Source organism: Staurois parvus, unplaced genomic scaffold, assembly GCF_062004578.1.
Source record: "Staurois parvus isolate SC_StPar_1 unplaced genomic scaffold, SC_StPar_1.0 ptg000029l, whole genome shotgun sequence".
NCBI classification, from domain to species: Eukaryota; Metazoa; Chordata; class Amphibia; order Anura; family Ranidae; genus Staurois; species Staurois parvus.
Window position 1 is genome coordinate 746950 of NW_028317825.1, and position 116255 is coordinate 863204.

Here is a 116255-nt window from a genome sequence, read left to right on the forward strand (position 1 = left end):
AAAAGGAACTGCTCATGATCCTAAGCATACCACCTCATGAGTGAAGCATGGTGGTGGTAGTGTCATGGCGTGGGCATGTATGGCTGCCAATGGAACTGGTTCTCTTGTATTTATTGATGATGTGACTGCTGACAAAAGCAGCAGGATGAATTCTGAAGTGTTTCGGGGAATATTATCTGCTCATATTCAGCCAAATGCTTCAGAACTCATTGGACGCCGCTTCACAGTGCAGATGGACAATGACCCACAGCATACTGCAAAAGCAACCAAAGAGTTTTTTAAGGGAAAGAAGTGGAATTTTATGCAATGGCCAAGTCAATCACCTGACCTGAATCCGATTGAGCATGCATTTCACTTGCTGAAGACAAAACTGAAGGGAAAATGCCCCAAGAACAAGCAGGAACTGAAGACAGTTGCAGTAGAGGCCTGGCAGAGCATCACCAGGGATGAAACCCAGCGTCTGGTGATGTCTATGCGTTCCAGACTTCAGGCTGTAATTGACTGCAAAGGATTTGCAACCAAGTATTAAAAAATGAAAGTTTGATTTATGATTATTATTCTGTCCCATTACTTTTGGTCCCTTAAGAAGTGGGAGGCACATATGCAAACTGTTGTAATTCCTACACCGTTCACCTGATTTGGATGTAAATACCCTCAAATTAAAGCTGACAGTCTGCAGTTAAAGCACATCTTGTTTGTTTCATTTCAAATCCATTGTGGTGGTGTATAGAGCCAAAAATGTTAGAATTGTGTCAAAGTCCCAATATTTATGGACCTGACTGTATACTTTTACTCTGCACCCCTAGACTAAATGAGCATTTAACCCTTGCAGTGTGTATTTGGGGGGGGGGGGGGCACTGCAAGGGTTCATTATATCTAATCCCAGAGTTCGGCTTTAAATCTGGAGTGGTTTTGGAAGAAGTTAGTTTATGGAGTGAAGTTCCACTTTCTGTACGATGCATTAAAGCAGCCCATTGAAATCAATCGATTGAGGCTTCTGATGCACCAAAATGTCACAAAGAAATTGAACATGCAACAAATGTTTTGCTGCAGCACACTATGCAATTAAAAATGAATGGCGCTGCCATGCATCAACGCATGTAATGCATATAACGCATGTGTCCCATTCCCACAATGCATAGATGTGAATCATCCTTCAAACCTCTTTCATAATGACCATACACACTTCAATGTTCTTGTCTGATCAATGCAAGACTTGAGTAAAATGATTAAATGGAAATATTTGAAAAGGCGATATCTTTCTTCCTATAAATTTAGACTCAATTAAAGGCTGGTTCACAACACAATTTCTTCCAGATGTGTTTGTGCATGCGCGTTGTTAATGCATTCTCTGCGTTTTGGTGCGTTTTTTTCTGCTCTTTTTTTTCATCTCAATTGAGGACACTGTGCGTTCCGGTGTGTTTTGCCACTTTCCATACAGAAATAAGCCAACATGTTCTTGCCTGCACTAGAACGCAGTACAATGGTGTGAACTAGGGTCATTGGAATCCATGGTAAACACTGTCCATGCATTTTTGATGCAGAATAAAAGTGCACTGGACTGCATGTGTTGTGAATCAGCCCTTAGAGCAGATTCAATCAATCTGAATTGAACATCCAGTGAAGAAAATTATCCATTTTGTTGCATCGATCAGTAGCACTGAGATGCTTTGCTCATGAATTTGATTGTATTTCGATTATCAGATTCTGAGGCTGCATGGCAAAAAAGAATGATTTGACCGTTAACTTAGGCTACTTTCACACTGATCCATAGCAAAAACGCATACATTTTTTTACACACATTTTTGCTGCGTTTGCGGTGCATTTTTTTTACAGGACATGTGACTCAAAAACCGCACCAAAAACACGGGTGCGTTTTTTATTTGTTTTTGCTGCGTTTTCCATTGATTTCAATAGGGAGGTGTGTTTTTTGTGCAGCAAGCAGGATTTTAAAAAATGCACCCGACCCGCAACGGATCAGTGTGAAGGGTTCCATAGGAATACACGGTCGCGCGTTTTTCTTCCGTTTATGACGCGGAAACAAGGGTCAGCGTTAAGGGTTCCATAGGCGGAAACAAGGGTCAGCGTTAAGGGTTCCATAGGAATACACGGTCGCGCGTTTTTCTTCCGTTTATGACGCGGAAACAAGGGTCAGCGTGAAGGGTTCCATAGCAATACACGGTCACGTGTTTTTCTTCCGTTTACGACGCGAAAACAAGGGTCAGTGCTAAGGGTTCCATAGGAATACACGGTCACGCGTTTTTCTTCCGTTTACGACGTGGAAACAAGGATCAGCGCGAAGGGTTCCATAGGAATACACGGTCACGCGTTTTTCTTCCGTTTACGACGCTGAAACAAGGATCAGCGCGAAGGGTTCCATAGGAATAAACGGTCACGCGTTTTTCTTCCGTTTACGACGCGGAAACAAGGATCAGCGCGAAGGGTTCCATAGGCATACACAGTCACGCATTTTTTTTCCGTTTACGACGCTGAAACAAGGATCAGCGAGAAAGCAGCCTTATGATTGTATTTTTCAATTATCACTCGCAAGGCACTTCCCATGGTGTGTCATGTTAAACGTGTTGTCAACTACATATTATTTCTATCGTCGGAGATCGATTGGAAGATAAATTGATCATTGGACATGTGTATGACCACTACCAGGCATCATTCTAGACAAGGCCAGGTCTGACCACCTCCCTCCCCATGGAAGGGCTCATTAATGGGCAGTCATGTAATGTGAGCTGACCGCGGAAGGGATCAGTGCTCTTTCCAGCCATCAGCAGCTCATTCCAGCCGAGCTCTTCCATCTAATATAAACTTAGCGCTAGACTCCGTACTGCGCATGTGCTCAGCAGCTCTTTGTTATACGAGTCGGTGAAGGCGGAAGCACGCACGCGCAGTGCTCAGGCAGTGACAAGTGTAGATAGACCGGCTAGTAGAGGAAGCTGGTGCAGTGCAGCCAGCCTGCTGGGCAGTGCAGAGACTCCCGATTCTTCCGTCTGCCTTCACAGCACCAGATCCAGGAGGATTCCCAAGGACATGCCGCTTCCCTCCTAGAATCCCACACTGACATCAGGGCTCCTCCATGCAAGGTGCCCCTTGTCCTGGATGACAGCTCGGTGCCCTGGTCCGAACCTGTGCTCTCTGAATTGCTTCCAGCTGGGTACACGATCTATGAACAGCCAGCAGGCACCTGGCATCACCTGTACACCCTGAAATCGAGGAGATCTTCCATCACCAACAAGATCTACTATGGGATCCCAGTGATCAGGCAGCACCCACTGTTGGGTCCCCAGTCACCCTCCCACAGGGCATCCTCCCAGCACTCAGCACACACTTCTTCCATCCATCAGCTCCCCTGAGCAGCAGGTGCACCATGTCAGCCGCCTTCTACCTACTGACCACCCTGGGTGGCTATCTGATCACCTCTGCCCTGCTCCTGAAATTTCCCAATCTGCTGCACAAGAGGAAACAGCAGAAGTTCCGATGTAAGCACATCTCCCACCGAGGAGGTAAGATTGCGCCTGGCATCGTACCCACCACATCAGACAGTGGCAGGCATTACATGCATTGGTAATATGAAAGGGCATTGCTCATGACCTTCTTAAAAATGCTACCTGGCTGGCTGTCATGCTGATCCTGTGGCTTCCATTCAGCAAGTCGTTCGATCAGATGTTTTGACTATACCTGCGGCTTGGCAGAGGCGGCCAGGTAACTCGCATTTTCAGGAAAACGGCAATGACAAACTACGTATTTTCGAAGTAACGGTTTCAGTTAAGCATACTTTTTGTAACTGGAATTGTATGTTTGCTTCACTAAGCTGTTGACTTATTTTTTATTTTGTCACTCTGATAAGTCATAACTTTATTAGTTGTAAATACCTGCAAACCAGAGGGAGAAATTTCAGATTAAAAAAATGTAGGCTATGCTTTTTACATTTTTTTTCATTATATCACATACGTAAGTTTTTTTTTTTTTTTTTTCATTTATCCATTTTTAGTAGTAGTAGTCGACAGAGCAGAAAAAAGTCCAATGGAGTATTTTATTTTGGGGATAAGGGGGTGGACGTTGGGTCTTTATTTTAGGGAGAAGAGGGTTCAAGTTGCGTCTTTACTTTGGGGGGACGGGTGGACAATAGGCCTTTATTTTGGGGAGAAGGGGTGGATGTTGGGTCTTTATTATGGGGAGAAGGGGTGGAGATTAGGTCTTTACTTTGGGGGTGGGTGGGAGTGGATATTAGGTCTTTATTTTCGGGATACAAGGGTGTATGCTGGGTTTTTATTTTGGGGGGAAAGGAGTGGACATTGGGTCTTTATTTTGGGCAGAATGGGATGGACATGGGGGGGAAGGTGGATATAAAATCTTTACTTTGGGGACAAGGGGTGGTTATTGGGTCTTTATTCTGTGGGGAAGGGGTGGACATTGGGTCTTTATTTTGGTGTGAAGGGTTTTTCATTGGGTTTTTATTTTGAGGAGAAGGGGTTGAGGATTGGGTCTTAATTTTACGGGAATGGGGGTGAACATTGGGTCTTTATTTTGGGTTGAAGGAGGTGGACATTGGGTCTCTATCTTGGGGAGATGGTAGTGGACAGTGGATCCTTCTTTTTTTGAGGGGGAAGGAGGTGGACATTGGGTCTTTATTGGGGGGGGGGTGGACATTGGATCCTTAATTTAGGGGAAGGGGTAGATGTTGGGTCTTTATTCTATGGAGAAGGGGTGAACGTTGCATCTTTTTTGGTGGGGAAGGGGGTGGCCATTGGGTTTTTATTTTGTAGGTAAGGAAGCGATCATTAGTTTTTTATTTTGGGGAGAAGGGGGTCCTTATTTTGAGTGAAGGGTGTTACTGCTGTTATAGGAGGGTAATAATTCACCAATTATCTGTGCTCCAGCCATATTCCAGGCTCTTTGCTGAGTGGGTGATTTGTTTTCATCTGTGACTTTATTACAGCACTTTCAGCTTTACCATAATTAACGTATTTACATAAACACATAGAATCTATAGGGAATTGACTCAGGTATTAATGGTAAACTATCAGGAGTACGTAGAGCATTTACAGACAGAAATTCATCTAATTCTCATAACATTAACATTGTGTCACCTTAGCAAAGTCACCAAAAGCCTGCAGTGGAAAAACTGAAGATTTAAAGGTCCCTAGAGACTCGTTCTGCAGTATTAGCAAGAGCTTCAACCAAAGTGCTGCGTTATCACTTTAAGAATATGAATCTCCCTGCCCATACCACATATGACCTGACTGTATAAACATCTGGATAAATGATATTAGTAATTCCTATTATTCCTGGTATTGTCAAACGTGCTCATTCATAATACTGTCTCGTGTATGTGACACATTAGATTGTGGAGTACAGTTTGCCAATGTAGTCTGTCTTGCCTAGTATGACATTGGATTGTGTGTACCATCAGATGTGAACACCTGCTCTTTCTGCATCAACCAGAAGACAAGGCGTCAGTTTATCTGTGCAAACACTTGATTTCCCATGTACAATTAGACCAGCTGCAGTGCCATTCAGTTAGATGTAATGTGATAGAGGGCCCAGATGTAGTGCACAGTGCACCAGATATGTCAAACTCAACTTCACCCAGGTGGACAGCCACGTCACATCTATATATGAAAGAAAAAGGTTTGTGTTACCAGCTATTATTGCAGACCTTTTTTTTATATAGCGCACAACAGTCCTTGCCCTCAAAAAGCTAACTGTGTAAGGTCCTTATTCACATCAGTCCCTGCCCCCAAGGAGCTTAATATCTAAGGTTCCTATCTCACATGCATGCACACACATACTAGGGTCAATTTAGACAGGAGACAATCAACCAGTATATCTTTGGATGGAAACCCATGAAAGCACAGGGAGAACATGCATACTCCATGCAGATAGTGTCCTGGCTGGGATTTGAACTGAGGAATTCAAGAAGTCCCATACCAGATTATCTTGTTATTTTTCTAATACAATATATAATTACCTGCTGGTAATGGACAACGCAACTAATTGGTATTTTTCATTCATGAGGCTAAATATGGCGGCACTTTCTTTCCTTTACCAGTCATCTCAAAGCCCATTGAACCCTTGTGATTATTACAGTAATTCCGGCTGCATATACAGTAAGAAATCTGATGTTACTTTACTTTGTGTTGCACCCAGGGTTAACATATTATTTGCTGGTAGCACATAGGAGAGTCTGACCACTGCTTTCACACACGCAGCAGCAGCCAGGCTCTCCAGTGGCCTGACACTTCCCCCAAACACTGCTGCAGTCAGCAATAGTCCCTCCGTGAGCAGTGCTATTGTTTGGAGCAGTGTTCAGATGTCAAGCCAATGTAGAGCTTTGTGTGAGAGCAGCTGTCTGACTGTGCTGTGTGTTGCCACCATAGGGTTTACAGTAATAAATCATGATGGTTTAATTGGGTTTTTACATAGGATTGGTATTAATATTTATAGATTAAGGCCTCATGCACACAGGACGTCAAAAAAAAAAAAAAAAAAAAAAAAAAAAAACTGTCCTAGAAGCCACCCCCCTGGCAGCAGCGTTTTTGCAGAAAAATGCCTGACGCTTTTACAAGCGTTTAGATGCGTTTACAAGCGTCAAGCACTTGGTCACTGATTCATTTCATTGTCCAAAATGATCATTTATTCTATAATTTATTTATTTAAACATTTTTGGTACGTGAGGCCACCAATCAGATGGAAATGCAAACCGTGAAACTTGCATGTAAAATCAGCAATAGGCAGGGCTTTTTTTTTCTAGGTGCAGGAACTCCCCCCTTCTGAATCACTTCTCGTGTCCTTCCCTCTACCCGCCTCCAACCACAGTCCCTTGGTTCCACCCCTACCCACCTCCTAGTACTGCTCCTTACAGAAAATACACAGCCAAGTATAATTTGGTGGTACTAAATAATTTGTATGGAATTTGTTAATAACAAAAAGCAGTAAAATAAACCCCCGGTAATAGACTCCCCCAAGTAACAGAATAGCACCAACAGACCCCCAACAGCAACAACAGATCTCCTATTGGCCAGCATCAATACACTTTCCAGCAGCCAGCAACAATGGACCCTTCCTCAACAGTAGATCCCTTCCAGCAGCAATAGATCCCCCACTAACTGCAATAGACCTCCTCAGCAACAATAGACCATCATTATTATTATACAGGATTTATATAGCGCCAACAGTTTGCTCAGCACTTTACAATATAACGGGAGACAATACAGCAACAATACAGTTCAGTATAGGAGGGCCATGCTCCTTGGAGTTTACAATCTAGGAGGGAGGGGCATGAAAAAATAGATCCCCTCCAGTGACAGTAGATCCCCCCCCAGCAGCCAGCATCAATAAACTTTCCACCACACCTCAACACCCCTTGCCATTACATACATTCAGTGCTGGAGGTGCCGGAACTGCTTTCCCCTGTGTTCCTGCTGAACAAAAATTCCTGTCAATAGGTATCTTTGGACTTTATTGTTTTCATTGCAACTTTCATTGTAGTAGTTTTAATTGTAACTCTTACAGCATTTTTGTAAGAAATGTGTGAAATGTCCAGGTTTCTCATAGCTTTACTTTCTTTGGTTCCACTTGTTTATTTCCCTTTCTATGTCCTATGCTCTCATGGAATGTTTTTGTTTTGCCACCTTCATATATAGCTGGTGTACAGGTAGAACTCCATCCTACCAAAACTAAAGATTCTGAGTTCAAATCATTTGTGTTATGTTTAGTCCCTGCTAGATAGTTGTTGAGTTTCCCCTTAACGAGACAGCCACAATATAACACACAAAAATTGGACACAAGATATTTTATATATATATATATATATATATATATATATATAGAAAAACTTAAATGGAGGCGACTTTGCATTGAAGTCAATGGAACGCAGGTTTTCATTGAAGTCAGTTATTATCTGCACTTTTTTTTTTTTTTAATCTATCGGCAAAACGCCAATAACCTTATTTTCGTCTGAAAATTTTCGGTGAATGAGATATCGGTGCATCACTACTTGGTATCAAAACATAATCTAGAGGGGATAGGTTCCATAACCTTTTAGCCACTGTCAAGAGCAGTGGTGGTCAAATTACATGATATAGGAGCTTTATGTTTGACCCCCTGAACTACAGAGACTGCAGACACGCAACAGGTGATGATTAAAGACTATGAATATGCTACAGGAGATGGTCATATACTGCAAACATACTATAGGAGTGGGACAGAGATTGCAGACGTGCTGCGGGAGATGGGCGGAGGCTGCAGACGTGCTGCGGGAGATGGTCGGAGGCTTTTTTTTTCTAATCCAATCATCCCTGTCAGACTGCATAGCCAGTTCCCGACCTCACATTTCACTACTGAAGTTAAAGGATAAGTTCACCTTTTGGACAAAAATAATACATTTTTTAAGGATGTCTGTGAATGAATGACATGGCAGTGTGTGCAGAGCCCCGCACAGCCACGCTGTTTTAAAATTTTACAGATAGTATGGGCAGAATTCTCCCAGTAGTATCTGTCAGAGGGTGGGGGCTGCTGCAGCTATGGGAAAATGTTACATATTCCGCCCTAAAAACGGGTGCAACGTGTAATATGTTCCCAAACGTGAACTTATCCTTTAAATTAAAAGGACCACCCCAACTGGCTAATGAAAGGCCAGCAAAACACTGATCTGGTCAGCCCTGGGTTTTTAATTTTAAAAAGCCCACTCCCTGTAAGAACGTTAACAAATATATCCAAGGTCAATGTAGTACTTTGATCCTGGGGAATGAATCTGATTGTCCTTGGGAGACTAGAAGGAATTTTTTTCATACTGTACAATGTGCCAAACTGGCAACCGTTACACCTGTTTTTGTTTTTCCTCTAGACCACTGCTTTCCAAACTGAAGCCCAGGGGCTGGATGTGGCCTATGGGGCGTAATTTCTTCCACTGACACCAACAAATGGGCACAATTTCTCTCTGTGACACCAAAGATGGGTCATTGTTACTCCCACTGATGCTGGGACATTTTCTACCTCCAATGGCCATAGTTTGGCCCCCCTTTCTAAACAAAGGCCTTTTGTTTAGAAAGTCTGGAGACCTTGATCAAAGTTTGGGTATTACTTTGATGCTGAGTTTTCCAACTGTCCTATGTAACTATGTAGGTAACTATGACACACAGTATGCCAAAAAATACATTCTAACAGCTGCACCAAGATGTCTGAGTCAGATACAACTGATCCACCACAGTAGTAACACAGCAAGACCTCATGCAGCCCTTGACTGCCAGCTGGGAATGTTATGCCTTTTTGGCTTTGCTACTCTTTGGAGAATACAAAGAAACAAATCATACAGACCTCTTGAAGAACTGTACATGTGCACTACAGCTGTGTTTTAACTTTTAACTGGGAACTTCCAATTTACGTTAACACAGCTAATCGTGTTAGTATGATGTAGCAGAAATAGCAGAGATATGTGTGCCTGGCATAAGCATAGACTGATCAGCTAAAGTAACCTTTCTCAACCTTTCTACCCCAGAGGAACCCTTGAAATAATTTTCAGGTCTTGGGGAACCCCAGCTAAAAATACTCATTGGGAGTCATTGGGAAGAATGCTCCTCTTACAGACAGCTAAACAAATCTGCCAAGTGGCATTGAACCTGGAACTATGCCGGCACCATCAGGCCAATTGGGCATAGCTCAAGGAACCCCTAACAACCTTCAGGGGACCACTGGAGTTCCAATGGACCTTGGTGGAGAATGGTTGAGCTTAAGTGTGTACAGTGAAGTGGATTTTCAGGTTTGTGTCTAAGGCTACTTTCTCAGAGGTGAGTAGCACTGGTTTAAATGATAGTGTTTCAACCACCTGTAAGTGGCTAGCTGCGGCTGCTGAGCCCTCTGCACTTTAATGAGAGGTCGGCCATGGCTGCAGCTATCTGTGAATGTCCACCAAGCCAACATTTACCTGCAATGATCGCTGCTGGAAGTACACAAAGTGCAGCCATAGATAGCTTCTGCCACCGCCGACCTGTCATTGAAGTGTACAGATAGCCACTTACAGGTGGCTGAAAGATCTGTAGTAATCAGCAGATTCCTGCCGCTGTCATTCACTCTGGCATTTTTCACCTGTGCAGATGTAACCTAAAGGCAAGCATGTTGTTACAGCTTAGGGCAAAAAAAAAGCTGCATTAACCCTTTCACTGCTAGAGCCGATTTTGGATATTATTTTATTTTTTTGCATACCTGTTTAAAAAAAACATTTTATGCCTGAAGATTACACAAAACCCCCCAAAACATATATTTTCTGAAAGCAGACATCCTAGAGACTCACATAGTAGTTGTTCCAATTTTTTATGTCATGCAATATTACCCCAAAGATCTAGGAAACACAAAATTTCAGTAAAAAAACACACTAAAGTGAATTTTAGGGCAAATGCAATAAATTACCCAAATTTTTATGTGTGCCTATGAAATGGCGTCAAACGTCAGTACCCTATATTTTCTATAGGTGACACTTCAAAAGCCCCTATAGGTCATCAGTTAACATTATGCTAGAATTGTTGCTCTCACTTTCGTCCACTCTCCTCTCTCCCCTCCATTTACCGGCATCCGCCATGGTGCTCCCCAGGCCTGCAGATGGGCAAACAGGACCCGGATACATGGTGGGAGCGCATGTTGGGGGGGGGGGGGCATCGGAGGGTTGAGGAATCGATTAGGTGATAGTGCAGCTGCCTAACTGCTTCCACCTGGCAGACAGGAGTCTGCCTGTCAGTTTTGTATGCAATTTGGTGGCTGCAGCCACCTGATTGTGTATAGAACCCCCGCTTTCAGGTCTGTATGGTGTATGGACCTGGCAAGATAAGGGTTAAAGTGGACCTGAATTCACAAAAAGGGACGATCTGCTATGTGATTTGCTATGATTAGCATCTAGAAATGCTAACTGTGTCTAGGCAATACCCTGAAAAATGTACTTTTTGTCTCAAATTCCACATGAAAAAAAGCAGTGCGTTTCCTGGTATACGAAAGTGCCTAGACACTCCCGTGTCTGTAGATAACTTGATATCTGTAGTGGGAGATCATCGAAGGCACTGCTACCTGTGACTGCTAGTCACACCAGATTTTGGGGAGCTTGAAGATGTATTTTATTATACTGCTTGCTGGAGTGGAATCTGCACCCTGCATGCATCTCCCTGCTTCTGCTACATTCATTCTGTGAATGTGGGCTTTGTCAACCTCTCTTGCTGCTTATGGAATATTCTACACCAGTCATCAGATCACCCTTCATCAGGGAATATTTATCTTTACAAGAAAAGAAATCCATGATCCCTTGCCAAGATGGTTGCCCTCACCCAGAGACACAGTGTAGAACTAGGCATGGTAGGCCACTATGGGGGAAAGATCAGCTGCAGAGAGCCTACAGGCAATACTGGTGACTAGTCCTTTTGTACTTTTTTGCTTACTTTTTCTGGGCAGAGCTTCTAGAGTTAAGGTCCTCAGAGAAATTTGTCAGTGGGTATTTTATTTATTTCATTAGGACTTTTTCAAGGTTATATCAAGTCTAAAGATTTTCTATATACAGTATAGTTTGTTCTTATGTTTCCTTTTTTTTTTTTTTTTTCCTTTTATGTACTTGGATGTAGGCTACATATGCCTATTGTATTCACAAGCTCTGTTTCCTGCTTTGCAATACTACACAGTGGTTGAGTTTACGTCTCCCTCTAACATTTCTCTGAGTCAGCACATTTTTTAAAAACAATGCACTTCTCCTGGGGCTATCTTATTTTAACAGCTGTTCAGCATGGAGGTGTATAGTATAGCAGGCCATATACTACTAGAATTTTATTCCAATTTTTTTTTTTTCACTTTTTACGAGTGTTTGGTGTTCTAATCATTAGTGGGGGTCAAATGGACCATCCTTTGTCACGGTAAAGACGAGGAAATTTGAAGGAGCAGGATGGAAATTTGTTTTTCAAATTAATTTCTAGCAGCGTTTACGGTTTTTATTTAGATAAGTCCATTGATTCCAAAATCAAATGTCACAAGGAAATGAAGCTCTGAAGTACTTTTAAACAACAAACAGTACATCAAGTCATTGAATGTACTGAGAATTTTCATACGAATGTTCGTATGAACATCTACTAGTGTGTGGCCAGTTTGTTTCACTGTGGTGAAATACAAATACCCTTCTAGGAGGCTCAGAAGGTGTAAGGGGGCAAAGCTGAGTTTGCATATGGCTTAAGCTGATTATTTCTGGATCTTCTAATCTTTTGATATCTGTCACTGAAGGTAACCTTCATTTTTTAATCTTACGTTTCGTCTGAATCTTCTAGGTTTGTTGGAGGTTTATGTAAAGGTGCTATTTCACTAAAAATGTTCATTAGCAGAAATAAAGCTGCAAGACTGTGAGAGTGATGGGTGGACCTTTTGGAATAATAAATCTTTACATTACTGTATGTCGAGCCCAAACTTACTTATGCAGGCCATACAGGGGTCAAATTCCGAACTAATTTTCTTTAGAAAATCAGAAATTTTGTACATTTTGTTTTTTTTTTATTCCGATGGTGCCACCATTGTTTTCGAAATTCAACCAACTAAGCCTTCAATTTCTCCTTATGTTGCTACAGAAAAGAATTTTTGTGGCCCAAGAATTTTCTTTTCTTCCCAGGTCACAGCTTTATATTTCTTGCATGATTCTCCCATCATTGATTCGAAATTCGTCTGTTTTTAAAAAAAATTTCCAACATGCCCGATCACTCAAATTCGATGGTCACACGAAAATCGGCTGTTTCTGTGACCCACTAATGGTGCAAAATGTGAACGAAAATTCTTAGAGATTTTCGAAAGAAAATTCTTTCGTAATTCGACCAGTGTATGGCCGGATTTAGACTCTGTTCACACCTATGCGGTTTGCTTTTTGTCGATTTTTGCAGTGCTTTTTGCAATTCGTTTGGCTTTTTTTTTTTTTCTACACGCGTTTTTGATGCGTTTTGATTTGTGTTCAGCTCTTCTTTCTTTTTTTTTTTTTTTTTAAAGTGGGATTTTTTTTTTTTTTGCTGGGCAGAATAAAAATGCAAAAACGCACTACCTTGCATTTCAGCAGATTCTCCATTGAACTCTATTGTAGCAAAAACACTGCTTTTTGCTTTTAAAAAAGTCCCTGACCCTTTCCAAAAATGCAGCAGCTCAAAAAAAGCATAGATGTAAACATGTTCCGTAGGAAACCATGTTAAATGGATTATAGTACGTTTCTGCAGAAAGCACTAAAAAACGCATTGGTTTGAGCGGAGCCTTAGAGTAAATAAGTACATATTTTTTTTAGGGCAAGCCAGGCTTTCTTTTGGTGATTTTTATATTGCAAAATATATTTTTTGATCTAAAAAAATATATATATTACCGGTATATGAATATATTTTTAAGCAAACCATTCACAAAACATCTTACAAACCTAAAAAACACTTTTCTACTTTGATTAGTGTTAGTTTAAAAGAAAATCATGTTACTATGGATAAAGTGTATATTTTATTTAAAACATTTCCCACTTAAAAATAACACACAAATTATGATTCTGGTACAAAGCATTGCAAAGTTGTTAATAAAGGCTTTTTTGTTTTCAATTTTTGCCCTGTTTTTATGTGACAAATGAACAGACGACATTAATAAAAACGAAAAAGTGTAAGTATTATTGGTTAAAAAAATACCAAAAAAAGCAGGAAAATGATTTAGGGGAGATGGGGAACTAGTTAATTAGTCTTCATGCACACTTGATGTTTTTACAGCTGCTGTTGAAATCCTGCAGTGCCCACAAGTTCCCTCTGCTCAAGAAAGCACATGTTCAGGCCCATCTAAAGTTTGCCACTGAACATCTGAATGATGCAGAGGAGGACTAGTTGAAAATGTTGTGGTGAGACTAAAATCGAGCTCTTTGGGAATAACTCAACTCGATGTGTTTGGAGGAGGAGGAATGCTGCCTATGACCCCAAGAACACCATCCCAACTGTCAAACATGGTGGTGGAAACATTCTGCTTTGGGGGCGTTTTTCTGCTAAGGAGACAAGACAAATGCACCGCACCGTCAAAGGGACAATAGATGGAGCAATGTATCGTCAAATATTGGGGGAGAACCTTTCTTCCCTTAACCAGGGCATTGAAAATGGGTCGTGGATGGGTGTTCCAGCATGACAATGACCCAAAACACACGGCCAAGGCAACTAAGGAGTGGCTCAAGAAGAAGCACATTAAGGTCCTGGAGTGGCCTAGCCAGTCTCCAGACCTTAATCCGATTGAAAATCTGTGGAGGGAGCTGAAAGTTCGAGTTGCCAAATGCCAGCCAGCTGAACCTTAATGACTTGGAGAGGATCTGCCAAGTGGAGTGGGCCAAAATCCCTCCTGAGATGTGTGCAAACCTGGTGGCCAATTACAGGAAACATCTGACCTCTGTGATTGCCAACAAGGGATTTGCCACCAACTACTAAGTCATGTTTTGTGAAGGGGATCAAATACTTATTTCCCTCATGAACATGCAAATCAGTCCATAATTTGTTAGCCATGTACTTCTTTTGAATTTTTGTTGCTATTCTGTCTCTCAGTGATACAATACACCTACCATTCGATTTTTAGACTGATCATTTCTTTGTGAGTGGGCAAACATTCAAAATCAGCAGGGGATCAAATACTTATTTCCTTCACTGTACATACTACTATGCCTGTTTAGGGAGACTTACAGTACAATAGTGGTAGTGTGATAAAGGGGACTATTATTTTGTTTGCAGTATGGTTCATTGACCTCCAATGCAAAATACTAGGTGTCGCAGAAGAAAGCTTGCTAAACTGGGAGACTCCATCAAAATGTCACTCTGGGGTCCTCATCTTTGTATTTCTCCACCGTACATTGTAGTACTCTTTTGAACTTTGATACTGTTGGGAAAACAAAAAGACATAATATGAAATGCCTCTTTAATTCTCATGAAGTTATGAAGGTAGACATAACCTTGAATAAACACAATGTATGCGTCACAGTATGTTATCCAGCTGTAGAATGTGTCCACAGACAAAAGTGGTTTACATTTAGAGCAGCAAATGTTACATTTAATTTATAAGATGTAGTACACACAAATGAGTAGAATGTGTGAGCACAAATTTAGTATCAAGGTCAGAGCCTATAGGGACTGAATGTTTAAGGCAGGCAAGGTTTTACCCTTCAGATTAAAAGCAATAATAATTTCAATAACTATAAGGACAGTGTATATATATAATATATATATACATACAGTTGTGTTCAAAATAATAGCAGTCAGACATCACTAACCTGATCAATCACTGTTTTTGGTAGAAATGATATTTCTACATGGCTAATAATTTACTAGCAGGTGTAGTAGAGTAATAGAAATCCAACAGACCCAACAGTCACGGCATGCATGCTGCTGATTCTGTGTAATTGAATCACTAATTGAAAGGGGCATGTTCAAAATAATAGCAGTGTGGAGTTCTATTAGTGAGGTCATTCATTCTTTGAAAAACAGGTGGCAATTATTGCCCTTATTTAGGGAAGGAAGGCAGTAAATGTTGTACATGCTGGTTACAGTGGATTTCTCTCTGAAATTGTGAGGAAAATGGGTCGTTCCAGACATTGTTCAGAAGAACAGCGTACCTTGATTAAAAAGTTGACTGGAGAGGGGGAAACCTATAAGGAAGTGCAGAAAATGATAGGCTGCTCAGCTAAAATGATCGCAAATGCTTTAAAATGGCAACCAAAACCTGGAAGACGTGGAAGAAAGCGAAAAACTACCATTCGAATGGATAGAAGAATAGCCAAAATGGCAACTACTCAGCCAACAATCAGCTCCACGAAGATCAAGGAAGGTCAAAAGTTAACTGTGAGTACTGTTACAATTAGAAGACGCCTATGTGAAGCCAAGCTATCTGCAAGCAGCCCCCGCAAAGTCCCACTGTTGAAAAAAAGACATGTGCTGAAGAGGTTACAATTTGCCAAAGAGCACATTGACTGGCCTAAAGAGAAATGGCGCAACATTTTGTGGACTGATGAAAGTAAGATTGTTCTTTCTGGGTCTAGTGGGCGGAGACAGTTTGTCAGACGACCCCCAAACACTGAATTCAAGCCACAGTACACTGTGAAGACAGTGAAGCATGGTTGCGCAAGCATCATGATATGGGGATGTTTCTCATACTGCGGTGTTGGGCCTATTTATCGCATACCAGGGATCATGGATCAGTTTGAATACATCAGAATGCTTGAAAAGGTCATGCTGCCTTATGCTGAAGAGGAAATGCCCTTGAAATGGGTGTTCCAACAAGACAACGACCCCAAACACACCAGTAAATGTGCAACATCTTGGTTCCAGACCAACAAGATTGACGTTATGGAGTGGCCAGCCCAATCCCCGGATCTTAATCCAATAGAAAACTTGTGGGGTGACATAAAAAATGCAGTTTCTGAGGCAAAACCAAGAAATAGAGAAGAACTGTGGAACGTAGTCCAATCATCCTGGGCTGGAATACCTGTTCACAGGTGCCAGAAGTTGGTTGACTCCATGCAACACAGATGTACAGCAGTTCTCAGAAACAGTGCTTATACAACTAAATATTAAGTGATTCAAAGGAAAGCAAAATCTTCAAACATTTTTCAGTTTATATAGTGAAAGTTTGAGTTTGTAAAGACTGCTATTTTTTTGAACAGTCTAATATTCACTTTTCTTCAATTTGTTTAGAGGAACAGCACAAATTTGATCTATTTTTCTTCATGTTTTGATTTGGAATAGAATGTGTAGTGTTCCCAATGCATTAGTGTGTATGAAAATAAAAGCTATTAGAAGGATTTTGAGCTTTATTCACTTTTTTCAACACACTATTATTTTGAACACAACTTTATATATAATGTGTTTATATACACGTGTGTGTGTGTGTATATACAGTCAGGTCCATAAATATTGGAACATCGACACAATTCTAACATTTTTGGCTCTATAAACCACCACAATGGATTTGAAATGAAACAAACAAGATGTGCTTTAACTGCAGACTGTCAGCTTTAATCTGAGGGTATTTACATCCAAATCAGGTGAACGGTGTAGGAATTACAACAGTTTGCATATGTGCCTCCCACTTGTTAAGGGACCAAAAGTAATGGGACAATTGGCTTCTCAGCTGTTCCATGGCCAGGTGTGTGTTATTCCCTCATTATCCCAATTACATTGAGCAGATAAAAGGTCCAGAGTTCATTTCAAGTGTGCTATTTGCATTTGGAATCTGTTGCTGTCAACTCTCAAGATGAGATCCAAAGAGCTGTCACTATCAGTGAAGCAAGCCATCATTAGGCTGAAAAAACAAAACAAACCCATCAGAGAGATAGCAAAAACATTAGGCGTGGCAAAAACAACTGTTTGGAATATTCTTAAAAAGAAGGAACGCACCGGTGAGCTCAGCAACACCAAAAGACCCGGAAGACCACGGAAAACAACTGTGGTGGATGACCGAAGAATTCTTTCCCTGGTGAAGAAAACACCCTTCACAACAGTTGGCCAGATCAAGAACACTCTCCAGGAGGTAGGTGTATGTGTGTCAAAGTCAACAATAAAGAGAAGACTTCACCAGAGTGAATACAGAGGGTTCACCACAAGATGTAAACCTTTGATGAGCCTCAAAAACAGGAAGGCCAGATTAGAGTTTGCCAAACGACATCTAAAAAAGCCTTCACAGTTCTGGAACAACATCCTATGGACAGATGAGACCAAGATCAACTTGTACCAGAGTGATGGGAAGAGAAGAGTATGGAGAAGGAAAGGAACTGCTCATGATCCTAAGCATACCACCTCATCAGTGAAGCATGGTGGTGGTATTGTCATGGCGTGGGCATGTATGGCTGCCAATGGAACTGCTTCTCTTGTATTTATTGATGATGTGACTGCTGACAAAAGCAGCAGGATGAATTCTGAAGTGTTTCGGGGAATATTATCTGCTCCTATTCAGCCAAATGCTTCAGAACTCATTGGACGCCGCTTCACAGTGCAGATGGACAATGACCCAAAGCATACTGCAAAAGAAACCAAAGAGTTTTTTAAGGGAAAGAAGTGGAATGTTATGCAATGGCCAAGTCAATCACCTGACCTGAATCCAATTGAGCATGCATTTCACTTGCTGAAGACAAAACTGAAGGGAAAATGCCCCAGGAACAAGAAGGAACTGAAGACAGTTGCAGTAGAGGGCTGGCAGAGCATCACCAGGGATGAAACCCAACGTCTGGTGATGTCTATACGTTCCAGACTTCAGGCTGTAATTGACTGCAAAGGATTTGCAACCAAGTATTAAAAAGTGAAAGTTTGATTTATGATTATTATTCTGTCCCATTTACTTTTGGTCCCTTAACAAGTGGGAGGCACATATGCAAACTGTTGTAATTCCTACACCGTTCACCTGATTTGGATGTAAATACCCTCAAATTAAAGCTGACAGTCTGCAGTTAAAGCACATCTTGTTCGTTTCATTTCAAATCTATTGTGGTGGTGTATAGAGCCACAAATTTTAGAATTGTTTTGATGTCCCAATATTTGTGGACCTGACTGTATGTATGTATGTGTGTGTGTGTGTGTGTGTGTGTGTGTGTGTGTGTGTGTGTGTGTGTGTGTGTATTACAAACTGCTCCAAAAAATTAAAGGTACACTTTTTAATCAGAGTATAGCATCAAGTCAGTTAAACTCCTGGAATATTGATCTGGTCAGTTAAGTAGCAGAGGGGGTTGTTAGTCAGTTTCAGCTGCTTCGGTGTTAATGAATTTACCAACAGGTGCACTAGATGGGCAACAATGAGATGACCTCCATACAGGAATGTTTTTACAGGTGGAGGCCACTGCCATTTTTTTTCCCTACTCGTCTTCTGACTGTTTCACTTGTTTTTGTATTTGGCTAGGGTCAGTGTCACTATTAGTAGCATGAGGCCATACCTGGACCCTACAGAGGTTGCACAGGTAGTTCAACTCCTCCAGGATTGCACATCAATACATGCCATTGCCAGAAGGTTTGCTGTGTCTCCCAGCACAGTCTTCAGAACATGAAGGAGATTCCAGGAGACAGGCAGTTACTCTAGGAGAGCTGGACAGGGCCGTAGAAGGTCCTTAACCCATCAGCAGGACTGGTATCTGCTCCTTTGTGAAAGGAGGAACAGGATGAGCACTGCCATGGCCCTACAAAATGACCTCCAGCAGGCCTCTGGTGTGAATGTCTCAGACCAAACAATCAGAAACAGACTACATGAGGGTGGCCTGAGGGCCCAACGTCCTCTAGGGGGCCCTGTGCTCACTGCCCAGCACTACAAGCTCAATTTGGCGTTTGCCATTGAACACCAGAATTTGCAGGTCTACTACTGGCGCCCTGTGCTTTTCACAGATGAGAGCAGGTTCACTCTGAGCACATGTGACAGAGGTGAAAGGGTCTGGAGAAGCCGCGGAGAACGTTCTGCTGCCTTTAACATCGTTCAGCATGATTGTTTTTGTGGTGGGTCAGCGATGGCATGGGGAGGCATATCCATGGAGGGACGCAAAGACCTCTACAGGCTAGACAATGGAATATTTCAACAATTCTGTTTTCACTTTTGTCATTATGGGTTACTGAGTGTACATTAAGGAGAAAAAGAAAATGATAGTGGCTGTAGTATTGGGCTGCAACATAATGAAAAAAGTGAAGGGATTCTGAATACTTTCTGATTGTATTGTGTGTGTGTGTGTGTGTGTGTGTGTGTGTGTGTGTGTGTTTGCATATACATACAGTCTCCAGTTTTTAAAAAATGAGATAAACACTGATGGAGTCTAAAGAAATACGTTGTGTTGTCTGTATGGTTTTGTGTAATGACTTTTTGTAATGGCAGACATTACATCTGGTGAGTAGCGTCTTGTGTATAGCTTTCCTTGACCTCAGTTGCAAATTTTTCTCTCAACATTGAGCAGATATGTTTGGGAAAGAAGAAAGCTAGTGTCAGAAACGTAACAACCAAAATAAACCGCAAAATGCATTGAATGAAAATTGATTTTTTGCAGACAGTTGTATCAATAGCCTCCCTTTTTTTTTTTTTTTTTTTTTTAGAACTTGGTGTAGCTCTGCAAGCTGTAAGCTTTGTTTATAATAAACTTGACAGCTTGCATGTGAGCAGATCACTATGTCATAGTGATCACATGATCAGGAACTACACTGATTGTTTAATGATCATTCGTAAATAATGGAGCTGTCAGAGCCAATGTGGTCTGCTAGGTAGCAGCAGGCTCCTGTACACACTGCTAGCTTTCAAAACGGGTGACATAATTGAACTTTTCCCTTGGGGTTGTGTAGAGACGTGTAGTTGGCAAGGGGTTACAGCATAAAAAGTGCAGTTTCCTAGAAAAATCAGAATGGCATGTTATGCTGTTCCACAATGATTTCTTGTAACAGATCAGAAGCTGCAGGAAGGATTTAGCACCTGTATGAGTTTAGCTAAGCTCCCTAATCTACCCTGTTAAGCCGGCCATAGACCGATCAAAATTCGGCCTGTTCAGCAGAAACCGTTGATTGCCTTTACTGCAACCAGCCTGATGGGTTTTTTTTTTTTTTCATGCGATCACTGCTGGTAGCTATAACCGCAGCAGTGATCATTGTAGTCTGCTGGTGGGGAAAGCTCCCTGCGTTCCCCACCAGCAGAACACAATAGCGCTGCTGGAGGGCTTCCCCCATCAATACTGACTGTGTTGATGGGGGAATTGAGCAATGTTCTTTTCTTCAACCCGTGGTCAAAGGAAAGAAAATTGCATAATGTATGGCCTGCCTTAGATATGATCCCAGCTAGACAATTATGGAAAGCTAATTTACTAGATATCTAACACCTTCCTAGTTGTATTCCATGATATTTACTTACTGCACACATGATCTCTCCTCCAGTTATATCAGCAACTTTATGTGAGATAATGAAAAAGTGAAACATTTGGTCATGTCAGATGACCGATCTGCCAATATATGTCATATTTACCGTGTGCTGGCTAAACAGTACTGAGAAACATCTGATCATGTCAGATGACACATCTACAAATATATGTCAGATTAGATCTCACCTTTCTTAATCCTCTTTTGAGGCTCCATGCACACTTGCAGGTGTTTTTATATAAACTCAAAAAATGCTAGAATAAAATGATCAATGAAAACACTGATAATAGAATTTTTGTGCCGGCTTGTAGTAGCATTTCAGTAGCATTTAGAACCGTTATCGTTTTTACAGTACATGAAGTACAAAAAAACACACTTGGAAAAAAAAGCTGTTAAGAACGTTTAGGAGTATTTGTTTTTTTTTTGTTTGTTTTTTTTTTCTGCTGGAAAAATGCTCAAGCTTGAAAAATGCTTCTAGCATAAAATGGTGTGCATGGACACTTAGGGGGTTATTTACTATAACTGGAGAGTGCAAAATCCTTAGCAGCTCTGCATAGAAATCAATCACCTTCCAGGTTTTTATGCCAAAGCTTAATTGAACAAGCTGAAGTTAGTCACAAACAGAACTTTCTTTTGGTGATATTTAATCGCCACTGGATGTTTTATTTTTTGCACTATAAACAAAAAAAGAGCAACAAAAATTAAAGGTTTTTCTTTCTTTTATAAACATTTTCGCCGTCACTGATGTGCGTTGATGAGACTACACTGATAGGCAGCACTGATGGGCACTGATGGGTTCAATTGCTGGCCAGCACTGATGGGTGGCACTGATGGGCACTGGTGGGTGGCACTGCTGGGCACTGATTATCAGGGTACTGATGATCAGTGCAGATGTCCTCTGTGACATTTGCTGGTTATCATCAGCTGTGACATCGTGAGGAAAGTGCTGCTGATAACCGGCAACTGTATTAACTCAGTGATCTGCTGTGTCATTGGACACAGCTGATCACGTGGTAAAAGGCTGCTGTGATTGGCCTTTTACCTCATCGTGTGATTAGCTGTGTGCATAGGACACAGCGATCATGGACAGCGCCAGGTGCACGCCGCTGGGGGTGCGCGGGAGGGCGCGTTCTGGGAGGTCGTTATATGACGCTCTCCCAGAATTGGACAACCGCACTGTAGCTGTCATTTGGCTATAGCGTGGTTGTGAAATGGTTTAAGAAGTCTATCCTGTTTCTAACTAGTAAACTGCTTTTTACTTCCTCCATCAGCTCATCCCCCCCCACAGCTATTACCTTTTGTATCGCTCAACCCTTCCTCCTTTGTAATTGTAAGCTCTAACGAGCAGGGCCCTCTGTTTCCTCTTGTACCCAATTGTATTGTAACTGTAATGTCACCTTCATTTTGTAAAGCGCTGCACAAGCTCTTGGCGCTATAGAAATCCTGTATTATAATAATAATATTCTTATACTGCTGGTCATTGGGAAGAATGCTCCTTACATTGGTGGTCAATGGGAAGAATTCCCCCTTAAGGATGGTTAAAATAGATCATTGGTGTCAAAGGTTACTGATTTTAGTGGCAGCTCACACCAGCACGCTCACGTTCCTATGCAGTGTGATTTTTGACAGCCTGTTCATTGTAATGGCACCCCAAACACATTTTCAGGGACCAAGTCGCATGGCGTCTGCGAATGAGCCGCATTTGTGATTTGCATTTGGTGTGTTTTTAACAATACATTGCCACCCGTATGCAGATTGCAAGGGCAGTGAGTTCACCTGTTGTGTAGGAAACACATATGGAACACGTTTTGGTGTGAACTGGCCCTTACACCCCGGTCACACCAATCCCGAGTTTGAAATTGTGTGACTATTTCAAAGTTGGATGACATGCTGATTTGAGGCGCGATTTGCAAGACATCTGACACAGATTTCTATGCAAATTGCACCAAAAGGTTCTTTAGAAATCGGTGCAGCTCTGACCAAATCGGAACCGCACCGATATGACCTCTGTATTTATGGACAATACGGTGCGACTTGCCATGCGATTTTTTTTTTTCAAGCCTTATGGCATGCAAATTGCATGCCAATTCACATCTGGTGTGACTGGGGAATAGTAGAAGAAATTGCTCATTTCTCAAGGAACCTCTAGAAACTTCTGGAAGCACCCTAGTTGAGTATAGCATGGTTTTTTACATAATATTCAAATATGGAATTCTATTTCAGGAGCCAGGATGACATAGAACAGTGTAGTGCAGGAGGGCTATGCTGCAATGATGTAATGGTAATACTAGGCAGAAATGTCCCCTACAGAACAAACTGTGGCGAGGGTCATTTAAAGGTTGTCTTTGTGTTTTCTGAGCACTGTGTTTGACAGGTACAAGGCATCATACTGCTCTTTTCTTTTGGCTGTCTGTGGTATGCTGTATAATCAAGCCGCAGTCTAATCAGGATAATGTGCTTGTGTAGCTCTCGCTGATATTTCCTCAGACGCTTATAAAAAAAGCATCTGAAAGGACAATGCATGTGCTCCCTGTAGTCACCGGATTTCTTCTTCTTTCTGATGTGCTCTTAAAAAAAATAACTGCTGAAGGCTTTCATACCTAACTCACATACAGTATTTTTAATGTAAATAACAGGATTTTTTTTTTTTTTTATATATATATATAGTTTTGTGATCTGAAATTAATTAGATTTTTTTTTTTTTTATCATGGATCTATCCTTTGTACTTTAGGCAGTGTATTTATAAAAAAATATTCACATAGCTGGTCATCCATGTAAACTACATGTAAATTAATTCTGTGTGAATAGGGCAAAATCAATCGTTCTCAGGCTATATTCTGTGCAGATTGAATGTTATTCATTGAAAAAAAAAAGTAGTGTAAGTACCCCATTATGGTCACTAGATAGAGCTGAGGAGAATACATATTTTAAAGCACGGGTGTCAAACTGGTGGCCCTCCAGCTGTTGGCAAACTACATGTCCAGGAGGCATTGTAAGATTGACAGTTACAAGCATGAGTCCCAAAGGCAAAGGCATGATGGGACTTGTAGTTTCGCAACAGCTGGAGGGCCGCCAGTTTGATACTCCTGTTTTAAATTGTTACTAAACCCAGGCCCCTGCATTCACTATATCTGGTCTCCCACAGTACACCGAACATGGAAGTGCAATTATTTTCGTAAATATAAACTGCTAAATACCTTTTCTCATCAGCAGTTAGAGCAGTCTTGTGGCTTCTATCAATGTCCAGCAGAGCACATGTTAAAGCTTTGTAGGAGGAGTTTTTTCTTTCTGCTTTAGGAGGATACAAATCCCCTGACCTCTGTCTGGACAGTGCTGATTGGCCCTGTGCTGATCACATGCACTCTCCCAAGAGAAAAAAAAAACCTCTCTAGCAATACACACCAAACTGATCATGTGCATGCCTACGGTTCAGTTTGAGATAAGTGGTGGGCACTTGAAAATGGGGAGGAACAGAGAAGAAAGGATCAAGCTGCCTTTTTACACAATGCAGAGGATTAACCCCTTAGGTTCCACAGTGAGTATAACAAGCATTCTTTACTGCATATACAGACTGATTTTACTGTTGTGGGTTTAGTGACACTATCTAGTGGCCACGATGCAGTATTTTCTTTACTCAGTTATGAGGCCTCATGCACACTGGTTTATTGTAAACACTGTTTCTCCTGACAGTAGAAAATCTGCATTTAAAAACGCTTCTAAGCTGCATTTTTTTCAAACGCGTTTCTGGCCATTGAAGTGAATAAGGCTCCATTCACACTTGTGCGACTTGTGGACACAGCAGCCCATGTATTTTAATGGAAGCCGTTCAAATCGATGTGACTTCAAGTCGCAACCACTTTTTAAAAAGGTTCCTGCACTACTTTGATGTGACTTTCATGCGACGTGAGTGCCATAGACTGCAGTGTAAACCACGTGAAAGTCACATTCTAATGTTATCAATATGACAACTTTGCAACCGTCAAAGCCAAAGTCGCATCAAGGTGAATCAAAGTCACAGTTGAAATCACACGACTTTGGAGTCACACAAGTGTGAATGGAGCCTAATTGCACCTAGCACTTAGGCATGTTTAGCCATGTTTGGCTTTTTTATGCCTAAAAGCTCCTCTCCTGAACAATTCTAATGCGTTCAGCAGAGGAGCTTTGACTGCCTCCAAACTCTGCTCCTCCTAAACTCCTCTAAAAGCCTATGTGTGTATGGACACACAGGGTTTGATTTACTAAAACTGGAGAGTGCAAACTCTGGTACAGCTGTGCATGGTAGCCAATCAGCTTCTAACTTCAGCTTGTTCAATTAAGCTTTGACAATAAAACCTGGAAGCTGATTGGTTTCTGTGCAGAGCTGCACCAGAGTTTGCACTCTCCGGTTTTAGTAATAGTAAATCAATAGGAAAAAACTGGCAAAAGCCCCAAAAACATAAGATGAGCAGTGTGCATGAACCCTGCTGAGATATCAGCTGTGTTTTTATTGGCTGATTTGTAATAAGTGGAGGAATGGAAGATGCTGAGCGTACAAACAAACTTGTTTTATGCTTTTTTACTACAATTCTGTCCTAAAAAAGTGTGCTGAATATATGGGCGACTATAAATCCTATATACATCCCCTGGATTTGGTAAGTCATTCCCAGTGGTACAAAATGTTAAACTCATGTTCTGAACAAAACATGGCTTTTTGTCCCATGATGTGCCCTGGTCTTGGTTGCTTTGACAGTGCGACTACAAACTGCAATGTAGGCAATTATGATAATTATCAGAAAATTGTAGATTAATACTTGTAATCAGATTCAAAATCATGGAAATGTTGAAATTGGCAGCTAGATAGGAAGTGATCCATGCTATTGAGGCCTGTCCAGAACAACTACGTTAGAAGAAAGATGAAAATATTTTGTATAAAAATACATTCAATGTTATGTTTCCAATCTTTGTATGTAAAGTTGAAGGCAAGGCAAAGCCTAGCTATTCTTTAAATCTACGCCTACTCCCATTCTAAGCCTAAATTGTTAGCACTTTGCCTGGAAGCACCCTATAGGGTCATTGGTTCAAATCCCAGCCATGGCATTAACTGCCTGGAGTTTGCATGTTCCTCACACACTCCAAAGACATGCTGGTAGATGAATTGGCCCTAAAATGTGTATGTATGAATGTGAGTTAGGGACCTTAGATTGTTAGATCCTTGAGAGCAGGGACTGATGTAAATGTGCAAAATATACACTCACTGGCCACTTTGTTAGGTACACCTTGCTAGTGCCGGGTTGGACCCCCTTTTGCCTTCAGAACTACCTTACTTCTTCGTGGCATAGGTTCAACAAGGTGTTGGAAAAATTCCTCAGAGACTTTGGTCCACGTTCACATGAGTTACTGTTGCCTTTCTATCATCTTGAAACAGTCTGCCCGTTCTCCTCTGACATCAACAAGGCATTTTCATCCACACAACTGCCGCTCACTGGATATTTGCTCTTTTTTGGACCATTCTCTATAAACCCTAGAGATGGTTGTATGTGAAAATCCCAATATATCAGCAGTTTTTGAAATACTCAGACCAGCCTGTCTGGCACCAACAACCATGCCTCGTTCAAAGTTACTTAAATCCCCTTTCTTCCCCATTTTGATGCTTGGTTTATTATTATTATTATTCAGGATTTATATATCCGTTTGCTCAGTGTTTTAAAATATAAATCTCATAGATTGTAAGCTCCAAGGAGCAGGGCCCTCTAATACTTCTTGTATTGAACTGTATTGTTACTGTACTGTCTCCCTCCATAATGTAAAGCGCTGAGCAAACTGTCGGTGCTATATAAGTCCTGTATAATAATAATAATAATGGGAGACAATACAGCAATGATAAGAGGGCCCTGCTCCTTGGAGCTTACAATCTAAGAGGGAGGGGCTGGTGGTACAAAAGATAACTGTCGGGGATGAACTGGTAGGAGGAATAGAAGATTCCGTTATTAGCTGAAGGCAGGATAGGCTTCCCTGAAGGGATATGTTTTCAGAGATCGTCTAAAAGTGGGTATAATAGGCGATTAGTCTGATAGATTGGGGTAGAGAGTTCCAGAGGATGGGGGAAGCTCTGGAGATGAGCATGGGAGAAGGCGTCAAGGGAGTTAGAGAGCAGGAGGTCGTGGGAGGAATGGAGAGGACGGTTTTGGTGATATTTAGAGACAAGATCGGTGGAGTGTAATTTGGGGCAGAGTTATAAATGGCTTTATATGTTATTAATAATGTTTTGAATTTTATTAGTTGGGTAATGGGAAGCCAGTGGAGGGATTGGCAGAGAGGGGTGGCAGATTCAGAACAGTTAGTAAGGTGTATGAGTCTGGCAGCAGCATTCATGATAGACTGAAGAGGGGATAGCCTGCGATGAGGTAGGCCAATGAGGAGGGAGTTACAAGGTGAGCGATAACAAGGGAGTGAATAAGTTGCTTAGTAGTTTCAGAGGTTAGGAACGGGCGTATCTTGGAGATGTTGCGGAGGTGAAGTCTACAAGCTTTGGAAAGTGATTGGATTTTGGGCAGAAAAGACAGATCGGAGTCCAGGGTTACACCTAGTACCCTGGCATGAGGGGAGGGACTCATGGTTGTATTATTGATCTTGATGGAGAAGTCAGGGGAGGGGCACGGGCTGGAGGGAATACTAAGAGCTCAGTTTTAAAAAGATTGAGTTTGAGGAAGTGGAGTGACATCCATGCTGATATGTCGCTTAGTAGGTTAGTAATGCGAGAGGAGACTGAAGGGGTGAGGTGAGGAGTAGAAAGATAGATTTGTGTGTCATCAGCATAGAGATGGTAATTGAAGCCGTGGGAGTTTATCAATTGGCCAAGGGAGAAGGTGTAGATGGAGAAGAGAAGGGGTCCAAGGACAGAACCTTGAGGGACCCCCTACAGAAAGAGGAAGTGGAGAGGAGGAGACAGAGTTATAGGTAACGCTGAAGGAGCGCTGCGATAGGAGGAGAACCAGGAGAGAGCAGAGTCTCAGAGGCCAAGAGAGTGGAGTTTTTTGAGGAGGAGGGGATGGTCAACAGTATCAAAAGCCGAAGAGAGGTCAAGTAGTAAGAGTATGGAGTAGTGGCCCTTGGTTTTAGCAGTTAGTAAATCATTAGTGAGTCAGCAAGCAAGTCGTCTTCACCATGTCTACATGCCTAAATGCACTGAGTTGTTGCCATGTGATTGGCTGATTAGCAATTTGTGTTACCAAGCAATTGAACAGGTGTACCTAATAAAGTGTCTGGTGAGTGTATGTAAATTCACAGCGCTATATAAGTACCTGTAATTTAAAAAAAAAGTCTATCTACCTTGTAAAAGGAAAGATTTTTATACTATACTAGCCTATTCTGAATTGCTCTAGTTCAGTTACATGATCTCTCAGCTTCAGTGAAGAGCAGGGATCGCTGACGACAGCTGCAGAGTCTGGGTGGTGAAGTCCCCTTTAGACCTTCTATGGGGCATCCTTTCTCTGTTATCCCTCCTTTACACTGAAGTGGGTGCTGGGAGCTGATCATGTGACTAGACCAGAGCGACATCAGACTAGGTACAGGGGTTGAACAAAAATATGGAAACACTAAATGATTTGCAAGTCGACCTTACAGTGTTGGAACAAACCATGTTACATCAACAGGGTGCTTACAAGCATGGGATGATGCCACTCCAGTATATGTGCAGGAGTGAAGTTTTCTCAGCACACAGGCAGTGTGGCGGAATATAAACTGAGCTGTGCATATGCAGCTCAGTACATTCTACAGAGGAATGTGAACAAGCAGGTAGGTGTATTTTATTGCAGAAGACATTGCATTTCTCTTCAGCAAGAGAGAGTCTGCCTGCTTGCATTTATTTGGGGTTTTTTGTTCACGGTAGTTCCACGGTAACTGACACGGCTTTATCATGTTATGGCTAGTGGAAAATTAGCAAATCTACTGGCAGGGTCAACAAGTAAAACAAGGGGGGGGGGGAATCAGAAAAACAAAACTGCTATAGCACCTCACTATAACTGCCAAGTTTTGAAAGTAAGGGTTCTCATCCGTCTATGTGGAATCTGTTACAAATGCCATTCCTGTCTTCATCTTTTCTATAAAAACACTGGAAAATCTAGCACCTATGTTATATAATGTAGGCATGCTAAAACTTAAGAATAAGTTGGCTGGGAACAAGTACCAGCCATGAACCAGATTTTCAAGTCTCTGTTTAAAAATCAATATATTTATAAGCAACTAAAAATCATCACGTCCGGTTTAGTGGGTAGCCTTTCCTGCAGCAACATGCCACGTGTCTCTCTTGTATTTTGAGACACGTTTTTATAGCTGAAGTTCTTCATTGATTTGCATGTGACCTATATGTATTAAATCATTACTGCGAGGAATGGGTGAAGAATAGACATTTTGTTGGTGCCCACCATTACTCATAAGGCCCCTTTTACATCAGGGGTCTGATCAGGACCATCTGTCAGTTTTCAGGTGGACCTAATCGGACCCTCTATTTATCTCTATGGACCGACTCCTACCTCCAATCCAAAAAGAAAAAAAACGAAGGGGCTTTTAATCTTTCCATACTCTGTCTACAGTAAAAGAAAAGTTTTGGCTTCACATACACTTTTTTTTTTTCTCAATTTATTTGTTTTTCTTCCCTAAATTTTAAAGGCAGCTGAACCCAAAACTGATATTTCAGCATTTTTTGTTGGCCATTAAAGTCATACTGTATATTGACTTCTTTTATGTTTTTGGAGATTTTCCCTCCCAGAGTTGCCAGTTCTGCCCAACCACAGTGGTTGTTGCAAAGCCACATGTATGCATTGCAGACCCATAATGGATGCTCAACGCTTTGGAATAAATTAATAATTAAGTGGATAGCATATCTGCAAAAGGGTGACACCTTTGTTTTAGGCTTTAGGCTGGGGTGGAGAAATAAACTACAATGGAGAAATCCCAGCCTAGGAAATGTAAAGATCTAAAGAGATTAAAAAGGTGATCGCTGATTCAAACCCAAACTACTGATGCCTTGCTTGAATCGACATTCCAGTTGTGGGTGGAGCTTTTAATAATATATCTCACAATTTTCTGATTTATCTTGAGACATGTTGTGACACTTGGGTCTCATTTCTCTTGTAGAGACCAAGGCTTTTAGATGTTCAGATCAGAGCCATGGTAAGAACATCAGAAATACTCATATGGTGAGAGTGTCTGATTTCCTGAAAGCCTTTGCTTTAAGAAGCTATACTCATAAGTGAAACGCGTTGACCGTCAAAACTCAACAGGAGCATCTTGATGATATGAACATTGTCTATACTATTCTCTCTTTTTTTATTATATTTTTATTATTGCTTCTTACAAAACCAACATAACATTTAATACATACTTATCAATCATTTATTACAATTTTCCAAAAAGAACCCCCCTCCCTCCCCAATGTCTTCTCAGATTTCTTTGACTAGTAGTTTTCCCTCTCTCCTATTATCCGATATATACCCCATTGAGTGTTCTGCTCTTTATTGCAACATATCTCTTCTGCATCTCATCCCTCCGTATTCTTCGACACCATTAATTCTGCAAATCTCTGGGTAGTTTTAAACTCACACCATCTTTCCCATATTTTTGTAAATTTACCCATTTTATCTTCTCCGCTCTTGGACCTTCCAAAATTTAGGCATCAATCCTTTTGCTGCATTAATTAAGTGAGGTATCATTGTACTCTTATATTGTTTCACTGTTAAATCAGTATTATGGAATAAGCACACCCATGGATCTTTTAATATTCTCTCTCTCGTGATCTCAACTATCTGTTGTATTACCTCCTGCCAAAATTCCTGTATTTTGGGACAATCCCACCATACGTGTACTATTGTACTCTCCAACCCACAACCCCGCCAACAATACAAGGAATTCTCCAGGTGTTGCTTATGAGCTCTACTGGGGGTAATCTGCCATTTGCTAAAAATGTATAATTCATCTCCATTGTATTCATATCAATTGCCCCTGTGCAATTCTAAATATTTTCATTTTCTGTTGTTCACTTAACTGCATTCTCAACTCTTTTTCCCATTCACTAATATATGCTGGAAGTACCGGTTCATACAGTTGTGTTCAAAATAATAGCAGTCAGACATCGCTAACTGGATCAATCACTGTTTTTGGTAGAATTATATTTCTACATGGCAAATAATTTACTAGCAGGTGTAGTAGAGTAATAGAAATCCAACAGACCCAACAGTCATGACATGCATGCTGCTGATTCTGTGTAATTGAATTACTAATTGAAAGGGGCATGTTCAAAATAATAGCAGTGTGGAGTTCTATTAGTGAGGTCATTCATTCTTTGAAAAACGGGTGGCAATTATTGCCCTTATTTAAGGAAGGAAGGCAGCAAATGTTGTACATGCTGGTTACAGTGCATTTCTCTCTGAAATTCTGAGGAAAATGGGTCATTCCAGACATTGTTCAGAAGAACAGCATACCTTGATTAAAAAGTTGATTGGAGAGGGGAAAACCTATAAAGAAGTGCAGAAAATAATAGGCTGCTCAGCTAAAATGATCGCAAATGCTTTAAAATGGCAACCAAAACCTGAAAGACTTGGAAGAAAGCTAAAAACTACCATTCGAATGGATAGAAGAATAGCCAAAACAGCAAGGACTCAGCCAACAATCAGCTCCAGGAAGATCAAAGAAGGTCTAAAGTTACCTATGAGTACTGTTACAATTAGAAGACGCCTATGTGAAGCCAAGCTATCTGCAATAAGCCCCCGCAAAGTCCCACTGTTGAATAAAAGATGTGCTGAAGAGGTTACAATTTGCCAAGGAGCACATTCAGTGGCCTAAAGAGAAATGGCGTAACATTTTGTGGACTGATGAAAGTAAGATTGTTATTTTTGGGTCTAGTGGCCGGAGACAGTTTGTCAGACGACCCCCAAACACTGAATTCAAGCCACAGTACACTGTGAAGACAGTGAAGCATGGTTGCGCAAGCATCATGATATGGGGATGTTTCTCATACTACGGTGTTGGGCCTATTTATCGCATACCAGGGATCATGGATCAGTTTGAATACATCAGAATACTTGAAGAGGTCATGCTGCCTTATGCTGAAGAGGAAATGCCCTTGAAATGGGTGTTCCAACAAGACAACGACCCCAAACACACCAGTAAACATGCAACATCTTGGTTCCAGACCAACAAGATTGACGTTATGGAGTGGCCAGCCCAATCCCCGGATCTTAATCCAATAGAAAACTTGTGGGGTGACATCAAAAATGCAGTTTCTGAGGCAAAACCAAGAAATAGAGAAGAACTGTAGAATGTAGTCCAATCATCCTGGGCTGGAATACCTATTCACAGGTTCCAGAAGTTGGTTGACTCCATGCAACACAGATGTACAGCAGTTCTCAGAAACAGTGCTTATACAACTAAATATTCATTAAGTGATTCAAAGGAAAGCAAAATCTTCAAACATTTTTCAGTTTATATAGTGAATGTTTGAGTTTGTAAAGAAGAATACAAACACTGCTATTATTCTAATAGTCTAATATTCTAATTATAAATAGTCTAATATTCACTTCTCTTCAATTTTTTTAGAGGAACAACACAAATTTGATATATTTTTCTTCATGTTTTGATTTGGAATAGATTGTGTAGTGTTCCCAATGCATTTGTGTGTATGGAAATAAAAGCTATTAGATGGATTTTGAGCTATATTCACTTTTTTTAACACACTGCTATTATTTTGAACACAATTGTATATCATTATACTATTCTCTTAAGTGGTGATCTATATTCCATATTGTTACAGGGTAACACTAGGGAAGACCCCCCCCCCCTCCCCCATTTCTTTTGGGGGAGTACCCTTGGTTGTGTTAACTAATTTTTTAACAAATTTATGTTTTTATAAATTTGTATAATAAAGTGCAATTTTTTTTAATTTATTTATATACAAGCTGTTTGGTCTCATGCTATGCCTTTTTAAAATCCACCATCTACCATACAAATATATTTGTCGGTATATCTCTTAGTGGAGAATCCGTTACATTTTCGATAGAGAAAAAGAAACAGACATTTCACCATACCTACAAGTCGGAATGCCACTTGAGTCCAGAGGAAGATCACAGCAGGTCCCAGTGGTCTGGCAATATGAACACGGATAGGCAGGTCTGTTATTGCCTGTTGTTCATGGTGACAGGTCAGTCTATTTTTAGATCCACATATAGCAAGACATGTAGAATTGCCTGTAGCCAGCTGTATCTTTTTTTTTTTTTTTTAACTTTTACTACATGTATTTCTTTAGTGCTGACAATTTAGAGTGCTTTATATATTGTCCATTCACATCAATTCCTTCTCTCAAGAACCTAAAATATAAGAGCCCTAATCTGATATGCATGCATACACATACTAGGGCTGGCTGAGCTTTGCTTACTGGATGGCATTGCTGGCCATCGGCTTGATCGACTTTTACTGATGGAGTCTAGTGCAGCTCCTGTTTGGGAGTTTTTACAGCCAGCCTTGTCACAGTGGAAGGTTCGTTCATTCATGCTGCATAGCGGCATTGGAGAAATCATTCAGCCCACACGCTACATGAAAAAAACTGTATGGCCAGTCCAGCCAAAACGTTTTATAGATTTTTTTTTTTTTTTGTTAGGAGTGAATCCCAGTCGGTTTTACGGTCATCCCAAACTTCCCTAAAGTGGCTGAAAACCTCAATATAAGCAAAACTTTTCGCTCTATAGTGTGTATTTGTCTCAGTCAAGAGCACTAAGTGTCTTTTCTGTCTGCTGCCTTGTTCCTCTAATATCCGCATTAGTCACTTCTGACAAGTTTTTCCTGACACCAAGAAGTTAAAAAGCGATAGAGGAAGAAGTTTTCAGCACACAGCCTGTGACCGAAAGCCTCAGCTCGCTTCCTGTGTGATGGGGTGGGGGGGTGTCCTATCCCTCCAATCAGCTCTCACCTTTCCTCATTGATGGTAATTTCAGCTCCCCGCCCCCTAGCTTTCTGAAAGCTCAGACAGGCTGTATAAATTCAGGAGTTTGAATGGGATGTAGAGAAGAGAGGGGTGCAGATAAATAGGTACAACTTAGGTAGGAGGATTTGTTTTAATCTCTGTGTATCACCTGAGGGAAGTCACCTCACTGGATATATGTAAGGGTTCGCGTTCTGCTGATAACTGTTTTATCAGACAGGAAGTGAAGGAAAATCTCCAGTGGGGCACCAACAGTAGTAAAATCCTGATGGGGATTTTAGCTTTCCCTTCTTCTACTAAAAAAAGAATTTTTCTGTTTGTGTTGCCGTGGGAGATTTCCCTTCACTTCCTGTCTGGTGAAAATTTTTCAGCAGATAAGGAAGTCATGGGAAATTAAATGGAGCTCTGGAAAGCAGTAAAATACCACAGAGATTTTTTTTTTTTGAAGGTAAAGGCTTATTAAGTCAGTAGAAAAAGATCAGCAGCATACAAATCGTAGCATCAACCATGTCTGTCTCACATAGTAAGAATATCATTTCATAGGTACATATTAAGAAGAATAGAAGGCTTTCACAATGCGGAAGAACAATTAGAAGCTCACAGCAAAACTAATGCTAAAGTCATCATATACATAATTTTAAGAGGAGACCACATAGGTTTAAATCCTTATTACTCTATCCAGTACTCAGTAAAAAGGATTTGGCTGTACATACAGTCAAGTCCATAAATATTGGGACATCGCCACAATTCTAACATTTTTGGCTCTATACACCACCACAATGGATTTGAAATGAAACTAACAAGATGTGCTCTAACTGCAGACTGTCAGCTTTAATTTGAGGGTATTTACATGCAAATCAGGTGAACGGTGTAGGAATTACAACAGTTTCCATATGTGCCTCCCACTTGTTAAGGGACCAAAAGTAATGGGACAGAATAATAATCATAAATCAAACTTTCACTTTTTAATACTTGGTTGCAAAGCCTGAAGTCTGGAACGCATAGACATCACCAGACGCTGGGTTTCATCCCTGGTGATGCTCTGCCAGGCCTCTACTGCAACTGTCTTCAGTTCCTGCTTGTTCTTGGGGCATTTTCCCTTCAGTTTTGTCTTCAGCAAGTGAAATGCATGCTCAATCGGATTCAGGTCAGGTGATTGACTTGGCCATTGCATAACATTCCACTTCTTTCAGTTAAAAAACTTTGGTTGCTTTTGCAGTATGCTTTGGGTCATTGTCCATCTGCACTGTGAAGCGGTGTCCAATGAGTTCTGAAGCATTTGGCTGAATATGAGCAGATAATATTGTCCGAAACACTTCAGAATTCATCCTGCTGCTTTTGTCAGCAGTCACATCATCAATAAATACAAGAGAACCAGTTTCATTGGCAGCCATACATGCCCACGCCATGACACTACCACCACCATGCTTCACTCATGAGGTGGTATGCTTAGGATCATGAGCATTTCCTTTCCTTCTCCATACTCTTCTCTTCCCATCACTCTGGTACAAGTTGATCTTGGTCTCATCTGTCCATAGGATGTTCCAGAACTGCGAAGGCTTTTTTAGATGTCGTTTGGCAACCTCTAATCTGGCCTTCCTGTTTTTGAGGCTCACCAATGGTTTACATCTTGTGGTGAACCCTCTGTATTCACTCTGGTGAAGTCTTCTCTTGATTGTTGACTTTGACACACATACACCTACCTCCTGGAGAGTGTTCTTGATCTGGCCAACTGTTGTGAAGGGTGTTTTCTTCACCAGGGAAAGAATTCTTCGGTCATCCACCACAGTTGTTTTCTGTGGTCTTCCGGGTCTTTTGGTGTTGCTGAGCTCACTGGTGCGTTCCTTCTATTTAAGAATGTTCCAAACAGTTGTTTTGGCCACGCCTAATGTTTTTGCTATCTCTCTGATGGGTTTGTTTTGTTTTTTCAGCCTAATGATGGCTTGCTTCACTGATAGTGAAAGCTCTTTGGATCTCAACTTGAGAGTTGACCGCAACAGATTCCACATGCAAATAGCACACTTGAAATGAACTCTGGACCTTTTATCTGCTCATTGTAATTGGGATAATGAGGGAATAACACACACCTGGCCATGGAACAGCTGAGAAGCCAATTGTCCCATTACTTTTGGTCCCTTAACAAGTGTGAGACACATATGCAAACTGTTGTAATTCCTACACCGTTCACCTGATTTAGATGTAAATACCCTCAAATTAAAGCTGACAGTCTGCAGTTAAAGCACATCTTGTTTGTTTCAAATCCATTGTGGTGGTTTATAGAGCCAAAAATGTTAGAATTGTGTCGATGTCCCAATATTTATGGACCAGACTGTACACCCAGGTTTAGTTTTTTTTTTTTTTTTTTTGGGGGGGGGGGGGAATACAGCACCAAACACATTAGTTATTTGTGATCGTGTGCCTCCTATTACTTGCAGATCTTCTGGTAAAAATCATCCATGCAGTGCTTCCTTTATAGCCACCGAGTACTGCCCTGAGCAGCTGTCTACTGCTGCTACTGAGAAAAGTTGCACTGCTTGCCTTCTCTCTTCTGCCTTCTCCACATTCAATTTGATCATTCTAATATACTTCTACAATACATCATGTTCTGTGTATGGAGGGGGGAGCTGAGGAATCAACGGAATACACCGCCCATTCACAGAATGCAGTGCAATGTGCTAGAATAGTAATATGAACAGTATGAATGACATAGGGGATAGGCGAGTAGTGCAACTTTTCTCAGTAGCAGAAGCTTCTGTTACCCTTTACAATACCAGAAGACAGCTACTCATGGCAGTATCCAGCGGCTTTGAAGGAGACACAGCATGGATAATTTTCACCAGAAGCAGCCTCCTGCAGGTAGTGGCATACACACCATTACATATAACTGATGTGTTTGGTGATACATCCCAAAAAATAAAAATGTATACTCAACTTTAATATTCCTATTCTTGATAAGGGCTTTAAAGGAGTAATGAAAGGCCTGTGCGTGGACCAACAACAAATCACATTTGGCTTAGAGGCTCAGACAAATGAACAAAAATCATTGTATATACTGTAGGTTGTGAGAACTGTAATATATACTTAGAATAGTATCTCCAACACATAGAGAAGGATGCATATATTATTACAAGAAGCCTGTGCTTTTGACCATGCTCTGAGCCCCTGGAAATTAAGAAATACTCGGTACTTCTGGGTATAGAGGAGCATACAGTTGTGTCCAAAATTATTCAACCCCCAATGCTGTAAAGGGGTTTAGGGACTATAGTGTACATTTGGAATTGTATTCAGAATCAAATCCTACAAGGACGTTGTAACTACCCAAATGCAACTAAAATGACATCAATTGTTTATGTAATACAGTAGTAAATGGTTCTTATGTGGTTTCTTCATTGCCACAATTATTCAACCCCTTAAAGACTACCACTCTGAAGAACAGAGGTTCATACAGGTGCTTTCCATCAGGTATTGAAAACACCTGTGGATGTCACCGAGCAGCAATCAAGCATAATAAGCACCAATTAGGCAGCTTTAAAATGACTGTGATACTCAGCTCCTTCTAGACATTTACTGGTGTGGTTACAAACATGGTGAAGGCAAGAGAATGGTCCAGGAAGACAAGAGAAGAGGTGATTTCTCTTCACAGGAAGGGCAATGGCTATAAGAAGATTGCAAAGATGTTAAACATACCAAGAGACACCTTAGGAAGCATCATTCGCAAATTCAAGGCAAAGGGCACTGTTGAAACGCTACCTGGTCGTGGCAGAAAGAAGATGCTGACTTCGACTGCTGTGCGCTACCTGAAGCGTAGAGTGGAGAGAAGTCCCCGTGTGACTGCTGAGGAACTGAGAAAAGATTTGTCAGATGTGGGTACAGAAGTTTCAGCCCAGACAATAAGACGCACACTGCGTAATGAAGGCCTCCGTGCCAGAACTCCCAGGCGTACCCCCTTGCTGTCTCCAAAGAATAAGAAGAGTCGACTGCAGTATGCCAAAAGCCATGTGGACAAACCACAAAAGTTGTGGGATAGTGTTCTGTGGACTGATGAAACAAAATTAGAACTGTTTGGGCCCATGGATCAACGCTATGTTTGGAGGAGGAAGAACAAGGCCTATGATGAAAAGAACACCTTGCCTACTGTGAAGCATGGTGGAGGGTCAATCATGCTTTGGGGCTGTTTTGCTTCTGCAGGTACAGGGAAGCTTCAGCGTGTGCAAGGTACCATGAATTCTCTTCAGTACCAGGAGATATTGGATGGAAACGTGATGCAGTCCGTCACACACCTGAGGCTTGGGAGACGTTGGACCTTTCAACAGGACAATGATCCCAAGCATACCTCCAAGTCCACTAGAGCATGGTTGCAGAGGAAAGGCTGGAACATTTTGGAGTGGCCATCGCAGTCACCAGACTTAAATCCGATTGAGAACCTCTGGTGGGACTTAAAGAAAGCAGTTGCAGTGCGCAAGCCTAAGAATGTGACTGAACTGGAGGCCTTTGCCCATGAAGAATGGGCGAAGATACCCGTAGATCGCTGCAAGACACTTGTGTCAAGCTATGCTTCACGTTTAAAAGCTGTTATAACTGTAAAAGGATGCTGTACTAAGTACTAAGATTGAATGTCACTTGGGGGTTGAATAAAACTGATAATGCTGTGAGCACAGAAAAGACATTTGTGGTTATTTCATTATAACTGTTATGTTATATTTGTCTGACCTACAAGTGCCTCTTTAATGTAAATGTAAGCAAGATGACTGAATGATCAAAAGCAATGTCAAACTGGCCAAAACACTCAATTTCAGTGGGGGTTGAATAATTTTGGACACAACTGTATAACTTGCTTCCTGCGACGATACTGGTGCTAGGCCCAGCTAATTGACCCAGTGTTGTCACATGGGTCAGTCCTGTGTAAGCTTCAAATGGATATTTGACTTGATCCTAAACGTGACTGTTTTTCCTTACTTTCCCAGACTAAATGAAGTAGCAGGGAAGCCAAAAAAGAGGTAAGTATAACTGTTTAGTAAGAGCGGGGCTTTAAACTGAACACATTTCTTTGGCTTTCTTGGCCAACACACAAGTTCCTTTTAAAGTACTTAATATGTGTACATTTTTGGCATGGTATGAAAGTTTCTGATATAATACTTTTGATGATGAATGCAAGCTTTTAAGTCAATGCGTGAACCTCGTTACCATAGCGTTTTCTTCTGTGGTTATGTAAGCTGGAATTTCTATATGCTGCATTGTGGTTTATGGCTTGACATAAATTGATCCAAAGGTAAAAGTTTATTGTATGTCCACCTCCCACCCATGCTGCTCTCGAACTAGAAAAATAAATAAGAGCCTTGAAAAACCTACCCTGTAGTTCAGGATTTCTCAGTTGGCGCTCTTTGTGAGGTTGCTAGGGGCTTCATGAGCAATGACAGATTGATCTCCCATCTACAATGACTACTCCCACTCACAGTGACTACAAATATAAGGTGACAGTTCCCACTAACATTCAGAGTATTGCATTTCTACACCAGTCACCAGTGCAAGAAGCCATTTCTCCATTGACCACCAAGGGGGCATTTTTCCATGGGCCAATAATTCAAGAGGGCATTTTTCCTCAGACAGTGCGAAGGGGTTGTTTCTCCCCTGACTCCAATGTGAAGGAAGCATTTCTTCACTGACCACCAGAGTAATGGGAACCTTCTCCACTGACCACCAATGTAAATGGGCATTTATACACTGACTACCAATATGAAGTCAGCATTTCTTCATTGACTACCAGTGTGAAGGAGGCATTTCTTCACTGACCATCAGTGTAATGAGAACTACCTCCACTGACCACCAAGTTAAGAGGGCAGTTCTCCACTGACCACCAACATAAGGGGACACTTTTTCACTGATAGCTAGAGACACTACACATTTCACAGTCTGTGTTTCTTTCTGGAAATTATTATAAATGTATTTTCACGATTATTATTGACCTATAGAACAGGTGTGTACTTCAAGACCAAGCCTATTCTGACACTTTGTTTTACATGTACAAAATCAGCATTTTCTTGCTATAAAGTTACTTAGAACCCCTAAACATTATATATTTTTTAAGCAGAGGCCCTAGAGAATAAAATTAGAGGTTTTATAATTTATGTCACCCTGTATTTGCGTGTGTTTTTCACATGCAATTTTTTTTGTTTTAATATACTTTAATGAATTTTAATGCACAACAATACAATAAAATACCCAACTTTTATTATAAAATATAAAAGTTGATGTTACGTCGAGTATATAGATACCTAACATGCTTTAAAATTGCAAACTCTTGTGGAATGGTGCCAAATTCCAATACTTAAAACTCTCCATAGGCAACAATTAAAACCCATTACAGGTTACAAGTTTAGAGATATACAGGAGGTCTGGTGCTAAAATTATTGCTCTGACGTTCACGGCGATACCTCACATATGTGGTGTGATCGCTTTTTATGTCTGCATGCAGGACCGACGAATGTGTTTGCCTTTGCATGCGAGCATGGGGGTGCTTTTAAAAAAAATATATATCACATTTTTTTATCACATTTATTGCTATCATAAGGAATGCAGACCCCCAGATCTCTCCTCTGCCCTTAAAAGCATCTGATCACACCAAAATTGGTGTGATTTAGATTCTTTTTACAAGTCAAAAATGACTTGTTTACATGCTGGGCAAACCAGAAGTGACACAATATTTGTTGCTTCTGGTTTCTATTACCATAGAGGTGATCAGGGAAGATCTGGCCGCTGCTCACTCCTATGGTAAGCCTCAGTCCCGGGCTACCCAATAGGAAGGGTGAGCATGGAGAGACATCGGAAGGTGGCGGGAGCAGGGGACCCACTTCCACCACCTTTAAAAGCAATCCAGCAGCTATTTAGCCACTAGGATGGCTTTTACTTGAAAGAGCATTGTTGGCTCTAAAAAAAGATACTGAGATGATGCATGTAGCTGCAGGCATTATCCTGGTATAACCACTTAAACCGCATGACGTTCATGTACATGTACGTACATGTTCATGTATGTACATGTCTTAAAGTGGTTAAATATTTATCTCTGGGTGTCAAATATTCTAGGTATGCCATATTTTGTATTCTTTTATTCAAAATGTTTAACTATTCATGCTGTTTTACTGTGAAATGTTAATATAATAATATTTAGCAGGGGTTTCCTGACACCTCAACAGTATCAGAAGGTTGAGAAAGTCTGCTCTAGCTTGCTCTTTTTGCCTTAGTAGAAAGGAAGTGCCTCTTCCTCACATACAAACCTCCCCTCGTCGTGGTCAGACCAAGAAATAGTGGCAGATCTGTGCCAGTCAAACCAAAAATTATTTCAGGCAACAACTAAACAAGTACATTTAGTGAACTGCTCATGTTTCCAGTAAACAACCTAACTATTTTAAGTCATAAAGTCTTTTCAGAATACCCAACACCATGTGGCTGCTTGGATCAAATCTAATATATCATGGCAATCAAAGGGTTTTAACCATAAGCTATTATATCCTATTAGCTGGCCTTGGAGAAACCAGCTTCTATACAACTCAGAATGCCCTGTTTAACAATTCTGTGATTCACTCTTCTACAAGCTCAAGCAACATGCCAGCCGATGTCAGGTGGCAACTGGAGGGAGATTGGTAAACCTCAGTTCAACAATTTCTTCAGCAATAAAAACCCAGAAGTCCTCAACCCTGAGCACATCCAGGTTCAGAGCTTCAGAGTTCCTGGAACCCAGGTGATCTACAGATGAGGGATTCTCTAAATGTGCTCAATACCGATGTATCCAAAAAGTTCACCTGTGATATTAGCCTTCTTGTAACAGAAACACTTGAAAAATTGTCAAATGTGTAAAAAAAAAAAAAAAAAAAAAAAAGCAAAACTGAAAACTTCATTAACACATGGTATGCACCCACAGAAATGGGCAGAAGAGGTGCCTGCACTATTTTTGTGTTATATTATTATCTCATCTAACTTACAAAGTGTGCCTTAAATAATAAGTAAGGGCGGCTTCACACTTCCCTGCTGCTCTTTTGCTAAAATGTAGCTAACCCACACTTTTTTATGTATGGATCTCGTAGTGATGGTCGCATGGAACTATCATTATTCCATTCCATGTGGCTGCAGTGGGGCTTGTGCGTGAGATGGGGAGGGCCTAGTGGGACCATGGAGCAGGGCTGTCTCAATGTAAAATGCATAGGTTTGTTGACACCTGGGTGCCGGTCTGTGGGGTTGATTTACTAATGGCAAATGGGTTGTTCACTTTGTCATCCTTACCTACTGTGTCCAGCGGTTTTTCATAGAGCAACCCCGGTCCTCCACTACTTGGGTCCCCCAACAGCGTTCTGGCCCTCCCACTTGCCTAGGGACTCCAGAGAAAGCAGTCCATTCACACACTCAGTCGCAGCTTGGCCCCACCCCATCCAGCCTCATTGGCTCACTGGCTGTGATTGACAGCAGCGGGAACCAATGGCTGCATTGTGATGGGGCTTAGGTAAGTATTAGGGGGCTGCTGCTGCCCACAGAAGGTTGGATCCTTTACAGCCACTTTAAGCACAGCACTTTCCTGTGAGATTCCCAGTGGTCACTGGCCATAGGGAGTGTGTTCCCATAGTAAAGGGTTTACCTAGGGATGCATATATGTGGCCGTTTGGCGGTAAAGCTCACCTGCCAGCATATGGCCAGTGGGACATTGTTAAGAATACATACTTGAAGAGAATTTTTGATTTTTAAACCAGAATTCAGTGTCACTTCAGCAACTGGGTGCAAAAGTGACAGCTGAGCCCTGCAGATTGTAAAAAAAATAACATAACAGAAGCTTGATCCAGATAGTAACCCAATTTGACTTTAGGGATTTCAGCCCTGATTTCAAAGTGGTACGATTGGTCCCATTTGAAGGGCGACTTCAAAGTAGTGCTGATATAGACACAGGTGCGATTTTCAGTGACATCTACCTTATAGTCTATGGGTGAAAAAGTAACGCAGGAATGATTTTTCAAATCGCGCTACTTGAAATCACATCTATTAAGGCAGTGCCATAGAAATACATTAGATGCGACTTCAGGTGCGACTTGTAAAGGAACAAATTGGACTACATTTTTAGTTTTATTTTTTGCCTTTCTCTAGATTACCTGCAGGTATAGGATTTTCTGATGTTTGTCATACGAGTGTTGTTGTTTTTTGTTTTTTTCAAACAATTAACTATGTAACTATGTAATGTTGAAAATTTAGAAGGTGGGGTACAGTTTTTCATTTTAAAATAGTTATCATTGCCTATAAAATACTGTAGAAGTTTTTAATGTGTTTTATGTGCTGACATTTGAGCTGGTCAGTGTGCTGTTTTTTTTACGCTGAGCTCATGTTCCTCATTTGACTCCCTTCTGTTTTTATATTTTGTAAATTGCAGAGTCTATAAGAAAATGACTGCATTGCAGTCTGCAGGGCTGGCTTCATGAGCTTTTGCTTAGCAGATCTGCAGTCTTGTGTAAATAAATATACTGTAACAAAAAAGTAGAACCTGTAATTCTGCCTGTGCCAGGAAGCTGGGGCCAAGCACTGATGTTCGGTGGGATAATACTAAACTCTTTGTACTTGTAGGAGACGCTTTCATTGGGTATCTGCCAGTGCCCAAAAAACCAGTTTGACTGCTTTCATAATTAATGAGGGCTAGGAGTTAGGAGTATTTGCAATTTAGAATTTGGAATATTGTTCAGGTAAAGCCAGAGATAATATAATTAGTTTGTAGCAAAATTATTGAGAAGTTTTACTTTTAAACATTCAGAGATGTTGACCATTTTCTGACCATCAGAGAGACCAGAGTGAAAAACAAAGGAATAATTTGTCCATTTTTAAAAAAAATTTGGTTAGATTGAAGAAGCATTGGAACCTCGGTTTGATTTTCAGAGGGACATAATATGACGGGAAATCTCAGCAACAAAAACCCATATTGCATCTTGCCCACTCCCTCTCCCTCTCTAATGGTCTAATGTTTGTTTAGTCTGGAGGAGTGGGAGATTGTAAAGCAGAGGAATACTTACCTTCCTCCTTGCTCCTACAGGCTACTCCCTTCAACTGGATCTGCTCCCTTGCTCATGTCATAATGTGCTATACAGGGCCGGCACATTGCATGGGCCAAAAGTTATAGTTCAAGACGGACTGTCACACACACTGCATCACTTCCGAAAACTACGTAGCTAGTTGGCAAAGGACATGCCCAGAATCTGAAAGGAACAGAATAGCAAGAGTGGAAAAAGGTCACGTGACAGGCAGGCTTTTCAACAAAAATGGTACAAAGATGCAAATTTTGAACTTTTTGCTAATGTGGATATTATAAAATAGTGGATTGAGGTTGATTGGTGCTTTATGATGGTAATGCCTTTCCTTCCATTTTAAAGTACACTATATTGCCCAAAGTATTGGGACACCCCTCAAAATCATTTGGATTCAGGGGCTCCAATCACCTCCATGGCCACAGGTGTATAAAATCAAACACCTAGACATGCAGACTGCTTCTACAAACATTTGTGAAAGAATGGGTCGCTCTCAGGAGCTCAGTGAATTCAAGCGTGGTACTTTGATAGGTTGCTACCTGCGCAATAGGTCCATCCATGAAATTTTCTTGCTGCTAAATATTCAACGGTGAACTTGTAGTGGTATTATAACAAAGTGGAAGGACCTGGGAACAACAGCAACTCAGCCACCAAGTGGTAGGCCACGTAAAATGACAGAGCGGAGTCAGCGCATGCCAACGCCAACTGTCTGAAGAGTCAATAGCTAAAGACCTCCAAACTTTGTGTGGTCTTCAGATTAGCACAACAACAGTGCATAGAGCGCTTCATGGAATAGGTTTACATGGCCAAGCAGCTGCATCCAAGCCTTACATCACTAAGTGCAATGAAAAGTTTCGGATTCAGTGGTGTAAAGAATGCCGCCACTGAACTCTAGAGCTGTAGAGACGTGTTCTCTGGAGTAACAAATCATGCTTCTCTGTCTGACGTGTCTGGGTTTGGCAGTTGCCAGGAGAACGGTACTTACCTGACTGCACTGTGTCAAGTGTAAAGTTTTTGGTGGAGAGTGGATTATGGTGTGGGGTTGTTTTTCAGAGGTTGGGCTTTGCCCATTAGTTCCAGTGAAGGGATCTCTTAAGGCGTCGGCATACCAAGACATTTTGGACAAATTCATGATCCCAGCTTTATTGGAACAGTTTGGGGATTGCCCCTTCCTGTTCCAACATGACTGCGCACCAGTGCAGAAAGCAAGGTACATAAAGACATGGATGAGCAAGTTTGGGGTGGAGGAACTTGACTGGCCTGCATAGAGTCCTGACCTCAACCTGATAGAACACCTTTGGGATTAATTAGAGCGGAGACTTTGAGCCAGGCCTTCTTGTCTGACCAGTGCCTGACCTCACAAATGCACCTCTGGGAGAATAATCAAACCTTCCCATAGACACACTCTTAAACCTTGTGGACAGCCTTCCCAGAGGAGTTGAAACTGTTATAGCTGCAAAGGGTGGGCCAACTCAATATTGAACCCTACGGACTAAGACCTGGATGCCCTTAAACTTCATGTGCGTGTAAAGGCCGGCGTCCCAATTGTTTTGGCAATATAGTGTGTGTGTGTGATATGTATGTATGTATGTATGTATATATATATATATATATATGTGTGTGTGTATATGTTTGTGCTCCAAAAGTTTACATTGATCTTGAAACTGTGACTGATCATGCCAAAAAACTGTCTTTTTTTTATTTAATTGTTTGGCTCCCTCTTTTTAACAGAAATCCCTCAAATGGACCTGTTCAAAAGTTTACTTACCCTGGAATGTTTGGCCTTCATACAGGCACACAAGTTAAAATGGCAATGAAAGGTTAATTTAATACATCTGGGACTTTTAAAATTGCAATTAGTGTCTGTGTATAAATAGTGAGTTTGTTAGCTCTCACGTGGATGCACTGAGCAGGCTAGATACTCAGCTCACCCCTTAAGTCTTGAAATGCATCACAAATTTACTAACTAACATATCAGTATGGATGTCACACTACTTACTAAAACTCAATCTTTCCAAAACAGAGCACATGATATTTCCTCCCCCAATGCCCTCTCCCTGGCTTTTTAACAGATCAATAAAACAGCTATCAATTTCATTCCTCATGCCAGGGTGCTGGGTATAATCCTGGACTCTGATCTCTCATTTCAGCCCTAACTCCAATCACTATCCAGATCTTTCCACCTTCACCTTAATGTTTCCAAAATACTTCCCTTTCTTAACAAGCAACACCATCAAGCTGCTAATTTACTGTTTTGTTATGTCTTGCATGGACTATTGTACCTCCCTTCTTGTTGGCTTTTCTCTCCATAGCATAGGCTATCCCCCTTCAGTCTATGATGAATGCTGCTGTCAGACCCATCCACCTTACCAGCTGCTCAGTGTCCATCACCCCTCTCTGGCAAACCCTCTACTGGCTTCTACTCAGCTAACAAAATTCAAAATACTGACAACAAAGCCATCTGCAGCTCTGCCATAAGCTATATTACCAAACTTATCTTTATTTATCACTAATAAAACTTATGTTACCAACTTATTGTGTCCATAAATTCCAAAAGAGAGGTGCTTTGATATTCCATTGTTTGTAGTAATAAGGATCACAGAAAAACCCCAAACATTCCACTTTTCTTGGTGACCATCTGTAAGCAAAGACACCCACCAACCAGTGCCTTACTGTGTATTACAAAGTGGTCATAGGAGTCTGGTGAGGCCGGCCATTGACGGTTCTAATTTTGGCCAGTTCAGCAGGAACCAGTTGAGATTCGAACCATGTATCTGCAGGCTAAATGTAGCAAGTTGATCGATTGATCAACTTGGGTGCAACAAGCCTGCCGGATCTTACATGCAATTATCGCTACAGGCTGGAATAGCTGCTAGCAATAATCATTGTCTTCTCCTAGCCCGGAAGGCTTCCCTCGCCTGCCTGCCGGGAGAATTCAATGACTCAGCAGGAGAGATTCCCCCGTCAACACTGTCTGTTGCTGTGATTGCAGCAAAGAAATTTGCGCCGTGTATGGCCGGCTTAAGAGTCTCTTGTACCTCTGGGTGTCTTTCCTTACATATTGTCACCACAAGAATTGAATTGTTTAGTGTTTTTCTGTGATTCATATTACTACAAAGAGTGGAATGTGACAGCGCATTTCTTTTGGAATAATTAATGGACACATTGGGGTTGATTTACTAGAAATGGGGAGTGCAAAATCTGGTGCAGCTGTGCATGAAAACCAATTAGATTCCATTTTTTTTTGTCAAAGCTTAAAGTGGAAGTAAAGGCAAAACCTAACTAACTCTAAACCTACTCTGACCCCTGGTTCACCTATTCGCATTCCTGCAGGCCGTGTTTTGCGCGGACATGAGAGCCCATTCATTTGAATGGACTCATGTGCCCCGTGACACGCAGTGAAGAAGTCCCTGCACTTCTTCTGAAAATGCAGCCCGCATGGGAACCTCGGTTCCCAGTGCGGTTGTGATTTCCAGTGCAGGCGGCGTCCATTGGAATTAATGGCATCCGCCCGCGGCTCCGCATTCTTCTGTACGGATTTTTGTGTGGATCTGCAGCGGCACAACCCGTACATATTGGAACCTAGCCTGAGGCTATTCTGAGGCTACTCTATCTAGCCCTGTAAAGAAAAAATTCGCTATACTTACCTGTTCTGCAGTTGCTCCGGTCCGGTCTCCAGTAGCACCCTTTGTGTACAGGAGAAACCTGACAACGGCTGGGAAATGCCTGGGAAGTGACATCACCCATAGAGTTACTTTGGGGCTTTTGTTGTCAGATGCCTCTCCTACACATTCCTACACTGGAGCCACTGCTGACAGCTGATCCTGGGTCCAGACCGGAGTGGCTGCAGAACAGGTAAGTAGCGATTTCTTTTCTTTACAGGCCTTGATAGATTAGGTGTAAAATGTGGCTGAAAGTAGGTTTAGAGTTAGTTACGTTGAAATTAGAAACTGATTGGCTACCATGCACAGCTGCTCCATATTTTTCACACTCCAATAATGCACCCCGATAAGTTGGTGATATGCAGTATGTTCAGTACAGTACATTCACGTTTTGATGCATTAATGAACCTATATGATAATATAAATGTAAAGTGTTAAACTTAGGAGTATATATTTACAAGTTGGATTTGATATATTTTATTTAATATTTTAGCACTGCACTTAATGGTTCAATCTGGTATGACAAATTTTAGTGTCCAGTGCAGGGATTCTCACTTTACTCCGATATATTAAAGGATAAGTTCACCTTTCTACAAAAAAATAATAAATGCACGTTTTTTGCAGGTATACAAATGTGCATTTATAATTTTTATTAGTTGGAGCCTGGAAAGTATTGCAGATTGCTGGTGTCATGCAGGTCCCCTTCAGACTGTCAGTATATTTGCTTGCTCGTACATCCCATATGGGCAAGCCGATACTTCTGACAGGAAGAGTAAGTGAACTACCACAGTGCTCACAGTGCCGTGGTAGTTAATTGAGAGCCGACAGCTGCTAAGGCTGTTGGGGCTTGTAGTCCATTCATTCACAGAACACTGAATGAATGACGCAGCCATGTGGGTGAAGCCCCGCGTGACCACTCTATTTTTAACCAATTGGTAACTGCGCTATAGCCTAATGTCGGCTACAGCGCAGTTGTCCAGTGGCGCGCACCCAGTGATCTCCATGATCACTGTGTCCTACAGACATAGCTGATCACGTGATGATGTAAAGGCCAATCACAGCAGCCTTTTACAAAGATGTCCAATGACACAGCAGATCACCAAGTAAATACAGTTGCCGGCTTTCGGCAGCACTTTCCTCACGCTGATCACCAGTGCCGCCCAGCAGTGCCCATCAGTGGTGCACTTCAGTGACCATCATTCCTGCATATCAGTGTCGCCTCATCGGTACCGCCTTTCAGTGCCTATTAGTACATGCCACCTCATCAGTGCCCATCAGTGCTGCCTGTCAGTGCCCATCAGTGCTGCCTCATCAACGCACATCAGTGAAGGAGAAAAATTACCTATTTGCAACATTTTTCAAATTTTTTGCTCTTTTTTTTGTTTATAGTGCAAAAAATAAAACACCCAGCGGCGAATATATACCACCAAGAGCAAGCTCTATTTCTGTGAAAAAATTACCGTGCAATGTTCATTCAAAGTGCAACAGCGCTGAAAGTTGAAAATTGGCCTGGGCACGAAAGGGGTAAAAGGGCCCGGTAGGCAAGTGGTTAAAAAGTGACAGCTAGTACAGGGAACATTTCCCTGTATTTCTGTCACGGGGGGGGGGGGGGGGGTCGGGCAGGGGCTGCAGGATTGGGAACATGTTACAACGGGTGGAATGTGTAATATGTTCCCAGAGGTGGACTTATCCTTTTAAAGAACCAATGTTTTAAGCATACGGCTATCCTGCATACCCTCCAGACCTAAAATGATGTCACCATTTTACAATCAGCATATTCTAGAAAACTGGCAAGTGAGTGGATTCTGTTTTCTGGCGCTTCATTTTGAAATGGCATTGCAGAAAAGACGCACTGGAGGTCAGTGCACCCTTTGAGTGCCCGTGATCGCATTTTTATTAGAAAGCACAAATAACAGGCAAAATGCCAGAGCCAATCAGAGTGGCTCTGTGCCTTCTGATCACCGAACTAAAAATGTAACCAATCCTTCCACCTCTACCACTAATTGTTGATCCTGTAACATTGCTTCCATTGACCACTAACGAAAGGGGGGGGGGGCACACTGGGGCATATCAACCATAATGAGGGCACAGTGACCACCAATGACCCCAACTGAGCAGCAAGCGGGTACACAGGGGGCATAATGACCATAAAGGAGGCACACTGTCTATCAACCTTGTTGGCAAGAAACATCACTGGCCATCAACAATTATGTTCAAAACTAAACAATTTTGGGGGTGTTTTTACTGTCGTATTTTAGGGCATTAAAAAGAGCAATAGGCAGTCATAACAGTTGTTTTTTTCAAGATTTTTGTTTTTCTTTTATATAGTAAAAAAAAAAACAGTGTTAAGTACAATAAAATGCTTTATCTATTTTTTTAAAATATCAAATCAATTTCAACACTGTTGCATAATTTGATTAAAAGCTACCCTAATAGTTTGCTCCCTTAAGGTTCCTCAGTGAACTGTAGAGCACTGAGTAAGTTAATAGAATATTTTCATATACTGTATTTGGGCTGTTATTTTTTTTATGAATGATTCAACTTTTTAAAAATATTTATTTGGTCAGCACATAAACCATTGTCATATGAGTACTCTAGGAGACGGCAACAGCAGTGTATTACAGAACACTTGTTACATTGTGTTTTGCAACTCTGAGGTCACTTCCCATTGTGTCTGCATAAAGTTTGGATTTTTTTTTTAATCCTGTGTTGCGTGACGTTTTTATATTATGCTGTTTCCCTCACATAATTCAGAAACGTACTGGCAAGATAATTGCCCTCGCCCTTGAATTAGTCATAATATGTACATCTTTATGCCAGTGGTTAGGCCATTAGATCATATGGTCTTATGAACTCTATAAATTGCTGCAGATGCACAGTACAGTGTTGGCAAGGCAGTTTTCAAATCTAGAAGCAGTTTGGAATTACCCCAAAAAATTAAGTGCTCAGTTATTTCACATATAAATATAAAAGAGCATCGCTGAGTGTCTCGGTCATCTTTCTGAAGAATACATTTGTCTATTTTTATATGTATTTTTTTTTATAGTGCTATCATTCACATCAGGCCATGTGTTCCAAAGGATTCTATAATTTAATGTCTCTACCATAAGCACAATAGGAGCAATTTGGGAGGAAGCAAATTAACCTATTATTCTGCTTTTAAGACTAGAAGGAAACCCAAACACTCTCATAAAACCTTAATGTAGGCGGGCAACAGGCTGTATAGGAACCCAGGTCTGTGAGTCCAGAGAGCAAACTACATATGTACCATGTGTACAGGCATTTCTGTTTGTTTGTAAAATAAAATACAATTATCCAAAGGGTAGGAGTATCTAGTTTGAGAAGACAGTGGTATTCTTTTTTCTCTTTAAGATTTCACAGGATTTACAACAAACAAGACATAGAAGTTGGATACAACCACAGGCTACATTTATGGCAGACAATGTCGTAAAATGTTGAGGGCAAAGGCCAGGGCCATGACTCCACATGTAAAGTCAATTATAAAGGCTGTAAGCCCTCCGGCAGTTGTCAGTAGACAGCCTGAAAGGACCTGCAATAGGTCCAACTGCAACCATCAAAAGCAGGCAAAATAAGAACAGTAGATAAAGAAAAGGAGAGGACCTAGGGGGAAGAGGGAGTATTGAAAAGAAAAAGTGGGGGGGGACAAGGAGCAAAACCCAGAGCTACCAGGTCAAGATCACGGTTAGATTGGGCTAAAAAAAAAAAAAAAGAAGGTCATCAAACATCTTCTGCCAGTAAGAAATCATAAGAAACCAGGTATTTTGAAATTTCTCCTCATTTTCCTTAAGCACCTCCATGGGGCTTGCCATATGGTGAATTTTGGAAACCTCGGAGAGGACAGTGGCATCTTTATTGGTAGCAATTTTACTAATTTGCTTTGTAAATTTTTTTCTCTTCCCACTAAGTCAAATGTATGCATAATTGAATGACTTTTCCCATACAGCAACTCAACAGGTAGTTCTGTGCATTAACAATACAACTGGTGTGAATATCTGACTTATTTTGTAGATGTTGGAACATCTACCAACATCTAAAAAATCCATGGACTTCTTGGGGTTGATTTACTAGTAAAGCGCTGAGCAAACTGTTGGCGCTATATAAATCCTGTATAATAATAATAAAGGAGAACAGGCTGTTTGCTTTACAAGGGAGGTTAATGAATGAGGTGAGGTTTCTATTTGCTCCCGGTCACGTGAAAAGAAAATAAAGGACAATGCATTTTTGCCTGCACGTAGTTGGATGATGGAATTCAGCAGAGCTTCACCTCAGTCACTAAGCTCTGGAGAAAATTGCCTTGCACAGTGAACAGACTATTTGCCTTTAGTAAAACAATGCCCTTGTATCCTGAGAACTCCATAGATCTCACCTGTTAAGGACTCACTTTTACTTCAGCTAAAAAATTATTTCAGCTTCAGTCTCCACAATGTAATAATAAATGAATAATCCAACAATGAGAGGTGGAGTGGACATGACCTGGGAAATTAGGTGCAGAGAATCGTGCCACAAAGACCTCAAAGAAATAAAATGTCCAAGGGTTATTTTAAATGCTCCAGATCTGCAAAGATTGGGTGAAATTTATTTTTTAATCAAGTTATAATCAATTTTTTTTATTTTTAAAGCAGTCACAGATATTAATGAAGAGTTATCATTGACCTGATGCAGTTCTCTTGTATTTGTTCTCTTATTTAGATATGCTGATGAATTATTTGCAGCTCCTTAGTTTGTCAAGGATAGCAATCTGGTCCCTAGTGTAAGGAGACACATTAACCATGGCATTTGATGCTCAGTGTCCGGATAGCTGCAAGGTTCATGTTGCAGTCTCAGTGTTCCCTTTACATTCAAATTATTGATGATGTCACTAAACCCCCTCATAGTGGTGTAGGTTGATGAATAATTGAGAGCTTGGTTTCCAAAGTTAATATAAGGTTCCGTTATGTAAACACTAGGTTATTTTACATGGTTACTCTTCTGTATTTGTGTGGTAAATACAAATTATAAGTCCTGGTGTGATTTTTATTTCTGCAGTTCTTTTATTACCAATCCAGAAAAAAATACATTTTCTTCTTAATTTACGAAAGTTATAATATGCTCATCTGCCTAAACTGAAAAACACAGCATAGTGCACAATATTAAAGTTTATCTCTAGCCAGAATGTTTCTTTTTAGTTATGGATAGAAGCCTTGAAAGATTTTTTATTGATGTCTGTATCCTTGCTGGTGCAGTTCACAATTTTTAGAGACCATCTCTGGAGTACAACCCTTACAGTGGTGATCAACCCCCATTACAAGGGTTAAATGCTTGCTTATGCTTAGGGAAACAGGGGCACTTTGTTTTACCCCATCCCTGACTCCAGCCTGTGAGCAGTCCCTCAGCATGCTTGCATACAATGCAGGGCTATTGGCTCTGCATTTGTCACGTACCTGATGGGAGACTGAAAAGACGAGGTTGGCCTCACTTGTGTCACTAGCCCTGACCCCCACTGGAGTTGGAACAGAAGGAGTCTAGGACCCAGGGGAACAAGAGCACCAGTAGTTGTTGTTTGCAGCTCTTGCAGATGATGACCTTGGAAGACCGATTATCTTCTGATCCAGGCACAGTAGTAAGAAGCAGAGCAGGTCTTGTAGATTGCCAGGCATGCACCAGAGCAAGGCAGGTAGTGAGGGTAAGAGACAGGAGCAGTGTCCTAGGAATAGCCAGGGTCATCAACAGTCGGGCAGCACGGTACAGAATCAGAAGGAAAGCCAAGGTCAGGAGCAGAGCCAAAGTCAGGAACCAGTATCAATCAAGAGAGCATTCAGAGTCAGGTGAGGAACAAGCCGGGTCAGCAGCAAAGGAATCACACAGGAACAAGCAGGACACGGGGGAGCTGAAGACCAGTCAGCACTCAGCATGTGCAGAGGCACTTCTTAAATAGTCTGTCTGGCGCCAATCTTCACAGTGCATGTGTACGTGTGTGATTGTGCATTTCTGTGCACATGCGCACGTCTATTCACCAGCCGTCTCACGGGAATTCCCTTACAGCATTGAACTTGATGATGTTACAGTGCTTTCACCTACAGTGAAGGAAGTAAGTATTTGATCCCCTGCTGATTTTGAATGTTTGGCCACTCACAAAGAAATGATCAGTCAAAAAATCGAATGGTAAGTGTATTGTAACACTGAGAGACAGAATAGCAACAACAAATTCAAAAGAAATGCGTGTCTAACAAAGTATTCACTGATTTGCATGTTCATGAGGGAAATAAGTATTTGATCCCCTATAATTCAGCATGATTTCTGGCTACCAGGTGTCTTTCATACAGTAACAAGCTGAGGTTAGAAGCGATCTCTTAAAGGGAGTGCTGCTAATCTCATTTTGTTACCTGTATAAAAGTCACCTGTCCATATGAGCAATCAAACAATCAGATTCCAAACTCTCCACCATGGCAAAGACTTGTCCAAGGATGTCAAGAACAAGATTGTAGACCTACACAAGGTTGGACTGGGCTACCAAACTATTGCCAAGCAGCTTGGTGAGAAGGTGACAACAGTTGGTGCAATCTTTCACAAATGGAAGAAACACAAAACAACTGTCAGTCTTCCTATGTCTGGTGCACCATACAAGATCTCACTTGACTTGGAGAGGATCTGCCAAGAGGAGTGGGCCAAAATCCCTCCTGAGATGTGTGCAAACCTGGTGGCTAACTACAGGAAACATCTGACCTCTGTGATTGCCAACAAGGGATTTGCCACCAAGTACTAAATCATGTTTTGTGAAGGAGATAAAATACTTATTTCCCTCATGAACATGCAAATCCGTGCATAATTTGTTAGACATGCATTTCTTTTGAATTTTTTTGTTACTATTATGTCTCTCAGTGTTACAATACACCGACCATTTGATTTTTAGACTGATCAATTCTTTGTGAGTGGGCAAACATTCAAAATCAGCAGGGGATCAAGTACCTATTTCCTTCACTGTAGCTGCGCATGACGGAGAAGAGGCTGTGAGGACCAATCTTGTAGTTTGGAGGCAGCCTATGGGAGTGGGAGATCAGGTAAGTGTTGATTCTTTTGTGGTTACCTTAAATGAGCATTTGCCATTGTGGTGTGTAGGGAGCCCCACTACAAGTGAAGTTTTTTGTTTTACCTGGAGTTCAAGATATCACTGCATCACTAGATGAGGGAGAACTATAAAATGGAGACAATCCCGTACTTGGGAAGGGGTTCTATATATAAAGTTGGAGAAACTTTTTTACTGTTTGTGTATCTGGAAAAAGATGGGAAATCTCACCAATGGGATACAGACAGAGTGGCAGTTATAATCTTTACATACACTATCCAAAATTTTACAAAGGTTTTGACTATGGATGCTATTTAAGTATGTAACATTTTGCCTCCACTCTAGTCCTAGAGGTTCACTAACCAATGTACCAATGCCCCCAATTTAAGCTTGTTATTGGTTTTAAAAAGTCATTAAGCCGAGCTATACTGGTAAAGGAACACTGTATATACTTACCCATTCTTGCTACCAAGGCACTTCAATGAGAAGTCTTCTGCTGAAGTCCATTGGGAAACACTAGATCTCCTGGGTCCCCTGTGGCTCTTACTGGTTCTTCCTGTTGACCTCCAGGTCACTGCTGAGTCCTATGTATGGAAGTCAGCAGAAGGAACCTGTGGGAGTTAAGGGGAAGACCAAGGAGGGAAACACTCCTTGAAGGGTTGTTTTTCCCTACTGACTTCAGCAGAAGACTTATGACTGGACCAGTATTCAGCAGTACAGGCAACAGAAAAGCTAATTGCGGTCTTCATTTATAGACAGGGTTTAACTTAGTAACTTTTGTATAGCAATGGGGCCAGCTGGTGAATTAAGCCTACAATTAGCAAACCTCCAATGATGTAATCCTAGGTACCAGAAATAAGCAGTGTTTTTACCTCTTTTCAAGTGAAAATGAAAGTAGAACTATGGATGTCCTTCCATTAAAAAAATATGTTCATCACTTAATTGTAAGCGCCTGTGCATTTAACGTTTTGTCTTAGTCTCACTGCAAAGCCCCATAAAAACTTGTTGATCCTGCCAGTATAGTACCCCTAATGCAGCTTTGTGTGGTGGAGTGACAACGATGCTACTCTGTTCCTGAAGTCAGTGTTGAGTTGCCAATCTTTGTAGAAACTCAGTAGCTGGAAGGGGCTCTACATTTGCTAGTTGAATGACGGGGGCAGGGCTTCGAGCCAGGAGGAGTGGGGCTTACTCTCAATTAAAGAAAAGTTGAGGACCCTTATACAGCAGACAAAGCTTTCGACTAAATCAGATTTAAAGACATGCACAGCACCTTTTGGTGAGCACAACAGGTTCACTTTAAGCATCTGAGAATTCTGCAGTACACATAATAGGAGGTCCAAAGGGAAAACCGCCTTATATGCATAACTTTAGCCAATTTGCAACTCTCATATTGCATTTGCAGTCCGTTTGCTTTCTATCCATAAATTAAAACGTAGATGTTCCAAAGAACAATCAATATGCTTTCTGCTGATATTTTTTCTAATTGAGGAGTATATAAATGAAGCACTACCCTCAATAGTAATTATACCAGTTAAGCACTGTCAGTGTTCTCTCAGACAAGGGATGCCAAAAGTATGTGAATGCCAATATTTCTAAATAAATTTGCTAAGTGCTGCACACACTTAAATAATTAGGAAGGAAGTGCCTGATTGGTCAGCAAACTGTCAGCTGTCAATGAGTATAGGTGCCTATTGTTCTGCCTCAAGTTGTCCTGCCTGCAATATCAAATATGGTCACTAGGTGGAGCCAGTAATTTACTGTTTTACAAGAACTTTAGATTGTTTAGATAAATATAATAAAAATTATCATAATTCTGAGAGAGAGGAAAGAAGTGCATCTTGGGAGCCCACACTCCATATTAGAAACTGGGAGAGAACTAAAACTTGCATCCCCTAAAGGCAGCATCACTGGTGAGAATCACTTATCGCCATTCTATAGTCTAATTTTTCATTGTGTCTTCTGTATGTTCTTACATTGTATGTATTTCTCACCTGTGTTTCTTAATAATTTCACCCACCCTGTTTTGTTAATAAAGATTACATTCAGTCTGGTTTATTGCAGAATAGGAGGGTTTAGCTGCATGTTGAGTTACACACAGGGAAATGTGTAGCGAGGACAGAACACCTATGCTTATTATAAAGAGCAGGTGCCTCTGTAACATACTTCCGTATGGCGAAGTCGGAGGGTTTGAGTCAGTAGTCCAGAATAAATGATCTATTTTTCCACAAAGCTTGAATTTTCTGTATTTCTAAACTGCTGTGATTTGCAATATCATAATTCTAAAACATATTTCTGTTAGGCCTCTTTTAATTTTGCTTAATGACATGACCTTGATCTTTGCAAGCTAGACATATTTGTCTGCATTCTTCTACCATTTTCTAGAGGCTTACATACTTTAAACAAAGGCATTCATTGTATATTCTCTAATAATTATTGCTGAGGCATAGTAAGGCACTTTGGGATAATATATTTGAGGCTAATGAGCTTATGTTAAATGTTCGAACAGCCATTGAAAGGTTGCTAGACATAGCGGTCCTTTTTTTTTTTTTTTTTTTTTACAAAACCGTATTCTGCTTTGAGCTGTCGCTCCTTCTTTTTTAAAGCTAATGAAGAATATTGTATCTCTGCTTACAAGGCAGTTTCTGCTTTATTGTCCCTACCAGCAGCACTTGTTTGTCACATTTAACACATCAATATGACTCAGTGAATCCTTGGATGACTCATATTTGCTCACTTGTTTCACTGTGTGACCCTGTCTTGTGACTTAGGTAAACCTCCAAAAAATCAAAAAGCTGAAAGGCAGAAAAACTGTTTGTCAATGACTCAACACTTTGTAGTATATAAAGACCGCTAGATATACCTTATAAAGTAAAGATGTCAACTTGTTCAATTGCTAGAGGTGCCTGCACACCATTACCATTATTTTGGATTGTCCCCATGCCACACTGTTGGTCAGTAATCATTCTTCATGGTTATGGAGTAACAGGGAGGCCTGGGAGAGGATAGAGCCAAGCTTGACTTGGCTTCTAATGTCGTTATTCAAATAATATAGCGACCCTTAAAATTCTGGAGTACTCCAGCAGAAATGTAGAGGTGTGTACAGGCACCTGTGGGCAGGCCCGGACATTTTTAGACTGAGCCCAAGGGCTCTTTCCTTGGAGCCTGATGGTGGAATACCAAAGCCTGGTCACAAGTGCAACCTTTGCAAACCTGGTAGTTCCGCCACTGTAGTGTCAGTAGTTTTTTATTTTTGTTTTATATTTTAAATAATTTATCGCCATGTTATTTATTTTTTTTTTTACAATTTTATTTTTTGTTATTTTTTACAATTATTTTAGGAGCCCTGTTGGGGGATTTGGTGAGATATCAGGAGTCTAAAATGCACCATGCGATTTTCTGCACTCAAACGAGCTTCATTTTCAGATGCATGAGGGTGCTATTAAGAGTGATTGGCACCCTGTGTGTCTGCTAAAAAGCAGCATGTATTGCCTGTGAGTGCGGGAATGCATGCGATTTTACATGCATTCTCACATCTGCATATTAGAGAATCTAGCCGTAGTCAGGTTTGTAGTTTAGCAACTTTTATGTTACAAAAGGTTGGGTGTTTTTTAAAAGGGTTAGTTCACGTTTTCATAAAAATTTAAAAGGTGAACTAACACAGTGCACCCTCCCAACCCCCCCGGTCCCTGCTGTACTTACCTACATGGGTGATGAGCTGTGAATGCCCATGCAGCCGGTGCAGCAGTCTGGGGATTTGAAAATTTGAAGCCCCTCAGCTTCTTCCTCCTCTTTGTGCAGCACTTCTTCAACAGATCAGAGCGATTCTCTGTGTCAGTGCTGACCAATCACAAGCAATCTGATCAGTCCTAGAAGTGTAGCAGAAAGAATGGGGAGAAGAGTGGTGGAGACTGGAGGGTCGGGAGGGTGTACAGTGTTCACCTTTTCATTTTTTCTGAAATGGTGAACTTCAGATTAAGGTAATATATTTACAACTGTATGTCTATTGTAAACTGTTAAAATAATTGCCAGTATTGTGAAAAAAAAGAACACTTTTGATTTCAACATTCATATTACCGGTAGTTCTGCTTTTCCTTTTCTCCAACAACCACTGTCCATTTACGTTTATCAGAGCAATAGAAACACACCCATAATAAACTGATGCAACTCCTTTACCAGCTGTGGTTTGACGCAGTGCTGATCCAGAAGATAATTTCCTCTTCAGTGTTTGACATATCATATGTATCTGTTATGTGTGCTATTGATATGGTATACTGTATTTATTCCTATATTGTAATATATTTGCAGGTTAAACATTCTTATATATATATTTTTTTTTTTAAGGTGCTGGAGAAAATCTAGAAAATACCATGACTGCTTTCAAACAGTGAGTATATTGCTAATTTTAAATACTGGATTTATTCTAGAATACAAAATGCTTATACCTTTAGTTTTCATACTTCTACTTAAAGGCCAAATGAGTCTTCAGCTTAAATCTGCTAAAACATTCCAAGGGAATCAAAACAAAAGGTGCTTGATGTTTTAAGCAGGCCATAGATGGATCGAAATTTGGCTAGTTCAACAGGGAAGGGCCAACGTTCGATCTGTGTGTCCTGTTCAATAGAAGTCTATCTTTATATTGACTTCTGCCAAATGGAAAAGCTTGTTGATAGTCAGAGGGGAGAGTCCTCCATCCTTTTTGCTTGTGAGGCCGTAGGAATCTGTTCCGCTGGCTGAACAACAAAAAAATAATTACAAACCATCTGTGGCCAGCTTTACAGTTCTCTTCTCTCTTCTCTCTTCTCCTTTTTTCTCTCTCCTCTCTCCTCCTCTCTCCTCCTCTCTTCTCCTCTCTTTTCTCTTCCCGTAAGCAGTGGTCTCTTTGCAGAGGTCTGACATGTCCTCCCAAGTGTGCTCCAATCAGCAGGGGGTAAGAGCATTGCTGATTGCAGAGGTATAGCTCTGACTCTTCAAGGGTATTGTCTCTCCTCTCTCCTCCTCTCTCCTCTCTCCTCTCTTCTCCTCTCTCTTCTCCTCTCTCTTCTCCTCTCTCTTCTCCTCTCTCTTCTCCTCTCTCTTCTCCTCTCTTCTCCTCTCTTCTCCTCTCTTCTCCTCTCTTCTCCTCTCTTCTCCTCCTCTCTCCTCCTCTCTCCTCCTCCTCCTCTCCTCTCTCCTCCTCTCTTTTCTCTTCCCGTAAGCAGTGGTCTCTTTGCAGAGGTCTGACATGTCCTCCCAAGTGTGCTCCAATCAGCAGGGGGTAAGAGCATTGCTGATTGCAGAGGTATAGCTCTGACTCTTCAAGGGTATTGTCTGATCTTGCAGACATGCCACTGCTAAAATATTAAAGCATTCTACAATACATAAAATATCGATAAAATATTTAGATGTTACATTTGCACATGGTGTGCTGGCCTATTCTGGTAACGGATACTTGTTATTTTATTCGAAAGACCTTGTTAACCAGGAAGTTAATAGAGAAGAACATCTAGTAGTATATGTCTGTCATTTGGATTGTTTCATTTTAATTTATTCTGGTGGCATACAGAGCCAAAAGCATGAAAATTGTGCCTGTGTCCAAATATATATGGACCTAACGGTATGTACAGAAGCAAAGAGGGCGGGCTTTAGTGCCTATATGCCGTACATATGATTCCATGGGCAGCAGAGCTTTCTGTACTGTGCTCACTGCGCACACCTAGAATAGGGACCAAGCTGTCAAAGACAGCTCTTGGTCTGCACTGATGAGTCGGCAGAATTGGCTTCTAATCATGTGAACACTGTGACAGCTAACTATAGTGGTCATGTGATCAACCAATCCTTCCCACCCCCGGGAGTACAGGCCTTAATAAAATTATGCTGGGGCTGGATGGAAAGGGGTTAAGAATAGGTTGCTGGTGATGTTCAGGCATATAAACTCTTCTACTTTTTTCTTTCTTTTTTTTGTGTTGTGAATAATCTGTGCCATCCCTGCCTTCCATGATTTGGTACTACTCTACAATCTTTTCTCTGCGGTTTAGTGTACTTTTCTATTCTATTTCAAGTGCATACAAATACAGGAATATGGACAGAGTGGTAACTCCTAGCAACCAATCATATTGCAATTTAGTAGAGTCAGCTGACATGATTTTTGGTTGCTTTTGATTATGTCACTTTTCACATCATCAAATCGCTGCACTGCCTTATTGCTTCTTCTGAAATTGGAATTCCAGGATGAGTTAAATTACTATACACCATTAAATCACTATACACCATTAAATCATTATACAAAAAGATATTGATAGAACGAATCCAGAGATAGGTAACATAAATGGTGAATGGTCTGGGGATAAAACGTATCAAGAGCGACTTCAGGAACTTTACATGTGCAGTCTGGAGGAAAGAAGTGAAAGGGGAGACATGATTGAAACCTTTAAATACATCAAGGGGGTGAATAAGGTTCGGGGGGGAGAATTTTCAACTCAAAATCAAGAACAAGGGGACATGACCTTAAACTAACTGGAGGAAAGTTCAAAACTAATCTCAGAAAGTACAATTTTACTGAAAGAGTAGTTGATGCTTGGAATAAATTTCCAGCAGAGGTAGTGAGTCAGTCAACAGTAAATAGTTTCAAACATGCTTGGGATAAGCATAGATCTATACTCGGACAAAAAAGTTAACAGAAAAAAACAACTCCCCCCAAAAAAAAAACCCCAAAAAAGGAAGAAAACACAGAAAACACACACATACAAAAAGAAAACAGGTAGACTCGATGGACCACTCTGTCTTTTTTTTGCCGTCACTTTTCTATGTTTCTGTGTTTCCTCTGTTGAAGGAATGCACTCATATTTCTCTCAGTACAGGTTTCCTGTATATTTAAAACATATAACAATAGGCTGCCATTCTTGGAATTGATTTTCTTTTAATTTTAGTAATAATAGATATAATAATTAGTTTTTTGTCTATCGTCTTCTTCTTAACAGTCTTGCTGTCGTCTTGCTGATCAGAGTTGGAAGTGGGAGCCTAATGTTATCCTAAAGCAGCCGACGATTCAGCAGCTGGAGTTCTGTGAATTGCTAGGGGGCTTTCTTATTCCCCGCTGCACTATCTTCATTCCTCTTTATTTGCCAACATCATGTTAATAAAATAGTAGAGGAAGCCTTAGGACAGATAAAATTACAGATATTTTGAAAGGAAAATAGTCCCTGTGTGCATACTTACATACCGTTACTTCCTAAATAGATATACATAGGGGTTTAATAGAAAATCTCCTGTGTAACTGCCTACAAATGACATTGGGCAATGATACATTATGGGGGCACGTAGGTTAGGAGAACATCTGCCACAAATTATCATAGAAAATATTGCCTGGTCCATACAAATTGTGCATATCCTTTTACCTGAATATATTTCTGTCTTTCTCTTGTATGTTTCTGTAGTACATTTAGCACTGTTGTATATTCTTGGTCTGTTCACCCTGACGCTGCTCTGTGTGGTACACGGGAGCCTGAAAGAACTTAATAAAGCCGGTCTTTTAGCCAGACCACCAAGGGCTAGTTTACAAAGGCTGCAAATCCTAAAGTGATACTAAACACACACTGTTTAATTTACATTGTCTCTTCTATTTCTGTATGTGCGTGATAGCACTGTAATCATTTTAATAAAAAAAAACGATCAGTACCAGTTTCCTAATCAATATACAGCTGTCACATGACCCAGCTCTATCCCAGCCTGTCTGCAGGGAAACATAAGCAGGAGGAGCGTCTAGTCCTCTACTCCTGCTGCTGATCACATGTTCAAATTAAAAAAAAAAACACAGCCTTTTGGATACAGAGTAAAAATAAATAATTATCAGTAAACTGTTTTAAGATGTCATATAAATATATATTTGAAATTAAAACTTTTGTTTTATTTTAATAACATGGTGTGTGCAGATTTTTGCCAGACAGTCTTTCTCACACTTCTCCAGCCTGTGCCTTAGAATAGCGAGGAGGTGAGGCCTCCATCAATCAACATGTAATGTCCCTCCCCTATTGTCTTTAGCTGCTTAGTGGCCGTGGAGGAGGAGGGAGGGAGAGGGCTGTCATTTACCACTGTGTGTATGTCCACATGTGTGAATCTATAGCAGGGTTGTCAAACTCCATTTTATCGTGGACCGTATCAGCTTTAGGGTTGCTCTCAACGGGCCGGTTGTATCTGTATAACTAGATGTCTAGAGCACCCCACCCCCCATTACATCAGATGTCAAAAATCCTACCACCTCCCTAACATCACCGTGCACCCCCTTTGGGGGCAGAGCTGGAAAGCAGAAAGTGCAGAGTCTGGAGGAGGACCAGAGAGGAGTGGAGTCGGTTACCATAGTCTGCTGAATGCTGAGACCAGGGGAGGCAGAGATGAGGGGGTGCTGCAACTGCACTGAGAGGTGCAGGATTTGGCAGAGGAGTTCTATTCTCCTCTCTGCTGCCGGCTGCTAAAACAAGGTGGGGGTGGATACAAGGGGGTACTTGCAGGAGAGGTGCAAGGGCCATTTGAAATGGCCTGGAGGGCTGGATTCGGCCCACGGGCCTTGTGTTTGACACCTGTGATCTATAGTCACATCGGCTGTTCTGATGTGATAGAGAGGAAATGCTCAGCATAGAAACTCACTGAAAACTGAGCATGTACAGAAGCTACCAACACTGCTTTACAAAATCCCCAACTGCATTGGGGACATGAAACAGGAGGGGGAGATAAAGAACAGCGTGGTCAACCAGGTTTTTTGCAGAATATAGAAAACAAATCTCATAGTGACTGAGTGAGTATGAACAGCATGTAATTTTTTTTAAGTCCGCAAACATACGAAAAACCCGTAAGTGTACAAAAAAATGTGCAAGTGCAAAAAACACAAAAAAGTTCACTTAGGGGTGTGCTTTGTCCATCCCCCGAAGGGGTTGGATCTCTACCCTGATTCCCCGGGGCACGAAGCTCCTGACAGGGATAAGGTTCCCATGTGGTCCGCCTAGCCAAAAGGCCTGGCGGACCCCGTTCCTTGTGGCCAGCCGAAGCCAGCCACCAAGTACTAGGTAAGGGGGCTCTCCCAAAGAGAAAAACCCCCTAGGGACAGGGGAGGAAGGAACCAAAAGGCCACACATCCTCCCCCTAGACTTCAGGGTAGGCCCGATTACCCACACCCTACCATCCTGTGAGAAAGAAAACACACACAAAAGTGAAAAGTGACAAACGTGAGGAGAAAATAAATTAAATAAGTAAGTGGCCGTGCAATTGTACACTGGCCAGGCCCTGAGGCCCGTAGCAAAAATTGCCCAGGACTTAGCCAAAAGGCCTAGCCCTAAAGGCGCAGTGCAGGAAAAGTGTTTGAATCAGTGACCATGGACCGTTTCACACATTGGGGTCCCACACCCAAGTGTTACTAAGAGCACCCCTGAGGCGACCACTCTCAGGGGGCACTGGGTCGTGGACTTTCTGCCTCCCCGGCCCTTGGCCAGACAAGGTAGATCCATTCAAACCAGGAGGAACTGGGCCCCTCCAGTTTTCCAGGGGGAATTACTCCTGGACCCCAGCAGCCTGTGGGCGCCTCGGTTTCTGTTCCAGCCTGTACTAACCATCAGGACCCCCATCCTACCAGCAGGGGTACTATACAACCAATCATCCCCGCAAACAGGAATGATGGTGGAGCACCCCCACTGGACACTGATAAGAACAAATACTACACTTGATCATAGCCAAAAGGCCGAGAAGCGATGTAATTTTTTTTTTTTTTTTTTTAAGTCCGCAAACGCGCAACTATAACGAAAAAACCCGTAAGTGTTCACAAAAAAGTGCAAGTGCGAAACACCACACAAAAAGTGCACTTAGGGGTGTGCTTTGTCCTACCCCCGAAGGGGTTGGACCACTACCCTGATCCCCCGGGGCACGAAGCTCCTGACAGGGACAAGGTTCCCATTTGGTCCTCCTGGCAAAAAGGCCTGGTGGACCACCGTTCCTTATGCCCAGCCGAAGCCGGACATCCAGTACTAGGCCAGGGGGTTCTCCCGAAGAGAAAACCCCCTAGGGACAGGGGAGGAAGGAACCGTAGGGCCACACATCCTCCCCCTAGACTTCAGGGCAGGCCCAAGGACCCACACCCTCCATCCTGTGAAAAAACACACACATAAGTAAAAAGTGACAAACGTGGGGTGAGGAAAAATAAATAAATAAATAATTAAATAAATCTATAAAAATAATAAAAAAGTGTCGAGAAGCGATGTAATTTTTTTTTTTTTTTAAGTCCGCAAACGTGCAACTATAACGAAAAAACCCGTAAGTGTTCACAAAAAAGTGCAAGTGCAAAACACCACACAAAAAGTGCACTTAAGGGTGTGCTTTGTCCTACCCCCGAAGGGGTTGGACCGCTACCCTGATCCCCCGGGGCACGAAGCTCCTGACAGGGACAAGGTTCCCATTTGGTCCTCCTGGCCAAAAGGCCTGGTGGACCACCGTTCCTTATGTCCAGCCGAAGCTGGACATCCAGTACTAGGCCAGGGGGTTCTCCCGAAGAGAAAACCCCCTAGGGACAGGGGAGGAAGGAACCGTATGGCCACACATCCTCCCCCTAGACTTCAGGGCAGGCCCGAGGACCCACACCCTCCATCCTGTGAAAAAACACACACAAAAGTAAAAAGTGACAAACGTGGGGTGAAGAAAAAATAAATAATTAAATAAATCTATAAAAATAATAAAAAGTGTCGTGCCCAAATTGTGCACTGACCAGACCCTGAGGCCTGTAGCAAAAAAATTGCCCAGAACTTGACCAAAAGGCCCGGTCCTAGAGGCGCAGTGCAAAAAGTATTTAAACTCGGTGACCATGTGCTCATTCACAACGTGGGGTCCCACACCCAAGTGCTACTCAGAGCACCCCTGAGGCGACTACTCAGGGGGCACCTAGTTTGCGGACTCTCTGCCTTCCCAGCCCCTGGCCAGACCAAGGTAGATCCGTCCAAATCAGGAGGTACTGGGTCTTTCCAGTCTTCCTAGAGGAATTACTCCCAAGGCCCCAGAACGAATCACGGCGCTCCCTGGTTTCTGTCCCTCCGGTACTAGCCTTCCGGACCCCCATCATACCAGTGAGGGTACTATACAACAACCATCCCCGCAAAGCTAGAATGGTTGGGAGCACCCCCACTGGACACTGATAAGAACAGATACTACACTTGATCTTAGCCAAAAGGCCGAGAAGCGATGTAATTTTTTTTTTTTTTAAGTCCGCAAACGTGCAACTATACGAAAAAACCCGTAAGTGTTTCACAAAAAAGTGCAAGTGCAAAAACACCACACAAAAAGTGCACTTAGGGGTGTGCTTTGTCCTACCCCTAAAGGGGCTTGGACCGCTTACCCTGATCCCCCGGGGCACGAAGCTCCTGACGGGGACAAGGTTCCCACTTGGTCCTCCTGGCCAAAAGGCCTGGTGGACCACCGTTCCCTATGCCCAGCCAAAGCCGGACATTCAGTACTAGGCAAGGGGACTCTCCCGAAGAAGAGTCCTCTAGGGATCAGGGGAGGAAGGAACCGTATGGCCACACATCCTCCCCCTAGACTTCAGGGTAGGCCCGAGGACCCACACCCTCCATCCGTGAAATACACACACATAAGGCAAAGAAAAAAGTGACAAACGTGGGAGTGCATAATAAATAAATAAATAAAGTAAAGTAAATAAAATAAAAAAATGGTACCGTGCCGAAATGTGCACAGACCAGGCCCTGAGGCCCGTAGCAAAAATTGCCCTGGACTTAGCCAAAAGACCTGGTCCTTAGGGCGCTGTGCAAAAAGAGGTGAAAAACAGTGACCATGTGTCATCTTCACACCGTGGGGTCCCACACCCAAGTGTTACTAGTGACACCCCTGAGGCGACTACTCAGGGGGCACTGAGTTTGCAGACTTTTTGCGTCCCCAGCCCCAGGCCAGACCAAGGTAGATCCGTCCAAATCAGGAGGTACTGGGTCTTTCCAGTCTTCTCGGAGGAATTACTCCCGGGGCCCCAGCTTAACTCGTGGCGCTCCCCGGTTTCTCTCCCTCCGGTACTAGCCTTCCGGACCCCCATCATACCAGTGAGGGTACTATACAACAACCATCCCCGCAAAGCTAGAATGGTCGGGAGCACCCCCACTGGACACTGATAAGAACAGATACTACACTTGATCTTAGCCAAAAGGCCGAGAAGCGATGTAATTTTTTTTTTAAGTCCGCAAACGTGCAGCTATAACGAAAAAACCCGTAAGTGTTCACAAAAAAGTGCAAGTGCAAAACACCACACAAAAAGTGCACTTAAGGGTGTGCTTTTGTCCTACCCCCGAGGGGGTTGAACCGTTACCCTGATCCCCCGGGGCACGAAGCTCCTGACAGGGACAAGGTTCCCATTTGGTCCTCCTGGCCAAAAGGCCTGGTGGACCACCGTTCCTTATGTCCAGCCGAAGCCGGACATCCAGTACTAGGTCAGGGGGTTCTCCCGAAGAGAAAACCCCCTAGGGACAGGGGAGGAAGGAACCGTATGGCCACACATCCTCCCCCTAGACGTCAGGGTAGGCCCGAGGACCCACACCCTCCATCCTGTGAGAAAAAACACACACAAAAGTAAAAAGTGACAAACGTGGGGTGAGGAAAAATAAATAAATAAATAATTAAATAAATCTATAAAAATAATAAAAAGTGTCGTGCCCAAATTGTGCACTGACCAGACCCTGAGGCCTGTAGCAAAAAAATTGCCCAGAACTTGACCAAAAGGCCCGGTCCTAGAGGCGCAGTGCAAAAAGTGTTAAACTCGGTGACCATGTGCTCATTCACAACATGGGGTCCCACACCCAAGTGTTACTCAGAGCACCCCTGAGGCGACTACTCAGGGGGCACCTAGTTTGCGGACTCTCTGCCTTCCCAGCCCCAGGCCAGACCAAGGTAGACCGTCCAAATCAGGAGGCAACTGGGTCCTTCAAACGTTCCAAAGGAGAATTACTCCCGAGGCCCCAGAACGAATCATGGCGCTCCCCGGTTTCTGTCCTCCCCGTAATAGCCATCCAGACCCCCATCATTCCAGTGAGGGTACTGTACAACAACCATCCCCGTAAACTAGAATGGTCGGTAGCACCCCCACTGGACACTGATAAGAACAGATACTACACTTGATCTTAGCCAAAAGGCCGAGAAGCGATGTAATACTGCATTTATTATTAGTTTTTAATATTGTGGGTTTACGGCCTAGTAGTATCAGCTAAGACTGTGGCTTTAAATGAACTTTTGCTTTGCTCATGGAGAGCAAAGCAACGGGTTCACTTTAATGCAGGCCCTTGCAGATACCAGCTTACACCGTTGGCAATTGCTGAGAAAGGATCCACACTTAACATGGCAAAAGAAGATAATGAACTGATGTATTGGCAGGCGCTGTTTATAGATATGAATGCCACAGGTCAAATGTTTTGCAGGGTTGGACTGTGAAGACTGAAAGATTCACTAGTTCAGGCCAGATAAGATACCACTTATCAATCAATCAATCAGTTAATACTTTACTGTTGCTGGGTAAATGTTTAGTCATAAAATAAAGAATGTATAGTAATAAATAAGTAAAAGAATGTATAGTATATTAAGAAGATATAAAACATCTACTTATAAAACTCAGAAAATACCTAAATTTGCCCACACTGATTATAGTTTTCCCTTCACGTTTAATTGCATAATGCTGAACAATTTTTGCTCCCCATAGCATAGTAGCCCCCTTTCCCAGTCTAAAATGTAGTTATTTGTTTAAAGGGGAAAGTAAAGTAATGCATAAGGAATAACCTGTTACAAAATAGTCTTTCTAGTGGTCGTAAAAAATCCCTCTCTAGTTAATGTGACATACTGCATGCTGATATTGTGTACTGATCTGACCTGAAGTTTTGATGAGTGCACTTCTCGAGCAACTTTCATTTTTGCAAAAAGAAGGAAAAGTTCTTCATCTGAAAGTGTTGTCACATTTGTGCTGAGTTCTCAAGACAGTGCTTCTGTGAGCTGGAAAGGGTCAGTGTCCTTTTTTTCCTTGGTATTGCCAGTGAAGCTCAAATGTACTGTGTCTTGTAGCCTTACTGTCACAGCAGCAGTCTGCAGGGTAGTGAATTTGCTGACATTAACTAGTCTACATCTCAACCTCGAGGCTTGAATCTAAAAGAGCAATGGAATCATAATTCTATAACATTTTTTTCTATTTTATAAGCGATTAGAAGCAGAGATTAAATAAAACCAAATCGAACCCTACTTGCGTAAACAGTGCCTTGGGTAAGGGCCCAGCTAATTGGTACATACGTACTCTCCCGCGCTTCAGGAAATGGACAGCCAAAGGGAAGCTAAGGGGACCAGGACAGAGGCAACCAAAAGAAGATGCTTCAGGGGTGCAGCCCTCCTGAGACGGGGAGATCAGCCACTAGATAAAGAGTAGAGCAGTTGGCGCACACACCTAGTGCATTATCCAAAGTTTATTCAAAGGTATAAAAGACAAAAACATACTCAGACGAAGTATGTATAAAAAGCCTGTATCAGCAGCAACATTGTAAAAACCATCGGTCCTCCTTATCCACTACACATCTGTACCAGTCTTAGAGGCTGGTCAGCAGCTCTGAGGAAAGGGACTCGTCCCCGAAACGCATCAGCCATTAGACCGCACTGGCAGCTGGAACACCTTGCCTGCCGTTGTGGCCATCTTCTTAATGCAATAGCTTTTTATTCATGCTTCGTCTGTGTGAATGTTTTTATAAACCTTGGATAATGCGTTAGGTGTATGCGCCAACTGTTTGCTCTTTATCCAGCTAATTGGTCACTTTAATATAAATTAGGCAAAAGCCTGCAGGGACACTGCTGGGTGAACTATAAAAAAGGGAGGAAATAAAGTGTTTGGGTTCTTTTTGTCCATTACAACCAATTTAGAGGGTTTTTGTGTTTGTGTGGCTTTTTTTTTTTTTGTTCATTGTCCTTCAAGTTTTTGTACACCAGCCTTTGTGTGTAATTCCAATTCTTTATATTTGCACACCTAACCTTTCTTTTGTTTTTTCACTTTTCAGTGCTGTCCGTCTGGGAACAGATATGTTGGAACTTGATTGTCATCTTACGAAAGATGAACAGGTTGTAGTGTCACATGATGGAAATTTGAAGAGGTCTACAGGTGTCAGTGTTAGTATATCAGAGTTGGACTACTGTGTGAGTATCACGTCTGCTTCTGGATTTGCATATTTTTTAAATTATTTCCCTACCTTTTACGTGAGCAAAACCATGAATGACTATCATAGCTAAGGTATCTAGATGTATCTAGACTTGTTTTAGTGAAAGTGGGCCTGGGTGAGCAAGTCCAATAAATAAAAAGTACCAACCCCAGTATCATCCAAATCCCATCAAGCATGCTTACTCATCATGAGAATGTCAAATGCACACCCAACTGTGTACCGTGTCTTTACTTTCTTCACTTATTTGTGAAACCGTGTTGTCCCACCAGCTCTAGTCTGCACAAAGCTCCGTCACTTATAATTAACAATATGCACACAAATTTCATGGCTATGTAATCTTTTCACCCATGTGCATTTTGATGTAATGTTATGAGGAATCAAAGCTCTCTTGAACTAGTTAAGTGAAAGCTTTCATCACCGATCTGTAAGCCTAATGAAGTTTTCAACTGCTGCCCATCTGCTTAGTCTACTCCGATTGTGTCATCGTGCAGTCTTAATTTTAAGCCATTTAACAAATTGGATTTCATTAAAAGGCTAGATTTACCTTAATGCACAGTTAAACTGATTTTAGACCGATACTAAAGAGCAACCCTGGCAAGCAAAGAACTTCATCCTGCATTTGTGTATGAAAACAATGGGGTTCATTTACTAAGGGCGAACAGGCTGTTCACTTTGCAAGGGAATTTTTTCTCAGAGCTTAGTGAATGTGGGGAAAAATACTCAGTCATGTGCAAGAAAAAAAATCGTTTTTGCTGGCACATGATTGGATGATGGAAAACTAGCCAAACATGGATCAAAATTCAATTTATGAATGGGCAGGCTGATTGTACCCAAGTCGGTCCATCCAGCCTGTTGGATTTTTTACATTTGATTATTGCCAGTGGCTATAGCCAGTAGCAGTAATCGTTGAGTTCTGCTGGCTGGGAAGGCTTCCCGCGCCCCCTGCCAGCAGAACACAATAGCATTGCAGGTAGGGCCGGTGCTACCACTAGGCAAACTAGGCAGCCATCTAGGACTGGTGCTGGGAGGGGGGACTGGGGGATTTGTACTAGAAGGGGGGATTGGGGGAAATTTGTGCTAGGAGAGGAGATTGGGGGGATTTGTGTTTGAGGGGGGGGTTATGCTAAGAGGGGGGATTGGGAGGGGTTGCGCTAGAAGGGGGATTTGGGTGGGGAGGAAGGAAGGGTAATTTGGAAGGGGTTGTGCTAAGAGCAGAGATTTAGGGGGGATTGTGCTAGGTGAAATTGGGGGGGGGGGATTGGGTGGATTTGTGTTAGGAGAAGGGGATGGGGGGATTTGTGTTAGGATGGGGGATTGGGTGGATTTGTGTTTGGGGGGGAGGGTTGTGCTAAGAGGTGGGATTGGGGGGGTTGTGCTAAGAGGGGGGATTGGGAGGGTTGTGCTAAGAGGTGGGATTGGGGGGGTTGTGCTAAGAGGGGGGATTGGGAGGGGTTGTGCTAGGAGGGGGATTTGGGTGGGGAGGAAGGAAGGGTAATTTGGAGGGGGTTGTGGTAAGAGCAGGGATTTAGGGGGGATTGTGCTAGGAGGTGAGATTGGGGGGATTTATGTTAGGAGGGGGATTTGGGGGAGAGGATTTGTGCTAGGGTGGAACATTTGAGGGGAAAGCGGATGTGTGCTAGGAGGGGCAAAGTAGAACTACAGGTGAAGTTTTATTTTTTTTTTGGGGGGGGGGGGGAATGTAAGTAGCTGGTCTTGCCTAGGGTGCTAAATAGTCTATCACAGTCAGGAGACATTTCCCCATGAACACTGACTCTTCTGATAGGGGAATCAAGCGGTTTTCTTTCTTTCCACCTGTGGTGGAAGAAAATAAAATTGATTCATCTATGGCTTGCAGAAGTCAGCAAAGCTTCACTTCAATCACGAAGCTTTGGGGAAAATTCCCTTGCAATGTTCAACTTCCCTTGCAAAGTGAACAGTCAATTTTCCTTTTTGTAAATCAACCTCAAAGTTGTGTCCACTATAGAGCAAGGATACTTAGGTCGACCGTAAACTTTACAAGGCGATTGGCCGCGCAGACACAATCCAACCGCCTGCTGGCTGTTATCTCAGATAGTGGCTGGAGAAACTGCATGCTTTACTCAGCTTTGAATGCATGTCGAGACATTTATTAATAAAGGCTCATGTGTACTTACAGTTTTTTTTAATCCCTTTACAATGTCCCACAGATATCTGTTGATCTGCCAGTAAAGTCCACCTAATGTAGCTCCATGTGATGGTGTGACGACAATGCTGCACTGCTCCTAAATTCAAAGCAATGTTGCCACTCTCATGTAGGCTTTGCCCACTAGTACTACAGAGGGATAGGAAGATGTCGCGGGGGGTATTGCAATTGCCTGTAGCCTGTCAATCAGAATCTGGCCACACCTAGTCCTACCCACTGCTTTCTACATTAACAATACTGTCTCAATTGCAGAAATCCCCCTACTTATAGTTTACATAGAGCGTTATTTTAAAAAGCTTCATTTGCCACAGCAGAACAATTATACTTGTTTTTTTTTTTATCAGGGAAGTGCCCTGGTATGAGCCCATAGCAACCTGTCAAATCCTTACTTTCATTTTCCAGCTGTCAATTCACCTTGTGCATTTGAAATTGGCTAGCTTTTTATTTTTTTATAGTTTTTTAAAGTTTGCATGTATGATTAATGAGGATATATTTACATTGTGAAGAACTGTTGGTCATAGTTTGTTTTACTAGGTAATTTACTTTGAGGTTTGAAAGCCTCACCCAAAGCTTGTAAGCAGAAAAAGTAGTAGGTAGATGAAGGGAGCAGGGCCAGGCCGAGACAGAAAAACAACCTGCCTTTGGTTTCATGTTGCCGGGGGCAGAGTTGGAACAGAAGGCTCTTCTAACTCTGCATTGCACGGCCGTTTCTTGCACTGTGCTGGACTGAACTGTCAACCTGATATCTCAGCCCTGCAAATTACACAGGGAGATCACTGCTCTCCCTGTGTAACCAGTCGCACTCCACTGTCATTGTGACAGCTGCACACTCTCAATAGGCTCATGATAATCAATGCACAGCACCTGGCGGTCATGGAACTCATGATTTCACAGATGTTTATTCCTTTGTAATCTATTACAAGTTATTGTAGCTTTCATTCATAATTTATTTTAAAATAAATTAAATATAAAATTTTTTTTATAATTAAACATTTTCATCTTTTATTTAACCGTAGTGAACTCTGGTTCATTTTTATTAACTCCTTTATTTGCTTCTTGTCTTAGAATTTTATTGCCAATTTTTTTTATCAATTGTATGTAAATGTGATTGTAAGCTCCAAGAAGCAGTTCCCTCTAACCCCTCGAGTATCGCACTGTATTGTTACTGTACTGTCTCATGTATTGTCTCCCATTGTAATGTACAGCGCTGAGCAAACTGTTGGCGCTATATAAATACTGTATAATAATATTCAATTTGTGTTGATGTTTGTAGCACGAAATTTAAAAAATGCTTTATAAGAGTAACATTTTAGGAAACCCTAAATACCGGTAGTTTTAAATCTAAAATTTGTAGTTAATAAAAAATAGTTGGGGTTAACTAAAATGTTAACACCTTAATTCTCTTCCCTTAGCTTTTTTTTTTTTTACTGTTTGTATATAAACATTTTAAATTTGTGTTCATTTTTGCCTAACTGAAGAGCTAGGGGTAGTGGGGAGAGGTGCATGCATTTTTGCATCCTATGGGTACCACCTTTGTCCTAACATTTTTAACATTTTGTAAAATATATTTTGTGGGTTGTACTATCTGCTGTAGTTTGCCTGTAATGATACCCATTTCATAATATCTGAATTATCTGTAAGCTGAGCTCAGATGATATGGAAATATACACCCATAAATAGACTGCATATATACGGTAAATAATTTTGTTATGTTAGTTTTCCTGGTGTAAATTCCCACCATAACTGTATACGAATATTAACCTAAAATGGAAATTTGTGCAAAGATATTCCCAGGGGGTCAAGAAATAAAAGATGAAACTGCAGTTAAATAAATTATAAAAAGGACCTATTTCTAAGAACTGTTGTAGATGTTTTGCAATAGATTCCTGAAGTGGGATACCCCTCTTCAAGATCTTTCTGGTGACCTAAAGTCGTTTGGGAGTTTGTGAACTCTAGTACTACTGCCCAATATGTATAGGCTAGCTAGCTGTATTTGCTGAGCTATAGCCAAGTCACCAAAAAGCTTCTAAGTGTTACACAGATAAACATTGCACAAGATTTGTATTTTTCTGTAATATTTCTATGTATGGAGTATGAACTTCTGAAGAATGGTGTCTACCATGCAATTGATTGGGAGGGTTGGATTTTCTCATTAAATATTCTAGTCATCCCTGATGATACAGCAGCAATGGAGAAACCCAGTGCCCTGCACTGAATATTGAATGTAAATGGTGGCTGAAAAGATGCTTGTCCAAGTATCTGATTGTTTTTTGTTTAACAATCCGGCCACCTGTTCCTGCACCCTAGACTATTAGCTTGGAGTACTGCAGGCTTATGGCCCATGTACTATAAACTCAAGGATCTTGGCATCACTCCTACCTAACTAACCACTGGTGTGTGTGTGTGTGTGTGTATATATGTGTATATATATGTGTATATATATATATATATATATATATATATATATATATATATATATATATATATACAGTCATGGCCGAAATTGTTGGCACCCTTGATATTTTTCCTGAAAATCAAGTATTTCACACAAAAAAGGTATTGCATTAACACATGTTTTGCTATACACATGTTTATTCCCTTTGTATGTATTGGAACAAATATAAAACAGAGGCAGAAAAGCAAATATGACATAATGTCACACAAAACCCCAAAAATGGGCTGGACAAAAGTATTGGCACCCTTAACTTAATATTTGGTTGCACACCCTTTGGAAAACATAACTGAAATCAGTCGCTTCCTATAACCATCAATAAGCTTCTGACACCTCTCACCCGGAATTTTGGACCACTCTTCCTTTGCAAACAGCTCCAGGTCTCTCTTATTGGAAGGACACCTTTTCCCAACAGCAATTTTAAGATCTCTCCACAGGTGTTCAATGGGATTTAGATCTGGGCTCATTGCTGGCCACTTCAGAACTCTCCAGCGCTTCTTTGCCATCCATTTCTGAGTGCTTTTTGACGTATGTTTGGGGTCATTGTCCTGCTGGAAGACCCAGGATCTTGGACGCAAACCCAGCTTTCTGACACTGGGCCCTACAGTGCGACCCAAAATCCTTTGGTAATCCTCAGATTTCATGATGCCTTGCACACAGTCAAGGCACCCAGTGCCAGAGGCAGCAAAACAACCCCAAAACATCATTGAACCTCCACCATATTTTACCGTAGGTACTGTGTTTTGTTCTTTGTAGGCCTCATTCCGTTTTCGGTAAACAGTAGAATGATGTGCTTTACCGAAAAGCTCTATCTTGGTCTCATCTGTCCACAAGACGTTTTCCCAGAAGGCTTTTGGCTTACTCAAGTACATTTTGGCAAACTGTAGTCTTGCTTTTTTATGTCTCTGTGTCAGCAGTGGGGTCCTCCTGGGTCTCCTGCCATAGCGTTTCATTTCATTTAAATGTCGACGGATAGTTCGCGCTGACACTGATGCTCCCTGAGCCTGCAGGACAGCTTGAATGTCTTTGGAACATGTTTGGGGCTGCTTATCCACCATCCGGACTATTCTGCGTTGCAATCTTTCATCAATTTTCCTCATCCGTCCACGACCAGGGAGATTAGCTACAGTGCCATGGGTTGCAAACTTCTTGATAATGTTGCGCACTGTGGACAAAGGCAAATCTAGTTCTCTGGAGATGGACTTGTAACCTTGAGATTGTTGATATTTTGCCACAATTTTGGTTCTCAGGTCCTCAGACAGTTCTCGTCTCCTCTTTCTGTTGTCCATGCTTAGTGTGGCACAGACAGACACACAATGCAAAGGTTAAGTGAACGTCTCTCCTTTTTATCTGCTTTCAGGTGTGATTTCTATATTGCCCACACCTGTTACTTGCCCCAGGTGAGTTTACAGGAGCATCACATGCTTGTAACATTCTTATTTATCCGCAGTTGTGAAAGGGTGCCAATACTTTTGTCCAGCCCATTTTTGGAGGTTTGTGTGACATTATGTCGAATTTGCTTTCTTTCCTCCCTTTTTTTGTTTTGTCCCAATACACACAAAGGGAATAAACATGTGTATAGCAAAACATGTGTTAATGCAATACGTTTCGTGAGAAATACATGATTTCCTGGAGAAATATCAAGGGTGCCAACAATTTCGGCCATGACTGTATATATATATACCAAAAAACTATCCAAATGCCCATTTAACATACCTGAAGCCACAGCCATGTGGCCAACTTTCTCTCTACTTTCTGAGGTCCTTCTTCAAGCTTCACTGCCTACATGCTGTAGATCTCATATTGGTGGAGACAACACTTCTACCAGCCTGGTCCCCTCTCATAGACAGGAGAACTTATATCAGTAGTGAGGGGACCAGTGCCCAAGAAGATAATGATCAGGGAAATATGTTGGGTCCCCAGGGCAGAAAATTAGCTTTGCTCATAGAGGAAACTGAATTCGATCCATTACATTGCAGGATGGTTCAGGATGTTTTTGTAATCAAGACTTAGGAGTAAGATAATGTAGACACTGCAATATTTGCATTTAATGTTTCCTGGAATTGGGCTTTAAAGCTTACTGTTACTGAAATTCAAGCAAATACGTATAGTTTTTTTATGTCCTCTGTTTAGTGGCAGAGGACCTGGGATAAAAACAACCCAGGCACAGACATGGAATTTAACCCTACTATCAAACTAGCCATTAAAAAAAATGACAAATATTTATTTAAGCTGATGGCCACATAGACCAGAATCTTTGTTCAAAACAGAGCTATAAAAGTTAAAATCATTTTATGGCTCTGATACTGGAGACTTTGTTATGGTAAAGGTAAATGGAGACAATGCTGGCTACATGTTGCTCATAGCAGACTTCAGATAGGCTGAATGTAAAGAAACCCCTGTTTACAATGTCCTGGAACTGTGAAGAGTGGCTCTCAGAGCTAGTGCCAGGAACCTTTAGCACCCAGGGAAAAAAGGCCAAAGGTTCTCCTCTCCTCAGTCTCAACTCAAGGGAGATCTAAAATCATAAATTAATGTGGCTCTGTTATAATTAATATTTCATTGAATGTAATTTTTTAAATAGAGGTAGTATAAGTTCTCAAATTTGACACATATCCGCCTACTTCATTCCCTTGTACAGTCCTCAAATGGGGAAAAAAAAGCATTACCAGGTGCCAGTCGACTGTGCTGCAGTGCAAAGATCATGCAAAGCAGGGGTGCTCAACCTTTTGAAGAATGAGGGACACTTAAATGATTTGGTAACCGGTCGCGGGCCACAATGAACTATGGGGTATTACCTCCCCCCAAATTACAAATGTAAACAAGCCCTTACTGTCCTGAGGCCCCTATAAGGCTGCTTTCACACTAATGCACTGCAGTTTACCTGCAAAATGGGTGCAGCACAGTGCACCTGCAGCTTTTCTGTGGGTTAGCTGCGCTTTGCCATAGCCTTCTATTACATCTAGCGGGTGTGGCACACTTTCTGAAAGTGTACCAAAACTCCTGCACTTGGCATCACTCTATGCCTGGGAAAATAGCTGGGGCTATAATGGAAGCATCGGCATATGTGGCTCCTGCGCCCTCTGGGGCTGCCTGCTTCCTCCGCTGCTGGCTCTATGCGCTCTGATGCTCTGAGATGGTGGGTAGGCAACCTGTTGATGGTAATCTGGGCTTGCCAACCCACCATTCGAAAGCATATGCATGCTCTTCCCTAGATTGAGATTGCAGGCCACATCAGAGGGCTCTGGGGGCCACAGGTTTGGCATTCCTGATGCAGAGTAAGCAGAGTGCCAGATAAGTGAGCTCATCAGTATGCTGCTTCTTCTTTCACTGTCCATTCACGAGTGGTAGAGAAGATTTGACGTGTAAGTATTACTGAACTGAAGCAGAGAAACATACCATCTGCCCTTTCAGAAAGGGCTGTGTAGTATGGCAGAGCAGTGTCAGGATAAAATGGGAACAAATCTAAATCCTTTAGCACCTAAAAGCAGCTCTAACATGTATGTATTTAATTTGTGCATTTGGCTGCATGCACATGGGCAGTTTGGCCTATCTGTGCCAAATCCTGGTGTTTTCTGGTGCCCAGAAGGCACAGGTGCAGTGCCCAGCCACATTGGCAGCAGCTTATATTTGAGGTTGTACGTGTTTAAAGATGTATGCCCTGAATGCAGAATTCCTGCCCTTGAACACATATGGCCCTAAACGCAAGAACCTCTTGGTTATTATTATTATTATTATTATTATTATACAGGATTTATATAGCGCCAACAGTTTGCTCAGCGCTTTACAATAGAACGGGAGACAATACAGCAACAATACAGTTCAATACAAGAGGGATTTGAGGGCCCTGCTCCTTGGAGCTTACAATCTAGGAGGGAGGGGTTAGTGGTACAAATCATGCAAATATCTTGGTTTAGTATATTTGACAGGTTTTCACAGGCAAGAGGCCTGGGAGCTGCACCTGTGCGCAAAAACAGTATTTAATGCCGATGGGCATAACCACCCGTGTGCAGGAGCAGTTTGCTTAAAATTCAGCTTGAAACATTATTTTTGCAATAATATGTGCGGCTTGTGTTGCACCAGTTTTGTTTTTTGTGGCTTGATGTGATAAGTGTTTTAACCACTTGGATGGAGTTCTGATTTGTAATCTGTGTTCCACAAATTGTGGTACAAGAATAAAATCCTCAGTATAGTTTAGTCCTAAAATCTCCATAGATTGTGCCGGATGATTGTATTTCCTGATTGTTTGACACACAGAGGAACACACAAGCCTATAACAGAGATCCATTGTCCCGGATGTACACAGGCAGCACTACAGTCCCAATATAAATGATAGGTGTCACAATTTAAATGTTCAATCAATTACTGCTACTGTGTTACTGATAACATGTTCAGTTTAACTTTGGCAACATATAGTTAAGTCAATAGCCATTTCAAAGCACATTTCAACATACTTTGAAGCATGTAGAAAGTTGTCCTAACAACCTTTGGAACTGTTGTGTCGTGTCTACTTATCATATGAAAGGCCAAATGACAGAAAGTCATCCCGCATGTAATTATCCTATATGATGGTTAAAGCTGAATGTCCATACACTATGCAATCTGTTTGTGCAATCTCTGTAAAATCTCCTCCATTAGAATTTCGAAAAGTGTAATAAAATATGAGGACAAACCCTAACAAAAAATTCATTTTAAAGTCCATTGTGCAGGTCCTAATTGATGGTAGATCTAAAGGAGATTGCACAATCAAATTGTATTGGGTGTGATCCTCTAAAACCCTCCAGCTGTGCTCAGGCTAGATTAAGGGCCTGTTCGCACTGCATGCATTTCAGTTGCTTTTTTTTCTGCATCCAAAACGTACAGAAAGTAGGTTATATGGTTTGTCAATGTCACAGTTTACATCAATGTTTGCAGTTCCAGTGCGTACCGGGTGCAGAAGAAAAGTAGAACATTCTGCATTTTTTTCTGTACCAGAATGCGGTAAAACGCACTGCTACTGTGTTACTGATAACATGTTGAGTTTAACTTGGGCAACATATAGTTACTTAAGTCAATAGCTATTTCAAAGCACATTTCAACATGCTTTGAAGAATGTAGTGAGTTGTCCTAATAACCTGTGGAATGGTTGTGTCTTGTCTACTTATATGAAAGGCCAAATGACAGAAAGTCATCCCGCATGTCATAGTTCACATCAGTGCTTGTAGTTCCAGTGCATTCCGATTGCTGAAAAAAAAGTTGAACAGGCTGCATTTTTTGTGCACAGAACTGTACTGGAATGTGGTAAAACGCATCAAAAACGCACTGGAGTGCACGTCTCTATTTAAATTGAAAAAGAGAGAGGGAAAAAATGAACTGGAATGCATAAAAAATGCACTGGAACACGCCAAAAATGTTTAAAAAGTGGGCATGCAGAAACGCATCCGGAATGCATCTGGACTGCGTTTCTATAGTGTGAACCAGCCCTATAAACATCAGCTTGGTTCTAGGGAGAAAAGATTTTGAGGGTTAGTGTTATGAGCAGGCAGTCTGAAGACAAAAGCAATTTATATTACTTGAGATGCAGACACAAAGCCCTATGGACACATGGCCTCGGAGGCATATACTTCTTTCAAATCTGGGCCATGCTGGGGCATGCCTGTGTAGAAATTGCTCTCTAGTAATGTCAGTTGACCTTGGGTAGTTGCTTGCTGTCTCATTTTACCGTAACTGAGGACAGTCTATGCAATGAGCCTCTTTTGTTGGTCACAAGAAACAGTTTCATGTCGGCAAATTTATGTTTGTGATCTTGTTAGAAAAGGGGATGTTCTCCTAAAAATTCTGCATGTCTGACAACTTCAGAGCATTTCCTTTTCTACATGTCAACACTGAAAATCTTGAGCTTAGTAGGACATCTGCATGCTTCAAATTCCAGTTATAAAAACTGCTGGCAGGTAATCTGTAGCATGATCCAACCTATAGACTTTAATGCAGTGTGTAATTGTTCACTCATTCAGAGACTACTGGTTGACTTTGTATTGTCTACTGATTCGCAAGATCTTATTTATTAAGTTATACGAGGTGGTATCAAAAAGTTTCAAGACTGGAAAAAGAGATTGGAACAGAATTGAGTGCACAGCAATGGAATAAAGTTTTTAAATGTACACATGAGGTGACAAATATGAGCATAGTAGAGATGAACTATAACTGTCTTTCTAGATGGTATATTACACCAAACATAGCTCACAGACAATAAGTAGATACCTGACCTCTGTGTTGGAGGGGATGTTGAGAAAGGGGTACAATGGCACATATATGGTGGGGTTGTCCAAAAATACAGGATTACTGAAGGGAAATAATCCAATATATTCAGGCGATATGCGGGATAATTGTTCCGAGAGATCCCTGGAGTTGTTTATTCTATAACTTTGAGCCCTCCCTGAAATTATATAAAAACAGGGTACTGTATCATTGAATTAGTGCGGCTAAGAGTCTGATCCCCAAGTTTTGGAAGGTCCCTGAAGCACCAAAAATTAAAGAATTGATAAAATCAAAAATATTTATAGGTTGAAGGAATTATGTCATATAGAGGATAAAATGGAAAAATTCAGGAAAAGCTGGTGTAGTTGGGTGAAATTTTAAAACCTCTGAAAGTTATATGGAACTGGTGGGTAAGGGAGGAGAAAATTAGAAACCAGAAGAGAGTTTTAATTCTGATTTTGAGGGAGAGTAAGTCAGGCCATAGACGGGCCGTTTATCATCCGATAAACGAAAAATCGGTTGGCCCTGTTGCTGATGCTGCCACCAATGTCCACGAAAAACGTCCGTTTTTCATGGATTTTCCACCATGAGCAATAAAAATAAATGAGATCTGTGAAAAACGGCCAACGGGCTGGCCCCACTAACGGCGTGATTATCAGCCGATTTTTCGTGCGGGTGAAAATTCGGCCGATAAATGACCCATCTATGGCCTGCTTATTGTTGGAGAAATAGAGATAAGCACAGAAACAGAAGAGGACATAGATTAGGAAGAGGATGTGGATGGGGGGGGGAGGAAGAGGAGGGGTTTGGGGGGAGGAGTTTTTAGGGGGATGGTGAATGGGTCTATGTAAATAATTTTTGCAAATTTGTTGTTCTTTTTATATTGGAAAATCAAATAAAAGTTAAAAAAAAAAAGTTTCAAGGCTAGTTTTGTAATACGCCAGCAGATGGCAGCACAAGGTTGACCTTCATAAGTTTGCAAAGCCAGTTATTATTTTGTTAAAGTAGCATGACATCACATCACTGTGCTGTACATAATCAGTACAGAGACTCCGCAGGCTCCACCCACTACAGGCTGCCTACAAAAACTATGGGGGGTGGGGGTGGATACAAGACCAGTTACCCTGCACAAGTAGAGAGAGCAGCCGTGACTTGTCTTTAGTACAGGAGGTTCCTGCACAAAGGCAATGTGTCACACTGGATTACTGCACAGATCTGGAAGACATACACAATTCATTTAAAAATACAGGTCTCTTCTATTTAGAAAATATTTACTTATCCCGAAGCTCACCTTTAATAAAATGTTAGGTTGGGATTCTTTAAAATACACAGTAGAAGTAGTGGCTCCCACAGCGATCATACTCCACTGTGATTAGGATTTTGGTGACATGTACTGACAACTGTTTGTATTAAGTAATTTTGTAGACTTGTTGGGTTAGCCGTTAATTGTATGTTTGTCTTTGCAGGATCTGCCTCCCTACTTGTCTCAACTAGATGTGACTTTCGAAAAAGGTAATCTCATTATTTTAAAGTGGCAGAAGAAGAGGAATGCTGAATTTGCACAATGTTCCAGCCTCTTAATCAATGGAGATAAATCTAGTTTATATGGTGAAAAGAGCTTAAAGATGACTAGACGCTATACAATCTGATTGTAAAATCTCCTTTAGATCCACTGATATCTTTGTAACATAAATGCTTGCATGATTGGATAGAGATTGATTGGATTATGTAGGCTTGTCCTCATTACAGAATTTTGGTCAATTTAAATGATAGTACAATGACATTGTGTGTATGGCTGCCCATAGAATGAGTGTATGCTTGTTTTTCTTTGTATGTGCCAGTACAGTTTTGCCCAGGTCGTTGTATCCTGTCTGGTTATTACACCAGATAGTTTGGTCATGTCTGGTTAGTAACCCAGAAAATTTTAACCTGCCTGGTTAAAGTGTTGCTAAACCCACAACCGTAAAATCAGTCTATATATGTAGTAAAGCATGCTTGTTGTCACTGTGCAACCTAAGGGGTTAATCCTCTGCATTGTATAAAAAGGCCATTTGATCCTGTCTTCTCTGCTCCTCCTCTTGTTCAAATGTCCACAACCTATCTCCTGATAAGACTGACTGAACCATAGCAATTCTGCACATGCTCAGTTTAGTGTGTATTGCTAGAGAGGTTTTTTTTTTGTTGTGTGCATGTGATCAGTACAGGGCTAATTCGCACTGTCCAGACAGTGGTCAGGAGTTTTGCATCCTCCTAGAGCAGAAAGAAAACTCCTTCTACATGCTTTTACCAGTGCTCAGCTGAAGTCACAAGACTGCTCTAACTGCTGATGAGAAAAGGTATTTAGCAGTTTATATTTACTAAAATAATTGCACTTTCATGTTCTGTGTACTGGGGGAGACCAGATATAGTGAATGCAGGGTCCTGGGCTCAGTAACACTTTAAGGTCTCATGCACACTAGAAAAGCTAAAAACTGCTTTAGAAATGCTGGACAAAAACCACTAATGTTTTAGCGTTTTTGTTGGCGTTTAGCCTAGTGTGTAAGCTACATTTAGTAGCTTGAGCATTAAGGAGCTGGGCCGCTGTTGTTATGGTGAGGGCTGGGAAGCCGGCTTGTTTGCTTGCCTTTATATGGCCCTTGGGGCACTGGTCATCTCACTGAAACAAGACACTATTGCCCACTAACACCAACTGGTCATCTCACTGAAACAAGACACTATTGCCCACTGACGCCAACTAGTCATCTCACTGAAACAAGACACTATTGCCCACTAACACCAACTAGTCATCTCACTGAAACAAGACACTATTGCCCACTGACGCCAACTAGTCATCTCACTGAAACAAGACACTATTGCCCACTAACACCAACTAGTCATCTCACTGAAACAAGACACTATTGCCCACTAACACAAACTAGTCATCTCACTGAAACAAGACACTATTGCCCACTGACGCCAACTAGTCATCTCACTGAAACAAGACACTATTGCCCACAGACGCCAACTAGTCATCTCACTGAAACAAGACACTATTGCCCACTGACGCCAACTAGTCATCTCACTGAAACAAGACACTATTGCCCACTAACACAAACTAGTCATCTCACTGAAACAAGACACTATTGCCCACAGATGCCAACTAGTCATCTCACTGAAACAAGACACTATTGCCCACTGACGCCAACTAGTCATCTCACTGAAACAAGACACTATTGCCCACTGACGCCAACTAGTCATCTCATCAGCAGTGGGGCACTATTCCTCCTACTGACACCAACGACGAGCATTATTCCTCCCACTGTTTACTTCCAATGATGCCCGGAAAATTTATATTTCTGCTGGCCACAATCCGGCTCCCCAAAAGTCTGAAGGACAGTAAACTGGCCCTTTTGTTTAGAAAATTTGGAGACCCCTGCTATAGAGTGTCACGTAAGAGTCTGCTAGGGCTTCTGACTTCTCATCCAAGATGGTGGCACCCAAGGGAGATTTTTACAAGTAATAAAATATGTTAAATACACAAATAATCTTACAGGAAGATTGTTGTTGAACTGAATGGTCAGGCAACCGGGTCTCTTTAGTGAACATATAGCATGGTTATATAGAAGTCTGTTTTATTTCAAAAAGTCCAATTCAAATCACACCCCCAACTGTACTGTGTGTCTGTTGGTCTAATATGGTTTGATTACTGGCTTACATTTTCCCAGTAATAAGCAATGGCATACTCTTTCCCTAGATTGTTGCTGTGATGGCGGAGAAGACAAGCAAATCCCTCTGTTGAAAGATGTGTTTGAAGCATTTCCAGAGACGCCCATCAACATTGACATCAAAGTGAATAATGATGTACTTGTGAAAAAGGTATGTGAAAAGAACATAACCAAGATAGATAAGTGTCCGAATAATATTTTGAGCAGAGTCAGCAGTTCTAGCAGGCCAGTTCATTTCCTTCCCATGTAGCCTGCACAGTTTAGGGAACATCCACTTGTATCTTAGTCCTCCTCATGCACACTGGATGTTTTTACAGCGGCTGTTTTTGGCTTTTGGCGGTTTTTTCTACAGCCAGTAAACTCCCCAGCATGTTATCCTATCTGTCCATGTACAAATAGACTGTAATCAGCGGTTTTTGGCTGTAAAACAAAAAACCCCAGGACTAGTGGGTTTCTAGAGGAGTTTTTAGCTGTAAAGACGCTCTAACGCTGAAAAACACGGCAAACCAGCATTTTTGGACTTTTTCTGAGCAAAAAAAAATTTTTTTTCTTAAAAAAAAAGTTAAAAAACGCAACCGTGAAAAAAAGTGGCTAAAGCTAATGCAAAAACGCTAAAAATGCTGAAAAACTCACGTTTTTTTTTTTAACATGACTTTACACAGCTAACATTACCAGCATTATTAAAGTGCCCGGTGTGCATGGAGCCTAATAATTAGTTCCTGTGAACTGTCCTTTCTACTGCTTCCTCTCTATCCTGCCTTCAAGAGGGATTTCACATGTAGGAGTTTGTATCTATCAATACGTATGTCTTCCTCTGCTGAGACTTCTAAATTCAACTGGGAATATTTGTTTATAGGCCTTTACCACATTGCACTTTACTATTCTTAGAAGTTAGTCTGTTTACTGGCCTTGTGTTTAATACATACAGCTAATAGACAGACTGCTAATGCTTTGCTGTTTATTAGGCTTCTGTTCGAGGTAATTAAAGGGAAGAATCATTGACTGTGATACAATATAAATGCCTGTAAAGCCATCTGTCTGTGGAAATTATACAATCATCATTATCGTTTTTCTGTATAAGACACAAGTTTTATGTTTAAAAGTATCTTGTGTAACGTACAACGCAATATGTAGTCATCGTATAACTTAAAAAATGTGAATCAAAATGAAAATATCAGCAGCACTCAAATCTTCATGCTTCACAGTGAAACACGATGTCTGTCACTTGCTGAGTTGCAGCTCTCTGCAGATCGGAGAATCTTAGTACTCACAGAAGAAAACACAAGAGGGCGCACTCTCCTAGTGCATTGCCATGGTAAAAAATGTATTTATTTAAAATAACTGACAAGTGCATAATCACAAAAGGACCATAAAAACAAACATGGATCCAAATCTTTCAGTACCCGACAACTGGGGTCATGTGAAACAACTACCCAGTTGAAATCTATACTGGATGAGGGTGCATTTTCCTATGCACCATCTGGCCAATAGATGAATGTAAAATCTATAACCTTTATTTAAATATATAGAAAATGTATGCTCAGCTGTAATTAATGCCTACTGGAGTGGAATGTACTGCGCACAACAATATGACTGGATACCATTGCAATTATGTACCTTACATCCAAATGGTGAATAACACCAGACCAAATCAAATACCATACCGTTTTAGATGAAGTGACGGCATACAGAGAGGCACTGTAGTTTGATTTTAAGGCTATCAGCTTGAATATATAATCTGTTAAGGAAATGGAGTTACCCCATGGACAAAACTAATTAGATAGTATAATCTATCTTGCTACAGATATGTACTATGGGTACACTCATCCATGGGCTTAAATGTCAGCCTCTCATGGATAAGCCCCATCCATCACCATATCCAGACAAAAATACCTCACTGTCTTGAGGAATGCAAATGATGCACTGTAGAACGCAGTACAGACCTCTCCAAAAAAAAAAAAGGGGGGGGGGGGAGTGAATACTATGTGCATTCAAAAAGAGCTCCCACAGAAAGACCCAAAGAAAAAAAAAAAAGAAGGAAACTCTACATGTTTCGCTCCAAAAAAACAGAGCTTTGTCAGGAGTATAAAGAATAAAATAGTTCACATAGTGGCTGGAAGTTTTGTTCAGCTGCACATGGTGGCAAAATGGCATCTATCGTTTGTTTCACCTCTATATATAGAGAGAGCCATCAAAATGGCCCCCACACATGCTCAGTTCCTCAACAGACATCATCTTGTGGACAAAAAACTGCACATGCTCATTATCTCAACAGACGCCATCTTGTGGACAAAAAACACAGCATCACAGCAGCACATCAGTCCACAACACAAGAGACACTGCTGGTGCTCTCAACCACTGTTAATGCCCCACTAATTAAGGACCAAAATTACTGTTCATACCATTATATAGCATATTTTGTGTGTTTCTTATAGATTCTGGCCATTCGTCTGAATGCCTCTGTCACGGTATAGGGGCCCTGCCAATTATTAATCTGACTTAATCCTTTTATTAATTCCTTGTACCAAACATCCCCAGATTCAGTTACTGTATGTCCCCCCTTGTCCTCCTGCCAAATGGCCTAATTTCAATTACTGTAGCTTCCTCTTCCCTGCCAGCTTGCTACATGTCCCCAAATTGCATTACCCAATTCCCTCCACCAGGTCCTTTTTGATGCCCCAGGAGCCCAGTGTCATCCTGGCCCCCCCCTCGCTGTGTCCCCTGTCTCCAAACCTGTTTTTCTCCCTGTTGCCAATTGACCCCCCTCCACCTCTCATCCTGCCGCTTTCACCAGCCCTGCCACTATCTTCTCCTCCTCCGGTGCGGCTGCAGAGGAGAAGGTAACGAGGTTCACACCTCTCCGAGGAGAGGTGTAAAACCTCCCGCAGGGATGTTCCGGGCTGTGGCGTCACACTGACTCCACCCCAGCCCTGTCATCTGCAGTGCGGGCACGGTAAGTTCCCGTGCTTGCTGATGTCCCTGGACATAGGTTGCGCTCACGAGACGCACGTCCCGTGTCCAGGGGGCGTGCCTCGTTGCCTGGCGACGAGGCACGCCAGCTCCGGCCCGCCCCGGTTGCCAAGACGACCAGAGAGCGTCCTGCATCAGCTTAAGAAGCTGATGCCGGGCGCTCCAGTCATCTTCTTCGCTGCACAGTCACTGAGGGAGCCCAGCTGCGGCGGGACCCTTGTGGCTGGACTCTGCCCGGACCCCAGCTAAGAAGGGGGACTGCACCCAAGCCTGCCTTTTGCCTGAGACCCCAGTCCAGGGGGATTGCCTGCTGGTTGCCTGAGACCCCAGTCCAGGGGGATTGCCTGCCGGTTGCCTGAGACCCCAGTCCAGGGGGATTGCCTGCCGGTTGCCTGAGACCCCAGTCCAGGGGGATTGCCTGCCGGTTGCCTGAGACCCCAGTCCAGCGGGATTGCCTGCCGGTTGCCTGAGACCCCAGTCCAGGGGGATTGCCTGCCGGTTGCCTGAGACCCCAGTCCAGGGGGATTGCCTGCCGGTTGCCTGAGACCCCAGTCCAGGGGGGAATTGCCTGCCGGTTGCCTGAGACCCCAGTCCAGGGGGGAATTGCCTGCCGGTTGCCTGAGACCCCAGTCCAGGGGGGAATTACCTGCCGGTTGCCTGAGACCCCAGTCCAGGGGGGAATTGCCTGCCGGTTGCCTGAGACCCCAGTCTAGGGGGGAATTGCCTGCCGGTTGCCTGAGACCCCAGTCCAGGGGGGAATTACCTGCCGGTTGCCTGAGACCCCAGTCCAGGGGGGAATTGCCTGCCGGTTGCCTGAGACCCCAGTCCAGGGGGGAATTGCCTGCCGGTTGCCTGAGACCCCAGTCCAGGGGGGAATTGCCTGCCGGTTGCCTGAGACCCCAGTCCAGGGGGGAATTGCCTGCCGGTTGCCTGAGACCCCAGTCCAGGGGGGAATTGCCTGCCGGTTGCCTGAGACCCCAGTCCAGGGGGGAATTGCCTGCCGGTTGCCTGAGACCCCAGTCCAGGGGGGAATTGCCTGCCGGTTGCCTGAGACCCCAGTCCAGGGGGGAATTGCCTGCCGGTTGCCTGAGACCCCAGTCCAGGGGGGAATTGCCTGCCGGTTGCCTGAGACCCCAGTCCAGGGGGGAATTACCTGCCGGTTGCCTGAGACCCCAGTCCAGGGGGGAATTGCCTGCCGGTTGCCTGAGACCCCAGTCCAGGGGGGAATTGCCTGCCGGTTGCCTGAGACCCCAGTCCAGGGGGGAATTGCCTGCCGGTTGCCTGAGACCCCAGTCCAGGGGGGATTTGCCTGCCGGTTGCCTGAGACCCCAATCCAGGGGGGAATTGTTCCAGTGTTGACCCCCCTACTCCCCCTGTTGGATTACAATCTGCTACAGAGACCTTTTCTTTGCCCCGTACTGGACTACAAGTGTTTTAGCCCCTTCTGGCTGTTCCCCTACCAGCGAGTTTCCCCCTCCCTGCGAACCCCCTATTGAGTGACTGTCATCTTTTTTGTCTCAGTAAAGCTTTAAGCATTTGCCATCTACTCTGTGTGTTCTGTCCTGCCTACCCTCTGTCACAGCCTCATGTATACATTGGCTTCCAGGGAGTGTGAATCAAAATTAATCTCCTTTTCAAGAAAACCAGCCATTCTGGCCATTCGTCTCAATGCCTCATGTACATTCGTTTCTTGACATGTAGTAGGTATCACATTAGAGAATACCTCATTGGCTTCCAAGAAAAGTGAATCAAAATCAGTCTTCTTTTCAAGAAAACCAGCCATAAGTGTACCTATCTGACCAAGGCTGTAGGTCAAAGGTCGCAAACACACGCAATATCAATCAACTATTGAACTAAGCCCTAATTGTAAATCATCATCTTTGGAAAATAACAAATCTATACTGGACGAGGGTGCGTTTTCCCTAAGCACCATCTGGCCAATTGATGAATGTAAAATATATAACCTTAATTTATTTGCCTAAGATGATGATTTACAATTAGGGATTAGTTCAATACCTGGTTGAAATGACTGATGCGTTTTGGGAGACGGACTCCATGTCTCAAAGCTCAGCTCAGCAGAAGGGAGTCCACGGTAATGCACGAGGAGACTGCTCCCTCTTGCGGTTTTTTTCTTTTAAAAAATTTAAAGCAGAACTTCACTCTCTTAATCAGCATTGACTATTTTTATTTTTTATGCTGCTAGCATTAGTAAATGAATTAACTAAACTATTTCTCTGGTTTCCAGGCCTTTGCAAATATTATACATCTCAGGAGAGGAGGAGGGGTTTTCTCAGCTAAGCACACCCTCCTGCCTGCATGCCTGATCTAAGGGCAGATGGATTTGAGGAAGTAAATGCTACATGAATTGTCTGCCCTTACTCAAGGTTGCGATGGCCAAAAATGCTAGGGGGTGTTTTTCAAAGTGATTTCTCAGCAAAATATATCATGGAGACATGGAAGGAAGGATACGTTTTCTTTGAATATTAAAAATGAATTAAATAGCATTTTTGGTTTGTGGTGCTCAGATACACTATAGCGTCTCCTTAAGATGCTTTCTAAATAAAGGAAACCTGCCATGGAATATAAACAGTGTCTGCCATTATCTGAGCAGTCAGGGTGAAAATTCAACATGCATTTCGTGGCATTCTGATCCTCCGGCTTTTAGACGTTTAGGGCTGGTTTACATCAGTATTAGCCCTCTGAAGAGCAGCCCCTGTCTTATCACTTTTCTGAGAGCAGTTGACAGGAGGTGAGAAGGCTTTGGGGTTGATTTACTAAAACTGGAGAGTGCAAATCTGGTGCAGCTGTGCATGGTAGCAATCTGCTTCTAACTTCAGCTTGTTCAATTAAGCTTTCAAAAAAAACATGGAAGCTGATTTGTTTCTATGCAGAACTGCACCAGATTTTGCAATCTCTAGTTTTTCTAAGTCAACACCATTGTGTTGCCTCCTCACTGCCTTTTCTAACCTCAAAAAGCCTTCACTACCGCCCTGTAACTTCATGTTGGAGTTAAATTCTTGCCACAGGATGTGTATACTGCTGTCCACTGCCTTTGCAGCAAGTGTTACAACAGTAAAATCAGTCTGTATATGTAGTAAAGCATACTTGTAATACTCACAGTGGAATCTAAGGGGTTAATCCTTAGCATTGTGTAAAAATGCTGTTTGATCCTGACTTCTCTGATCCTCCCCTTCTTCCAGTGTTCTTCATACCGTGTGGAGTCACTCTGCACATACTCAGTTTGGTGTATATTGCTAGAGAGGTTTTTTTTTTTTTTTCTTTGGAGAGTGCATGTGATCAGCACAGGGCCAATCAGCACTGCCCATACAGAGGTCAGGGGTTCTGCATCCTCAATAGAATGAAAACTCCTCCTACAAGCTTTAACATGTACTCTGCTGGACACTGATAGAAGTCACAAGACTCATTCATTGCTGATGATGATCAGCACAGGGCTAATTCGCACTGTCCAGACAGTGGTCAGGAGTTTTGCATTCTCCTACAGCAAAAAGAAAACTCCTCCTACAACCTTTAACCAGTGCTCAGCTGAAGTCACAAGACTGCTCTAACTGCTGATGAGAAAATGTATTTAGCAGTTTATATTTACTAAAATAATTGCATTTCCATGTTCTGTGCACTGTGGGAGACCAGATATAGTGAATGCAGGTTTAGTAACACTTTCGGGGGAGTGGCTGGGGAAGGGGGGGTAAAACGTGGCTCAATCATGTGTTTTTATTCCCCCCCCCCCCCCCAACAACTAGTTTAAATTAGTCCTAAAGTATTATGCAGATGGTAAGCAGATTAGACATTCTGACTTATTCCCACTTCCCCGAATAAGTTGTTTGCTGGTAACTCAAACATTCAGGCTGGTGTGTCAGTGTAGACTGCCAGGTAACGAGTACATTCAGAAGAAAGTCAGCAATGGCAGCAGGTGTATTGGGGCCTGTTCACATTACTGCATTTAAATCTGTGGAATGCGTTTTTCGAAAGCGCATATTGAGTTTTTAACATGTTTTTAATGCATTGCGTTAAAATGTAAAACTACATATGCGTTTTAGGTGCGTTGTACATGCATTTTTATCCTTGGTTACCTGAGAAAAAATTAACGTGACTCAAAAAATGCACCAAAAACGCACTGCGTTTACATGTTTCCTGTGCCTGATTATAGAAGCATGCCCCACCTGCGAGTGGAACTAACATAACTTGTTCTATCTCTCTTGAACTGTGGAAATAAAGACTAAAAAGAGGGGCAAACTAGGTGAAGCACCATTGAACCTTTATTTCCATCCATTTAAGCTGCAGGAAACCTTTCTAAAAGGACAGAAACTCCTTTGTGCCTTATTATCCAAGATCTTTTAGAAAGTAAACGTGGGAGGAAATGTTCCTTCTAACATGTGCTTTGTATATTCCCCAGGTGTCTGAACTCGTAAGAGAATACAGGAGAGAACACCTGACAGTGTGGGGTAATGCCGACTACGAAATTGTACAGAAGTGCCACAAAGAGGTGAGAACACATTAACTCGGCTCTTGGGAGTGAATTGGTTTAGCCATGAATACCATGTTCTAAGCGGGATCTGCGGCAAAGTTAACCCGTTAACCTAAAGCTACCATCACGTTTACGTGGTTTAGTGCAGTAGCCTAATAAAATCTTGCCTCCTACAGCTTTTGAGGGGTTTCCAGCAAGCACTTGTGTTCTGACAGCTGGCGCTAGTGGCTGTCCGAATATCCAGACGGTGCCTGCATTTTCAATCCCAACCATGGCACCAACTGCCTGTAGTTTGCATGTTCTCCCTGTGCCTGCATGGGTTTCCTCCGGGAATTCTGGTTTCCTCCGAGAATTCTGGTTTCCTCCGACACTCCAAAGACATGTTGGTAGGTTAATTGGCTCCTGTCTAAATTGGCCCTAGTATGTGTATGTATGAATGTGAGTTAGGGATTAGATTGTACACCCCTTGAGGGTTAGGGACTGATGTGAACGTACAATATATATGTAAAGTGCTGCGTAAATTGACAGCTCTATGCAAATACCTGAAATAAATAAATAAATCTTTCAGTCAAAAGATGTTGGGTGGGAATGTGCAGACAGGGCCACCCACAAAGCACATTTCTGCCACTTCATCCTTATTCTAATCCCCTAGACAAAAAGGAACCTAGCCCGTGCAGTGCGAAGTGGGGCTCACCACAAGGATAACTTTGTCCCCAGCCCAGATCTCACCTTTAATGTGTATTTTCACTTTTGCAGCCAGACTGGGATAACACCTATGTTATAGTGGTCATGGGTTCTCATTGACAGAACAGAACTTAAATATTTAAGAATGGTTGTGTACCATTTTACAGTAGATGGTTTTTTTCTGATGACTCCAGCACTGAAAAATCCTACCTGGTTCTCTTTGTTTTTGAAGGGGTGGGGAACTGTGTTTGTCATATTTAACCCTGTCTGTACCATGCTAGCAGAGCTCATTATCGTTTGTAAACTAGATTTCAACATTGTCTGTCCTAAAGCCAGCTTTACTCTTAGATTGAAAGCTCCAAGGAGCCCTCCTAACCCTCTTGTATTGAACTGTATTGTTGCCGTATTGTCTCCCTTTATATTGTAAAGTGCTGAGCAAACTGTTGGCGCTATAGAAATCCTGTATAATAATAATAATATACATGGATCGATATCCCAGCTGAACTGGCCGAGATTTATCCATGTATGGGTAGGCTGATTGTACCGAAGTCAAACCATTGATCGACTTGTTTACAACCAGCCTGTTGGATTTTTTTTATGTGATTACTGCTGGTGGCTATAGCCACCAGCAGTAATGATTGTGTTTTGCTGGCTGGGAAGACTCCCCACTCCCCCCCTTCCTCCTGCAGAACACAATAGCACTGTGGGAGGCATTCCCCCATCAACTCGGTTTATGTGGAGGAATTGAATCAAATCATCTATGGCCTGCCTTAGAAAGTGTTAAAGATTTAGAAGCTGGTCCCCTGTATTGTATGTTAAAGGATAAGTTAACCTTTTAACAAAAAATAATAAATGCACATTTTTTTGCAGGTAAAAAAATGTGCATTTATTATTATTTGTTTGTGGAGCTTCTAAAGGATTGCACAAGCGATCAGCAGAGCACTGGGGCCATGCAAGTCTCCCCCTGACCTGTCACTGTATCTGCTTGCTCATACATCCCTTACATCTGGCAGGCAGATACTCACAGGAAGGCTCAATGAACTACCATGGCATTGTGTAGCAGCGTTGTAGTTCATTGGAAACTACAATCGAACAGCTGCAAAGGCTGCTGGGACTTGTAGTTCTCCCATTCACAGAATACTGTGAATGTGTGATGTGGCTTAGCAGTCCCGCACAGCCACGTTTTTTTTTTTTTTTTTAAATTGTGACAGCTAGCAGGGAGGAGAAAATCCCCTGCTAGCTGTCACTGGGGATGGGGGTGTGTACGGGGGCTGGTCCGATTGGAACATGTTACACCCTGAATATGGCTGAACCACCTCACCACAACCGCATGCATTGCACACAGGTACAAGGCAGTTGCATCACAGCCCCATTAACTTAAATAGTTTGCGTTCACTCAACCACTTGCTTTTACCAGCCCCCTGGCTACACGTGTGAATGAGCCCTAGAGGTTTACTACTGCTAAAATGCCAAATAATCAATTTACAAATCTTGAACACTAGGAAAGGATCCCTATTTTCATAAAAGTTATTTATTTTCTGCTGATACCAATAATATTTGGAAGCTAGCGTCATGTGGCTAAATAATAAAGATCCTTATCCTTGTGTAAAGCTTTGTGAATTGAGCCCCCAATGCCACATCTGTATTTCCAAACTTTGCCACAATGAGCTTGTTCCTGGCGCCATCTACTGGAAAGTGCTGTGCTATACGCTATCCAGAGGTGTTGAAGAGTGCCGTGGTGATAAACGGAACTCCAAAAGGCAAAATGATATTCTGACTGAGAAGTTGATTGCTAGTGTGACAAGGCTCCAAATGTGTAGTAAAGTAGTTATGCATCCTACCCATTATTTACCTTAATACATTGCTTGCTAAATGTTTAGGCATCAGTATCCCCCCCTCCATCTCCCACTTTACTTACCTGAGCTCTCATTTCATCTAGCGCTGTGCACATCTGCTGCTCTTCTCTCCCCTCACTTCCGGGTTTCACTGGCTTTGCTGGGGCACTGGGGCCATTGGCTCCTGCTTCTGTCAATCAAAGCCCAGGGAAAAAGGGGCGGGACTGATTCTCGCTGTCTGTGTCAATGGACATAGCAGAGGGGCTCAGGAGCGAGTATGCACAGCTGCCCCCATGGGAAGCGGCTTCCTATTGGGCACTGGACAAACAGGAAGAGCCAGGAGCACCGGTGGGGGACCCAAGAAGACTCGGGGCCGCTCTGTGCAATGGAATTGCACAGAGCAGCTAAGTATAGACATGTTTGGTTTTTATTTTATTTACCTTTACAACCACTTCTGTTGTTCTCAGCCTCCTACAAATCTCCAAACTCCTTTTCTGCTGTGATCTGACTTCCTGTTTGAGGGTGACTCCATTCGTTCTCCATGGTCCTACTGTATGTAGGAATGTAGCCACCCTCTCTTGCTCACTCCTGAGATGGACTAGGGACTATAGACTATGGGATTTGTAGTTTGCATAGAGCCGTGTACTTGACTGCAACTAACATGCGCTGCTCATTCCAAACAAACAAAAGTGAGAGGAAAAGAAGAGGTTCTGGAGCTCACGGAGGACATTTCAAGGAGGCAGAAAAACACAAACAATTTAAATAGATATTACAGGGCCATTACGTAGTGGATGTGTATGGATTATTTTTGGAGAATAAGGATGTCGCTTAGTGCCACTTTATGGGCCGACATACACGTTCTGATCATATAATATTTGTGCAATCAATTTTAGATGTATCGGCGTAAATTAAACAATGTAATCAGGGGCTCTATCTTCTCTAACCAATCAATTTGTATGTCATCAGGCAGACCCTTGCACTACATAGTTGTTGGTAGATCTAAAGGTGATTGTATAGTCAGATTGCAATGTCAGTGGTGAGCTTTAGAAGGACAACACCTAATCCGTGAAAATACATTGTTAGGGGGCCTTAAGGAGTTTGGTACAAGTAGTAAGTGGGTAACCCAGTGACCCATTAGGGGGTATTTGTCAAAACTGTAATATCTTTAGTGTTGGTAGTGTTGCTTTATTTATTTTTAACCCAAATTAAGGACTGGTTTATTTTCTATACTCAAATTGCATAATAAATTATTTACTGAATTTACAAATTTTTTTTTTTAACAAGTTCCCACTTTAAGTTCTGTGACGGCTCTGAGGTTGAATTTGAAGGTCAAATCAATGCTCTCAGTTGTGGGCCAAATGGGAAAATAGGCAGACATTTGCTATTTAGCTGTACTGTCATTGAAAATAAAAACAAATGTTGCTCTGGTGGTAAAACAACCCCAAAGAATTACAATACCTAACATTTTTGTAAGTTGTACATGATTTGATATGCAACTGTTAGTAATAAATGTCCCCCAATGTATTGACCTGACGTGTTCTGTTTCCAAGGATTTATAGAATGCAAAGATTCAGCAGAGCTGTTAGATTGTAATTTAAGTGTATGTAAATCCTAATATTGCATTTTGTGAATTTTCCCCCATTTTGGTCTGTTAGATATGTCATTAAAGGGTTTTTGTTAAATCTGTTCGAAAAGTATAAAAATAATCTGACCCTGCCAGAAATACAGTGTTGTCCTGTGAACTCTGCAGTCTTTACCTAACCCCATGTTATGGAGAGGGGGGTATACTATAGTCCTAACACACTTCTTGCCCTATGGTGACAATGCTGCTCCTCCATAGATACAGTCTTATAAGTGAGGATTGACACCTTAGGACAGGAATTGTGTGACCGGTAGGATTACTAGGTGATTGGATATTTAGTTTTTGTAATTTTTTCTTTTTAATACCTTTATTTTTTTTATGAACCTTCCTGCACTTCCTGGATCGTCGCCTAGGCGTAAGTGGGGGAACGAAGTTCCCCTTTAATTAAAAATAATAAATGCTCATTAAGCCACCATCTGTGCCAAGTAAAAAAAAAATAAATGTCCAAATCCCCCAACCAATCAGATTCAATTCTCAACTGTCATTTTATAGTGCATACATGAAGTTGATTGGCTGATGTAAGCCATGCAAAAGAAGTCTTGAGGACTGGACGCTGATAAACAAAATGTTGTTTGAAATACCAGTTTAATTGATTATAGGTCTTAGGGCCATTACAGTTTGCTTAGTAAAATATTTTATCATTTTACACTTAGGGGGTCTGTTTATAAATAATTTGCTGAATGAATGTCACAACCCAGCTGTCATTTATTGTGACTAGATTTGCTTCATACATTATTTCCTTTCCTATGATCATCAGCTCCATCTATTGCCCATAATGTGGTATTTCTCCTGAAATATCTTGATCAGGAAAATACAGCATTATGGCCACTAGGTGGCGCTGATGATTATAGGAAATCACTATAGGATGTAAAATATGTTTAAAATTTGTGACCGCTGGGCAAAAAACTTTTCATAAGAGTTTTTCATCTGTTTCAGTGTGAATAAACCAGATTGCACTACATTAGCTTAACCTAAAGTGTTTTTTTTTGTTTTTTGTTTTTTTGTTTCAGAACTGTGACATCCCACTGCTGTTTTGCTTCCAACGTGTCCTGCTGCTGGTGGGGTTATTCTATACAGGACTCCTGCCCTTTGTTCCACTCAGGGAACAATTTCTAGAGGTCCCCATGCCTTCTATAATCATGAAGTAAGCAATGCAGCTAATTTTGTATACCTAGTTAAATACTCAAATAAATCAAACTACTGATTTATTTAAGGGTTTCCTTTTTATTGGAGAAAAGGAACAGTTCTTAAACACTGGAGCTGCAGTAGTAAATATACTGGTATATAAAAAAACAAAAAAAATTTGAATGGGCTGTTGTGCCCGTGTTTCACACAAGAAAAAGGTGCATGCACCTTTTCAAAAACGCATCCGCAGGGAAACTGCATGCTCTTTTTGACCTGTGGTTCCCGCACCCATGATCACATTGTGGGTTGAAATGCATGGGGGTGCTATTCAGAAACAATGGCAGCCCCACACATCTCACAAGAACAGCGCGATTCGGCTGCGGGAGGTTGCGGGAACAGGTCATTTCTGCACAAGCAACCAGCCTGCAGCCTGTGGCCAGTGCGAACCTGGTCTAAAGGAAGGCACCTCCAGACAAAGCCGTTTCCGTTTTGGATTTTAGCACCATTTAGGTGTTCTGCAAGATTTTTATTGTTATGGGGATTTTATGTAAAGGAAGCGATCTCCAACAGGAACACACACAAAAATAAAAACACATTCACATTTTGTTTTGTTTTTTTTTTGTTTGTTGTCCTCACCTTCCTATTCCATTGATGCCCTACTATTTTTTTGTATGGGCATCATAGGGACAAGAAGTGAGAAAGTCTCCCCACTGAGAACACAGGTAGGTAAAAGGACACTGGTGACATGCTGCTGGCTCTATCAAGTGGCATTGAGCCCAGAAATATGTAGGCACCATCAAATGGGGGGTCACTCAGCTGCCACTCAAAGAACCACTACTCTGGTGGAGAATGGCTGTATTAAAGTTCGGCTTCAAAGCAAGCCTGTCATAAACAAAATTCAGTGGCTATCAATACTAATCTCTTTGGAAAAAAATGGCAGTTGTTTGGCTGATCCAGTGGCTTCAATACCTTCCAAGTCACTGGCCCAGAATAAGTAAGCATTTCAGGGAAGAAATAGTAAAGTTAGGACCCTTCTCTATATTCTGGATCATTGGCCTAAAGCAGGGGTGGGCAACTGTGGCCCTCCAGCTGTTGTAGAACTACAAGTCCCATGAGGCATTGCAAAACTGACAGTTACAAGCATGACTCCCAAAGGCAGAGGCATGATGGGACTTGTAGTTCACCAACAGCTAGAGGGCCACAAATATCTTTGTTATTTGACATGCCCAATCCAATTGACATGTTAGCAATGTTTTTCTAGTTTCGTATCACCTGACATGAGACTACACCTGTTAATTTGGCATTTTATCTCATACATTCTCTGCAGATTAAAAGATCCCTCCAAAATGAGCAGAAGTCATAAATTTGTTGTATGGCTTGCAGATGCGTAAGTAGAATTTATTTATATTAAGGAACAAATGAATTTACATCCTTCATATTTTACTGACCATTGTCATTTGTTGTTGACCTCAGTATGCATGATATGTAGGAAGGTGAGTGTCAGATTCTCATCCTCAACAAATAATCCAAATATAAAAAGAAAATGTCAACTCCGAGAAAAGGCCATCAAAAGCTCTGGCGCTTTTAAAACAAACAAATTGAATCTGCAGTGAAGAAGGGTTGGATCCTCTGTCGAGGTGTTACCATTGTTCTTCTTGTTCAATAAGACATCCCTAACCTGCACAGGAAATGAGGAGAAATCTTCCCAGTGATGGCACTTAAAGTGGTTGTAAACCTTTACATATACCCAGCGAAGTGACTGGCCTCAGGTGATACACAGAGATTAAACACATTCTCCTACATAAGTTGTACCTGTCTATCTGCAGTCTTCTCTTCTGTACAGCCGTTCAGAGTGCTGAGTTCATAAAGCTTGTCTGAGAGTTCAGAAAAAAAAAGGGAGTGGAGATCTGAAATTACACATGGCAGATCTCAGTGAAAAGAGCTCTGAGAGTTGATTGGAGGGAAGGGGCACACCCCCATTCGCACTGTGCACAGGAGCAGAGCTGAAGCTATCAATCAGCTGAAGATCCCTTCCTTGTCACCATTTTTCTTCTTGGTGTCAGGAAAACTTGTCAGAAGGGCCAATAGCAGAGGAATGAAGCAGCAGACAGAAATGACACACAGATTCACTAAAACTGGAGAGTGCAAAATTCGGTGCAGATGTACATGGTAGCCAATCCGCTTCCAACGTCAGCTTGTTCAGTTAAGCTTTGACAAAAAAAAAACTAGAAGCTGATTGGTTTCTATGCAAAGCTGCACCAGTTTTTGCACTCTCCATTTTCAGTAAATCAACCCCTAATTGCTGTTAATTGTGTCAAGTACACACTTGTAGAGGGATATGCTTTGTTCATATTTCATGTCTGAGGTTTAGAACCACTTCTAAAGCAAATAACCCCTGCTGAGATTCCAATCTGTCCCCAGCGTACTAACAAAAAATATTGCCATCGATGTTCCTTTTGAAGATATTTCCCTTCACTTCCAGTTAACACTGACATCTTCTGAATTGGTAGTGAAGACAGATATGCCAAATGGGGCTGAGGATGAACATAATTGACAGAGGTTCTTCTTACTCTCCCCTTTTTTTTTAAAAAAAGTATGGAGTTTGGCTTTAACTTCTTGCTGTATTGTGTGGCAATGTATATTGCTTTGAGAGATTTTAAGTAAATATCCTACTTAAAGTAATATTAAACCCTCAGTTTTTATGCACGTTCAAAAATTTGCTTTTATCCCTTACTTAGGATGCATCTTCTGTATGTTTTAATCCTGCCTACCCACATGGAAGAAAAATATATTTTAAATATATTTTAGAAATATTCTTCCCAAATATATTGACATATATATGCATATATTTAAATACTAACATTTTAGATTCAATATATATACAGGTGAAACTCGAAAAATTAGAATATATGAGAGAGACTTATTACATGCAAAGCAAGATAGTTATAGCCGTGATTTGTCATAATTGTGATGATTATGGCTTACAGCTCATGAAAACCCCAAATCCACAATCTCAGAAAATTAGAATATTACAAACAATCAATAAAACAAGGATTGTACATAGAACAATATCGGACCTCTGAAAAGTATAAGCATGTATATTATTATTATACAGTATTTAGCGCTAAAAGGTTTGCTCAGCGCTGTACGTTATAGTGGGGGACAGTACATGAGACAATACAGTAACAAAACACAAGGGGTTCAAGGGCCCTGCTCTTTCGAGCTTACAATCTAAGATATGTACTCAGTACTTGGTTTGGGCCCATTTTGCAGCAATTACTGCCTCAATGCGGCGTGGCATGGAAGCTATCAGCCTGTAGCACTGCTGAGGTGTTATGGAAGACCAGGATGCTTCAATAGCGGCCATCAGCTCTTCTGCTTTGGTCTCATGTCTCTCATTTTTCTCTTGGCAATGCCCCATAGATTCTCTATGGGGTTCAGGTCAGGCGAGTTTGCTGGCCAATCAAGCACAGTAATCCCACTGCCAAAAGCACCAAAACCTGGTTCAATGACCGTGTGGACAGGTGCCAAGTCCTGCTGGAAAATGAAGTCAGCATCCCCATAAAGCTTGTCTGCGGAAGGAAGCATGAAGTGCTCCAAAATCTCCTGGTAGACGGCTGCGTTGACCCTGGACTTAAGCACAGTGGACCAACACCAGCAGATGACATGGCTCCCCAAATCAACACAGACTGTGGAAACTTCACACTGGACTTCAAGCATCTTGCAGTGTGTGCCTCTCCATTCTTCCTCCATACTCTGGGTCCTTGGTTTCCAAATGAGATGCAAAAGTTGCTCTCATCAGAAAAGAGGACTTTGGACCACTGAGCAACAGACCCGTTCTGTTTTCTTTAGCCCAGGTAAGACGCTTCTGACGTTGTTGTTCAGGAGCGGCTTGACAAGAGGAATACAACATTTGAAGCCCATGTCCAGGATCCGTCTGTGTGTGGTGGCTCTTGATGCACTGACTCCAGCCTCAGTCCACTCCTTGTGAAAGTCCCCAACACTTTTGAATGGCCTTTTCCTGATAATCCTCTCCAGGCTGCGGTCATCCCTGCTGCTTGTGCACCTTTTTTTTCCACACTTTTCCCTTCCACATAACTTTCTATTAATGTGCTTTGATACAGCACTTTGGGAACATCCAACTTCTTTTGCAATTACCTTTTGAGGCTTTCCCTCCTTATGGAGGGTGTCAATGATGGTTTTCTGCACAACTGTCAGGTCAGCAGTCTTTCCCATGATTGTGATTCCTACTGAACCAGACTGAGAGACCATTTAAAGGCTCAGGAACCCTTTGCAGGTGTTATGGCTAAATTAGCTGATTAGAGTGGGACACTTTGAGCCTAGAATATTGCACCTTTTCACAATATTCTAATTTTCTGAGATTGTGGATTTGGGGTTTTCATGAGCTGTAAGCCATAATCATCACAATTATGACAACTTACGGATTGAACTATCTTGCTTTGCATGTAATGAGTCTATCTCATATATTAGTTTCACCTTTTAAGTTGCATTACTGAAATAAATGAACTTTTGCACAATATTCTAATTTTTTGAGTTTCACCTGTATGTTGAAATGCATTTTTTATATATTACAAGATCTATGAAAAATATTTTTTATAAAGATATATTTTTTAAATATATTCTTCAGATTTTTTTTAACTTATATTCTTAAATATATTTGTACATGCATTCCAAAAATGTTGATTAAATGTATTTTTAAAGACATACAGTGTACTTGAAAATGTATCTTTAAAAATATTTTTCATATTTTGTAATCTATAAAAAAATGCATTTCAACATACAGTGTTTGTGTGTGTGTGTCTGTCTCTCTCTCTCTCTATCTATCTATCTATCTATCTATCTATCTATCTATCTATCTATCTATATATATATATATATATATATATATATATATATATATATATTATTTTGAAATCTTGAATACGGCCAAAATTGTAGTATTTCAAATATATGTCAATTTATATTTGGGAAGAATATTTTAAAAATATATTTAAAATGTGGGTATGTTCCAGTTTAAACTGGTCGCATGACTACTGCCCCATGTTTCCTGTTCAGGGTGTCTCCTTTCTCCTGCAGAGTCCTTTGGAGCCACCCCTTCATTCAGGAACTAGAGTTCTGTCTCCCTACACTGTGTGCATCAATAGAAACACACAACCTCTAGCCTAGCATGGCAAGATACTGCTGCTTCTCCTCCTTCCCTCTTCTTATATAAAGTGGTAGTAAACTCAGACATAAAAAATATATAAATATCCCCTGCAAGGCAAAGTTATAATGTGCTAGTATGCATTACATACTAGCACATTATGAAATACTTACCTTAGAACGAAGCCCTCCAGTGGTGCTGTCACTGCTGACAGGGCTTCCATCTCCCCCTGGTCTTCCTTCCGTGTTCGAGAGCTCTGGCCATCTGACTGGCCAAGCTGCGATGATGTCACTCCTGCGCATGCATGCGGGACTCACGGGCCACGGCACAGTGCTCTGAATGAATGGCATGGGTATGCTGTTCCTTCAGAGCGCCAGCTGCTAGAAACAGTGAATATTTCCTAAACAGTGCACATTTTAGGAGATATTCATTTTACATACAGATCAAGCTTTATTATAAGCCTACTTGTAGGTAAAAATCACAAAGCAGACTTTGCTACCACTTGAAGCTACCAGAGTGGCTGGAGAACTTTTTTCAGGAAATTAAGTCCTGCTAGATCAATGGCCCGTTTTGCAAGTACTATAGAACTATGTAAAACATTAAAAATAAGTGCCTATACTGTTTAAAATCCAGTAATTCACTGTCTCGCCCTGTTTTGCACATGCTCAAGTTGCTTTCTATTTTTCGGCACTGTACCAAAGATGTAGAGGCTGATGTGCTGACAGCCTAAAGATTTACTGCTGCTCAGGGGCTCTGAGCTATAGCAAAATGACACCCTCCAGCAAGAAGAAACAGGAACAATGCGGGAGGCAATTTTTAGCACAATTTTGGTATCATAATTTTTAATGTGGAATGTATGGCCCTTGGTAAAGAACATTGTTTTTTTTAGCAAGTTGGTATGGGTTAAGTTGCACTTAACTCTTTCCTTTTCCTTCAGTAGTTCAGGGAAGCAGCACTGAGAGAGTTTACAACTCTCAATACTGCTGGCTCCTGTTCTAAGTGCTGTGGTAGGAATTTGAACAAATAGTTTACTGGGGAATGTTTATTTTATTGTGTTCAATTTGTTAAGCTGAAAAATGCTGAGGGTTTAATACTACTTTAATATCCAGTACCCCAGGCACCTACTAAGAGGCCCAGGTTTTACTTTCACAATAACTTTGCATTTGCATAGGCTGGTTAGGGGTCCCTCTGTATTCTTGATCCACACTATGGTTAGTTTAGCATACTTAGAATTTTGACAGGAATGCTTTTAATAATGTGCATTTATATCCTGTATAGCATTTGTTGTTCAGTGGTCAGAAAAAAAGGAATGCTTGCTGCTGGTTAATGCACTTAACACATTTCTTCATTAGATTGTACTTTTTGCTAACCAGGGCAAGTGAGTTCACAGCCAGCAATGGAGTGGATTTACTAAAGTCAAATAGACCTTTGCAAATGTGTTTGCTCCAGGGATTAGTAAATGAGGGGAAGCTTCACTTTGCAAAGAATACTCAATCACATGCAAGGAAAAAAAAATAAAAAATAAAAACAGCATTTTTGCTTACACATGATTGGATGATATCAGACAGCAGAACCTCCCTTCACTTACTAAGCTCTGGAGCAACTGCACTTGCAAAGTGCACAGTCTATTTGCCTTTAGTAAATCAACCTCAGTGTTCTTAGGTTGGTTTCCGGGAATAAGGATCACACTTTTTCTACAGTAGGGATCATGGTTCCCTCTAGTGGTGAAATAAAAGTATACATTAGAATGACACATTCCAGCAGACAGCATTAGAATGAACATTCTGTCCATTTAGCAGTTATGTCCATATCACAGCTATAGCATACCTTTTGGTAGTAGGCATATCTAGGCAGCCTAAGATAAGCAATACAGAAACTATAGTGTTTAAAAAAAAAAAGCTTTGTGTTACTATTAGGTTAGCCAATTCTTTCACAGTAACCGCTTCCCCGCCGCTGTATAGCATATATGCTGCTACACAGATGCAGAAAATCACATATGTATACGTGATTTTCACTTCCGGGTAGGGGGCACGCCCTACCCGCGTTGCCATTCACGGCCGCGGATGTCAACCACCAGGTCCCGGCCGTTGATTACCCGGCGGTGCCTGGTGATTACTGACAATCACAGACTGGGAGAAAGACTGTTTTGTTTAAGCCATCCCGATCGGTGTGCTTACAGTGAAGCACCCCCCCCCTCCACCCCCTAGTAAGACACTCCCTGCACACAGTTAACCCTTTGATCGCCCCTCACATTAACTCCTTCCTGCCCAGTGTCATTAGTACAGTGTCAGTGCTGTTTTTTAGCACTGATCACTGTATTGGTGTCACTGGGGATGTCAGTGACACCAAGTCAGTTCCCCCCAGTATCAGAATGCTGATCGCCGCCTATACTAGTAGGGGATAAAAAACAAAATTTCCAGTATCTATACCGCCATTTGTAAATACTATAACTTTCACGTAAACCAATTAATTTACATATATTGGGATTTTTTGGGGGGTTTTTTAGCAAAGACGTAGCAGAATATATTTTGGCCTAAATTTTATGACAAAATTTGATTTTTTTTACTGGAGAAAATATTTTTTTTTCTCAAAATTGTCATTCTTTTTTTGCCTTTAGCGCAAAAAATAAAAAATGCACAGGTGATCAAATACCACCAAAAGAAAGCTCAATTCGTGGAAAAAAAAGGACGTACATTTCATCTGGGTGCAGCGTTGCATGATCGCGCAATTGTCAGTTAAAGTAACGCAGCGCCGTAATGCAAAAAATGGCCTGGCCAGGAAGGGGGTTAATCCTCTGGAGGGCAAGTGGGTAATCATACTGTACACACTAAAACCACAATCCTTTTATATACATTTTCTATTCATACTGAAATTTATTACTTCCTGTGTATCCAATTTGTACATTTCAGAATAAATCTATTTTCCTGATAAACAAGTCAGAAATGCAGAATTTTTGGATTTTCTGACAGATGATTTAACAATTTCTGCTCTCTTCCAGTTTATTGATGAGAAAATCTCTTTTTGAGCACTTGAAAGCCAGAGGAATTCAGGTACGATCTATTTCCTTCACACGCAGTATGGCACTAGACTTACCTCCCTTGGACAGAGTGCTGGCACTTGTAAAGGCTTTATGTTGGGAAATGTTCTAAAATAGTGATCACAACAGCCTGGCAAAGCATTGACATCTGCACATATTTAAAAAGATATCTCATTAGGCAAGGGTCCTGTTGTTATATGGAGGTTGGATGGACGCGATTAGTACATAAGGATGGTCAAGCAGGAGCCAGCATTTGAATATTTCATGGCAAATGTTTTAATTTCAAATTATTTATAATGTGCTTAATTAATGCAATCCATTATTTTACCCAAACTAGACAAAAGAAAAGGTTCACTTTATAGCAGGTGGAGGTAAATTGCAGCTGTACAATTCTGAAATGTGGTGGCTGCATTTTACTGAGAAACCATATAAAGACGTGTTTGTAAAAATTCTTACATTTTTGTTTTGGGTTTAATACCGCTTCAACATATTGTAGATATCTATCTATAATGTGATGGCTGTGTTCGTTTTTTTTCTTTTAGGCTTTTTTTTTTCCTTTATTTTCACCTTGTGATCCAGTCAGTAAGTTTGTTATTTTTCATATTACTTTAACAGATCAAGCTGTCTAGCAAAAGTGGCTGTTAGAGGGTGAAGACAAACCTTTACCCCGTAAATAAATCCGTTATCCCAAAAGGAAAAAGCTGTTGCTGTAACTGTTTATAAAGTGTTATCTAGAGATTGGTTTTAAAGTGGAATGAAATCTTCCCATATTTTATAGCCAGGAAAGCTGCCATCTTGGTTTGATTTGCAGTTGCCATGGTGCTGCACATGTGATTAGTTATGACTCCAGCCTGGTTTGACAGTTTGGTTGAGAGCAGACTCAGCTGTGACAATTATCATTCATAGCATGTCTTAAATATAACTGATTCAGGAAACCGTTACATTGATGGGTTTAGTTCCATTTTAATTTGTTGGTCAAGTCTTTCTAGTGCCTCTAGATCAGGGGTGTCAAACTGGCGGCCCTCCAGCTGTTGCGAAACTACAAGTCCCATCATACCTCTGCCTTTGGGAGTCATGCTTGTAACAGTCAGTCTTGCAATGCCTCATGGGACTTGTAGTTTGACAACAGCTGGAGGGCTGCCAGTTTGACACCTGTGCTGTGGTGCATCTAGTGTTGCCCTCTCTACAGACTGACAGTGCTGTTGTCCAGGGATATCTAATGCTTCTCAATCCTGTGAGAAGACACCCTAAGGCTAGGTTCATACCTATGCAGGTTGCATTTGAGCCGTTTCTGCATTGCGTTTTGCATCTGTGTTTTTGCCACTTTTTGATGCGTTTTGCATTTTTTTCCCCTCATTTTTTAAAATTTTTCTTGTTGCTAGGCAGATTTAAAACGGAAACCGCATCAAAAACACATAAAAAACTCAGCAAAAACACAATACATGCTTTTCTGCAGCATGTCCATTAAAGTCTATAGAACCAAAAATGCAACTTTTTGCGTTCCAAAAAAAGTCTCTGACCCTTTCCAAAAAAACGCACCGGGTGAAAATGCACAGATATGAACATGTCCCATATGAAATCATGTTAAATAGACTGTAGTGCGTTTCTGCAAAACGCTGCAGAAAACGCTTAGGTGTGAACCTAGGGTAAGACAGGAAGTGTGTTACTGCTTGGATCACCAGCTGAAAATAAAGGAAAAAACACCTAAAAAAAATTTTAAATAATGCAGCCACGACATCCAAGAATTGGCAAGATGCGATATATTACATTTTTGTTTTAGGGCTAAACGCCACTTATAAGACATCCTGTACATATCTTTCCATTGCTCATCCATCTCCACGATCTGGAGTCGAGTAAAAAGATCCTATATTTCTGGGCATAGGGTAACATAAGACATCTTTTTTCCTTTTTAAAGCTTTTCTTTTAAGGTATAGCAGTTGGTCTAAGCTGAACCAATATAAGTATGTGTTTGCCCTATCTGTGGGATACTCCTGTGGCTTCCAGATCCAGTGCCAAGGGGCTACCTTGCTGCATGTGACTTGCTCGATACGACCACCATTCAGGAAGCAGTTTGTATTCTCTCAATAATGCAAAGCATTCTCTGATTGGATGAAGTGAGGTGGTGACATCACAATCTTTACTTCATCCAATCAGAAAACATTTTTTGCATTCTTTGTGAAAATGCAAAGAGTTCCCTGGATGGTGCTCATGCCGAGAGAGCATTTGTTCAGCATGGAACCCAAAAGCTAACGGCAATCACTGTAGTAGCAGTGCCTACTATTATTATTTATTATGGTTATACAATATTTATACAGCGCCAACAGTTTGCTCAGCGCTGTACATTATAATGGGACACAGTACAGTAACAATACAATACACGAGGGGTTCGAGGGCCCTGCTCCTTGGAGCTTACAATCTAGGAGGGAGGGGATAGTGGTACAGGAGGAAATAGCTGTGGGGGATGGAGTGGTAGGAAGAGTGGAGGACTACTACAGTGATTACCATCTTCTATGAAGATCCCATAGATATGGCACAAACATACTTAGTTATATTGGTCTAGCTTAAACCAATGTAAATATGCAAAATTATCCATACCTAAACTTCAACTATACAGCACTTTACAGTGCCTGAGCCCCAGTTCACATAAGCATTTTAAACCGCATCCGATTTGCATGCTATGCGAACCTGCAGCCTTTTCAATGAAACTGGTGAACATGTGTGCGGGCCAGCTGTAGCACGTTTTCAAAAAGAGTCCGGTATGATTTTGAGCCTGGTTAAGGTGCAATTTGCAATGTCATACACTTTTGAAAAAATCATGCTGTCAAAACCAGCCTGCACATATGTGAACCCGTGCTGAGAGACCAGTTGACATAATAGACACCAGTGACTTCAATGAGCCTGCCCAGTCCAGGCATACATTTCTGCAAGATTTGGGATCCTCTGCTTTCCCAAGTGGCCGTGGTGAGGCTCAGACAGGCAGGAGGTCTCTGAATTACTGTATGTACAAAGGGAAGTGGAAATCTCTCTGCAAATGGACGGTAGCTTCCTACAAAAAACTTAATATTTTTATCTGGGGGGGGTTTCCAACTTGAAATCCCTTTTTTTTTTTTTAATGTGTAATTTTAGAATGAAACAACTGAAAAGTGTTTGAACTCACTCACAGAAATGTGGTCTGGTTTTTAGGTTTACATCTGGGTGTTGAACAATGAAGAAGAATATAAAAGAGCCTTTGATTTGGGTGCCACCGGTGTAATGACGGACTATCCCACCAGACTGAAAACCTTCTTGGAGACTTACCTTCACTGAGATATGTGAGGGGTTAAGAGCCATTCATCTGACTGAAGTTACTGTACAATTATGTCATCATACCTCATGCATGGCCTAGTAGGAAATACTTAGATTCTTATACATATGTATTTAAACAGACCTTGTATAGTTTACATTTGTACATAGGCTAAACAGACAGAATGGGGACTAAAACGTAACTGTATATTTAAAAGAAACAAAGGTGTCTATTCCTACAGAGTCTGACGTGGAATGTACACAGTGTTTAATTATGGATAATATGATTCTTTTTTTTTTTTATTTATTCTCATCTGCACCGTTTCACTTAAGATAATGATGGAATTCTGAACGTATCATGTTGGAAACATATGCACAGATGGGGTTATCCCACATATTTTTCTTCCATTTATCGGTAGGAAAGCACATCTCAAAGCATCTGTTAGAACAGGAACACTTTGAGCATGATTTTATTTTGTACAGAGAAATTTTATAATGAATATTTTTAATTGAGAGCAGAACAGTAAACATCTTCTCAAAAGGAAGAGAATGGACATCAAGATGTTAAACATGAATATATCAGATACCTTCGAATACAAGTGGTTACTGCTTCAGTACACCTTCAAAGGGAATGCATAGTGGTTTTGTATCTGTTATTTATTATAGTCAGGTTTAAAAAAAAAATATCATTTTTATTTTTTTTTCTCGGAAAATTGCATATGAATATTTTTCCATTTTCATATGCAGCAAGCAGGGGGTGAGCTTATATCACATTTTCCAGGTTCTCCTAATCTAAGCTGCTGAAAGCCTGCTGTTTACAGAGTGCAATAGCTCAAACTGACATTTCTACACATAGGTGGATGAGTCAGATCAGTGACTTCACTCCCTCGCTACTGCACCTTCAAATTATCTATACAGATTTTTAGACAGAGTCTGAAAGTAAACTGCTACTGCTGTGCTCTTTGTTTAGAAAACTCAGAATGCTCTGTAATACCAGTGTCATGGTTGCATCCTGTATTAAATGTTTATTTCTAAAACAAAGATTTTATGTAAATAGTTAATATATAAAGAGCAGTTTTGTTTTGGATGGGGTCAGGAAGGATTAGAAACCCTGTTGGGGTTTTACTACCATCTGGGGCTCTGTTTAAAGAGATGTCGAACAAAAGAAGTTAGATCGGCTGCACTCCAAACAATCCACTTTATTGAACCAAAATAAAATCAATACATAAAGTGTAACTACAGTGGGGGACTGGCAGGTAAACGCATTTCATGCTAAAAACCACGCTTATTCATTACCACAAGAGATGGCTACATACTGTTACTTTGAAAACAATTTCACCAGACCGGAAGTGTCCGCAACAGGGATATAAACGGAACTAAAAACAGCGGTTTTAGCCTTCCCCTATATACTAATGAAAATAATTTTATTTTTGCCCATATTACTGTTTGAGATCTTTTCTCCATTCTTGTCTAGTAAAAACATTGTCACTTGGGACAGTAACAGAGATGAATGGAGCTCCGGCTAGAATTAAAAACCCAACAGGGACTCAAATCCTTCCCACTCTATCCACAGCTTAAAAAGGTTTTTTACTATAGATAAATATTAAAAATGTAAAATATAAATAAACCCAAAACCATTATCGTTTTTCCTTTTAGAAACCTTGGTGTTGTGTCTCTTCCTTTTGAAGACAGTTGACCCTGGATGACAGTAGTTCATATATCTTTTGCGGACAATAGGGTAGAATACACAATACTCCATTTACTGAGGTTAATACAAAATCCTGTGAATAAGCACTCGTGCTGTGTCCATGTTTACATTTTTTGGCATATCGGCTGTGCTTCATAAATGTTCCTTAGCCATTTTGTAAAATGCAGTCCCATTTAGCCTTGTATAGCACTTAATCTGTTTATAGAGGGGTATGAGATACAAGCATGATCTCCTGCTCTCCTACACAATATTAATATAAATTATGTGACTGTCAGCTAAGAAAACTGGGAAAGTGCAAGCAGCTTAGGGGAGGTACCTATTCATCCCTTCTATTTACCCGTCCAATGCCAGATCCTCATCTAGACAACTACAATTATAATAGGATTATGATAAGGCAGGGGTGGGGTTTGGCATTGGAGGAGCTATGCTTTATGGCTTCTTGGAGAAGAGTCGAGGACCTGTATACAGCCTGGGCCTGAGATCCAGAGTTCTGCCTAGGCACTCAGGGACACAGGTATGTACAGACAGTACTTGTACTTAACAAATATTGTTAATTTTCACATATTGAAGGACTTAACAGCTTTACTCTAAGCACTAAAAAGGTGCCCTATCATAAAAGAGGATCACTGATGGTAAATGGTCACTTTTTTATGCTCATATATTTTTGTATGATTATATGAATGCCCATTTGTTTAAAATACCTCTTTGTAGTCTAGTGTAGTGATCATGCATTTTTCAGTAGGGACCTTTGTAGGTTAAATGAGAAAAACATTGTATTGAGTGTGCACACATTTCATATGCTGCTACAACAAAACAGGGAATCTGCAGTGCATCATATACATGCAGATAAATAATTGCTGCCAAGAAAGAAAATCAGGTGAATGTGTAGGAATAAATCTTTACCAGCTGAATGCAAAATTGCCCCCTTCTTTCTGAGTGCTGTGTGTATTAAAACGCAGGGGTCCCGTCCTCCCACACTGCCCTGATAGGAAACAATAGTACCCTGGAGCAGGAGTTTGTTTTCGGTTTAATGTGAAATAATCCTTAACAGCTTCACTTCCCCTTGTTTCATTATTTCAACAATGATTTTCATTTTAACAAGGATTATGCAGATTGTTTTAGGATATCAAATACTATATTTTAGTTTTTACTGCTCTAATCCTGATACAATCCACAGTTTCATTTGTTATTAATAGCTTTTTCAGTGCTTTGGGAATATAAAGTAAATTAGTCCTTTAACTCCTCGTATATCATATACTACAGCTCAATTTAAGTTTAGAGTCGTAGCTATGGTTTATTTCTTAGTAAAGCTGGCCATAGATGATTTTTTTTCCTTTATTTAGCCAGCAAATCGATTGTGTGGATGGAGGAAATCCAACCCCCCTGTTGGGAAATTGTATTCTAATAGCGGGCCTTGGCGTCTGAAAACTTTTGTGGATCAGCAGCTGCAGCTACTGATCAAAGTATTCTAACTTGTTAATTCGACAGAAATTGATCTCACAATCAACTCCTGTCATACAGAGACAGCCACACACTAATCTAAGTTTAATCCTAACCAAGGACTTTAGCTAAACATATGATTAAACCTAGTCTTATAACAAGGTCTTTTTATCATGAACACAGGGATCTGATCTTTCTTAAAGCCCAAGTCTAGGAAAACTAAAAGTCCTTGCTTGCAGTAGGGTTAAGCCCACACTGTAAAGGTTGACTACATGTTTCTGTCTAGGGCAGTGGTTCTCAACCTGTGGATCCATGAGACCCACATTTGTCCTTGGTCATTAAGTTGCGACCCCCTCCCCCCCAAAAAAAAATGAATTTCCCAAAAATTTGCAGTATCCTACAGCGAGTGAGGAGAGGAGAGCCGGTAAGCTTTACGGCTTCCCGGTCTCCAGCACAGAGCCCATCCACCATGTCAACGTCACTCACAAGACACGCGCATAGCGTCCCCGTTGCCTAGCAACCTCGCCGCTCAGGGTATAGAAGGCTGTTGGGCCGAGTCCGTCATTCTGCAAGTGTTCTCCAAGGAGACAAGATGTGGAGTTGTAGTGTCCTGCAGTGCAGTGGAATACGTATAGGACGCGGCCTCAGGGAGGGCCGGCCATGGCTCAACAGCTAGGATATTGTAGCCATTCAGCTCCGGGAGCCGCACAGCCTCACATTTCCTCATTATAACACAGCTCTTCCCTGGGTAGGAGAATGTGCAGCTCATGACATTCTGGATCGCTGCAGCTACAGTGCCGTTCATCCGGAACACACTGGGGAGGGGGATAGATTTAATGGGCGGTGGAGGATCGGGCCGAGCGGGGACAGGGACATGTCATCTCTAGGATGGGGGGCGGATCTGCATGTGGGCAGACCTGCCTGGAGACGGATAGAGGAGCAGTGTCTCGGTTCCTAAGACCATTGGAAATATGTGTTTCCCATGGTCTTAGGCGATCCCTATGAAAGGGTCGTTCGACCCCCAAAGCGGTCGCGACCCTCAGGTTGAGAACCACTGGACTCTAGGGGATGGGGGATGGGAAATCTTACTTACTTGATCCCTGCTCCTCCAGTAGGCGACTATCTTCTATGCTTCAGCAGTGTACTGCCCCTTGACGTCCTCAAGTCCATTGTAGGACTCTCCATCTGTCTTGATGATGTCAGAGTGCGTCTGTCTGCATGGGAGAATAGGCTGCCTGTCCCCGTCTAGCTGTGCTTAGGTGCCTGTTGGAGTTGAGGATCAGGTAAGAAAAACCTGCTTTACCTGGCCACCTAGACATAAAAAAGCAGTTCCCAGAGTTCAGCTTCAAGTTCCTAATATACTGTATTCCTAGACTAGCGCCCACTTTGGAATTTTTCCATAGAAAAAGTCAAGTTCTGCAGTCCTTACCAATCTGGGGGTCGGGCAATGATCTTTTTAATCTGACTCTCCAGCTCCACCTAAAACATTGGATGGAGTTAAACTTTAAAAGTAGTTATTGGGTAATGTTATTTAGATCTAGCTTCTATAGTTCTATAGATGACTGAATTGCATCATTTTAGCTCTTTATGAATTGCATCATTTTAGATCTTTGTGCTTGCATTGGAACAGTTATGAAGCAACAGTTATGTGACAAACGGCTCTGTTTTATAACTGATGTGTCACATAGACCAGGCCAAGATTCACTCAGAACAACATATTAATGGCAGTGAACCAGGAACTGCATGGTACATCACATTTCAGCATGCCATACTCCCTATTCATTCCTGATTACCAATAGCAGGTCTTTCCTTCAGTAAGGACATTGTACAGATTTGCTTTGAATTATTCTCTGCTAATACTAATAAGCCATGTTAAGTGAAAAATAAATGAAGCAGCAGCAATGAGGGCTCTGTGCAGTCACGTGGGCTCTGTGCAGTCACGTGTGCTGCTGAAATGTCCACATGATGTCCTGAAATAAATCTTTTATATATAAAACAATCTGAACTCTGTGTTTTATTGATAAGTGATAGCCTGTGTGAATCTCCAAGCAATCCAGCATAACATTTCTTCCTGCACATTGTCTTGTGGCCAAAAACCATCAGGGTAATCTCGTTCTCTGCAGAAGGGCATTAGTAAATGTAAAATAGGGCGAGACACAAATTTATTTTATCGTGAGCTCACGAAAGCAAACTAGAGTCTTTTTAGTTGTTTAGATACAGTAGATGTGAATGTTAGCAGTTTACAAGGTTAGTTCACCTTTTCCAAAAAAAAATGCCTATGCAGGTAAGGGGCACCGGTTATGGTGGGATGATGCCATCTCTGGGGGAAGCTCTCTGGGAAGCCAGGCTTAGGGAGGCACATAAACGGGCCTACTATATATAAAAACCTGTGCTACCAAGAACAATGAAATCAATGTTTCTACAGGGAAAGCAGCAGCTGCCAGCACTAAATTGTGTTCCTACAGTATGGCCGGGTTCATGACTGCGCTTTTTTATGCATTGTGCGTTTTGCAAGATTTCCTATGGGTCACGTTCACAGCTATGCGGTTTTTGGAAAGGTTCAGGGACTTCTTTTCCTGCAGCAGTTTGCATTTTTAGTCCAATAGGCTTCAATGGATACTCATATAAAACACAAGTGTTGCATTTTTGATGCATTTTTAATTTGCCCAGCAACAAATTGGCCAACAAAAAAAATTAAAAACTGCAAAACACCTAAAAAAAAAAAGTGGCAAAAATGCACTGCAGGAACAGATCAAAAGCAATCTGCAGAGGTGTGAACCTAGCCTACTAGAGTGACCGTAAACTAATACAGAGTGCTGTGCTACTTATATTGCTCCAAACTCAGTTATATGCAAAACATGTGAATCAATCAATATTCCTAAATAAAAAGTTGCATAAATAACATGATCATATACCATGTGGATAAAGGTTCAAATAATCAAACGTGGTCCTGTACAGTACTAATATGCTAAATCTGTAAATATAACCAACTCCTTCATCCCATACATATTTAATGTTAAAGTGCCAAAAAACAAAAACATTGCTATAAAGTGCTACTAGAGTTCATTTACAGTATATGCATGTTATATAACATTCACAGTTCATAAAATAAATGTTGCTTGATGTGCATAATCAATCAGTGTGCATTAATGTGCAGTGAACCCATCTTCTCTTGACACCAATGTGCTCTCACTGCTCCCACCTTGTTGATATGTAATGTCAGGTCAAAAAATGCATGCTTTTAATTCCCAGCGGATATTGCTCAATCCTCAGGATGCTCTCAATGCACTTGTGGTAGAATTCCTGAAGCCTCCTGTCCACTAGGGTGCCCATGTCAACTCAAAGGATCTCTTCCTGGAAATGGGATGCTGGTCACTTTAAGGCAGATGACCCTCATACTGCCATGCTAAGAAGCTCAGATGACATGTTAAAAAAAGGGAAATAACAGCCTTCAATGGTGTAGTATCAATAAAAGTACCCTTTATTTTATAAAACCGCACTCACATCATTTTAAATCAAGCTGGCATTCCATAAAATACTCAGAATCCCTCAATTGCACGTAAGAGATACCATTTCCGGTCTGTAGTGCTAGGTTCCGTCCAACGCGTTGCGTCACAGGTCACGTGACTTCATTAGTTTTTCCACTGTCATCAGTTGTTTATGCAACCTTTTTTTAGGCATATTGATTTACATGATTTGCATATAATTGAGTTTGGAGCAATATATAAGTAGTGCAGCACTCTATACACGTAAATGGTGTACACATATAGCAAGGGTGTTCTTTAACTTTGGTCAAAGCTGCACAGTTTGTTTTTATCTACAGGCACCCCTTACCTGTACAAGCAGTTTTTTAAGGGTGAACAAACTCCTTAATATAGATAGATAGTCTGAATAAGTGTTGATGTTTTCACAAACATGTTTCTGTGTATTATGTGAAAATATAAATGTACATGGGGGCAGCTATATTTGCTATCTATATATATAGTAAAAGCCAAATCCTTTATTCTTAAAAAAAAAAAGAGTGGGGAAAGATCAGAACCACTTTATTTGTTTGGGGGGTTTTCTGCTGTCTGTGGCTCCTTGGCATGCCTCTATCCAGCACTCTGGGTACTTTTCCTCCCCCTAACACCAACAAGGAGGCACCATTTCCTACACTGGCATCAACAGTGGGGAACCATTCCTCTCACTGACACCAACAATGGGGCATTTTTCCTTCCACTGACACCAATGATAGGGCACAATTCCTCCCACCGATATATACAATTAGGCACTATTCCTAAAACTAATACCAATGATAGGGCACTATTCCTCCCTCAGAAATACTGCTACTGGGCGGCATGGGTGCACAAAATCATGCATATATTATATTATATAGGTGATCAAATACCACCAAAAGAAAGCTCAATTTGTGGGGGAAAAAAAAAGGATGTAAATTGCATTTGGGTGCAGCGTTGCATGACCGCGCAATTGTCAGTTAAAATAACACAGCGCCATAATGAAAAAAATGGCCTGGTCAGCAAGGGGGGTAAATCCT

The 116255-nt window shown here is 41.5% G+C and overlaps 1 protein-coding gene and 4 pseudogenes across 1 annotated transcript; 1 reads left to right on the forward strand and 4 right to left on the reverse strand.

The window, feature by feature from the left end:
* The first annotated feature begins 2889 nt into the window (after positions 1–2889).
* On the forward strand, positions 2890–113720 carry GDPD1 (glycerophosphodiester phosphodiesterase domain containing 1). Its single transcript, XM_089656995.1, has 10 exons — positions 2890–3515; positions 58930–58972; positions 69618–69753; positions 82114–82159; positions 84381–84502; positions 91733–91822; positions 96976–97109; positions 98418–98477; positions 105253–105304; positions 108475–113720. Exons 1-10 carry the CDS (start codon positions 3380–3382, stop codon positions 108595–108597), a joined length of 942 nt encoding a protein of 313 aa, XP_089513121.1. The 5' UTR covers positions 2890–3379; the 3' UTR covers positions 108598–113720.
* LOC149471038 (U2 spliceosomal RNA) lies at positions 64142–64303 on the reverse strand (annotated as a pseudogene).
* Positions 65665–65780, reverse strand: LOC149471039 (U2 spliceosomal RNA; annotated as a pseudogene).
* On the reverse strand, positions 66646–66761 carry LOC149471040 (U2 spliceosomal RNA; annotated as a pseudogene).
* LOC149471041 (U2 spliceosomal RNA) lies at positions 67625–67739 on the reverse strand (annotated as a pseudogene).
* Positions 113721–116255: the final 2535 nt, after the last annotated feature.

Bases quoted from the DNA above. Each gene is read 5' to 3' on its own strand.
- GDPD1 (XM_089656995.1), top strand. From the start codon at position 3,380: ATGTCAGCCGCCTTCTACCTACTGACCACCCTGGGTGGCTATCTGATC. The intron at 58,973-69,617 runs GTGAGTATATTG...TTCACTTTTCAG, and splicing joins ACCATGACTGCTTTCAAACA to TGCTGTCCGTCTGGGAACAG. The intron at 97,110-98,417 runs GTAAGCAATGCA...CATTCTCTGCAG, and splicing joins ATGCCTTCTATAATCATGAA to ATTAAAAGATCCCTCCAAAA.